This window comes from Lacerta agilis, chromosome 2 (assembly GCF_009819535.1).
Source record: "Lacerta agilis isolate rLacAgi1 chromosome 2, rLacAgi1.pri, whole genome shotgun sequence".
Classification (NCBI taxonomy): Eukaryota; Metazoa; Chordata; class Lepidosauria; order Squamata; family Lacertidae; genus Lacerta; species Lacerta agilis.
The window spans coordinates 120,203,119-120,347,297 of record NC_046313.1 but is presented as its reverse complement, the minus strand read 5'-3'; the positions used below and the strand labels follow the sequence as shown (position 1 = coordinate 120,347,297).

The window sequence follows — 144,179 nt, the reverse complement described above, 5'->3', positions numbered from 1 at the left end:
CTGTTGCATAGAAGGCTGGGACACAGGGACACCAACGCCATTCAGGACCTACAGAAAGGAGAACTTGCAAGGGGACTGCAGGTAACAAAGAGCAACACAGCACCAACAAAGTGCATAAACTGTGTTACTCAGATAGCTGTAAAACCTTCATTTCCTCCTTGCACAGAGCAGAGAAGCACCAAAGTGCTTGACACAGTCTGCAGTGGACCTATGAATGTTCCCTCACTGGGGAAGAACTGGTACATACTAACATTTCTTGATGATTTCTCGAAGTATCGTGTTGCATATTTCATCAAGGAAAAGAGTGAGACAGTGGGCATGTTCCAGAACTACCTTCCAATGGTGAAGAACAAGAGAGCTCCAGCTATGCTGATGTCTGACACTTGTAGACCTGATGTCTTACCACTTGCAGACCTGATTTAGCTAATGCTTTGGGAATTCTTAGTAGGAAGGTAAATGCCCCCACTGAATAGGACTGTGCGGGTGTGAAAAAGGGGGTACGGGATTTGAAGGGCACAATGAATTGTAAATTGAGGTTGCCAGCTGTTAGTAATTCTGAAAAGTTTGGGTACAATGATGCAGATTGGGCCGGATGTACCACTGGCTACAAATCCACATAACAATAACACATGCTGTTTGGGGGGGAACCCCGCCCATTTCCATAGCAATCTTCCCAATCCCTTAAATCCCACAGACGTGAGAACTGATATACAGTTGTACCTTGCGTTGCGTTCGCTGCAGGTTGTGAACGGCGCAGGTTATGAATGTGCCGAACCCGGAAGTAATGGAATGGGTTACTTCCAGGTTCGGCGGTTCGCGCATGCGCAGATGCATCAAACGATGTCACGCGCATGTGCAGAAGCGCCGAATTGTGTCGCACACATGCACAGATGTAGCGCTCGGGATGCGGACAGCTCATGATGCGAACAGACTCCAGAATGGATCCCGTTCGCATGCAGAGGTACCACTGTAGTGGGGATAATGGTGATAGGGAAAAGTTCCAGCCGTCACCTTCCCCTCCACGCAGCCCTCCGCGAGGTCTTCTTGCCAGCGAGTGCGGGACTGTAAAGCTGCACTCCTTTCTACCCCCCCGACGATGAGCGGGGCATCCCTTTCCCCCCTGTTCCTGCCATTCCCCTTCACACTAGTTGCACAAGCACCCACATAAACCCTCGCGATAAAGGGTTCCCTCTAAAGTCCCAATATGCGCCCCGAAAAGCCTCTGAGAAGCGCTCCTGTCAAACGTTCCTTGTATCCTCCATTTTCTCAATGAACGGCAAGTCCACCAATCAGAAGCATGCATTCAGCCCAGCCTGCAAAATGGAACGTTCAGCTCAGCTACTGTGATGTACTCAACACCTTCACGCTTGACTGCACGCTAAGTGGGTATTGACAGGCTCCCTGCTGCGAGAACAATGGAACTGAAACTAAAATGTATCCAGCAAGGGAGGCTATTAATTATAACTTGTTACAATGTAGCAACTGGACAATTTGGACTCTGGGTGGCCTGTTTGACAGCTAAAAACGTTTATTAGTATAAAAATCAATATCTCCGGAACGCAAGGTCCGATTTGCTCGATTCTGGTGTCTATCTACTCCTTAGGAGATAACCTTTCTAGCCCCTCGGTCCCCGCCATCCTCCGATCATCAGAAGGTTATTATTCTGATACTGTATAATTTTCTGACCTCCATCTCAGTGACTTTCATAATCCTTTAAGCGAGAGATCACGTAGTCATCCAGGTGCAAGAGGAAATGCACCCATCCCGGTAATCCACCCAAGCACCCTCCGATCAGTTGCCATGGTAGCAGACATCCTCTCAGGAGTTTCCTATTGTCCTCTCCCAGTGGAAACTCTGAATGTATATTGTACCCACCCAAAATCCATTCACCGGTTCCTGCCACCCTTCCTGATATGTAAAACTTGTTTACCTGTATGTAAATTCTGCTAGAACCTCCTCTCTCCCCCTCCCTTCTCTGACGTTTTTATGATGTATTTCACTATGTATCCTGGGCAATTGTGGGAAGTTTTAAAAGTCCACGACACCCTTTGTTCGGGGTCCGGATCCTCCTGAACCTTGTTGCACAATAAACTCCTTTGCTTTTGCTCCAATCTCCGACTGGTCTCCATTACCTCCGCAGCGAACCACGGGCTTCCTCCGTAGGACCGGGAGCTGAGCAGCCTCTACCCCGGTAATTTCCGTAACAATGGAAACCAGGTGGAATGGAGAGAAGGAGTTGGGCACAGGTATCTCTGGGTAGGAACCCTTCAGATGTTTCTCCACAGAAAGACAGGCATGTGCGAGAGACTGTATTTGACAAGACAGACAATGGTTGGACTCACTATAACAGCCCCCCCCTGCAGCCTCTGATCTGGGACTTAAGTGTGGGCAAGGACTGAGCTTCAAGGGAGGAGAGGGTGGATCGGGCCTCCTGTTCAGGGATCTCTCCCTGGTCGACTTTAAGTCATGGCAGATTTATGGATCAAGGCAGCCTCTCTCTCTCTCTCTCTCTCTCTCTCTCCCTCTACCTCCATCTCCCTCCCTCCCTCCCTCCCTCCATCTCCTGCCAATGCTGGCTTTGATCCCTCCCCCAGGGATGCTTCACTTCCTCCCTCAGCCCCCCAACTTCCTCTGCCCCCCACCCCCCAAGTCTCCCCTTCGCCCAGAGGTTCCTCTGGCCAGCTCACCCTTCATCCTGCCCACCAAATGTCTCCCAATGAAGCCCACCTCTCCAACCAGAGGGGCCTCACCAGATGAGCAGGGGGGGAGGGAGGGGGGTCTCTATCCAGGCCTCTCTCGCCTCCATTAACACTTCCATGGACTCCTTCTCTCTAGACCAGGCATGTACAAAGTCAGTTTTGGGGATCTATTCTCTCTGCATTCTAAAAAAGGTCGACAACTTTGGTGGGCCCTCATGCATATTCCCTTCATTAAATCTGCCCCCCCCCCCCGCTCTAGACAAAAGGGACCCACCAACCCAGGCGGAGCCAGGATCGCCCTAGGGATTCCTGCCAGAACACCCAGAGGGGCGCGGAATGGAGGCCTCGGTTCAAGCCCCAGCCCTGCTTGGAGATGGGGGTCCTCACGGGGACCCCCTTGGCGGGCCACCCATTTCCATTCCCTCAAAGGCGCCCAAGGGGGGGGCAGGGGAGCTGAGCATCTCCTTGCGCTCCCTCTGCAGAAAGGCCCCCCCCTGCACCCCCACCCCGCTGCATTTCCCATAGTAAAAGGCAGGGAGGCTGGTTTTTCGGGGGGTGGGGCTTGCAATGCGAACGCTGGGAATGGAGGGTCCCCGATCTGCACCCGGATTGCATGGATCGAGGCCCAGGAAGTCAGTTGTTGTGGGGGGAGTCTCTGCCCCCTGGCTAGTCTATTCCGATTTCCTTTCCCTCTGGGGGGGGGAGGGGCTCCTTTATCCCAGCAGCGCCTGAATCAGCCCCTCCCCTGCTCGACTGATCCACAGAAAGAAGGGGGAGGGGGAGCACGTCCCTATTTTCCTTTCACCCCCCCCACCCCGCCCCAAATCCTGCCCTCCCTCCCCAGCTGCCCTGTTTGCAAATTCAGGGGGAGGAAAAGCGCATCCTTCTCTGCCCCCCAACCCCAAATGTCCCCCCGCCATATATATGTTGTTGTTGTTGTTCAGTCGTTCAGTCGTGTCCGACTCTTCGTGACCCCATGGACCAGAGCACGCCAGGCACGCCTATCCTTCACTGCCTCCCGCAGTTTGGCCAAACTCATGCCAGTCGCTTCGAGAACACTGTCCAACCATCTCATATATTTTGTACCTGTTTGTCCTCCTCCTCCAACGCAGACCTGCTCCTCTTCCGGGAATGTGGATGGAGGCCCCTCTCCCCCCTTCCTGCCTCTCTAGGAAGCGGAGCTCACTGACCCAGGGGGAGGAATGAGTGACGCCTCCCCCTCCCCCCAGAAAACACAAATTCTCCTCCTTCCAAAGCAGCTCCGTTATCCTGTTTCTTTCCTGAGAAGGTCCCAGGTTCGATTCCAGGAGACGGCAGGGAAAAAAACACACACACACCCCTCTCAAAAAGTCCTCCGGGGCACGAAGGTTACATTCCCCCTTCATCTCTTTTAATCCCTTGCCGGGGGATTATGGAGATCCGGTCCTTTTCACAGCAACCATTTCCCAACGTGGGGGAGGCAGGAGTTGTGATGCGCGTTTGCGGCTTGGAACAGGAACCTAGGACAACCCTCAATGGTGTTATCCCTTGCCACTATATATACAGAAAATAAGTGTGTGTGTGTGTGTTTCCTTATTTCATGTGAGCTGCTTGGAGGACAGCGTCGGTTCAAAGGCAAGATTGAAATTCAATGTTTTTCCCCATTCCTAACAGAGAGGTCTTCCTCCGCCCCTCCTCTCCATGGGCTGGTGACCTCCAGATCCAGGGGGGCTCTCCTCTCCCCCTTCCTTTCCCCCTTCTCCCCACTGCCCCTTTGAAGACAGTAACAAAGTGAATTTCACCAGGGACAAATGTCAGGTCTGCACTTAGGCAGGAAGGACCACCTGCACAAATAGAGGATGGGGGACACCTGGCTCACTAGCAGTATATGGGAAAAGGATCGAGGGGTCTTGGTGGACCACAAGCTTATCATGACTCCACTGGGTGATGCAGCAACAAAGAAAGATAACTCTATTTTAGGCTGTGGGGTATGACTGAAGCCAATAGCTCCAAGTTGCAAGAAAGGAGATTCTGACTAAACATGTGGAAACCATCTGTGACAGCAAAAGACCCTGATGTTGGGAAAGATGGAGGGCACAAGGAGAAGGGGACGACAGAGGATGAGATGGTTGGACAGTGTTCTCGAAGCGACTGGCATGAGTTTGGCCAAACTGTGAGAGGCAGTGGAGGATAGGGGTGCCTGGCGTGCTCTGGTCCATGGGGTCACGAAGAGGCGGACACGACTGAACGACTGAACAACCTTCTGGCTTAACATGGCAAAAGAAAGAGGCATCGTAGTTCTAAACTACTATTTATTTACATAATACCAGTTACAGGTAGGTAGCCGTGTTGGTCTGCCATAGTCAAAACAAAATAATTTTTTTTTTTTAAATTCCTTCTAGTAGCACCTTAGAGACCAACTAAGTGTGTTCTTGGTATGAGCTTTCGTGTGCATGCACGCTTCTTCAGATGTGCATGCACACGAAAGCTCATACCAAGAACAAACTAGTGTTACTGGAAAGATTTTACGAAAAAATTGTATTTACATAATATTTACAGACAAATGCATAATGGCATCTGTTCTCATCAGCTCCGAGAACAAAACAGAATGACGTAAAAGTGAAAGTAGTCTGACACTGGAAGAGAGATAAAACAGTCTTCCTTTCTCACGCTCCACTCACCCAGGCGTGTGAAATATACCAATCATAAGATCAGCATCGGGGAGCATGAAACCCTAGCAGCCTTTGTTCTTTCTCTATACATGCACTACGTTGTTTTACGATGTGGCAAGCCTTCACTGAAGAAAGAAAAATATTTCCTAATGGAATATAATATGGATGGTAATTAGTAATGGAAAACTGGAAGTCAGCCCGGAGGAAGGCAAAACGCCAATGAAAGATGGCGGGGTCGATTGTGCAACAAGAATTAATTTCTCAGAGTGGGAGGGGGGATACCGGAAATAATGGATATAACGTTACAAGATATAAGGACCAATGACCTTTAGATCCAGTCGTGTCCGACTCTAGGGTTGCTGCACTCATCTCGCGTTACTGTCCGAGGGAGCCGGCGTACAGTTTCCGGGTCACGTGGCCAGCAAGACAAAGCCGCTTCTGGCAAACCAGAGCAGCGCACAGAAACACCGTTTACTTCCCGTCGGAGTGGTACCTATTTATCCACTTGCACTTTGACTTGCGTTCGAACTGCTAGGTAGGCAGGAGCTAGGACAGAGCAACGGGAGCTCACCCCGTTGCAGGGATTCGAACCTCCGAGCTCCTGATCAGCAAGCCCTAGGCTCTGTGGTTTAACCCGCAAGATATAAACCCCTCTGACAAATTGAAAGATATGGAATAGCTAAATACAAACCAAGTCGCTACGTCAGTGGCTGCGAAGATAAAGGAACATTGGAACTGAACTATTTGAATTACAAAAGAATAGAAGCAGGAGAAGAAACAACAACAACAGCATCTCCCCAAGACCACAGCATGGGAAGTCATCCAAAAATGTTTAATTTGGAATGGAATAATTGGCTTTTTAAATTGTATTATGTTTTGGTATCATCACTTTTAATTTGTATTCCGTCTTTCTATCTTACAATCCTCAAGGCAGTTTACAAGCTGAAGAAACAAAGAATGCACATTTTCTAACAATCTAATGCAATACAAAAATGTTATAATGCAACATAGCTTTAAAATAAGCAATCTACATTAAATAAAGTAACATTCAACAATCATTAGAATAGTGTAGAATAATAATATCAGCGTATAAAAATTAAACAGAAATAATTTCAAAACTACAATCAATAAAACAATTGTATTTATGTGGCTTATATTGAATCATTATTATTATTATTAATAAAAAACTAATAAAAACTATTAGTATAAAATATAAACAATATAGGAGGGTTTGGATATTAGCAGAACATACAAGATGCTTTTAGTTTTTTTGTGTCTTCGTTGTTCCTTTATTGCAATTACATCCATGGGAGTTATGATGCTGTTCCTATAGTACTAATCCCACCCACCTTGCTCCTAAACTACCACAACTCCTAACATTTCCAACTCTCTCCACCAAGGACCAAAAATCAGCTGACTCTCAGCCCATCATCACTCAGCCCAGCACTCCAGATTCACCCCTTCCCTATCCACCATTATATTTTATCTCCTATTATACTTGTGAGACATTACCTTCATTTCTTTAAAGACCTGTCTATACAACTTTATTTAAAATTCTAGAACTTCTCATACACTCCATGCGCTTAAGACTGATTTCCCATTATGTGTTTATTGGTGTGAAATAAAGAGTGAACTCTGAGAGAAATACATCAAACACTCCATACATCTAAATAGTTTCTCCCCTGTGAGAAAAAAAAATAATAATAATAAATAGTGAGAGGGTAGGGAGGAGTATTTCTCAGAAGGGTGGTGGGAATGGGTGGTTGGCTGATAGGTGTGGAAACCTGTTGATGACTTTTGATGACTGCAATTGGTCATACAGGAAAAAGCAAGGGGTGAGAAGGTTAAAAAAAGCTTTGTCATGTATAATGATAAGAATCCAATGTCTCTATTCAGACCAGGTCTCTCCGTGGTTTTAAGTTTGGTATTGTTCTTCAGTCATTCAGTCATGTAAGACTCTTTGTGACCCCATGAACCAGAGCACGCCAGGCACCCCTATCTTTCACTGCCTCCCACAGTTTGGCCAAACTCATGTTAGTAGCTAAGTTTGGTAATGAGTTGCAATTCAGCAACTTCTCTTTCCTGTCTATTTCTTAAATTCCTTTGTAACAAGACAGCTACTTTGAGATCTTGTATAGAAAGTCCTGGGAGATTGAAGTGTTCTCCTACTGTTTTCTCTGTCTTATGATTCCTGATAGTGATTCCCCTGTGAGAGTCTGTAATTGTTTCGTTAGCATCCCATTCTAACTGATGCATCGCTCTGGGACTTCCAGGTTGTCGCATCAGAGTTCGGTCGCCTACCATACACTGTCTGCAGCAGATCAGGTGCCACAAGGGTGGGAGGGAGATTGTGAGTATAGCCCCCCCCTGTAAGGCTCTGGGGTGACCGGAATGTTGGAGCACTCTGCAAAGCGTTGAAAAGCTATAAAAATTGATTGATTTATGAAACTCAAGATCAAGCACTCCAAACACACTACCAGAAAAACTTACAAATTGATGGTCAACTGATTACAATACTAAAGGGATACTCTCAAGATTGCAAACACAAACACACACACACACACACAAAAACACCAGCTATAAATTTCTGGCTGATACGCTCAAGAAGAATTCAATTTCATCTAGTTGGGAATTCCCGGAAGGGAATTCTTTTATGTACATAGGGAAGAAGCAAAGATGGCAAGGGCCAATAAAAGCAGAGGCATTCTGGGGGAAATATATAAAAAGAGCTGGGAGATGCACCAGTAGAAGAGCTGAAGTAGGGAGATAGCTGATAAGGGGAAAGGGGACTTAAAACTGTTTAAAGGATTCAATGATGGATTTTAAATTGTTTTCATGGAATGTGAATGGTTTGAACAACAATACAAAATGAAATAAAATTTCACATATTTTCACAAGACAAAAAATTTTTTTGCTTGAAGGAAACAAAAATGATTGTTGGTTAATAAAGGACTATGACAGGAATTCAGATAAAACAAAGAAAAGAGGGGTGGAACTATATATGATTCTAACTGGGACTCTTGCAGTGAAAGTGATGGTGGAAGGAGAAAAAATATTATTGGTAGGAACTGACACACCTAATTCACAGAATTTCAAAGATTGTCCTTGAGATTTGTTGATTGCCTCATTGACATCACCAATGAAGTACATTCGTAGGAATTTATGTTGTCCATCTGGAAAGGGAAGAAGGGAGCCTACTTTGTGATAGATTCGTCCTTTTACTTTGAATGTTGGCATGAATTGAGCTGTTATAATGTCAGCGCCAAAGGACGTCATTTGCAAGCATTAGTTATATTTTCTGATGTTAGCTAGGAAATGTTGGTATATCCAGCAAGTAACGTTATTAATGGTTCTGGAGTTATTCCAAGTTGTGGCAGTATGATTTTTCCAGCGGCACAGCACATTCCTGTTGTTTCTCCTTTAAATTCCATAGCGTTGCAATAAGCGCACATGTCAGTCATTGTCCCAATGTGAACATGTTTGTGTAAGCTGTAATCATCATTAGGGTTGTAATGAAATCCAAGGTGTGTGTAATTGGGTAGTTGCAGAGTAGGTTGTTGTTGTTGTTGAATTAAATTTCCTATTTGTTTTCGTCGTGTGACAGACTTTCTATGTTTGGAACGACATAGTTGTGAAGTTTGCAAACACATTTGTTGTTTTCGCAACCGTTCATTTCACATCTGGCTGTACATTGTTCTTCTGCTCCATCGGCACGTTTTTGTGCAATTCTTTGTCTTTCTTGATCATTTATTGTTGAATGTTCTTCCTGAGATTTGGTTGCAATGATGTTTCGCTACCTCCACCTGTTGGTTCTTTCCCAGCATGGCCCGGCAGGGTCTGCTGGCTGAGTTTTGAGGTGGTTTTACCTTGCGCAGCTGTGACATTTGTATAACCCCATGTAGCCAGGAACACTCCCATAGAGGCATGTGGCGTTCTGTCCAATTTAATCGCTGTGAAAAGTGGAAACCAATGGACATGGACAGTTTACATTTTTACATATATAGATTGGGAAATGTTAAGGATTTGTTGGAAAGGAAAACACCTTTGTGGCTTTCAGCCATAGAAGCAATCTCACAGAAGAAGCTGAACAGAAGAGGGGTGTAATGTTTAAGAAGTAGAAGACATATTAAAGATTAGGACAGGACACTCAATGGTTGCAACACTATCAAGTGACTGAAGTCTTAAAACAAGATAAGAAGTGTGGAGTTATTAAGCAAAGTTCTGACTCTGAAAAAGAGTTACTAGAGAACGGGGGGGGGAATCATTTCCAAGGTTGTAAGATGCTCTTAGAATAGCAAACTAAAGACAAAATGGTTAAATCTATGATCCATTGGTCTAGAGATGGAAGCATGCGGAAAACTAAGCAACTCGAATGTAAATTTCAGTGTGTTAGGCTTTGAAATAAAATTTTAAGAAAATGATTTATACATAGTATCTGACACTAAGTAAAGTGCAGACAGATATATATGTTGGAAATGTAAAGAAGCAGAAGGTACTTTTCTCCATATGTGCTGGACATGTAAATCGGTTAGGTGCTTTTGGGAGATGAATTATAACGAGGTGGGAAATTTCCTAAGGTGATTCTCCTGTAGAAAACATAAGCATTTATTTTAGGGATTACAGGGTTTGATGTTCCAAGAAGACAGATGAACGACAGCAGCGAGAGTACTTTATGCACAAAAATGGCAAAATCAATACAGAGCTACCCTTCATCAAGCGAGCGGCAGTTATAAGTGATGGAAAGTGTTGAATTGGCAAATTTAACTATAAAAAAACAATCAAGAATAGGCAGATATTAAGGAGTGGGAACATTTTGTTGCATATTTAAATAATTATTGTAAACATGTACAAACGCAGGTAGTATCTGAATGAAGAAGAGCAGTTGAATATAAAGTAATTGAAACACTTCCCGCACTCCTTCAATTCAAACCATTTATGCTTTTTCACTTTGTTGGTAGATTGTTGAGTTTCAACTCTTAAAGCTTCAGCTCCTTGTGAGTCCATTGATGTTTTGTAAGAACATCAGGAATCAAACTGTACGTACACCCCATATAAGTAACTGGTTTTCCCTTCCACATGCCATACATTTATCTACTGGTACCTGAGTGAGTCTTTTGATGTCTTCTAAGATTTCCAAACTCAATGAAGCTCTTTCCGCACTCTATGCATTTAAATGGTTTCTCCCCTGTGTGAGTTTGATGATGTCTTCTTAGTGATGCATTGTAAGTGAAGCTCTTCCACACTCCTTACATTGAAATGGTTTTCCCCCGGTGTGAATTTGATGATGGATACTAAGTGCTGAACCTTCAATGAAGCTCTTTCCACATTCCATGCATTTAAATGGTTTCTCCCCTGTGTGAGGTCCATTGATGTTTTTTTAGTGTTCCACTATGACGGAAGCTCTTTCACAATCCATACATTTAAATGGTTCTCAGCTATGTGAGTTGATTATGTGAATTCAGGGATCCACTCCGACTGAAGCTCTTCCCACATTCCATGCATTTAAATGGTTTCTCCCCTGTGTGAGTTTGATGATGGATTCTAAGTGTTCCACTGTCGTTGAATCTCTTTCCACACTCCATGCATTTAATGGTTTCTCCCCCGTGTGAGTCCGTTGGGTGTTGACTTAGTGATCCACTGTAGGTGAAGCTCTTTCCCACATGTCCATACATTCAAAGGTTTTTTCCCTGTGTGAGTCCGATGATGGATTCTAAGTGTTTTACTATCAATAAAGCTCTTCCCACATTCCATGCATTTAAATGGTTTTCTCCCCCAGTTTGAGTCCGTTGGCGTTTTCTCAGTGATCCCTGTAAGTTAAGCTCTTTCCATACTCCAGACATTTAAATGGTTTTTCCCCAGTGTGAGTTTGATGATGGATTCCCAGTGCTCTACCATCAATAAAGCTCTTTCCCACATTCCATGCATTTAAATGGTTTCTCCACCGTGTGAGTCATTGATGTTTTTTTAGTCCTCCACTCTCAGTGAAGCCCTTTCCACACTCCATGCATTTAAATGGTTTTTCCCTGTGTGAGTCCATTGATGAATTCTAAGTTCTCGACTCCGTCTGAAGCTCTTCCCACATTCCATGCATGTAAATGGTTTCTCGCCTGTGTGAATCCATTGATGACTTCTAAGTTTTCCACTCTCTTTGAAGCTCTTTCCACACTCAGTACATTAAATGGTTTTTCCCCTGTGTGAATCCGTTGATGAATTCCTAAGGTGTCCAATCTGACTGCAGCTCTTTCCACACTCCTTACATTTATATGGTTTCTCCCCTGTGTGAGTGAGTTTATGTATACGAAGGTTTGAACTCCAACCAAACCTTTCCCACACTCCATGCATTTAAATGGTTTCTTCCTTATTCCCATTGGACTTGGCCCACGAGAATTCTGACTGCCTTCTCCATTGTCTGCTTTCGACAGGGAGGTGGGAGAGGACATCCTATTTGTTTTCTAGGAAGAGAACAAAGGAATATTACACACATCAATTAGCACCTGCTCTTATTTTAACATCTCGTACATTCTCTCTCTCTCTTTTTAAATATAATTTTATTTTGCTTTTAACATAACATAACATAACATAACAAAACAAAAAACACTTAAAAGATATCCATAACTCAAATATACATACATATAATCCGCCGTGTATTGTGACTTCCCTCCTTTTCCCTCCTGGTTTTATACCTTCTCATCATTCTTCCGCTTTTCTAAATTCATATTTCCTTTTTACAAATTAAAATTACTATCTGTTGTGTATTTCACTGTTACATTGCAAGTGTAATATCCATACCTGTCTGTCTTTTCATATTTGTACAATAATTTTTTTAATACTCAAAAAATTACTCCAATCTGATTGAACTCTTTGAATCGTTTTGGTTCCTTATTCTCCCGGTTAATTTTGCAAATTCTACATATTCTAATAATTTTATTCTCCATTCCTCGATCGTTGGTAAATCTGCTGTTTTCCATTTTTGTGCTAATAAGATTCTGGCTGCAGTGCTTGCATATAAGAATAATCTCTGGTCATTCCTCAGGATTTCCTTTCCCACTAACCCCAACAGGAAAGCTTCTGGTAATTTTGGAAATGTGTATTGTAATATTTTTTTTTAGTTCATTATATATCAACTCCCAAATATCTTGACCTTCTCACATCCCACCGCATATGATAGAAATCTCCATCTTTTATCTTACATTTCCAACATTTCTTATTACCTGTTCTATACATTTTCGCTAGCTTAGGTTGGGGTCATATACCAACGGCATATCATTTTCATATTTTCCCTTTAAAGCTGTACAGGCCGTAAATCTAATAGTTTGGTTTCATAATTTATGCCACATATCAAATTGGATATTATGTCCAGATCCACAGCCCATTTTATCATTACTTCTTTCTCCATCTCATCTTTAGTGTACCATTCTAAACAAATAGTGTACATTTTTGATAAAAGTTTTCCTTTTCCTTCCAATATTTCCACTTGAAATTTTGATTTACAATTTTCAAAACCACAATTTCTTTTATCTTCGTTAAATAGATCGTATCCCTGGTGGTATTGTATCCAACCTGTCAATCTTTTTGCCACTTGTTCATAAGATTTTATCTTCCAGCCTTTCTCCGAATCTACTATTAATTCATCATAAGTAATTCATTATTTTCCATATTTGTTTTTTTCACTCTTAAAATTCTGCTGGGGACAACCACCTTGGAGTCTTTCTTTCTAACAGATTTTTATATCTTTGCCATACTTTATAGATTGGTTTTCTTATTACATGTGTGAGAAAGTCTTTATGAACCTTCACTTTATCCTGCCACAAATAGGAATGCCACCCATATCTATTGTTGAATCCCTTTAAATCCAATATATCCATATATTTTAATACAATCCATTCTTTTATCCATATCAAACAAGATGCCTCATAATAAAAAATTTTAATCCGGCAACCCAAAACCACCTCTCTCCTTCCTATCTACCAGCAGTTTATGTTTTATTCTTGGTGGTTTTCCTTGCCATACAAATTTGGATAGATTTTTTTTGCCAATCCTTAAATTGTGTTGTTCCTTTAATCACTGGCAACATTTTGAAACAGAATAAAATTTTGGGTAAAACATTCATTTTTATGGCTGATATTCGCCCCCATAATGACAACTTCAGTCTCCCCAAATATCTAGATCCCTTTTAATTTCTTTCCACAATAACATATAATTATCATTAAATTAATTTATATTTTTAGATATCAAGTTAATACCCAGGTATTTTATTTGTTTAACCACTGCAATTCCATATCTTTTTTGCAATTCTTCACTTTGATTTTTACTAATATTTTTTATCAACATCTTAGTCATTCCTCTATTTAATTTAAGCCCAGCTAATTTTCCAAATTCCTCCACCTCCTTTAACATTTCTCCTAAAGTTTCTTGTGGATCTTCTAGGGTGACCACCAGGTCATCGGCAAAGGCATTCAATTTAAATTCTTTCTTGCCAATTCTGATACCCTTGATCATAGGTATCGCTCTTAAGTTATTTATTAATATTTCCAAAACCGTTATAAACAAAAGTGGGGAGAGGGGGCACCCTTGTCTTGTGCCCTTTGTTATATTAAATGTTTCAGATAATGTATTATTAATAATTAGTTTCGCAGATTGATCCCCATAAATTGCATTGATTCCTTTCAAAAATTTCTCTCCCACCTCCATTTTCTCCAGGTTTTCTTTCATATATTGCCATGACAAATTGTCGAACGCCTTTTCAGCATCTACAAATATTAATGTTGCCTTTTTATCTATTTTCATCTCCAAATATTCAATTATGTCCACAATAGTTCTTACATTATTCTTCATCTGGCGTCGGGGTAGAAAACCTGTTTGGTCTTTATGGATCAATTTATTTAGGACTATTTTTAACCTATTAGCCATAATTTGAACTGTGGGATTTACTTTTTAAATAAAGAGGTTTCTCACAGGAAAGGGAGCTGCTCTATGTCCATGAACCTGCCCACTATTCATCAGGGTCCTAAATTCACCATGAAGTTCTTCATCCTCTGCACGATAATCCTCCACCCCTTGGGCCCCATTTTGTCCCCTTCCTTTAGATGTTTATTAATCACCTGCACAGTCCCTTTGGCCTCAGGAGGTCCAGACTCACCATTTTTGGAGACCCATATATAAGTCTAGTGACAAGGCTTGGTACTTGTGGTCGGTTGAAAGACTGCTCAGGTAGGAGAATATTTTTTGGGTTGGATCTCCAACTCTCGGCCTTGAATTATTGCAAGGCGAGAGCTGGAGATGCAGAAGGAAAGCAGCTGGAGCGTGACCTTGCACCCGTCTCCTGACATTGGCCTATCTTGGTGGAGATTTCCTGTCCAGGCCTCTCTCACAGTTCTTCCTCATTTGCAGTGGGTGGCCAACGGCTTCTGGATATACTATCTCTGCTCTGAGAATTTATTATTATTATATTTATTATTATTATTAAATTTATTATTTGTACCTGTTACTCTGGGCGGCTTCCAACAAATATTAAAATACATTAAAATGTCACAGATTAAAAACTTCCCTAAACAGGGGTGCCTTCCCTAAAGAGGGCGTTCTATAGGGTGGGCGCCACTACTGAGATTGCCCTCTGCCTGGTTCCCTTTAGCTTTACTTCTTGCAGTGAAGGAACCGCCAGAAGGCCTTCGGCGCTGGACCTCAGTGTCCGGGATGAATGATGGGGGTGGAGATGCTCCTTGGGCTTTCAAGGTCAGCACCAACACTTTGAATTGTGCTCGGAAACGTACTGGGAGCCAATGTAGATCTCTCAGGACCGGTGTTATGTGGTCCCGGCGGCCACTCCCAGTCACCAGTCCAGCTGCCGCATTCTGGATTAATTGCAGTTTCCGGGTCACCTTCAAAGGTAGCCCCACGTAGAGCACATTGCAGTAGTCCAAGTGGGAGATAACCAGAGCATGCACCATTCTGGCGAGATAGTCTGTGGGCAGGTAGGGTCTCATTCTGCATACCAGATAGAGCTGGTAAACAGCCACCCTGGACACAGAATTAACCTGCACCTCCATGGACAGCTGTCAGTCCAAAATGTCTCCCAGGCTGTGCATCTGGTCCTTCAGGGGCACAGTTACCCCATTCAGGACCAGGGAGTCCCCCACACCCACCCACACCCTGTCCTCAGAAAACAGAGATCTGCATTGGCTCCCAGTACGTTTCCGAGCACAATTCAAAGTGTTGGTGCTGACCTTTAAAGCCCTAAACGGCCTCGGTCCTGTATACCTGAAGGAGCGTCTCCACCCCCATCATTCAGCCCGGACACTGAGATCCAGCGCTGAGGGCCTTCTGTCGGTTCCCTCATTGCAAGAAGCAAAGCTACAGGGAACCAGGCAGAGGGCCTTCTCGGTAGTGGCGCCCGCCCTGTGGAACGCCCTCCCGTCACAGGTCAGGGAAATAAACAACTACCTGACATTCAGAAAAAACCTGAAGGCAGCCCTTTTTAGGGAAGTTTTTAATGTTTGATATTGTTGTATTTGATTTCTGTTGGAAGCCGCCCAGAGTGGCTGGGGAAATCCAGCCAGATGGGCGGGGTACAAATAATAAATATTATTATTATTATTACAGTACTTCTGTATAACACTATTAATCTGAAGATCTCAAAAATATGTGCGACACTGAAAAAGTGATTATTAAAGGTGAAGAACACTGATTGTGGAAAGAAAGAAGATGACTGGAGAAAGGAAGTGAAACCAGTGATGTTTCCGCCTGAGTGTAAAGAAGAAACCATTCTTCAAATCAGTTTCATATTCCCTGGCTGTTTTTCTCAGCCACAATTGTGTATTAGAATCTTAGCTACACTTTCTTCTGGAATATCATCAACTGGACCTCTTTGGAATAGGAGCCAGACATCTTTTGGGATTTCACCCAAACACACCTTTTGTGTGGGGAGCAGTGGAGGAAGCTTTCATGTGCATGCATACTTCCTCAGATACCTGAAAGCTCATACCAAGAACAAACTTAGTTGGTCTCTAAGGTGCTACTGGAAGGAATTTTTTTATTTTTGTTTCGACTACGGCAGACCAACACAGGTACCTACCTATAGCAACAACAATTGGTTGTAAGTCACTTTGGGCTACCCTGGGGAAGAGAACTCGACTATTAGATTCAAGAAATAAACAACAATAACAATAACAACAATGCCAGCTGTTGGGGAGAAAAAACCCACCCATTTCAATAGCAATCTTCCCAATCCCTGAGATCCCACAGATTTAAGAGATCTGATATAGTGGGAATAATGGAAACCAGGTTGAATGGAGAGGAGGAGTTGGGCACAGGTATCTCTGGGTAGGAACCCTTTAGATCAGGCATCCCCAAACTTCGGCCCTCCAGATGTTTTGCACTACAATTCCCATCATCTCTGACCACTGGTCCTGTTAGCTAGGGATCATGGGAGTTGTAGACCAAAACATCTGGAGGGACGCAGTTTGGGGATGCCTGCTTGAGATGCTTCTCCACAGAAACACAGGAACGTGGGAGGGACTGTAGTTCCTAATACAAAAAGGGGCGGAAATAATGGAGTGGGCTCCCTCCCTTTCCTCTTTCCCCCAATGGCTGGACACCCCCAGCGCCCCATGCAGCAGCTGAGGTGGGACTTATGGCAGGGCAAGGACTGAGCTTCAAGGGAGGAGAGGGTGGGTGGATCGGGCCTCCTCTTCAGGGATCTCTCACAATCGCGACCACCTCTCCACCCGGAGGGGCCTCGCCAGATGAGCAGGGAGGGGGGAGAGGCGGGAGGGGGGTCCCTATCCAGGCCTCTCTCGCCTCCTTTAACCCTTCCATGGACTCCCTCTCTCCGATTCTCCACACAAAGGCGACCCACCAAGGCACAACGCGGCGCGGAGCCAGGATCGCGGCGCCCCAGGGATCCCTGCCAGGGGGAACCCGGGACTCGCAGCGGGGCGCGGAACTACTTGGGGATGGGGGTCCTTGCTGGGACCTCCTTGGGGGGCCTCCCATTTCCATTCCCGCAAAGACGCGTGGGGGGGGCAGGGCAGCTGAGCATCTCTTGACTCTCAAGCGGATGGGGCGCTGCAAAGGAGATCTCGCAATCCAAACCCTGCGAATGGAGGGTCTCCGGTTTAAAGCTGGATTGCATGGATCGGGCCCAGGAAGTGAATTGTTGTTGGGGGTGGTTGTGCCCCCTTTCTCTCCCTTTCCTGCAATGCAAAGGGCTGGGGGCTCTCCAAGGAGGCGCCCCCTCTGAGGGAGGGGCTCCTTTATCCCAGCAGAGCCTGAATCAGCCCCTCCCCCCTCGACTGATCCACAGAAAGAAGGGGGAGGGGGAAGCACTCCGCTACTTTCCTTACTCCCCCCCCCCCACTCAAATTATGCCCTGTCTTCCCAGCTGCCCTGTTTGCAGATTCAGGGTGAAGCGCATCCTGCTCCCCCTCCCCACACCCCAAATCTCCCCCCATAAAAAAAAATTGCACCTCTTTTTCCTCCTCCTCTACAGACCTGCTCCTTTTCTGGGAATGTGGATGGAAGCCCCTCCCCCCTCCAACTTTGGCTCCCCCCTCCAAACCATCCTGCCTCTCTAGGAAGCGGAGCTCACTGACCAAGGGGGAGGAATGAGTGACGCCCCCCCCCCTGAGAACACACGAATTCTCCTCCTTCCAAACCAGCTCCGTTATACCTGTTTCTTTCCTGAGGTCCCAGGTTCGATCCCCGGAGACAGCAGGGAAAAAGACTCTCTCCCCCCATCTCCGAAAAAGTCATTCGGGCCACGAAGGTTACATCACCCCTTCATCTCTTTTAATCCATTGCCGGGGGGAGGATGGGGATCCGGTCCTTTTTACACCCATTTCCCAACGTGGGGGAGGCAGGGCCGTGGCGGAGGGTGTCCCCAGTTACAATAGCCAGGGGTGGCCAACTCCCAAGAGACTGCGATCTACTCACAGTGTTAAAAACTGGCAGTGATCTACCTGTTTTTTTTGGGGGGGGGGGTTCAGCTTTTTTTAGGAAGGAGGAAGCCCCATTTTGTGGTGGTTCGGGTCAAAGTTGTTGAGTTTTTTCAGGGGGGAGGTAAAAAAACCCTGTTTTTGTTTGTTGTTGAGACATTTAGTCGTGTCCGACTCTTCGTGACCCCATGGACCAGAGGACGCCAGGCACTCCTGTCTTCCACTGCCTCCTGCAGTTTGGTCAGACTCATCTTGGTAGCTTCGAGAACACTGTCCAGCCATCTCGTCAGTCCCCTTCTCCTTGTGCTCTCCATCTTTCCCGACATCAGGGTCTTTTCCAGGGAGTCTTCTCTTCTCAGGAGGTGGCCAAAGTCTTGGATCTTCCAGTGACAAACCTTAATTGACGGTTAAAAGCAGGAGCACACACACACCACTTTCTTAACATTTCCACCACCAAGCAACATATACTGGGCTCCCAGAGCCATAATAAGGGAGGGGGACTCCTTTTCCCAGTTTGGAGCAATGCCAGGTCAGTCCAAAGTCACTCCGTTTAACAGCTAGCCAATCACTGTGCTACAGTTAGAACTGGATATGGAATAACTGATTGGTTCAAAATTGGGAAAGGAGTACGACAAGGCTGTATATTGTCTCCCTGCTTATTTAACTTATATGCAGAATTCATCATGCGAAAGGCTGGGCTGGATGAATCCCAAACCGGAATTAAGATTGCCGGAAAAAATATCAACAACCTCAGATATGCTGATGATACAACCTTGATGGCAGAAAGTGAGGAGGAATTGAAGAACCTTTTAATGAGGGTGAAAGAGGAAAGCGCAAAATATGGTCTGAAGCTCAACATCAAAAAAACTAAGATCATGGCCACTGGTCCCATCACCTCCTGGCAAATAGAAGGGGAAGAAATGGAGGCAGTGAGAGAGAGATTTCACTTTCTTGGGTTCCATGATCACTGCAGATGGTGACAGCAGTCACGAAATTAGAAGACGCCTGCTTCTTGGGAGAAAAGCAATGACAAACCTAGACAGCATCTTAAAAAGCAAAGACATCACCTTGCCAACAAAGGTCCGTATAGTTAAAGCTATGGTTTTCCCAGTAGTAATGTACGGAAGTGAGAGCTGGACCATAAAGAAGGCTGATCACTTTTGAATTATGGTGCTGGAGGAGACTCTTGAGAGTCCCATGGACTGCAAGAAGATCAAACCTATCCATTCTCAAGGAAATCGGCCCTGAGTGCTCACTAGAAGGACAGATCCTGAAGTTGAGGCTCCAGTACTCATGGCCACCTCATGAGAAGAGAAGACTCCCTGGAAAAGACCCTGATGTTGGGAAAGATGGAGGGCACAAGGAGAAGGGGACGACAGAGGATGAGATGGTTGGACAGTATTCTCGAAGCTACTAACATGAGTTTGGCCAAACTGCGAGAGGCAGTGAAGGATAGGCGTGCCTGGCGTGCTCTGGTCCATGGGCTCACGAAGAGTCGGACACGACTGAACAACAACAACAAATCACTGTGCAGGATCCCCCTTAAGAAGCAGCACTGTCCCCGCCCCCCCGCCGTTGGGATGGGAAGAGGATGGGACGGCGCTGCCTTGGGGGCTCCAGGGGGACATGGCCCCCTCCTTCCTCCTCCCCCAGCATGGGGTCTAGATGGCTGCGGGAGGTACAAGGAAGCCCCCCCCCCATTGTCTGCCTTGCACGGTCCTCCGGTCCTCCGTGAAGCCCAGAGATTGAGCCAGCCCCTGGGGGTGGGAAGAGACACGTGGCTGCCTGAGACAGAAGGGGCTCCCCCCACCCCCTTCTCTGGGGGGGTCTCTATCCACGTCCCTCTCACGTGGGGGGGAGTATAAAAAGAGGGGAGGGGGCGAGGCTGTGCTATCAGGGAAGGGTCTCCTTCTCCCTGCCAAGCTCTGAATGTGAGACCCCTCCGCTGCGCCCCCCTAACGAACCCTCCCCCAGAGCCTACCTCGCAGGGGTGTTGCAATGGGGGTGGAAGAATGGGGCTGGTCATAGGAGCCAAATCCTAGGGGCCAGGGATCTTTGGCACCCCCCCATAAAATATTAGAGGGGCTCTCCCCCAAAGTTAAAGGGGATTTCTGGAAGCGCTTGTGGTGTCATGTGATATTCAAGTCGCCCCCCCCCAGCTTTAGGAAGTTCATGTGGTACCAGATTTATTTATTATTATTTTTTACAGAGGGTACCCCAAAATTGTTGAGAAAGTTGCACAGTTTTTTGAGCTTTGGGGGGCACTGATTCCCTTTCTCTGGCAGATCAGCCTGTTCAATGCTGCAACTGAGCCCTGGAACAATGCTAGCCTTGCTCACTTGCAGGTGCTTCGCCATTTGCTTTGCAAGAAGGAGAGAGCCCAGCTTCTTCAAACAGCCAGGTCTACAGAGCGGTCAGTGCAGGATTAATGCTGAAACACAAAACCCACAGCAGCAATCACTGGGGGGAATGTTCTAAAATTAAGGGGAAAAACCCTATGCATTCTAATATTTGGAAGGAAACTGGAGGGAGGGAATCTTCCAGACCCCCCTCCCCAATAAAGTGGAGTCTAGGCTTAGGCTGAGTGCACCCCATACATTTAAAGCACCTAGAAAGAGCAGCCTTAGATAGCTTTAATAGGGAATATAACAGTTTTCTAGAGGACAGAGATCTACTTTGGGACCTGCCAAAAACAGAATTCCATTAGTAGAGATTTCCATTAGGACCCCCTTGGTGGGCTTTCCCTTCCCGCCAAGGCGCCCAAGGGGGTCCAGGGCAGCTGAGCATCACTCGGCCCCCAGGAAAGAGGAAGGGGAGTTTGGTGATGGTGCAGTGCAGACCCTGCAGGTGTCTTGCATGAATGTGGGGCCTTGTCGGATGGGTCCCAGGAAAGGAGTCGCTGCCCCTTGCTGTGTCCTCTCTTGGCCTCTGCCTCCCTTGCTGATATCACTCCGGTTTCCTTTTTTGCAATATAAAGGGAGGGCGTTGTCCACTGTCGCCCCTCCCCCCTTGTCCCTCCGACCTGCAAACATTACGTGTGCCCATAGAGCTACGGCCTTAGAGCAGCACCCCCCCCCCCCGCCTGTGTGAAGCGGACGTGAGGGAGCTGCCTTTCGCCTCTTGCTCCTTGGGGATCCGTCGGGGACACCCCCCAACTATTTACTGGGGGAGTCGCTGGAGATTTGCGCATGACTTGCATTGCGGGGGTCCTGGTACGAGTTCTGCGGGGGTCTGCACCCCATAGTGGAGAGTTGAAATAGGGGCAGTAAGTGGGTTACTCCAGAGGCGCGGGGGTGTCAAGTTGTGAGGAGTCTTTTCAAAGATGGGGGGTCTTTTCCGTGCCGCTGCCGGGGATGGAACCTGAGACCTTTTCAGGAAAGAAATGGAATTATAGAGCTAGTTTGGAGGGAAGGGAAATTACGTTTTCTGGGAGGGGGGGTACAGGAAGAATCCCATTCATTCCTCCCCCTGGGTCAGTGAGCTCCGCTTTTTTTAAAAGCAGGGGTCTCCAAACTTACCTAGCCTTGGGCCGGTGCGTCCAGTGCCAATTGCGCAGCAGGCTGGAGGGTGTGGGAACGTGTGCCCATACGCGTGCGCACATGCGATTTCTGCCGGACTTCCATGTCATCGTGTTCTGCCACAGCCGGAACGTCGTAAATTGTTTGTGCGCTTGCGCCAGCGTAGTTTCCGCCCACTTCCCGATCACCGGGACTAGCTTGTGCACAAGCGCAAGGCCTCCTCCGACCTGGACATGCGCCGGAATGTTATGAAAACTTCCCGCGGGGGCAAGTTGAGAGACTGACCCCCAAGACGGACGAAGCTTCCGTGCCCTCTGGCTCCTAGAGTCCAGGGGCACAATGTAATATGCAGTTGTTCCCAGCTTGAAAACAACATACACAAGCCATTTGGCTAAGATCTACTTTATTGTAGAATTAGAGCAGAATGTCTCTGCGTAGCAGCTCATAATTCAGAGCTGTGTCTTAATGCGTCTTGCATCTCCTGATGCAAAACAGAAAAGAGAGAAATACAACAGTAATTACAATGACATCACATGTGTGGGAGCTGGTATGCCCAGTGTAATTCCCACAGAGAGGAAACATGACTCTTGAGTCTTGTGACCTTGCTGCAGCGTTCGCAGCTCGTCATGTCATAATATCACAACATCCTCCCCCGATATTAGACAATGTGAGAGCGGCGAAAAGTAAGGCATCATTAAGAGAAGTAAACAAACAGTTATCATATACACAGTATGAATCTGATGTCTTTGTTCCATCCTTGGAACTCTCTGAGACTGGTTCTACCAGTTTGAGCCTTTGATAACCAACTCTCCAGGGGACCAGAGCACTTGCTCTGTGTGTGTTGGCAGAAACAGTGTTGAACTTTGCAACCTGTTGCTGTGGCTTTCTCACATCTGTGAGGTGAGCCTGAGTGTCTCTGTTTTGAGCGCAAACTACAGCTACATTTGCAACAGCTGAGATTGCAAACTCTTTGGAGTAGCGTTTGGGCGCCTGACCCTTTGTTACTCTCTCAGATCTACGCACAAGATGTAGATCTTCTTTGCTGAGTTTCTCCTGAACAGGACTTTTTGGAGAAACTTTACCAATTGTAAACAGTGGCTCTAAAGATTCTAGCACATCATCATCTGTAGATGGCCTGGTCATAGCATGAGTTCTCTCAATGACAGTTTCACCTGTGTCGGAACTAGCCGTGGTTGAGCTTGCACTGCTACTGCTGGTGTCAGAATCCTCATATGTATTGACATCAATGGGAAAGCTTTGGAGAATCTGTGTCTCCGGCTTTACAGTAGGTTCTACCTCCTGAGTAAGAATTACTGTGTTTGAGGAAGGCAATAGAATTCTGTATTGACCTTTCTCATAGCCCATAAAAATGCCTTGGATGGTTGCACCTTCAAGTGATTCCACCCACATCTGAGAACCAAAAACCTTAAGATGCTTAACAGAAGGCTTTCTGTTAAACAGTATCTCATAAGGTGAGCATTCCATTCCTTTTGGAACACTCCTGACCCAAGCATATGTGAAGGCAGATAGGCTTTCAGCCCAATTCTGGTCAGACAGCTTTGCACTTAGCAATTGCGCCTGCATACCCTCACGTAGTATTGTGTTAATTTTAACACACAAATCATTGTTCCATGATGATTGGCTGACAGCAACTTTGTGCCGAATGCAATGTTGACTTAGAAAGTCCTTGAACTCCTGTGAATCAAACACTGGTAATTGATTAGTATACAAACATTCAATTTTTCCATCATGCATGAAATCTATCTTAGCACAAAATTCAGTGAACTTGGCCAAGACTTGCTGCGGACTTTTCATAGTGTAAATCCATGAGAATTTAGAGAATTGATCACACAGCAATAAATAACAGGTAGCTCCGCCTCTAGATTTTGGCAGAAGTCCTATTACATCAGCAGAAACCTGCTGGAAACATCTTGTGACCTTTTCTCTGCGTGGCTGTTTGGTAGTCTCCTTGGACTTAGCAGCACCTGCAAAATAAGAGTCAACAACATCATAACAACAGTCAGTAGAATCAAACGACAGTAAAAACAGTCCATCTTTGTTCTTCTGAGCTGTAAGGATAACTTCTTCATCCTTATAAATTTTGCACAGTCCTTTGCGCAGCCTGAGCTCGCAGTCCTTCTCGGTAAGCTGCGATGCACTTAGCAGATTGTAGGCAATTTCTGGGACGTATAGCACGTTGCTGATAGACAGCTGGAGACTCTGAAGATAAACAGTTCCAACTCCAGTCGATTTCAGGTGTGTTCCACTCACCTGCGACACGGTGGATTCTTGCTTCTCAAAAGTCTTAAACAAACGTTTGTTTGCGGTCATGTGGTGCGAACAAGCTGAGTCTATAACCCACGCTAGGTCAATGTCAATGTCATCCTGCTCCTGCACGCCTTGTGTAAGCAATGCAACTGTGCGCCCTTTGGAGACTTTGGCTTGCGCCTTGCCTGTAGATCCACCTGCTTGTTGAGTAGATCCTTTCTTGGGCTTCCTGCAGGTCTGGAAACTGTGTCCTCTCATTCCACAGTTTGTGCAGCGTATGACTTTAAGAGCTTGCACATGCTCAGTTGGACCACTAGGTGGGGTTGAGGACGCTCTTGCTTCACTCCCCCTTCCATTAGCCTCATTTTGAGCAGCACAACGATCTTGCTCATTTAGCAAAGTTGAGAAGACTCTGGCAACGGTTAAGTTTTGAGCATCCTGGGCACCTAGCTGTGATGCAATAGCACTATAACCGGCATGGAGGCTATTCAAAACCATGAAACAAAACACATCTTCGTTCAATTGAACGTTGCGTTGTGCGAGTTCACTTCTTAATTCTTTCATATGGTTAAGATGCGAACGCAAATTGTCTCCCTCCTTTAACCTAAGGTTGGTGAGACGTTGGAAATGCAGCATGGAACTCCCTGCCGCTATCCTCAAATGTTCATTTTGCAAAACAACCCAATAATCATTAGCGTGAAGCAAATCCCTGATGTGTATTAACTGGGATTGGTCAAGATGCAAAACAATGGTCGCCTTCGCCTGATTGTCCCTGTTCAGCCATCGAGGGCCTGGGAAAGGTGGAGGGGCATTAGTGACCACATCAAGCAAATTCTGCCTGGTAAGCACAGCTTCAATTTTAATACGCCATGTCTGATAATTTTCATCAGTGAGAAGTGGACAAAGGGAGCTGCTGCTCTGCTTGCTATCCTTTGCCATTGTGGCGAAAAAGCAGGCTTTTTACTCTGTCTTCAGAAAGCAAATTAAGCAAACAAACCTAGCCTTCTGAGGTTTATTGCCTCGTAAATCAGTCCGGTACTACTCACAGTCAATTAACGCGTCTTCATCTCACAGTGGGAAAACGGCCGTCTTCAGCACGAAAAAACTCCCCCGGAACGAAGCACACAGTTTAAGGCTGCTTTCTTTGCCGGCAGATAAACATCAGGCAGAAGTCAATCAGAGGTCCGATGTTCGGAAACCATCCTCTGCTACCACCAATGTTATGAAAACTTCCCGCGGGGGCAAGTTGAGAGACTGACCCCCAAGACGGACGAAGCTTCCGTGCCCTCTGGCTCCTAGAGTCCAGGGGCACAATGTAATATGCAGTTGTTCCCAGCTTGAAAACAACATACACAAGCCATTTGGCTAAGATCTACTTTATTGTAGAATTAGAGCAGAATGTCTCTGCGTAGCAGCTCATAATTCAGAGCTGTGTCTTAATGCGTCTTGCATCTCCTGATGCAAAACAGAAAAGAGAGAAATACAACAGTAATTACAATGACATCACATGTGTGGGAGCTGGTATGCCCAGTGTAATTCCCACAGAGAGGAAACATGACTCTTGAGTCTTGTGACCTTGCTGCAGCGTTCGCAGCTCGTCATGTCATAATATCACAACACGGAAATCACGCTTGTGCATTCACACAAGCAATTTCCGATGCTCCGTTGCAGGTTAGCGGACTCTGTAAATACAAGAAAGTTAGTGGACTCTGTAAATACAAGGAAGAAGATTCCACCTAAACATTAGGAAGAACTTCCTGACAGTGAGAGCTGTTCGACAGTGGAATTTGCTGCCAAGGAGTGTGGTGGAGTCTCCTTCTTTGGAGGTCTTGAAGCGGAGGCTTGACAGCCATCTGTCAGGAATGCTTTGATGGTGTTTCCTGCTTGGCAGGGGGTTGGACTGGATGGCCCTTGGGGTCTCTTCCAACTCTATGATTCTATGAACCCGAAGTGTTTGTAACCCGAGGTGTTTATAATCCAAGGTACCATTTTACATGACTTTTGGAAGACTTCTGAAGGCAGCCCTTTTCAGGATTTTTTTGTGTCTGACATTTTCTTATCTTTTGTATCTTTTATATTATGCAGGAAGTAAAATATGGGTGTAATATAATTTCTCATTAAAGCAAACTTGGCAACATCCATTCGTTCTGGCAGGGTTCCAGTTCATTGTCAACGAGATTAAACAAGTGCATGTTGGGCCAAAAAAATATTAATTTCACATAGAGGCTGATGGGGAGGGACCAGGAGCGAGACCTTGGGGTCATGTTACGTAACTCAGGGAAGATGTTGACCCCGTGTGCAGTGGCTTGAAAAACTGCAAATCCCACACTGGGGATGTTTAGGGAAGGGATTGAAAATACATTGCATGAATGAATTACAGTGGTGCCCCGCTAGACGAATGCCTCGCTAGACGAAAAACTCGCTAGACGAAGGCATTTGTCTAGCGGAAGGCTGCCCCACAAGATGAAAATGTCCATGGGGCTGCCTCGCAAGACGAATTTTTTTTCCGTCTAACGAAAACCGCGATTTGCATTGGTGCTTCGCTAGACGAAAATATCGCTGGACGGAAATACTCGCAGAACGAATTATTTTCGTCTAGCGAGGCACCACTGTAATTAATTGCAGAAGATTATTGTATTCCGAGGAGACAGTGATCTGATAGGGAGTTCTTGGCTCTGCATTCCCATGTTTTGTTACTCTATCTCTATCCCTTGTAAACAGTCTTTGAAGTGTTATCTATTGACAAATGCACCGCTCAGTAAAAGCCTCAGATGAAGAGTGACCTAGCTAAGCCTGTCTGGCCATAAAACATGAGCACAGCCTGTATATAATATCTAGATTTTTAGCATAGCAGTTAGCAGTTTGCATCTCAAGCTACCTGGGGGTAGAAAGTTCCACCTCGGGAGCCTTGAAGTAGCTTGAGATGGTAACGTATATTTTTCTTGCTGTTCAGAAAAAAAATCTGTAAAACTTCTCACTCACTTGCGCTTGTATTGCTTCTGAATCTAATAAAAGAACCATTCTGCATTTAGCAAAACATACACTTGCCACTATACTAATGGAATCGTGGAGATCTATGGTGTGAGCACATTTGGAGTACTGTGCACAGTTCAATATTTGGGACCTTGGAGAGAAGACGAGGAAGGAGGGACATGTCGGATAGCAAGGAGAAAGAGGAGAGAGAAAAGCCCCACCCCCCTCATAAAACCAGAACTCATGCAATTCAATGAAGCAGGAATGGTGGAAGATTTAAGAGAGCGTCCAGCCAGTCCATGATGGCAACAGCAACAATAAGATAAATACATCAATAACACACATTCTGCTCTGCTGGCAAGAGGACTTCCTAGGAGCATGTCCACTTGCAAAGGTGGAGGGAGGCTTTCCACCCTCAGGGCCCAGAGTGGCTCCTGCCTTGGGGCAGCTGGTGGATTTGGAGGAAGTTGACCCTTAGCACTCTCGGTTGGGGACCTGCCTTGACCTCCTTCCTCATTACACTCATTCATATTGTTTCCCCCCTGTGTCATTTTGGGGATAGCATTCTACACACACTTGTGTCACCGTCCCTTCCCCCAGCACATTGCTTTGAGATGCTCTGGAACGGCCCCTTCTTCCCCGTGCCCCCTTCCCTCCCTGACGTACAGCTGGGAACAGAGCTTTTCCTTGTTATGCCACTAAATACTCCTTTTATTTCTCCTGTAACCAAATATATCTACACACAATATGTCTACAAATCTAAAGAATAGATGAGGGTTTCAAGATTACCTTGGGCATATAAGTAGGTGCTTTCAGTCTTTCTGTGTCCTCATGGTTCCAATTATTGCAAGTATAAAAGTGGGAGTTATGCTGCTGTTCCTACAATATTAATCTAACTCTGCTTCCAAAGCAACACCCCCAGTCTCATCTCCACTTTGTGCAACTCTCTATTCCTAGATACAAACATTTCCAACTCCCTCCACCAACACCAAAACCAGCTCACTCTGAGTCCATCCTCATTCAGAAGCAACACTCCAGATTCACACACTCCCCCTCCTTATCTAATGGTACATTAAATATTATATTATGCTTAAATGGTTTCTCCCCCGTGTGAGTCCGTTGATGAATTGTTAGTGTAGAAGGACAGATCCTGAAGTTGAGGCTCCAGTACTTTGGCCACCTCATGAGAAGAGAAGACTCCCTAGAAAAGACCCTGATGTTGGGAAAGATGGAGGGCACAAGGAGAAGGGGACGACAGAGGATGAGATGGTTGGACAGTGTTCTCGAAGCGACTGGCATGAGTTTGGCCAAACTGCGGGAGGCAGTGAAGGATAGGCGTGCCTGGCGTGCTCTGGTTCATGGGGTCATGAAGAGTCGGACACGACTGAACGACTGAACAACAACAAAATAAGTGAAGCTCTTTCCACATTCCATGCCTTTAAATGGTTTCTCCCCCGTGTGAGTCCGTTGATGAATTCTTCGTGTTCGACTCTCATTGAAGCTCTTTCCACACTCCATGCATTTAAATGGTTTCTCTTCTGTATGACTCCGTTGATGAATTCTCATGTTTCTACTAGCAGTGAAGCTCTTTCCACACTCCATGCATTTAAATGGTTTCTCCCCCGTGTGAGTCCGTTGATGTCGGCTTAGTGTTCCATTATCTTCCCCCCCTTATATATAAATATTTATTATTATTGTTTTACGTAATATACAGTAATAAACAGTAAGTTACAAATAAAGATAAAGAATTGTCCAACACAACCAGTTACAATTATTGTGTTTCTTAACTTCTAATACACTTTCTTTCTTCTTTTGTTATTACCCCTATCCAGTACCCAATTCCATGCATCTATACAATTCTGAATATTTTATATACTACTGCATTCTACATGATAGCTTATCTTAACTCATAAAAAAATTACAAATGCAAACTACATGATAAAACAAAAAAGAAAAGACAAAAATAAAGAAAAACAAAAACCCAACCTCTCCCCACCCACCCCTGATGTTGAAATACCAATAATAAACAGTCCCAACACTATCAACAAATTTCCAATCCCTTCCGACTCCCTGTCATACCCAACTGTATAGTTCACTCTTATTTATGAGTGTAAATCATCCTGTCCACATATCTTCAGTTAAATCTTTATAACACTACAGCTTCTACCCATACCCTGCTTTCCCCTCGTATCCTTCCTTTTACATCTACTTTCTGAGCTATTGAAAAGCTGGCATGACTATCCAACCTCTACTATATTTCTGAACATATGTTGTATATTTAAACCACTTTTCCTGAAACTTTTGCTTTGATCCCCCCCTTAAATTATTGGTTAGCTGGGCCATTTCTGCAAACTCCTGTAACTTGTTTTGCCATTCCATTATTGATGGTGGATCTGGTTCTTTCCACCTCATCGCTATTAAAATTCGGGCCGCTGCCGTAGCATACAAAAAAACCTCTCTTAGTTTAGTTGGGATTTCTTTATCTACAATACTTAATAAAAGGGATTCTGGCTTCTTGTGGAATGTAATTCCTAACAGTTTTTTAAGTTCATCGTAAACCGAACCCCAAAATATCTTTATTTTTGGACACTTCCACCACATGTGTAGTAGATTCCTGTTATTCTCCCCACATTTCCAACACGCACTTGTAGAACCTTTATAGATTTTGGATAGTCTTGTGGGCGTCATGTACCATCTATTTTGGACTTTCATCATGTTTTCTTTTATATTAACGGAAGCTGTTAACTTCATAGTAACCTTCCACAAGTATTCCCATTCATTCATCATTATTGGGTGTCTTAAATCCTGTGCCCACCTCACCATAGATGATTTGACCATTTCTTCCTTGACATCCCATTCTAGTAAAAGCTGATAGGTTTTCGAGATTATCTTATACTTATTATTTTTCAGGTCCTTTTCAAGTCTCGTTAATTCTTTAGGGAGCCCTTTCTTTTTATCCTGCTGAAACATTCCATGCAACTGATGGTAGTCCAGCCATCCTCCCAATTGATCTTTTATCTCCTCATATTTTCTTAATTTGACCTCCCCTCCATCTTCTATAATTAAGGCGTTGTATGTAAGCCAATTGGTTTTCATGTTTCTTCTTTTAATTGCTTTTGCCTCCAAAGGAGATATCCACTTTGGGTTTTTTGGCTCCAAAAGCCTTTTATATTTTTCCCAAATCCTAAATAATGCATTTCTAACTATATGGCTTGTAAAGTTCTTGTGCACTGCATACTTTCCATACTGTAGGTATGCATGCCCTCCATATAGAAGATCGAACCCTTCTAAGTCTAACAGTTCATTATCGTTCAGTAAGAACCAATCTTTCAGCCATGCAAAACACACGGCCTCGTAATACAGTCTAAGATCAGGGAGACCAAATCCACCCCGATCTATCTATAAGGACCTTATGCTTGATTCTTGGTCTCTTACCCGCCCATATAAACTTCGATATCTCCTTTTGCCACTCCTCTATACACGTTGTTTTCCCTATTATTGGAATGGCCTGATACAAAAACATTAATTTAGGCAAAACATTTAATTTAATTGTTGATATCCGCCCCAAGAAGGAAAGCTTTAATTTATTCCAAATAAAAGATCTTTCTTAATTCCTTCCCAACAGCTCTTGTAGTTGTCTTCAAAGAGGGCCAAAGCAAACAAGATGAATTTTAACAAGGATAAATGTAAAGTACTACACTTGGGCAAAAAAAATGAAATAGTCATTATTTAGGAGTGAAATCGGTCTATAATTTGCTACAATTTGATGGTCAGTTCCTTGCTTAGGGATTAAAGTTATATAACTCTCCCTCCATGTGTCGGGGATATTCCCTCCATCGAAGATGTTACTCGTAATATTTTTAAGGGGTGTCACCACAAATTCTCAAATTCTAGACTTTAAGAAAGCCGACTTCAGAAAATTTAGGGAATGCTGGGTGTGATCCCATGGTCAGTAATACTAATACTAAAAGGGAAGGGAGTTCATGATGGTTGGGAGTTTGTTAAAAGGGAGATATTAAAAGCACAACTTCAAGCAGTACCAATGAGACGAAAACATGGAAGGTGCCTAAAGAAGCCAGGGTGGCTATCTAAAGAACTTTTAACTGATTTAAGATTTAAAAGGGATAAGTACAAAAAATGGAAAAAGGGGGAAATCACCAGAGAGGAATTCAAACAAATAGCCAGCACGTGTAGAGACAAAGTCAGAAAAGCTAAAGCACAGAATGAACTCAGGCTTGCTAGAGAGGTTAAAAGCAACAAAAAGGGCTTTTATGGGTATGTCCGTAGCAAAAGGAAGAACAATGAAACAGTGGCGTCACTTAGAGGAGAAGATGGTGAAATGCGAACAGGAGATAGAGAAAGGGCAGAACTCCTCAATGCCTTCTTTGCCTCGGTCTTCTCCAAAAAAGAAAACAATGCCCAACCTGAAGAATATGGAACAGATGATTCAGCAGGGGAAACACAGCCCAGAATAAGTAAGGAGGCAATACAAGAATACTTGGCTAGTTTAGATGTATTCAAGTCTCCAGGGCCAGATGAACTACATCCAAGAGTATTAAAAGAACTGGCAGAGGTGATTCCAGAACCACTGGCAGTAATCTTTGAGAATTCCTGGAGAACAGGCGAAGTGCCTGCAGACTGGAGGAGGGCAAATGTTGTCCCTATTTTCAAAAAGGGGATAAGAGAAGACCCAAACAATTACCGCCCAGTCAGCCTGACATCAATACCAAGAAAGATTCTAGAGCAGATAATTAAGCAAACAGTCTGTGAGCACCTAAAAAGGAACGCTGTGATCACTAAAAGTCAGCATGGTTTTCTGAAAAATAAGTCATGTCAGACCAATTTGATCTCATTTTTTGACAGAATTACAAGCCTGGTAGATGAAGGGAACGCTGTGGATGTAGCCTATCTTGATTTCAGCAAGGCCTTTGACAAGGTGCAACATGATGTTATTGTGAAGAAGCTGGTAAAATGTGGGCTGGACAATGCTACCATTCAGTGTATTTGTAACTGGCTGACTGACTGAACCCAAAGGGTACTCATTAACGGCTCCTCTTCATCCTGGAGAGAAGTGACTAGTGGGGTGCCACAGGGTTCTGTCTTGGGCCCAGTCTTATTCAACATCTTTATCAATGACTTGGATGATGGGCTTGAGAGCATCCTGATCAAGTTTGCAGATGACACCAAATTGGGAGGGGTGGCTAATACCCCAGAGGACAGGATCATACTTCAAAATGACCTTAACAGATTACAGAACTGGGCCAAAGCAAACAAGATGAATTTTAACAGGGAGAAATGTAAAGTACTACACTTAGGCAAAAAAAATGAAAGGCACAAATACAGGATGGGTGACACCTGGCTTGAGAGCAGTACGTGTGAAAAGGATCTAGGAGTCTTGGTAGACCATAAACTTGACATGAGTCAACAGTGTGATGCAGCAGCTCAAAAAGCCAATGCAATTCTGGGCTGCATCAATAGGAGTATAACATCTAGATCAAGGGAAGTAATAGTACCACTGTATTCCGCTCTGGTCAGACCTCACCTGGAATATTGTGTCCAGTTCTGGGCACCACAGTTCAAGAAGGATACTGACAAGCTGGAACATGTCCAGAGGAGGGCAACCAAAATGTCAAAGGCCTGGAAACGATGCCTTATGAGGAACGGCTTAGGGAGCTAGGTATGTTTAGCCTGGAGAAGAGAAGGTCAAGGGGTGATATGATAGCCATGTTCAAATATTTCAAAGGATGTCATATAGAGGAGGGTGAAAGGTTGTTTTCTGCTGGTCCAGAGAAGCGGACACGGGGCAATAAATTCAAACTACAAGAAAGAAGATTCCACCTAAACATTAGGAAGAACTTCCTGACAGTAAGAGCTGTTTGACAGTGGAATTTGCTGCTGTCTTTTAACAGATTTTCTTGGAGCCTCCATCTGGTTATTTTTTTCTCTCCCCTTTCAACCATACCATGACCGCACCATGATCAGATATTGTTTTAGGCTGTATTTCTGTTTTATATAGTGTTCCATTATCAGTGAAGCTCTTTCCACTCTCCATGCATTTAAATGGTATCTGCCCCGTGTGAGTCCGCTGATGAATTCTAAGTTTTTCATTCTGACTGAAGCTCTTTCCACACTCCATGCATTTAAATGGTTTCTCTCCTGTGTGAGTTCGTTGATGTGTTCTAAGGTTTTCACTCTGACTGAAGCTCTTTCCACACTACATACATTTAAATGTTAGAGATTTCAAAGAGCCTACATGCAGAAAGTCAGCTTATCACCTTCTGTAGCAATTACCAGTTGGCAGAAAGCCAAGATCTGCTCTCTCTCCAGACCCTTAGCAACGGCCTGTGATTGCTCAATGAGTTCCTAAAGAATGAGCTCTGTGTGAGAGCTGGTGTGTGGTGTAGTTGTTGGTTGTTAGTGGTGTACTGAAGATAGAGAGAGAGAGACAGAGAGGAGAGATTTTATGTTTTGTTTCTTTTATTTGTAAAGTCTGTACATAGTAACTTATGGATACTAGTTGCTTCAATAAATACTGTATATAGTTATCCAAGTGAGTTGCTGAGTTCCTGCGTTGTGCTGTCCAGTTAATGCTCTACAGCCAGAAGCTTCAAGAAAACCTGCGGTTAACTCTGCTGTGTCCAGGACTACGTTATTTCCTGACACTAAATCTTAAGAGGTTATGGTTTCAGTTTGTGGCTGGAGCGTTGGCATCAGTGAGCTGGTGAAGTTGTGGACGCGTGGAACTGCACAAGACAGACAACAGCTGCAGCGTGTCAGTGCTGGATGCTGTGGATTCCTGTTTTCTCTCTCGGAAGCTGTGAGTAGCTGGTTCCTGGGTTGTTAGGGAACATTGCTCTCAGATGGCTTCTCAACCGTTTCAGATAATAATAATAATAATAATAATAATAATAATAATAATAATAATAATTTTATTTATACCCCGCCCTTCCCAGCCAGAGAACCGGGCTCAGGGCAGCTAACATCAATTAAAATCACAACAAAAAACATAAAAACGATCAATTTAAAATAACAGATTAAAATACCAATTTAAAATTCAATTAAAACTGCAGGCATTTGAGCATCTGAATGACCACAACTACTTGCTTTGGTCTGAGCGTATGCAGGCTGTACTACAGAGGGAGCATCTCTGGCAGGCAGTAAATAAGCCACCTGCAAAGCCTGATGATGAAGAGCAGGACAGAGACCAAAGAGCAAGGGCCACCATAGTCTTGGGGCTGGAAGACTCTCAGTTACCGCATGTGAGAGGGATTAAGTCGGCAAAAGGCATGTGGAAGGCGTTGAAAGACCTTCATGTGCATGAAACAGCAGGTTCCAAACTGTTTATTCGCAAGGCGTTGTACAAAGCAATGTTGCAGCCTGGAGTTACAATGCAAAATCATTTGCACAGTTTGCAGATGAAGTTTGTGGCTCTTCAAGAAAGAGACTGTGTGTTAGACCAGGAGGAGAAAGTGTCTATAATTTTGAGCTCTCTTCCTGAAAGCTGGGACAATCTTGTCATGACATTTGAAGCAATGAGTGAGGCAGATTTGACAGTTCAATATGTAACTGGGCGTTTGCTGGAAGAATGGCAGAAGCGGGAGGACAGGTCGTTAGCTTCAGAGGCTTCGACAAGCGGTCGGCTTGTAAAGAATGCAAGCAGCGTTCCAGAAGGGAAGCAACAACAACGTCCGTGTCCGGCGTCTGGTGAGGAGTCCGCTTATGCTGTGCATCGATGCTATCGCTGTGGGTCCACAAGGCATCTGAGAAAATGGTGTCCGGAGGCGGCCAAGCAGCAGCGACAAGATCAGCAGCAGCGACAGAAGAAATTATTCAAACGCAAGCAGTCAGCGCAGCTGTGACAGCCGTGGTTAAGTGTGCTGATGAGAAACAGACTGTTTGGGTTATAGATTCAGGAGCTTCTCGACACATAGTAAATTCAGAGGAAGTTTTTGTTTCTAAGGGCCAAACACAAAGCAGTCAGGTAGCTTTAGCTGATGGGAGAACGTCCGAGGTACATTCGGGGGGTTCTGTGTATGTTCCTTGTCTGCGTGAGTACCTGGAGGATGTGCTGTATGTACCATCACTAAGAAGTAATCTAATGTCAGTTGATTGTTTACTAAAGGCTGGGTTTAAGGTTCATTTTGAAAACAACAGCTGTGTTATCAAAAAGAATGGTGAGATTCTTGGCACTGCTAAACCAGAAGATGGTCTGTTCATACTTAAAGCTGGTTCTTCAATTGCAGCAGTGGTCAGTAATTCTCAACCTGTGTTTAGTAACAAAGCTTTGCATAACAACTGTTTACATTTGCTGCATAGGAAACTGGGCCACGCTGGATGGAAAAGTGTTTTAAAAATGCCTGAGTTAGCTGATGGATGCAAGCTAGAGAGTTGTAATAAGTATTTGGACTGCAATGTATGTAAGAAAATAAAAATTTGCAGTGTCATTTCCCAGAAGTGATAGAGTAAGTGACACGCCACTACAGCTTGTTCACATGGATGTAATTGGTCCATTTGCTGTTAGCAGGGGCGGAGCATGTTTTTCTCTAACAATTGTGGATGATGCAACACGTTTTTCTTGGGCCTATCCCATGAAACACAAGGGAGATGTATTTACCAAAGTTAAAAGCTGGATAGCATCAGTGGAGAGGTTTTTTTCTCTCAAGGTGAAAAGAATTCAGAGCGATTGAGGTGGTGAATTCATGTCTAATGCTTTCAGAGATTGGTTGCAGAAATGTGGTATTGGGCATCAGAAAAGTAATGTTTTTAGTCCACAGGAGAATGGGATTGCAGAACGAAAAAATAGATTGTTACAGGACATGATGCATTCAATGTTGGAGGATGCTGGGTTGCCTATGTCTTATTGGGCTGAAAGCATGTTAACTTCGTGTTATCTTCAGAATAGGCTGTTCCATCAGACAATTGGTACTACTCCTTATTTCAAATTGTTTGGAAAGAAACCCAAAATAAATCATTTGCATGTATTTGGTTCAAAAGCGTGGGTACAAATTCCCAAACAGATGAGAAAGAAAGGGGAGCCTAAATCTAAGCAGTTAATTTTTGTAGGCTACCAGGAGTTTGCAAAAGGTTATAGATTTGCTGAAGGAGCAAGTGGAATTGTGATATCCAGAAATGCCACATTTTGTGAACACGTTGGCTGGGAGAAATTGCATGCTAACACAGAAGTCTGGTTAGATTCTTCCCAGAGGCTTGACGACAGTAAAAAAGAGACTCAGAGTTCAGAGTCTGTGGGGGAGAAAAGTCCTGGGTTGTTATCTCCAAAGCAAGAGGCAGATCAGTCTTTGCCTGTTTCTAAGCAACAGCATGGGGGGGCGAACGTCTGAGGGGGAAAGTGAAACGGAGGAAACTTTTACTGCTAGGTCGCAGCGTGAAAACAAAGGAGTGCCTCCAGATCGTTATTCCTCTAATACAGCCAAGGTGTGTAATGTAATGTTAGAACCTCAAAGTTTCCAGGAAGTTTTGGCATTGCCACAACAACAGGCAGATTTATGGAAACAAACCATGAATGAAGAAATGGCATCTCTAAATGAGCATGAAGTGTTTACACCAGTGGCAACACCTAAGGGAGTGAAGGTTTTTGGGTGCAAGTGGGTGTACAAACTTAAACCTTTAGTTACAGGACACAAATACAAAGCTCGATTAGTAGTGCAAGGTTTCTCTCAAAAACCTGCTTTAGACTTTGATGAAACTTTTGCACCTGCGGCTAAAAGTGAGAGTGTCAGGTTACTGCTAGCCATAGCAGTGAAGCGAAAGCTTAAGGTCAACCATTTTGACATACAAACGGCATATTTACATGCACCTTTGACTGAAGACATTTATCTGGCTGAGCCACCCGGGTATGAGACGGGTAACAGAGTGTTAAAACTAAATAAAGCTCTCTATGGTCTTCGGCAGGCCACAAGATCTTGGAATAAATGTTTACATGAAGCTTTGATTTCATTCAAATTTCAACAAAGTGTAGCTGACAATTGTGTCTATGTGCGTGGAACTGGTGACAAACAAGAGTATTGTCTGGTGCATGTTGATGATTTGTTACCAGGGCCGTCTTAAGCTTATCTGGCGCCATGGTGCAAGGATCCCTCCGGCGCCCCCCCCCCCAGGCGTGGTGGCACGGCATGACGGAGGCAGACGAGGGCAAAGTACAGGGAAGAAATGGCATGAGCCACAATGTATTGAGATTCATGTATCTTTGGGCATTAGCCCAAAGGACACCTCCATCTGCACACCCCCATACAGCATAACGCAACAAAGCCCACCCAGCAATCGAGGTTTTCTTAAGGTAGCCTTGGCTTTGGAGCTATTGGCAAAAGTACACCGTGTTCCTTGGGTCTGCACAGCCAGGTGCAACCTAGTACCAACTGCCTGCCCCCCCAATCCTACCCACATTGTTGCGTCCATATAAAGGTACAACAGTGGTGCCAGAAGCCAATGCACTGGTAAAGAAACCGGCAGAAAAAGTAAGAGAAAAAGGAAAGTGGTATTACTGGCAGTTTTCCAGTGGAAGCGGATCACATGGTTTTGATCTCGGGTCCATGGGGGGGGGGGTCAGCAGTCTGAGGGTACACCTGAGTGAAATAGGTAGCTGGGACTGGGAGAGCTCGTATCTGGGGGTTGCCGAGGTTGGAGACCACCAGTTCTGCAGAAGTGATCACAGGCATGACTCTTTTGCTGCTGGGGGGGTGTCCAAGAGCAGAGGGGGCCCGTCCAGGGGCAGGAAGCCCAACTTTGGGGATTCTCAACATGGCTGAGCCTTCTCCAAAGGGCCACAAAGGAACAAGCAGAGCTTCAAAAACAAGTGATGGTGGCAATAACTGTTCTTATTTTGAGAGATCCTGAGAGGTAGCTTGGAAAATGTACACTTAGCCATTTAAAAAAAACTGCCAATGGCTTGCTTCTCAGGGGTCAAGCCCCAATGCAACATAAAAAAACACACAAATCCATCCTTCAAAGAAAAAGAAACCTGGAAGAAACGGCTTGCAGTATTGACGTTTGGTATTGGAGGAATGGCTCATGCAGACCCCAATTTCTCTCTTTTCATCAAAGTCTGTTTCCAGAACCTTTCTTTGCTAGGGGAGCGAGCCACAGGGTGGCCAAGCAGGCTCCCCCCCCCACACTTCCTCCTCCTCCAAACCGATGAATGACCCCAGCTCTCGGCTTCAAAAATAAATAAATAAATAAATAAATGATGCATGCTTAGCGCGGAGAATAATAATAAAAAAGACACACCAACTTTGCACTAGCCCTCTTTCCAAAAACATAAAAGTAAAGTGTTATAAGAATTTATGGGAATATTACCCCTTAAATGGGTCCGATTCCGGGTGGAATCCTGAACCTCAGCGGGATGTTGTTTGTGAACCCCTGCTGCTGTGGGAATAAAAGCCGCCTGACAGGATTTTATGCTGGGGCTGAGCAAGAGCCCCGCTCGCCGGCGGAGGACTCCCTGCGCCCCCAGTGGCAGCTTCGGGCACTGCAGGGCTCTCTCCAAGCTCTGTTCAGCTCGGCTCTTCCCTGGAGTCCAGGTCTACTCGAACTCAACCCGGACTCCCAACCAGGGGCCCTCTGGAGCTTGGCGCCCTGGTGCAATGCGCCACTTGCGCCACAGGGTAGAGACGGGTCTGTTTGTTACACGAGTAAGTCAGACAAACAAACCAAAGTATTTGGAGCACAACTATCTAAAAGGTTCAAAGTGAAGGATCTGGGTTCAATTAGGTCTTATCTAGGTCTGGAAGTGTGCTGGGCAAAGGATGGGAGTTGTTTAATCAGTCAGCAGAGCAAAATTAAACAGCTTCTGGCTACCTATAATATGCAAGACTGTAAAGGATCGGCTATTCCAAGTCCCTACACACAGATGAAAGCCCTATGTTTGAACATCCGGAATTATACCAGTCAGCAATTGGAAGTCTAATGTTTCTGAGTCAGTAGTCTAGACCCGATATCAGTTATGCAGTAGGCATACTTAGCAGGCAGGTATCTAAGCCATCGCTTAATGCCTGGAAAGCAGTGAAATTTTTGCTAAGGTATCTCAAACAAACAATTGGCCATGTGTTACAACTTAGTTCTGCAGATGAACTGTTACATTGTTATTCAGATAGCGATTGGGGGAATTTGCCAGATCGCAAATCTGTTACAGGTTTGGTCATTATGTTTGGAGGAGCTTTAATTAGCTGGAAGTCAAGAAAACAGAGCATAGTGTTTCTTCGACAGAAGCCGAATTTGCGTCTTTGAGTGAGTTATGTACTGAGTTGACATATTTCAAACAATTGTTAACAGATCTGAATGTAAACTGTGAAAAGCCAATACAAGTTTGCATTGACAATCAAGCGTGCATTACCTTAAGTAATACTGAAAGTTTTAAGTCACGTTCAAAACATGTATCAGTGAAATACCAGAATGTAAGATGCAGTGTACAGAACAATTTAATTTCATGTATCTATGTACCAAGTGATCAAAATGTTGCAGATGTGTTAACAAAGCCATTGAACAAGGTTAAGAACAAACAAATGTGTAAAAGTTTAGGTCTACTTGATGAAGTGAGTTAAAAGAACTCTGCATATGCACAGGAGTTAATTGCTTCGGTGAAAGCTGTGAGGGGTGTTAGAGATTTCAAAGTGCCTACGTGCAGAAAGTCAGCTTATCACCTTCTGTAGCAATTACCAGTCAGCTTTGTAGCAATTACCAGTTGGCAGAAAGCCAAGATCTGCTCTCTCTCCAGACCCTTAGCAACGGCCTGTGATTGGTCAATGAGTTCCTAAAGAATGAGCACTGTGTGAGAGCTGGTGTGTGGTGTAGTTGTTGGTTGTTAGTGGTGTACTGAAGATAGAGAGAGAGAGACAGAGAGGAGAGATTTTATGTTTTGTTTCTTTTATTTGTAAAGTCTGTACATAGTAACTTATGGATACTAGTTGCTTCAATAAATACTGTACATAGTTATCCAAGTGAGTTGCTGAGTTCCTGCATTGTGCTGTCCAGTTAATGCTCTACAGCCAGAAGCTTCAAGAAAACCTGCGGTTAACTCTGCTGTGTCCAGGACTACGTTATATTCCTGACACTAAATCTTAAGAATTATGCTTACTATTGTAAAATATTACCTTCATTACTTTAAATACATGTCTAGACAACGTTACATACAAACAACAAAGGCTCACATACACTGCATGCATTTAAGATTGATTTCCTGTTATGGATGTGAAAGAAAGTGTCAACTTGGAGAGAAACAGGTTCTACACTCTAAAAAGTGTTCCATAATAACCAAAGCAGATTCCACACTCCTTCTATTTAAACCTTTTCTCTTCTTTGAGATAATTGATGGCTCATAGTTTACCCCCTTACACCTCCTACCCCTCAAGAGTTTTTTTGACGGTTTGTAAGACTTCCACTAGAACTGAACCTCTGTCCACTTCCCTGGCACTTACAAGGTTTCTCCCCTGCATGAGTCTGTTGATGTTTTGTAAGAATTCCTCTTGTACAGAAGCTCTTCCCACACTCCATACTTTTAAATGGTTTCTCCCGTGTGAGTCCGTTGATGTAGTCTTAGTGTTCCACTAGTAGTGAAGTTCATTCCACACTCCGTACATTTATATGGTTTCTCCCCTGTGTGAGTCCGTTGATGAATTTTTAGTGTTCCACTCTGACTGAAGCTCTTTCCACACTCCATACATTTAAATGGTTTCTCACCTGTGTGAGTCCGTAGATGAATTCTTAGTGTTCCACTTTCACTGAAGCTCTTTCCACACTCCATGCATTTAAATGGTTTCTCTCTTGTGTGAGTCCGTTGATGAATTCTAAGGTCTCCACTTTGACTGAAGCTCTTCCCACACTCCATACATTTAAATGGTTTCTCCCCTGTGTGAGTCTCTTGATGAATTCTATGGTTTCCACTTTGACTGAAGCTCTTCCCACACTCCATACATTTAAATGGTTTCTCCCCTGTGTGAGTTCGTTGATGAATTCTATGGGTTCCACTTTTACTGAAGTTCTTCCCACACTCCATGCATTTAAATGGTTTCTCCCCCGTGTGAGTCCGTTGATGAATTCTATGGTCTCCACTTTGACTGAAGCTCTTTCCACACTCCATACATTTAAATGGTTTCTCTCCTGTATGAGTCCGTTGATGTTTTCTAAGTGCTCCACTATTAGTGAAGCTCTTTCCACACTCGATGCATTTAAATGGTTTCTCCCCCGTGTGAGTCCGTTGATGAATTCTTAGTGTTCCACTATAAGTGAAGCTCTTTCCACACTCCATGCATTTAAATGGTTTCTCTCCTGTGTGAGTCCGTTGATGTTTTCTAAGGTGTCCACTATCAGTGAAGCTCTTTCCACATTCCATGCATTTAAATGGTTTCTCTCCCGTATGAGTCCGTTGATGAATTCTTAATGTTCGACTCTCATTGAAGCTCTTTCCACACTCCATGCATTTAAATGGTTTCTCCCCCGTGTGAGTCCGTTGATGAATTCTATGGGTTCCACTTTTACTGAAGTTCTTCCCACACTCCATGCATTTAAATGGTTTCTCACCCGTGTGAGTTCGTTGATGAATTCTAAGGTCTCCACTCTGACTGAAGCTCTTTCCACACTCCATGCATTTAAATGGTTTCTCCCCCGTGTGAGTCCGTTGATGATTTTTTAGTGTTCCACTCTGACTGAAGCTCTTTCCACACTCCATACATTTAAATGGTTTCTCCCCTGTGTGAGTCCGTTGATGAATTCTTAGTGTTCCACTTTCACTGAAGCTCTTTCCACACTCCATGCATTTAAATGGTTTCTCTCCTGTGTGAGTCCGTTGATGAATTCTAAGGTCTCCACTTTGACTGAAGCTCTTCCCACACTCTATACATTTAAATGGTTTCTCCCCTGTGTGAGTTCGTTGATGAATTCTAAGGTCTCCACTCTGACTGAAGCTCTTTCCACACTCCATGCATTTAAATGGTTTCTCTCCTGTGTGAGTCCGTTGATGAATTCTAAGGTCTCCACTTTGACTGAAGCTCTTCCCACACTCCATACATTTAAATGGTTTCTCCCCTGTGTGAGTCCGTTGATGTGTTCTAAGGTTTCCACTCTCAGTGAAGCTCTTTTCACACTCCATGCATTTAAATGGTTTCTCCCCCGTGTGAGTGCGTTGATGAATTCTTAGTTTTCGACTCTCATTGAAGCTCTTTCCACACTCCATGCATTTAAATGGTTTCTCACCCATGTGAGATCGTTGATGAATTCTAAGTTCTCCACTCTGAATGAAGCTCTTTCCACACTCCATACATTTAAATGGTTTCTCCCCCGTGTGAGTCCGTTGATGTCGGCTTAGTGTTCCATTATTAGTGAAGCTCTTTCCACACTCCATGCATTTAAATGGTTTCTCCCCCGTGTGAGTCCGTTGATGAATTCTAAGGTGTTCACTCTGACTGAAGCTCTTTCCACACTCCATGCATTTAAATGGTTTCTCTCCTGTGTGAGTTCGTTGATGTGTTCTAAGGTGTTCACTCTGACTGAAGCTCTTTCCACACTCCATACATTTAAATGGTTTCTCTCCTGTATGAGTCCGTTGATGTTTTCTAAGTGCTCCACTCTGACTGAAGCTCTTTCCACACTCAATACATTTAAATGGTTTCTCTCCTGTGTTAGTCCGTTGATGTTTTGTAATTGTTCCACTGTCAGTGAAGCTCTTTCCACACTCCATACTTTCTAATTGTTTGTTCTTTCTCTTTCCACACTCCATGTATTTATATGGTTTCTTCGTTATTCCCATTGAACATGGCCCCCCAGAATTCTGACTGCCTTCTCCGTTGTCTGCTTCAGAGGGCGAAGGGGGGGAGGAAATCCTATTTGCTTTCTAGGAAGAGAAGAAAGGAATATTACACACATCAATTAGCACCTGGTGTTATTTTAACATCTCGTATATTCTCTCTTGTCCTCCATATGTTCCAATTTTTTAGGAAATGCAAATGTAATAATGTTAAATAATTGTAATGCATCATCAGCCTTTCATAACCCTTAATCAGCCTTAATGAAGCAGCCTTATTGTAGAATACAGTTGAACTATGGGGTTTACTTTTTATAAAAAGCGGTTTCTCACAGGAAAGGGAGCTGCTCTATGTCCATGAACCTGCCCATTATTCATCAGGGTCCTAAGTTCACCTTGAAGTTCTTCATCCTCTGCCCAATAATCGTCCACCCCTTGGGCCACATTTTGTCCCCTTTGACCTCTAGATCTTTAATAATCACCCACACACTCCCTTTGTTCTTAGGAGGTGCATACTGACCATTTTGGGAGACCCATATATAAGTTTATGGTTGGCTGAAGGAGTGCTCAGGCAGGAGAAAACCTCCTGGAATATCAACTTGACCTCTTTGTAATGACTGGAGAAAGGAAGTGAAACCAGTGATGTTTCCGCCTGAGTGTAAAGAAGAAACCAATCTTTACACCAGTTTCATATTCCCTGGCTGTTTTTCTCAGCCACAATCGTGTATTAGGAGCCAGGCATCTTTTGGGATTTCATCCAGACACACCTTTTGTATGGGGAGCAGCAGAAGAAAGCAGGGCGGGGGATGGGGAAGAAGAAGAAGAGTTTGGATTTGATATCCCGCTTTATCACTACCCGAAGGAGTCTCAAAGCGGCTCACATTCTCCTTTCCCTTCCTCCCCCACAACAAACACTCTGTGAGGTGAGTGGGGCTGAGAGACTTCAAAGAAGTGTGACTAGCCCAAGGTCACCCAGCAGCTGCATGTGGAGGAGCGGAGACATGAACCCGGTTCACCAGATTACGAGTGTACCGCTCTTAACCACTACACCACACTGGGGACAGCTGTGGTGCTGCAAGTTGGTGGACTCACTGTAGGTTCCTAAATAAGCAGATTTGGGGGTGAATGATTTCCTTTAAAAATCTCTTCCCTAGGCCCCGGCATGGCGTTCTATGCTGCTGAGTGTGGACACCTTGGATTATAGTCTTAAAGTCTCAAGAACTGTTAAGATCCAGTTCCACCAACTCCCAAGTAACACTGAGCCCCAAGAGGAACCTTCTATGCTGAGTTGTGGCATCCCTGGCCCTCCAGTTGTGGTTGGACACAAAGTACCATCATCCCAAGGAAAGATGGCATATGGCCAAGGAAGATGGGAGTCTTATCTGGTGGGACACACTTTTCCCATTTCCTCCTCCCTTGAAAACACTGAATATCTTTATTTATTTTCCTCCTTCTTCCGTGATCTCCAACATCTTCCTAATGCAGTCCAACCAACCGCACACATTCCCAAATCACCCTGCACCATTGACTTCCAGAGGCTGCTGTCTTGTGTCTAGGACACTGGCAATGGGACAGGGCCTTCCACTGGATGAGAAGAAGAGTTTGGATTTGATATCCCGCTTTTCACTACCCGAAGGAGTCTCAAAGCGGCTAACATTCTCCTTTCCCTTCCTCCCCCACAACAAACACTCTGTGAGGTGAGTGGGGCTGAGAGACTTCAGAGAAGTGTGACTAGCCCAAGGTCACCCAGCAGCTGCATGTGGAGGAGCGTAGACACGAACCCGGTTCCCCAGATTACGAGTCTGCCGCTCTTAACCACTACACCAGAGAGGATTGAGGGTTAAATCAAGGCAGGCCAAATGGCACTCAGCTCAATCCCCTCCTTGCCCCTCTCTGCACCTGCTACCAGAGGGGGCTGCCTCAGTCTCCCTCATGGTGGAGCAGGCCCTAAGAACAGCCTTCCCTCCAAAATACAGGAAACAAGACAAAGAAGGCCTTGGAGTGTTACCCTAATCAGGAACATAATGATAATGGTCGGTTGTATGTCGCTTTGGGCTGCCCTGGGCAAGAGGAAGAAACTAATATGTTCAATAAATAACAACAATTGAAATTGTAATAATAATAATAATAATAATAATAATAATAATAATAATAATGCAGGCTGTGGGGGGAGGGGAAGGCCACCAATTCAATAGCAATCTTCCCAATCTCTTATATATCCATCTGGAGGGGCCTTGGGAGATGAGCAAGGAGGGGGGAGAGGAGGGAGACGGGGGACGGGTCTCACCTCCTTTCCGGGGATTCCTGCCAGGGGGAACCTAGAACTCGCAGAGGGGCCTGGGTTCAAGTCTCAGCCCTTCCACGGAAGGGGAGGGGGAGCATTTCCCTACTTCCCTGTCGTCATCCCCCCTCACCCCAAATCCTTCCCTGCTGATTCAGGGGGAGTAAAAGCACACCCTTATCCCCCTTCCCCCTACCCTAAATTTTCCTCCCCATACACACACACACACACACACACACACAAATATATAACCTCTTCTTCCTTCCCTCCTTAGTGAGCTCTGCTTCCTAGAGAGAGGAAGTTTGGGGAGGGAAGGGAGTTGCTCTTGGCACTGCTACTACTTAGGGGTCTAAAACAGATCAATGACAATATTATCATTTGACCCAGAGGTTTTTTTAATTTAACAACAATTTTACAGTTACAGGTGGGTAGCCGTGTTGGTCTGCCATAGTCGAAACAAAATAGTAAATTCTTTCCAGTTGGCCACCTCATGAGAAGGGAAGACTCCCTGGAAAAGACCCTGATGTTGGGAAAGATGGAGGGCACAAGGAGAAGGGGACGACAGAGGATGAGATGGTTGGACAGTGTTCTCGAAGCTACTAACAGGAGTTTGGCCAAAGTGCGAGAGGCAGTGAAGGATAGGCGTGCCTGGCGTGCTCTGGTCCATGGGGCCATGAAGAGTCGGACACGACTGAACGACTGAACAACAACAACAGCACCTTAGAGACCAACTGAGTTTGTTCTTGGTATGAGCTTTCGTGTGCATGCACACTTCTTCAGATACACTGAAACAGAAGTCACCAGATCCTTAAATATAGTGAGGGAGTGGGGAGGGGTATTACTCAGGGCCCTTCAGCTCTCTATATTGGACAAACAGGCCAAACCCTACGCCAAAGGATAAATGGACATAAATCTGATATCAGGAATCACAAGACAGAGAAACCAGTAGGAGAACACTTCAATCTCCCAGGACATTCTATAAAAGATCTCAAAGTAGCTGTCTTAATACAAAGGAATTTCAGAAATAGACTGGAAAGAGAAGTGGCTGAATTGCAACTAATCACCAAACTTAAAACCATGGAGAGACCTGGTCTGAACAAAGACATTGGATGCTTTTTCCCTTAAGACTAATTGCAGTTGTTAACAGTCGTCAACAGGTTTTCCACACCCATCAGCCAATCACCCATTCCCACCACCCTTCTGAGTAATACCCCTCCCCACTCCCTCACTATATTTAAGGATCTGGTGACTTCTGTTTCAGTGTATCTGAAGAAGTGTGCATGCACACGAAAGCTCATACTGAGAACAAACTCAGTTGGTCTCTAAGGTGCTACTGGAAAGAATTTTCTATTTTGTTTCAACAATTTTACAGTCCTCTGAACATCAAATTTATACCTGACTTCCCCCTCCCCCCCACCCCGGTATCCAAGTTTCTATTTCCCCCCCTTGCATATAATTTACTTTTCTCCATTTAATTTTCAAATATTATTTTCCCCAAATCATACAACTTCTTCATAAATGTCACATCAATCCTGCAAATGTTTTAGGTTCGGGTTTCGGAGAAGAGAACAAAGGAATATGAAATTCATAAATTTCAGTTACCACCTTCTCCTATTTTAACACCTCGAACATTCTCCCACGTCTTCCCCCTGTCGTGGGATCATAGAATGAGAGAGTTGGAAGGGACTCCAGGGGCCATCAAGTCCAACCCCCTGCAATGCAGAAATGTCCATGCCTTCTACTTGTCTGAACAAACTCTGGTTTCTAATGACGTATTCGATCCTCCGAATACCCCCAGGCCATACTTTTCCTCATTCAACCTCTATATATTTATTCATCACCTGTACAGTCCGTTGGGCTTCAGGAGGTCCATACTGACCATTTTGAGAGGCCCAGGTTTGAGTCTTTTTTAGGGACTGTGATATGGGCCTGTCAGAGAACGAGTGACAAGGCTTGGTGCCTGCGGTCAGCTGAAGGAGTGCTCAGGTAGGAGAATGTTCTTGGATCTAGACCTCCACCTGTCAGCCTTGCTGGGGCGAGTGAGTGTTCATTCTTTCTAGAACTAACTGATAGTTTTGAAAGTTCCAGAACACATTTTAGGTTTATACAGCTGTATCGTCCAAGACTGGCTTGAAGTTAGCATCGTGATAACTGGTATGAGCTTTTGTGTCCATGCACACGAAAGCTCATACCAATAACAAACTTAGCTGGTCTCTAAGGTGCTACTGGAAGACATTTTTTTATTTTGTTTTGACTACAGCAGACCAACACGGCTACCTACCTGTATCATGATAAATGTTTCCTAATATTTGAGCTGGCAAAATATTGTGAATCATAATGTGTGTAAGGGCTAGGCAATATCTGGTTTTCAACATCGCAATAATTCACCAGCTAAACACTGTAATGTTATCACCAGCTAAACACCATAATGTTTTCAGCGCCAAAACTCACAATATCAGCAGTGAAACAATGAAATCTACTGCAATGTCTGAAATGAGGATGGAACTATACAGAGGCCAACAGGGCAATGTCCTGGCAACTGCTACTGCTCAGGGGTCTAAACGGATAAATGACAATATTATATATCATCACGCAGTCAGTTTCATCAGCAGGCAAGCCAAAATGCATCCCAAGAAGACTTTTACACCCTCCCATCAGATGTCAAAGAAATAAACAAGTATCTGACGTTTAGAAGACATCTGAAGGGAACCGTGTTTAGGTAAGTTTTTAAGGACTGATGTTTTAATTTATTTTTAATCATTTGTTAGAAGCCGCTCAGAGTGGCTGGGGAAACCCAGCTTCATAGGCAGGGTATACATTAATTATTATTATTATTATTATTATTATTATTATTATTGCCTAGGCTACCAAATGGTGGTATCAGGAAAATCCAAAGTAGGGAGATGAGTCATAGTGAATACAGATAATCTGAGACCGCCAACAATGTCAAAAGGGAGGGGGGGTCAGTGGTGCTGGAAGGGGGGGTCTCTGTCTTGGCTCCTCTCCCTCCCTCCCTTTAACCCTTCCATGGACTCCCTCTCTCCATTTCCCCAGCCAAAAGGGACCCAGCCAGGCGCCCCACGACCCCAGGGATTCCTGCCAGGGGGAAACCGGGCGAATGGGGGCCCTCAGCTCAACCCCCAGGCCTGCTTGGGGATGGGGGGGGGTCCTCATTTCCCTTCCCAAGGGGGTGCAGGGCAGCTGAGCATCTCTCGGCCCCCCAGGAAAGAGAGACGGGAGTCTGGTGATGCTGCTGCCCCGGAGATCTTGCAAGGGAAACCCTGCAGGTGTCGGGTCCCCACTTCCCACCTGGGTCGCATGGATCAGGGCCCCTGTCGGGTGGGCACCAGGGAGGGGGCTTTCTTGGGGGGGGTCTCTTTGCCCTCCCCTCCCCCTCTCATCCCCACCCCCCTTTTCCCAGTCTCCCTCTTGGTCCTCCACCTACCTCGCCCCAGATTACTCCTCTTTCCTTGTGTGCCACAGAAAGGGGTGTTTTTTTCGGGGGGGGGGTGTTTCCTCCCCCGACGCCCCTCCCCCCCTCTTCCGATTCTCCCCTTTTGGCGGCACATTGAGCAGCGACACTTCCGGTTCCTTTTGGGATGCGTGTTCCCCTAGAGCTACGGTGATAGAGCTGCCCCTTCCTGTGTCGGGATGGGAAGAAGACGGGACGGCGCTGCCTTGGGGGCTCCAGGGGGACATGGCCCCCCTCCTTCCTCCTCCCCCCCCCAGCAGGGGGTCGAGATGGCTGCGGGAGGGGCATCAGATCTGGGGGGGGGGTGATCTGGGTGTGTGGGGAGAGAAGGACGTGGCTTTCAATCTACGAACAGGGAGGTTGGGAGGGGAGAGGATGGGGGGAGCAAGGAAGGACCCCCCACCCAAGAGTGGGGGAGGGGCTGACCCAGGGATGCAAAGGGGGGGTCCCTCCCCTCCCCCCCACCCGCCCCGGTCCTCCGTGAAGGCCAGAGATGGACCCAGCAGTGTGTGTGTGTTCCCTTATTTCATGTGAGCTGCTTGGAGGACAGCGTCGGTTCAAAGGCAAGATTGAAATACAATGTTTTTCCCCATTCCTGATGTTGGGAAAGATGGAGGGCACAAGGAGAAGGGGACGACAGAGGATGAGATGGTTGGACAGTGTTCTCGAAGCTACTAAAATGGGTTTGGCCAAACTGCGGGAGGCAGTGAAGGATAGGCGTGCCTGGCGGGCTCTGGTCCATGGGGTCACGAAGAGTCGGACACGACTGAACGACTGAACAACAACAAGTAATGCAATAACTTTTATGAATTATTATTCATTCATTAGTCATAAAGAAGGAAAGTGAAACAACCAGGGGGGAGGAATAGATATACAGTTTAAATTGCTGCGTTGGCACTTTGCGATAAATAAGTGGGTTTTGCGTTGCAGTTTGGGTCCTCGGTCTCTACAAGGTTCGCCATCACTGCCCTCGGATCATGTCCAGTTGCCAAGGAGGAGGGAGGCTTTCCACCCTCAGGGCCCAAAGTGGCTCCTGCTGGTGGATTTGGTGGAAGTTGACCCTTAGCCCTCTTGGTTGGGGACCTGCCCGAACCTCCTTCCACACATTATACTCATTCAATCAATAGAATTTATTCGACCTTCAGTCAGAAAACAAATCAAAATCGAAAATTCTTTCTAGTAGCACCTTAGAGACCAACTGAGTTTGTTCCTGGTATGAGCTTTCGTGTGCATGCACACTTCTTCAGATACACTGAAACAGAAGTCACCAGATCCTTAAATATAGTGGGGGAGTGGGGAGGGGTATTACTCAGAAGGGTGGTGGGAATGGGTGATAGGCTGATAAGTGTGGAAAACCTGTTGACGACTCTAAACGGCTGCAATTAGTCTTGCAGGGAAAGGCAAGGGGTGAGATGGCTAAAGATGGCTTTGTTATGTATAATGAGATAAGAATCCAATGTCTTTGTTCAAACCAGGTTTCTCCATGGTTTTAAGTTTGGTGATTAGTTGCAATTCAGCCACTTCTCTTTCCAGTCTATTTCTGAAATTTCTTTGTATTAAGACAGCTACTTTGAGATCTTTTATAGAATGTCCTGGGAGATTGAAGTGTTCTCCTACTGGTTTCTCTGTCTTGTGATTCCTGATATCAGATTTATGTCCATTTATCCTTTGGCGTAGGGTTTGGCCTGTTTGTCCAATATAGAGAGCTGAAGGGCACTGTTGGCATTTGATTGCATACACAATGTTGGAAGATGAGCAATTAAATAGTCCTGAGATGGTGTGTTTGATGAAAACAAATATTATCCATACAAAAATTAAAGAAAACAAATATTATCCATACAAAAATTAAAATGTCTAAAACATCCGGAGAAGCGTGACACTTAGACCTACAACGAAAAGTAGATTATACATTTATAATCGTATCAACACAGTCAATTTTAGCCTTACGGCGCTTAAAGGCCAGAAGAAGAAATTTGGCCACCACGAAGGTTGTTGTTCCAGTAAACTTGTTCAGCAAAAACAAAACATGTCTTTCTCTGTCTACTGAGCTAAGTTGGCAAAGGAGTGGAGCTGTAAGTTTTTGTCTAAGGTCTGCATAAAATGGACAGATCATTATACTCATCTATACCGTTTCTCCTGTGTCCTTTTGGGGACAGCGTTCTACACACACTGGCGTCCCTCTCCGTCCCCCCACCCCCGATCATTGCTTTCAGATGCTCCGTAAGGGCCCCTTCTTCCCTGTGCCCCAACTCCCACCACCAAACACCAAACCCAGCTAACTCTCAGTCCATCCTCATTCAGAAGCAGCACTCCAGTCTCACACACTCCCCTTCTCTATCTAACAGTACACTAGATATCATATTATGCTTACTATTATGAAATGTTACCTTCGTTACTTTAAATACATGTCTAGACAATGTTACCTACAAACAACGAAAGCTCACATACGCTGCATGCATTTAAGATTCATTTCCTGTTACTGATGTGAAGGAAAGTGTCAACTCAGAGAGAAACAGGTTCTACACTCTAAAAAGTGTTCCATAATAACCAAAGCAGATTCCAGCCTCCTTCTATTTAAACCTTTTCTCTACTTTAATTGATGGCCTGTAGAGAATCCACTCTTACAGCTCTTACCCCTCAGAGTCTTTTCATGGTTTGTAAGACTTCCACTACAATTAAGCCTCTGTCCACTTCCCTAGCACTTACAAGGTTTCTCTCTGGTGTGAGTCTGTTGATGTCTTCTAAGGTGTGGACTCTGACTGAAGCTCTTTCCACACTCCATGCATTTAAATGGTTGCTCTCCGGTATGAGTCCGTTGATGAATTCTAAGGTCTCCACTTATAGTGAAGCTCTTTCCACACTCCATGCATTTAAATGGTTTCTCCCCTGTGTGAGTCTGTTGATGAATTCTAAGGTCTTCACTTATAGTGAAGCTCTATCCACACTACATACATTTAAATGGTTTCTCCCCGGTGTGAGTCCGTTGATGAATTCTAAGGTGTCCACTATCAGTGAAGCTATTTCCACAGTCCATGCATTTAAATGGTTTCTCCCCGGTGTGAGTCAGTTGATGAATTCTAAGGTTTCCACTTTTAGTGAAGCTATTTCCACACTCCATACATTTAAATGGTTTCTCCCCCGTGTGAGTCCGTTGATGAATTCTAAGACTTCCACTTTTAGTGAAGCTCTTTCCACACTCCATGCATTTGAATGGTTTCTCCCCGGTGTGAGTCCGTTGATGAATTCTAAGACTTCCGCTCTCAGTGAAGCTATTTCCACACTCCATGCATTTGAATGGTTTCTCCCCGGTGTGAATCCGTTGATGAATTCTAAGGTGTCCACTGTGACTGTAGCTCTTTCCACACTCCATACATTTAAATGGTTTCTCCCCGGTGTGAGTCCGTTGATGAATTCTAAGGCTTCCACTTTTAGTGAAGCTATTTCCACACTCCATGCATTTAAATGGTTTCTCCCCGGTGTGAGTCCGTTGATGAATTCTAAGACTTCCGCTCTCAGTGAAGCTCTTTCCACACTCCATGCATTTGAATGGTTTCTCCCCGGTGTGAGTCCGTTGATGAATTCTAAGGCTTCCACTTTTAGTGAAGCTATTTCCACACTCCATGCATTTAAATGGTTTCTCTCCGGTGTGAGTCCGTTGATGAATTCTAAGGTGTCCACTATCAGTGAAGCTATTTCCACAGTCCATGCATTTAAATGGTTTCTCCCCGGTGTGAGTCCGTTGATGAATTCTAAGGTTTCCACTTTTAGTGAAGCTATTTCCACACTCCATACATTTAAATGGTTTCTCCCCCGTGTGAGTCCGTTGATGAATTCTAAGTTGCCCACTATCAGTGAAGCTATTTCCACAGTCCATGCATTTAAATGGTTTCTCTCCGGTGTGAGTCCGTTGATGAATTCTAAGGTGTCCATTTTGACTGAAGCTTTTCCCACACTCCATACATTTAAATGGTTTCTCCCCTGTGTGAGTCCGTTGATGAATTCTAAGACTTCCACTTTTAGTGAAGCTCTTTCCACACTCCATGCATTTGAATGGTTTCTCCCCGGTGTGAGTCCATTGATGAATTCTAAGACTTCCGCTCTCAGTGAAGCTATTTCCACACTCCGTGCATTTGAATGGTTTCTCCCCGGTGTGAGTCCGTTGATGAATGCTAAGGCTTCCACTTTTAGTGAAGCTATTTCCACATTCCATGCATTTAAATGGTTTCTCTCCGGTGTGAGTCCGTTGATGAATTCTAAGTTGCCCACTATCAGTGAAGCTATTTCCACAGTCCATGCATTTAAATGGTTTCTCTCCGGTGTGAGTCCGTTGATGAATTCTAAGGTGTCCATTTTGACTGAAGCTTTTCCCACACTCCATACATTTAAATGGTTTCTCCCCTGTGTGAGTCCGTTGATGAATTCTAAGGCTTCCACTTTTAGTGAAGCTATTTCCACACTCCATGCATTTAAATGGTTTCTCCCCCGTGTGAGTCCGTTGATGAATTCTAAGACTTCCGCTCTCAGTGAAGCTCTTTCCACACTCCATGCATTGAAATGGTTTCTCACCTGTGTGAGTCCGTTGATGTTTTCTTATTGTTCCACTGTCAGGGAAGCTTTTTCCACACTCCATACTTTCAAACTGTTTATCCTCTCTCTTTTCACACTCATGTATTTAAATGGTTTCTTCGTTCTTCCCATTAGACATGGCCCACCAGAAGGAATCCTTTTTGTTTTCTAGGAGGAGAAGAAAGGAATATTACGCACATCAATCAGCACCTCCTCATATTTTAACATCGCATACATTCTCTCCTGTCCTCCATGTTTGAATTTTTTAGCAAAGGCACATGAAATAATGTTGAATAATGGTAATGCATCATCAGCCTTTCATAACCCTTAATTATCGTTAATGAAACAGCATTATCTCAGAATACGGTTGAACTGTGGGATTTACTTTTTATAAAAGAGGTTTCTCCTAGGAAGGGGAGCTGCTCTACGTCCCTGAACCTGCCCATTATTCATCAGGGTCCTACGTTCACCATGAAGTTCTTCATCCGATGCACTATAATTCTTCAGCCTTTGGACCACATTTCATCCCCTTCAACCTCTACATCTTTATTAACCACCTGCACATTTCCTTTTGCCTCAGAACGTCCGTACTGACCATTTTTGGAGACCCATATATAAGTATTGTGGTCAGTTGAAGGAGTGCTCACCCCTTTGCCAAAGCAAAGTTGCCGGAGGGAGGGAGGGACGAAGATGGGGAGGACCATGCCGGGATCGCCTGCCCCACTGACTTCCGGAGGCTGCTGTCTTGTGTCTAGGACTCTGGCAATGGGACAGCACCTTCCACTGGATGAGAGGATAGAGGGTTAAACCAGGGCTGGCCAAATGGCACTCAGCTCAGTCCCCTCATTGCCCCTCTCTGCACCTGCAGCCTCAGTCTCCCTCACGGTGGAGCAGGCCCTGAGAACAGCCTTCTCTCTGCCCCGAAATACAGGAAACAGGACAAAGAAGGCCTAGGAGTGTCACTGTGGAACATAACACCAACAAGAACAACAAGAACAACAACAACAAAAATAGGTTTGAAGTCACTTTGGGTTCCACTGGGCAAGAGAAAGAGACTAACAGTTTGATTGATTGGTTAAATAAATAAATAAATAAATAAAAATAACAATTGTAGTAATAATTACACAGGCTGGGGGGGAAGGGAACCCACCTATTTCCATAACAATCTTCCCAATTCCTTAAATCCCACAGATTTAAGAGATCTGATATAGTGGCAATAATGGTGGAATGGAGAGGAGTTGGGCAGGAACCCTTTCGATGCTTCTCCACAGAAACACAGGCATGTGGGTGAGACTGTAGTTGCCTCCAAGGGCGGAAATAATGGAGTGGGCTCCCTCCCTTTCCTCTTTCCCCCCAATGGTTGGACTCCCTATAACAGCCCCCAGCATCCGATGCAGCAGCTGATCTGGGACTTCTGGCAGGGCAAGGACTGAGGTTCAAGGGAGGAGAGGGTGGCTGGATCGGGCCTCCTGTTCAGGGATCTCTCCCTGGTCCACTTGAAGTCAAGGCAGGCAGCCCCTAAGTCTCTCCCTCTTTCTCCAAGATGGCTTCCCATTCCCTCCCTCCCTCCCTCCGCCCCCCAACTCCCTCTGCCCTCCACCCCTGTCTCCCCTTTGCCCCCCTGGCCGGCTCACCCTTCCTGCCAAATCTCTCCCCATGGCGCCCCCCTCTCCCTCCGGAGGGGCCTCCCCAGGTGAGCAGGGAGGGGGGAGAGGAGGGAGATGGGGGGGTCTCTATCCAGCTCCTCTAGCCTCCTTTAACCCTTCCATGGACTCCCTCTCTCTATACAAAAGGGACCCAGGAGCACCTCAGGGATTCCTGCCAGGGGGAACCCAGAACTCGCAGAGGGGCGCGGTAGTGGGGCCTGGGTTCAAGTCCATCCCTTCCACAGAAAGAAGGGGAGGGGGCAGGGAAGCACTCCCCTACTTTCCTTTCATTCCCCCCCCCCCTGAAATCCTGCCCTCCCTTCCCAGCTGCCCTGTATGGAGATTCAGGGGAAAGAAAAGCGCATCATTCTCTCCCCCCCCCCAATATATAGACATATTTTGTACCTCTTTGTCCTCCTCCTCCTCCTCCTCCTCCTCTGCAGTCCTGCTCCTCTTCCGGGAATGTGGATGGAGGCCCCTCCCCCTCCAACCCCCCCTTCCTGCCTCTCTAGGAAGCGGAGCTCACTGACCCACTCACCCCCCTCCCTCCTCCTCCCAAAAAGTCCTTTGGGCCACGAAGGTTACCTTCCCCCCTTCCCCTCTTCCAATCCTTTGCTGGAGTTACAGGGATTTTGAGCATGACTGGGGAGGGGGGGGCTGCCCCTCCATTCACACACACACGTGTCTCCTCCAAGCACCCCATAACCTCGTTCTGTCCAGGGAGGAAATGGCTCCCAAGGGGGCAGCCCAGATCCCTGGAGCGGGAGCCCCATCTCTGGCACCCTGACACCCGAGGGCCAGATCAAGGCCAAAGGGGGTGAGAAACAGGGCCATGGATGGGTGTGAGGTGGGGGTCGAGGGAAGGGTGGGGGCAAGCCCGGATGCCCAGGGGGCTGCAGCACCCAGACCCTCCCCACGGGTGACGCAGGCATGACGTCATTGCAGGTGCTGCGGGTATCTTTGAAAAAGTCTTCTGTATCTGAAGGCACACAAAAGCTTAGACCAAGAAGAACAAACTTAGTTGGTCCCTAAGGTGCTACTGGACATGTTTTTATATTTCTATATATACAGTATATATTTCGACTGCATCAGAGCAACACGGCTACCTACCTGGATTTGTAAAACTGATTAAAGTGGGGGCCATCCTGCAGGGTCTCCATCCTCATTTTCGGAAGAGAAGAGGCCTGGAGAGGAGGAGGAGGAAGAGGGGCCACTGAATTGGGAGGTTTGGGGAGGGAGAAAAGAGGGTGCTTCTCCTCCCCTCCCATCTACAAATGGGGCAGATGGGGGGGCTGGGGAGTGAGAGGAAGGTAGAGAAAGGAGGGCTCCCCTCCCCACTCCTTCTGGGGATCAGAAGAGTGGGAGAAGGGCTGATGGGGGGGGGACTCCTCCCAATGTTTGCCTTGCAATATCCTCTTTGAAGCTGCCTGAGAGGAGCCAGAGAAGAGGGCTCCCACCCCTCCGCCTCTTTTGCCCTCGCCTTTGCTGCTGCCTCTCCTTTCCCCTCTGCCAGGACTCCTGGCATCCTTCCTCCCCCTTCGTCCTTAGAATCATAGAATCTTAGAGTTGGAAGAGACCCCAAGGGCCATCCAGTCCAACCCCCTGCCAAGCAGGAAACACCATCAAAGCATGCCTGACAGATGGCTGTCAAGCCTCCGCTTAAAGACCTCCAAAGAAGGAGACTCCACCACACTCCTTGGCAGCAAATTCCACTGCCAAACAGCTCTCACTGTCAGGAAGTTCTTCCTAATGTTTAGGTGGAATCTTCTTTCTTGTAGTTTGAATCCATTGCCCCGTGTCCGCTTCTCTGGAGCAGCAGAAAACAACCTTTCTCCCTCCTCTATAGGACATCCTTTTATATATTTGAACATGGCTATCAGATCACCCCTTAACCTTCTCTTCTCCAGGCTAAACATACCCAGCTCCCTAAGCCGTTCCTCATAAGGCATCGTTTCCAGGCCTTTGACCATTTTGGTTGCCCTCTTCTGGACACGTTCCAGCTTATCAGTATCCTTCTTGAACTGTGGTGCCCAGAACTGGACACAGTATTCCAGGTGAGGTCTGACCAGAGTGGAATACAGTGGTACTATTACTTCCTTGATCTAGATGCTATACTCCTATTGATGCAGCCCAGAATTGCATTGGCTTTTTTAGCTGCTGCATCACAAGTTTATGGTCTACCAAGACTCCTAGATCCTTTTCACATGTACTGCTCTCAAGCCAGGTGTCACCCATCCTGTATTTGTGTCTTTCATTTTTTTTGCCCAAGTGTAGTACTTTACATTTCTCCCTGTTAAAATTCATCTTGTTTGCTTTGGCCCAGTTCTCTAATCTGTTAAGGTCATTTTGAAGTGTGATCCTGTCCTCTGGGGTATTAGCCACCCCTCCTAATTTGGTGTCATCTGCAAACTTGATCAGGATACCCTCAAGCCCATCATCCAAGTCATTGATGAAGATGTTGAATAAGACTGGGCCCAAGACAGAACCCTGTGGCACCCCACTAGTCACTTCTCTCCAGGATGAAGAGGAGCCATTAATGAGTACCCTTTGGGTTCGGTCAGTCAGCCAGTTACAAATCCACTGAATGGTAGCATTGTCTAGTCCGCATTTTACCAGCTTCTTTACGAGAATATCATGGGGCACCTTGTCAAAGGCCTTGCTGAAATCAAGATAGGCTACATCCACAGCATTCCCTTCATCTACCAGGCTTGTAATTCTGTCAAAAAATGAGATCAGATTGGTCTGACATGACTTATTTTTCAGAAACCCATGCTGACTTTTAGTGATCACAGCGTTCCTTTCTAGGTGCTCACAGACCGTTTGCTTAATGATCTGCTCTAGAATCTTTCCTGGTATTGATGTCAGGCTGACTGGGCGGTAATTGTTTGGGTCTTCTCTTTCCCCCTTTTTGAAAATAGGGACAACATCTGCCCTCCTCCAGTCTGCCGGTACTTCCCCATTTCTCCAGGAATTCTCAAAGATTACTGCCAGTGGTTCTGAAATCACCTCTGCTAGTTCTTTTAATACTCTTGGATGTAGTTCATCTGGCCCTGGAGACTTGAATACATCTAAACTAGCCAAGTATTCTTGTATTACCTCCTTACTTATTCTGGGCTGTGTTTCCCCTGCTGAATCATCTGCCCCATATTCTTCAGGTTGGGCATTGTTTTCTTTTTTTGAGAAGACTGAGGCAAAGAAGGCATTGAGGGGTTCTGCCCTTTCTCTGTCTCCTGTTCGCATTTCACCATCTTCTCCTCTAAGTGACCCCACTGTTTCATTGTTCTTCCTTTTGCTACGGACATACCCATAAAAGCCCTTTTTATTGCTTTTAACCTCTCTAGCAAGCCTGAGTTCATTCTGTGCTTTAGCTTTTCTGACTTTGTCTCTACACTTGCTGGCTATTTGTTTGAATTCCTCTCTGGTGACTTCCCCCTTTTTCCATTTTTGTACATATCCCTTTTAAATCTTAAATCAGTTAAAAGTTCTTTAGATAGCCACCCTGGCTTCTTTAGGCACCTTCCATGTTTTCGTCTCATTGGTACTGCTTGAAGTTGTGCTTTTAATATCTCCCTTTTAACAAACTCCCATCCATCATGAACTCCCTTCCCTTTTAGTATTAATATTAATATTAATTAATATTAATATTTATTATTTGTACCCCGCCCATCTGGCTGGATTTCCCCAGCCACTCTGGGCGGCTTCCAACAGAAACCAAATACAAAAATACTGACCATGGGATCACTCCCAGCATTTCCCTAAATTTTCTGAAGTCAGCTTTCTTAAAGTCTAGAATTTGAGTCTTAGTATGCTTGGTTGCTCCTTTCCGCTGTATAATAAACTCCAGAAGAGCATGATCACTCCCACCTAATGATCCTGCCACTTCTACCCCACTTACCAAGTCATCACTATTGGTTAAGACCAGATCTAAAATGGCTGTTCCTCTTGTTGCTTCTCCCACTTTCTGGTGTTACGGAAATTACTGGGCAGAGGCTGCTCAGCTCCCGGTCCTACGGAGGAAGCCCGTGGTTCGCTGCGGAGGTAATGGAGACCAGCCGGAGATTGGAGCAAAAGCAAAGGAGTTTATTGCACAACAAGGTTCAGGAGGATCCGAACCCCGAACAAAGGGTGTCACGGACTTTTAAAAGTTCCCGCGATAGCCCATAATACATAGCGAAATACATCACAGAAACGTCAGAGATGGGGAGGGGAGAGAGGAGGTTCTAGTGAGATTTACATGCAGGTAAACAAGTTTTACATATCAGGAAGGATGGCAGGAACCGGTGAATGGATTTAGGGTGGGTGCAATATACATTGAAAGTTTCCACTGGGGAAGAACAATAGAAAACTCCTAGGAGGATGTCTGCTGCCATGGCAACTGATCGGAGGGTACTTGTGCGGATTACTGGGAGTGGTGCATTTCCTCTTGCACCTGGAGGAGTACGTGATCTGCTGCTTAAGGGATCATGGAAGTCACTGAGTTGAGAGTCCAAAAATTATACAGTATCGAAATAATATACTTCTGATGGTCGGAGGATGGCGGGAACCGAGGGGATGGAAAGTCCATCTCCTGAGGAGAAGATAGACACCCGAACTGAGCAGATTGGACACTGCGTTCAGGAGTTGTGGATTTTTACAATAATAAACATTTTGAGCTGTCAAAACGGGCCACCCAGAGTCTAAATTGTCCATTTGTTACATTGTTGCAAGTTATAATTAATAGCTTCCCAAACTAGATACATTTTAGTTTCAGTTCCATTGTTCTCGCAGCAGGGAGCCTGTCAATACCCACTTAGCGTGCAGTCAAGCGTGAAGGTGTTGAGTACATCACAGTAGCTGAGCTGAACGTTCCATTTTGCAGGCTGAGCTGAATGCATGCTCCTGATTGGTGGGTTTGCCGTTCATTGAGAAAATGGAGCGTGTACGGAGCGCTGTTGACAGGAGCGCTTCTCGGAGGCTTTTCGGGGCGCAGATGGGGGCTTTGGGGAAACCCTTTATCGCGAGGGTTTATGTGGGTGCTTGTGTGACTAGTGTGAAGGGAAAATGGCAGGGAGGAAAGGGAAAGGGATGCCCCGCTCATCGTCGGGTTTTTAGCGAGTGAGTTTAAGAGTCCCGCACTCGCTACCAGGGAGGCATAGCGGTGGGGGAAGGTGACGGCCGGTAATTTTCCTTATCACTGGACAATGAAATTGTCTGCAAGGCCAGTGAGGAATCTGTTCGACCTTGTGCTCTTGGCTGAGTTTGACATCCAACAAATATCAGGATAGTTGAAATCCCCCATTACTACTATCTCACTTCCTTTTGAATGCTTGGCCATCAGTTCCAGGAAGGCATCATCTGTGTCCTCAGTTTGGCTTGGCGATCTGTAGTAAACTCCCACAATGAGATCACTGTTATTTTTCTCTCCCTTAATTTTGACCCAGATACTCTCAGTTTGGCTTTGAAGTTTTAAATCCTGGATCTCTTCACAGGTATACACATCCCTGACATATAATGCCACTCCTCCTCCTTTCCTGTTTGGTCTATTTCTCTGAAATAGATTGTATCCCTCTATTACTACATTCCAATCATGAGACTCATCCCACCATGTTTCAGTGATGCCTATTATGTCATATTTAGTTTGGTGTACCAAGAGCTCAAGTTCATCTTGTTTATTTCCTTGTTGCCCCGTTGTCCCGCTTCTTGGTAACCCTCCTCTCCATCCTCTTCCTCCCCTCTCTCGGCAGCGGCCTACAATGAATCGGCAAAGCCTGCATGACTCATGCAGCCTTTCACCCAATATGCTTGTGTAAAGCTGTTGGTCGTGGTTGGAGAAGTTTTAGTTTTGTAATAAAAGCAGCATTCTGCAAAGTACTCCTTCTTCACCGTTTCTATTGCATCTGCAGAAAACAGCAGCAGGAGACTCTTCCAGGTGGTTTGCAATCTATCAGAACCACCTTCATCATCGGGGCCTGGTAGGTACCCCAAGATCTCCTGCAATGCTTTTGCAAAGTTTTTTTGCACATAAAATTGCTCAGATTCGGAAAGAGGTGGATTCCACCGTGGGAGCAGGAGCAGGGCGGGAGAGTGCTAGAACCCTGTCTAGTCATGTTTCATGGGATTAATTCCAATCAGTTACCTCCAAGGATGTGGACAGGCTGGGCACCTGCTGAAAGAAGCAGTCATTAAACCGCTTCTTAAAAAACCATCTTTAGACCCGGCCAATATGGCCAACTATCGCCCAGTCTCAAATCTACCATTATTGGGCAAAGTGATTGTGCGGGTGGTTGCTGAACAACTCCAAGGAGGACGTGGACCATTTGGATCGCTTCCAATCGGGGTTCAGGCCTCATCCTGGGACTGAAACTGCCTTGGTCGCAGTATACAGAACTGTGCTACCTCAAGGTGGATGTTTAACCACACACCTCCAGACTTTGAGCATGTTATTCCTCCAATTGCAAAGGAGAGGTAAAAGTTTTCCAGACCTGGATCAAGTCTATATCCTGCTAACCAGTCTCCCACCAAGTTTTAATATTGTGATAGCCTCTATTGAAAGGATGAGACAAGAAGATTTATCGATGGCGTATGTAACAAATCTACAGAAGGAAGCTGAAAAGCGCGTGGAAAAGCTGAGTGAGAAGGCCAACCAGGGGAGTTCCAGTCGCATTGCCAGCCAAAGACCCAGATTCTCAGGAAGAGATGGGACCAAAGAATGCTCCACGGATCATGCCATGTTGGCGAACAAATGTTTTCGGTATAACAAGTTTGGACACATGAAGAAAGATTGCCATGTGAAAATCCCTCCAAGAGCGAGTGGTTCACGTGAGACAGGAAAGCGGATGCATTTCGTCTCAGCTGTTGCAAGAAAAGGACATTTTTCCACACAGCTACATTTTGGACTCTGGTTCTGCCAGAATCATAATGAACAGTCCCGACTGTTTTACAACACTCAGAAAATTACCAAAAGGCAAGGACAGCACTTGTCTTCCTGATGGATGGCACTGTCCAATTTCAGGTATAGGTAGGGTATATCTACCATGTCTAGATACAGAATTGAGTGATGTGTTGTTTGTTGAAAAGGTAGAATTTTCTTTATTGTCAGTTTCATGCCTTACAAAGGTTGGTTTTTTATTTATTTTTGAGGGTGATGAGCGTTTTATTAAGAAACAGGGCAAGGTAATTACTTCTACCAAAATGGTGGATGGATTGTACTATTTACAGCATTCTCCGCCCAGTGATTGGGTCACAGAGAGACTTAAAGCTGGAAAAATGATGTGCTGATAACTTAGCTATGTCAGCAAAACTCTAATTCCCCGCATAAAAACTGCATCCATGTTCTACACAGAAAAATGTTGCTGCTGAGGAAAGGCTAGAAAGTGAGGAAAATTTGCTCTCAGACACTGACACTTTGCAAGCAGTGAATCAGAGGAACAACAAAATGATGAGCTGGAGGAGCAACAAGAGGAGGAAAGTCCAGTGGTTATCCCTAGGAGGTCCACAAGGACTACCAAAGGCATTCCCCCTGATAAATTGACTTTTGGTGCAACAAAAGTGTGCCATGTTAATTCTACAGAGCCGCAGGATTTTGCCCAAGTTCTGAAACCACCTTCTAAGGAACAAACCCAGTGGTTTGATGCCATGAAGGAAGAGTTGGAATCATTCAAAGAAAATAAGGTTTATACACTAGCCAAATTGCCACCAGGTGAAAAGTTAATTTCTAGCAGGTGGGTATTTAAAAGGAAGACTCAGGTATACATGTTTTAAAGGTAGACTGGTACCAAAAGGTTTTGCACAAAAGCCAGGAATTCACTATGATGAGCTTTTTGTGCCCACTGCCAAGGCGGAATCAGTGAGGCTCGTTTTGTCTGTTGCAGCTGACAATAAATTAAGTGAGTCATTATTATATTAATCTAAATGCTCCTCTGGACCAGGTGATATACATGCGACAACCCCCAGGGTTTGAGGAATGGAATGATTTAGTATGGAAATGTTAGGGAAAATTACTAGCCGTCACCTTCCCCCACCGCTATGCCTCCCCGGTAGCGAGTGCGGGATTCGTAGAATCACTAAAACCCGACGATGAGCGGGCATTCCTTTCCCCCCTTTTCCTGCCACCTCCCTTTCACACAAGTCGCACAAGCACCACATAAAACCCTCGCGATGAAGGGTTCCCCCCAAAGCCCCAATCTGCGCTCCGAAAAGCCACCGGGAAGCGCTCCTGTCAAACAGCGCTCCGTGTACGCTCCATTTTCTCAATGAACGGCAGGCCCACCAATCAGGAGCATGCATTCAGCTCAGCCTGCAAAATGGAACGTTCAGCTCAGCTACTGTGATGTACTCAACACCTTCACGCTTGACTGAACTCTAAGTGGGTATTGACAGGCTCCCTGCTGCGAGAACAATGGAACTGAAACCAAAATGTATCTAGTTTGGGAAGCTATTAATTATAACTTGCAACAATGTAACAAATGGACAATTTAGACTCTGGGTGGCCCGTTTTGACAGCTCAAAATGTTTATTATTGTAAAAATCCACAACTCCTGAACGCAGTGTCCAATCTGCTCAGTTCGGGTGTCTATCTTCTCCTCAGGAGATGGACTTTCCATCCCATCGGTTCCCGCCATCCTCCGACCATCAGAAGTATATTTTCCTGAACCTATATGATTTTTGGACTTTTGTGTCAGTGACTTCCATAATCCTGTAAACGGTAACTCACGTCCTCACCCTGCTGCAAGAGGAAATACATTCCTCCCCGTAATCCTCACAATCACCCTTCGATCAGTTGCCATGGTAGCAGACATCCTCCTAGGAGTTTTCTATTGTTCTTCCCCAGTGGAAACTTTCAATGTATATTGCACCCACCCAAAATCCATTCACCGGTTCCTGCCATCCCTCCTGATATGTAAAACTTGTTTTTCCTGTATGTAAATCTCACTAGAACCTCCTCTCTCCCCCTCCCTTCTCTGACGTATTTCGCTATGTATTCTGGGCAATTGCGGGAAGTTTTAAAAGTCCGTGACACCCTTTGTTCGGGGTTCGGATCCTCCTGAACCTTGTTGCGCAATAAACTCCTTTGCTTTTGCTCCAATCTCCGGCTGGTCTCCATTACCTCCGCAGTGAACCACGGGCTTCCTCCGTAGGACCGGGAGCTGAGCAGCCTCGACCCGGTAATTTCCGTAACAGCTGGATTACTTGGGTGGGGGCATTTCCTCTTGCACCTGGATGAGTACGTGGTCTCTCGCCTAAAGGATTATGAAAGCCTCTGGGATGGATGTCAAAAATCATACAGTATCAGAATAATAAGCTTCCGATGATCGGAGGATGGCGGGGACCAAGGGGCTAGAAAGGTTATCTCCTAAGGAGAAGATAGACACCAGAATCGATCAAATCGGACATTGCGTTCCGGAGATATTGATTTTTATACTAATAAACGGTTTGAGCTGTCAAACAGACCACCCCAAGAGTCTAAATTGTCCAGTTGTTACATTGTATCCAGTTATAATTAATAACTTCCCTTGCTGGATACAATTTAGTTTCAGTTCCATTGTTCTCGCAGCAGGGAGCCTGTCAATACCCACTTAGCGTGCTGTCAAGCGTGAAGGTGTTGAGTACATCACAGTGGAGCTGAACATTCCATTTTGCAGGCTGGGCTGAATGCATGCTTCTGATTGGTGGACTTGCCGTTCATTGAGAAAATGGCGTGTACGAGGAACGCTTTGACAGGAGCGCTTCTCGGAGGCTTTTCGGGGCGCAAATCGGGACTTTTGGGGGGAACCCTTTATCGCGAGGGTTTATGTGGGTGCTTGTGCGACATGTGTGAGGGGAATGACAAGGTCCAGGCGAAAGGGGTTGCCCCGCTCATCGTCGGGGGGGGGAAGGGGTGCAGCTTTACGGTCCCGCACTCGCTGGCATGATGACCTTGCGGTGGGGCTGCGTGGAGGGGAAGGTGACGGCTGGAACTTTTCCCTATCACGGGCTACGAAGGTGTCACAGCTTACACACACACACACACACACACACCCCTTCATCTCTTTTAATCGAGAGATGCGGGGATGGGGATCCGGTCCTTTTTACACCCATTTCCCAACGTGGGGGAGACAGGTCCGTGGCGTAGGGTGTCCCCATTACAACAGCCCTGCAGAGTAGACTGGGTTTGTGGGGCATGAAACAGTAACTTACAACAACCCTAAAGGGTAAACCAGTGTCCTCATGACGGGTGCCTTTTTGAAAGAGGGGCTGGTGTTTGAACTTGAATTTTGCTAACAATAATAATTTATTTATTATTTGTACCCCGCCCATCTGGCTGAGTTTCCCCAGCTACTCTGGGGCGGGAGGGGCGCAGCTCAGTGGCAGAGCAGCTGTACCCCCTTTTTGGCTACGAGGGCGAGACCCCCTCCTGACTCGCCCCAGGATCCTGCAATGCGGGTCAGGCAGAGGCGCCAGTTGGGCATCCACTTCCCAGGCGAACACAGGCAGGTCCGCCTCCCCTCGCGACGGATCCCCCCTTTTCCTCCGGCAGGAATCCGTGGGGCGCTCCGGCCTTGGGTATCTTTCGGTGGGGGCAGAGAAAGAGAGGGAGTTCATGGAAGGGTTAAAGGACGCGAGAGAGGCCTGGATAGAGACCCTCCTCCCTCTCTCCCCTCCCTGCTGGTCTTGGGAGGCCCCTGCGGCACTTGGGGGCGGATGGAGGAGGAAGTTGGGGGGCTGAGGGAGGAAGGGAAGCAACGTGGGGGGAGGGAAGCCCAGCAGGACATCGACAGCGGGGAGACAGAGAGAGAGAGAGAGAGAGAGAGAGAGAGAGAGAGAGAGACTTGGCGTTTTGGGGAGTCCTCTCCATCCTGGAGAGGTGCTGGAGGAGACTCTTGAGAGTCCCATGGACTGCAAGAAGATCAAACCTATCCATCCTTAAAGGAATCAGCCCTGAGTGTTCACTGGAAGGACAGATCCTGAAGCTGAGGCTCCAAGACTTTGGCCTCCTCGTGAGAAGAGAAGACTCCCTAGAAAAGACACTGATGTTGGGAAAGATGGAGGGCACAAGGAGAAGGGGACGACAGAGGATAAGATGGTTGGATAGTGTTCTCGAAGCTACCAAGATGCGTCTGACCAAACTGCAGGAGGCAGGGGAAGACAGGAGTGCCTGGCGTGCTCTGGTCCATGGGGTCGCGAAAAGTCGGACACGACTGAATGTCTCAACAACAAACAACAACAGGGTTGTCTGAAGTTCCTGTTCCAAGCCCCAAACGCGCATCACAACTCCGGTCTACTCTGCAGGGCTGTTGTAACGGGGACACCCTCCGCCACGGCCCTGCCTCCCCCACGTTGGGATATGGGTGTAAAAAGGACCGGATCCCCCTCCCTCCCGGCAATGGATTAAAAGAAAGGGGAAAGTAACCTTCCTGCCCCGGAGGACTTTTGGGGGGGGGGTCTCTTTCCCTGCTGTCTCCGCGGATCGAACCCGGGACCTTCTCAGGAAAGAAACAGGATAACGGAGCTGGTTTGGAAGGAGGAGAATTTGTGTGTTCTTGGGGGGGGGGAGGCGTCACTCATTCCTCCCCCTGGGTCAGTGAGCTCCGCTTCCTAGAGAGGCGGGGAGGGGGGAGCCAAGGTTGGAGGGGGGAGGGGCCTCCATCCACATTCCCAGAAGAGGAGCAGGTCTGCAGAGGAGGAGGAAGAGGAGGAGGAGAAAGAGGTGCAAAACGTAAGGATGCGCTTCCCCCTGAATCTGCAAACAGGGCAGCTGGGAAGACAGGGCAGAATTTGAGTCGGGGGGGGGGATGTAAGGAAAGCAGTGGGGTGCTTCCCCCTCCCCCTTCCGTGTGTGGATCAGTCGAGCGGGGGAGGGGCTGATTCAGAGGGGGCGCCTCCTTGGAGAGCCCCCAGCCCTTTGTATTGCAGGAAAGGGAGAGAAAGGGGGCACAACCACCCCCAACAACAATTCACTTCCTGGGCCCGATCCATGCAATCCAGCTTTAAACCGGAGACCCTCCATTCGCAGGGTTTGAATTGCGAGATCTCCTTTGCAGCGCCCCATCCGCTTGAGAGTCAAGAGATGCTCAGCTGCCTGACCCCCCCCCGCGCGCCTTTGCGGGAATGGAAATGGGAGGCTCCCCAAGGAGGTCCCAGCAAGGACCCCCATCCCCAAGCAGTTCCGCGCCCCGCTGCGAGTCCCGGGTTCCCGCTGGCAGGAATCCCTGGGGCGCCGCGATCCTGGCTCCGTGCCGAGTTGTGCCTTGGTGGGTCCCCTTTGTGTGGAGAATCGGAGAGAGGGAGTCCATGGAAGGGTTAAAGGAGGGAAGAGAGGCCTGGATAGGGACCCCCCTCCCGCCTCTCCCCCCTCCCTGCTCTTCTTGTCGGGCCCCTCCGGAGGGAGAGGTGGTCGAGATTGGGAGAGATCCCTGAAGAGGAGGCCCGATCCACCCACCCTCTCCTCCCTTGAAGCTCAGTCCTTGCCCTGCCATAAGTCCCACCTCAGCTGCTGCATGGGGCGCTGGGGGTGTCCAGCCATTGGGGGAAAGAGGAAAGGGAGGGAGCCCACTCCATTATTTCCGCCCCTTTTTGTATTAGGAACTACAGTCTCTCCCACGTTCCTGTGTTTCTGTGGAGAAGCATCTCAAGCAGGCATCCCCAAACTGCGTCCCTCCAGATGTTTTGGTCTACAACTCCCATGATCCCTAGCTAACAGGACCAGTGGACAGGGATGATGGGAATTGTAGTGTAAAACATCTGGAGGGCCGAAGTTTGGGGATGCCTGATCTAAAGGGTTCCTACCCAGAGATACCTGTGCCCAACTCCTCCTCTCCATTCAACCTGGTTTCCATTATTCCCACTATATCACATCTCTTAAATCTGTGGGATTTCAGGGATTGGGAAGATTGCTATTGAAATGGGTGGGTTTTTTTCTCCCCAACAGCTGGCGTTTTTGTTATTGTTATTGTTGTTTATTTCTTGAATCTAATAGTCGCGTTCTCTTCCCCAGGGCAGCCCAAAGTGACTTACAACCAATTGTTGTTGCTATAGGTAGGTACCTGTGTTGGTCTGCCGTAGTCGAAACAAAAATTAAAAAATTCCTTCCAGTAGCACCTTAGAGACCAACTAAGTTTGTTCTTGGTATGAGCTTTCAGGTATCTGAAGAAATGTGCATGCAGATGAAAGCTCATACCAAGAACAAACTTAGTTGGTCTCTAAGGTGCGGCTGGAAAGAAAAAAAAATATTATTTTTGTTGTTCTTGTTCTTGTTGTTGTTATGTTCCATGGTGACACTCCAAGGCCTTCTTTGTTATGTTTCCTGTATTTTGGGAGCCAGAGAGAAGGCTGTTCTCAGGGCCTGCTCCACCGTGAGGGAGACTGAGGCAGCAGATGCAGAGAGGGGCAAGGAGGGGACTGAGCTGAGCGCCATTTGGCCAGCCCTGATTTAACCCTCTATCCTCTCATCCAGTGGAAGGTGCTGTCCCATTGCCAGTGTCCAAGACACAAGACAGCAGCCTCCAGAAGTCAGTGGGGCAGGGTGATTTGGGAATGTGTGCAGTTGGTGGGACTGCATCAGGAAGATGTTGGAGATCACGGAGGAAGGAGGAAATGAAATACAGATATTCAGCATTTTCAGAAGAAGGGGTAGAAGGGGAAAGTGTGTCCCACCAGATAAGACTCCCATCATCCCTGGCCATGGGCCATCCTTGCTTGGACAGGTGGTACTTTGTGTCCAACCACAACTGGGCCAGGGATGCCTCAACTCAGCATAGAAGGTTCCTCTCTTGGGAGTTGGTGGAACTACCGGTAGATCTTACGGGTTCTTGAGACATTTTTTCAGGGATTATGATTGGAATCTAGACCCTAACAGTATAATTCCAAGGTGTCCACACTCAGCAGCGTAGAAACGCCTGCCGGCACCTGGGGAAGAGGAAATCGTTCACCCCCAAAGTTGCTTGCTTAGGAACGTACAGTGGGTCCGCCAACCTGCAGCACCAGAGCTGCCCCTCCCCCCACCCTGTCTTCCTCCGCTGCTCCCCACACAAAAGGTGTGTCTGTTGTTGTTTTTTTGCACATGATTTTTATTAAATTTTCTCGTAATTCTTCTTTAAACAAAATTTGTACAGCATTTCAGAATTACATATATATACAGAAATTATATCTCACACACATAAAAAATACTCTTATGCTAATATCCTGTAGAAAACTTGTACAGTTTGTTATAAAAAAGGGGGGGGGGAGAAAAGAAAGAAAAGAAAACCCCCTTTCCCCCCTTCTGCTTCCCCCTGTTCTTCTTCTGTTTTCCTTTGCCACCTGTATCCACGGATATATGCTTCTTTATTATAATTATCATCTGTCACATATTTTCAATCTGTTCCCATATTGTAAAGACACTCCTTCAAATTTATCTTATATTATTAATAAAACATTAACTTATATTGTCCCCAAAAAACAACAACTTTGTTATAAATATAACAGAACTAAATAATATATTCATATTCCATTTGTGTCTTTTCCCTCTTAATATTGTTTTATAACTTCTTTGATTTCCCAATAAAGAATTTTTTGAATAACTATGAGACTTGCGTTTTCCTTTCATTTTCTATATTCCATATAACTTATTCAAATACACCCTAAATTTGACTTCCGGCGAGGTCGCCATCACGGGCGGTCGTGGGTTGCCTCGGCAGCGAGGCGACCCATCCAGCCCGGGGGTTGGAGCCCCGCTACCGCTAAGCGGGGCTCCGGTGAGGCGCAGGAAGAGCGTCCCGCGCCTCGGGCTCCCCGGCGGGCCCGCTAGGCTCCGTACCCTTCCCTTGTTCCCCCTGTAAAGGGGGGGTGGGGGTGAAGGGAGCGCGGAGCTGGGCCATTAGGGGGATATGCCCCAACCGGGCGGAAAAGCGGCGAGCACTGGCCGTGACGAGCGAAGACGTTCTCCCTGCAGAAGATGAAAGGAAATGGAGCCCGGTGGTCGTGAGTACTTGACTGGATTAAGATTGTGGACTTAACGATTTAACGATCCGGGAGCTTTGAGGGAAAGGAAGTCTGCCTCCCTCCCTTCGGTGGCAAGAAAATAACGGCTTATGATACTGTTGCTACTAAGATGGTTAGAATGTTTGGATTCTTTCATAAGTGAGACTATTTAGATCTCCCTTAGGGGAGGAAGAGGATGGAAAATATCCCTCCTTAAAGTTTTGGTCTTTGCGCCCTGGTTTCAGGGAAAATGGCTGCGGAAAGTTTGAGTTGAAGTGGAAAACTACTGGTATAAAATGGAGAACATTGAAATAGAAACTGAAATTTGACACCCATCCCTATTCTCACCATGTTGGACTTTGTATTTAAGCTTGTTTTAAACTCTGGACTAACTGATGAACAAAGGATTATTATTCTGAAACTGGAACTGCTTAATCAGAAATTGAAGGTTTTGAGTGGGGACATGAAGAAAAATCTACTTCCCACAGAGGAGACCTTTCAAGTTTTTGACACCATGGAAGAGAGCCTTTGCAAAGAGCTGAAGGGGATGATTGAAGAACTGAGAGAGATGGCTTGGCGACTCCCAGAAAAAGAAACGTCCTTTGGTGGTGGCAGCCCCGGGACGGAGAAGAATGTTATATCCAGCCCCCGAGGTGAGAGCTCGGGAGTGAAGGGCAAAGAATTAAGATATCTACAAATAGAAGAAGAATGCAGCAGTGAATGGGAGAAGCTGAAAAAAGATGAACAGTGTACCCTGATGTTCGATGCAAGGACTGTTGGGGACTGTGTCTGGATCTGTGGATGTATAAGAAAAGAGGACATTTGGAGCAGTGGTTCCGGTGAAAGATGGAAATGGACAATGGACAGAGGGGGAATAGGGTGAAGTGTACTAAGTGTTGAATATAAATGGTTTGTTATGGTAATCTGAAATCGGAGGGTTAAGACATTAAGCTTTATTGTATGTTTCAATAAGAAAAGGGATATTTTGAATTTTATGTTTTTAGCAGCAGTTAAGGGATAGAAGAATTTCGTATAGATTTGATATAAGAATAATTTGTTAAGATTTAAAGATTTGTTATTAATTATTAGGGAATAAGATTATTGTTTAGAGCTGAATCTTTTTTTTTAAATGAACCTAATTTTTAGAGAGATGATGTTATTAAAGTAGATATGGATTTAAAACCGAAGGAGAGGAGGCAGGGGAAGTCAACCGTCAAGATTCGGAACTAGAATATTTTCTTATGTGTGTAAACAAGAAGAAGAATCGTGGTTATGTTTGTATTTGTTTTATATATGTAGGTGTGGGTGTGGGTTTATGCTTTGTTATGAAAATGCCAATAAATTCTTTAAAAAAACAAAACAAAAAAAAACAAATACACCCTAAATTTGTCCCATTCTTTTCCAAAAGTTTCACCTCCCTGTTGCCTAATCTTTGATGTTAGTTTTGCTATATCCATATATTCGACCATCTTTTGCCTCCATTCCTCTATGGTAGGAGTCTGTTGCTGTCTCCAAACTTGGGCCAGCAAAATTCTCGCTCCTGTTGTTGCATAAAGAAATGTTCTCACGTCATTTTTCTCGATGTCTTCTCCTACCATTCCTAACAGGAATGCTTCAGGTATTTTTTTAAAGTTGTATCTGTAGATCTTTTTTAATTCATTGTATACTTTTTCCCAGTATTGTTTTATTTTGTCGCAGAGCCACCACATATGTATAAAATTACCTTCTTTGGCTCCACATTTCCAACATTTCTTATCCCCAGACTTATACATTTTAAACAGTTTTGTTGGTGTGAGGTACCACCTGTACATCATTTTGTATAGGTTTTCCTTGAGCTGTACACATGCCGTAAACTTGATTGTAACATTCCATAGCTTATACCACTTTTCATAATCGATATTATACCCTAGGTCCATTGCCCACTTAATCATAGAGCTCTTAATTTCCTCGTCTTTAGTATGCCATTCTAGTAGAAAATTGTAAATATTCGATAGATTTTTAGTATTATCACCTATGACTGTTTTCTCCAGTATTGTTTTTGTTTGTTCAAACCCTTTCTCTTTTTTATCTTTCAAGAACAAACTATGAATCTGTCGATATTCTAGCCATCCTTGCAATCTATCTTTTATGTCCTCATAAGGTTTCATTACATATTCATTGTCTTTCTCTACTAGAATGTCTCTATAGGAAAGCCACTGTTGTTCCGAGTTTTGTTTTTTGACAGAGAGTGCTTCTTGAGGGGATATCCAGCCTGGAGTTTTCCTTTCAAACCATTCTTTGTATTTAGCCCACACCAAATATAATGATTTCCTTATTGAATGGTTCAAAAAGGCCTTGTTGACTTTGACCTTGTCGTACCACAGGTACGCATGCCAGCCGTATCTGTTTGTAAATCCTTCTAAGTCCAGGAGTTCTACATTTTCTAATTTGAACCACTCTCTTAACCATACTATACAGGCCGACTCATAATAAATCTGCAGGTCAGGTACACCAAAACCCCCTCTTTCTTTCTTGTCTGTTAAGATCTTAAATTTAATTCTAGGCTTCTTTCTTTGCCATATAAACCTAGATATTGTCCTCTGCCATTCTTTAAATTGGCTTTGTCCCATCACAATTGGAATCGTTTGGAAAAGAAAGAGCATCTTAGGTAAAACCATCATTTTTACCGTGGCTATTCTCCCCCACCAAGACAACTTTAATTTATCCCATATGACTAAACATTGTTTGACCTCCTTCCACATAGGTATATAGTTGTTTTTGTATAAGTCGGAGTTTTTAGATGTAAGCCATATACCCAAATATTTCACTCTTTTCACAGCTTCAATCCCTGTTTCCTGCTCTAACTGTTGTTTCTGCTCCACACTCAAGTTTTTTACCATCATTTTTGTCTTGGTCCTATTTAATTTTAGACCTGCCAGTTCTCCAAATTCTTCAATCACCTTTAAAGCTTCTGTCATTGATTTATGCGGGTCTTGCAATGTGAGGACTATGTTGTCCACAAAAGCTTTTACCTTGTGTTCTCTGAGCCTGTTTTATTCCTATGATGTTTTCTGATCTTCTTATCTCTTGTAGTATCACTTCTAATGTTATTATAAATAACAGAGGTGAGAGTGGACAGCCCTGTCTTGTTCCTTTTGAAATACTTAAAGTTCGTTGTTTATAATAATTCTTGCCTTTTGATGTTTATATATTGCGTCCACACATTTCATAAAATTTTTCCCAATTCCCAACATTTCTAAGTTCCTCCTCATGAAGTGCCATGATACACTATCGAAAGCTTTTTCAGCATCGATAAAAATTAGGGCTGCTTGCTTATTTATTTTAATATCCAAGAATTCTATCACATTTAATATATTTCGCATATTCTCTCTTAATTGTCGTCCTGGTAAAAAACCTTTCTGGTCAAGATGTATTTGTGATGGTAAAACCAACTTAAGTCTATTTGCCAATATATTTGTAAAAAATTTATAATCGTTATTTAATAACGATATTGGCCTATAGTTTTTAAGATTTGTTGCGTCAGAACCTTGTTTATGGATCACAGTGGTGTATACATCCTCCCAAGTTTTAGGTATTTGGCCTGTTTTCATTATGTTGTTAATTACTTCTTTAAACGGAACCATCAGTTGTTGATATAACAATTTGTAATATTTTATTGGTAGCCCATCTGGCCCTCCCCCCACCCTGCCTTCCTCCGCTGCTCCCCACACAAAAGGTGTGTCTGGATGAACTCCCAAAAGATGTCTGGCTCCTATTCTAAAAAAGTCCAGTTGATATTCCAAAAGAAAGTGTAGCTAAGATTCTAATACACAATTGTAGCTGAGAAAGACAGCCAGGGAATATGAAACTGATTTGAAGATTGGTTTCTTCTTTACACTCAGGCGGAAACATCACTGGTTTCACTTCCTTTCTCCAGTCATCTTCTTTCTTTTCTTTCCCACAATCAGTGTTCTTCACCTTTAATAATCACTTTTTTCAGTGTTGCACATATTTTTATCTTCAGATCTTCAGATTAATAGCGTTATACAGAAGTACTGTTTTCGGGGGACAGGGGGTGTGGGGGGGACTCCCTGGTCCTGAATGGGGTAACTGTGCCCCTGAAGGACCAGGTGCGCAGCTTGGGTGTCATTTTGGACTGACAGCTGTCCATGGAGGCTCAGGTTAATTCTGTGTCCAGGGCGGCTGTTTACCAGCTCCATCTAGTATGCAGGATGAGACCCTACCTGCCCGCAGGGTGTCTCACCAGAGTGGTGCATGCTCTGGTTATCTCCCGCTTGGACTACTGCAATGTGCTCTATGTGGGGCTACCTTTGAAGGTGACCCGGAAACTGCAATTAATCCAGAATGTGGCAGCTAGACTGGTGACTGGGAGTGGCTGCCAGGACCACATAACACTGGTCCTGAGAGATCGTTCTCCAACTATCTTTTAACATAACACCGGTCCTGGGATTTCTCGTTCTCCAACTATCTTTTAATTCATAGTTTTCTACAATATTTTTCTTTCTATTAGATCTATCTATCATTGGATGGGTAACTCCATTAAAATCTCCTGCTAGCACTATATCTTCTTCACTTAAATTTTCTTCTATTAATTTCCTAATTTCCTGAAGAAATCTATTTTACAACCATTTGGCGCATATATGTTTACTACTGTTATATTCCCTCTTGATGTATATATTCAAACCCCTATTATTCTGCCTTCATCGTCTTGGAATATTTTTTCTGCTTTAATATTACTCCTCACATAGGTTACCACACCTCTTTTCTTTTTCTTATCTGCTGCGATGAATTCTGTTCCTAATTTCTCATTATGCAATATTCTTTCATGGTTTTTTGACACGTGAGTTTCTTGAAGACATATTATGTCCTAATTACCTTTTTTTAAATAAATGCGTAGTCTTATTTCTTTTAACCTTATTATTTAAACCATTTATGTTCCATGTTAAGATTCATTACTTTATTTTTCACTTTAGCTTTGTTAATAGATAATAATTCCTTTATTAATTACTAGTTGTCTGCTCCATTTTTTTTTTTGGTCAAACCTAATAGAAAGAAGGAAAAAAAGAAAAACCAGAACTTGTTCAAAAATGAAGAGAGTATAACTGTATAGTTGAGGTCAGCCTTCCAAAATTTCATTCCATCATTTGTATCTCCTCTCCTTTAGGTTCTTCTTCCTCTCCAAAAAGTTCCTTTTTGTGTCTCTTACAGAAACTTTCGGCCTCTTCCGCTGATTTTATTGTCTTTTTCCTTTCTTTAAATATAAAGGAAAGGCCTTCCGGGAACTCCCAGGTATACCAAGTTCCTCGCTTCCTCAGAGCTTCAGTTAAAGTCCTGTAATTTTGTCTTTAAAGTCTCAATCTCTTGGGGATCTCTTTAAAAATTGCAATAGTTCTTCCCTCTATTATCAGTTCCGTTTGTTTTTTCCTTTGTAGAATCTTATCTTTAAACCTCAAATTTAAGAAAATCATACAGTCGCTTGGTTTTCTGATATTCTTTGTTCTCTCAGATTTAATTCTATAAATTTTATCCACGTCCAATAGCAGATCGTCCTCTTTAACCTTTAACCAACTGGCCAGATCCTTAATAATCCTTTCCTCCACCGATTCCGTTCCTAAATCAAGCATGCCTCTCAAGCGGAGTGTCAAAGTCTGTTGTTTCATTTCAATCATGGCCATCTGGTCTGCAAGTTCCTCCTGCATTTTCTTCAATTCCTGCCTTGCTTCTTCTTCTTTCCCTTGAATCTTTTTTATTTCTTTATTTTGGATTATTATTTTCTTAAGGGAAACCTCTTGTTTGTTTACTTTCATATTTATATCCTTGATTCCTTTGTCCAGTTCCTTATTTTTTGCATGCAGGTCTTTAATTTGGCCCAACATTTCTGCTATCATTTTCGAATTTGATTCTACCTTGTTTTTGTTGTTCAGTCGTTCTGTCGTGTCCGACTCTTCATGACACCATGGACCAGAGCACGCCAGACATGCCTATCCTTCACTGCCTCTCGCAGTTTGGCCAAACTCATGTTAGTAGCTTCGAGAACACTGTCCAACCATCTCATCCTCTGTCGTCCCCTTCTCCTTGTGCCCTCCATCTTTCCCAACATCAGGGTCTTTTCTAGGGATTCTTCTGGCTCCTCTTCATCCTGGAGAGAAGTGACTAGTGGGGTGCCACAGGGTTCTGTCTTGGACCCAGTCTTATTCAACATCTTCGTCAATGACTTGGATGATGGGCTTGAGGGCATCCTGATCAAGTTTGCAGATGACACCAAATTGGGAGGGGTGGCTAATACCCCAGAGGACAGGATCACACTTCAAAATGACCTTGACAGATTAGACAACTGAGCCAAAGCAAACAAGATGAATTTTAACAAGGAGAAATGTAAAGTACTGTTGTTGTTGTTGTTGTTGTTGTACTGTTGTTGTTGTTGTTATTGTTCAGTCGTTCAGTCGTGTCTGACTCTTCATGACCCCATGGATCAGAGCACGCCTGATAAGTTTGATCTTCTTGCAGTCCATGGGACTCTCAAGAGTCTCCTCCAGCACCATAATTCAAAAGCATCAATTCTTCGGCGATCAGCCTTCTTTATGGTCCAACTGTCACTTCCATACATTACTACTGGGAGAACCATAGCTTTAACTATACGGACCTTTGTCGGCAAGGTGATGTCTTTGCTTTTCAAGATGCTGTCTAGGTTTGTCATTGCTTTTCTCCCAAGAAGCAGGCGTCTTCTAATTTCGTGACTGTTGTCACCATCTGCAGTGATCATGGAACCCAAGAAAGTGAAATCTCTCACTGCCTCCATTTCTTCCCCTTCTATTTGCCAGGAGGTGATGGGACCAGTGGCCATGATCTTAGTTTTTTTGATGTTGAGCTTCAGACCATATTTTGCGCTCTCCTCTTTCACCCTCATTAAAAGGTTCTTTAATTCCTCCTCACTTTCTGCCATCAAGGTTATATCATCAGCATATCTGAGGTTGTTGATATTTTTTCCAGCAATCTTAATTCCGGTTTGGGATTCATCCAGCCCAGCCTTTCGCATGATGAATTCTGCATATAAGTTAAATAAGCAGGGAGACAATATACAACCTTGTCGTACTCCTTTCCCAATTTTGAACCAATCAGTTATTCCATATCCAGTTCTAACTGTAGCTTCTTGTCCCACATAGAGATTTCTCAGGAGACGGATGAGGTGATGAGGCACTCCCATTTCTTTAAGAACTTGCCATAGTTTGCTGTGGTCGACACAGTCAAATGCTTTTGCGTAGTCAATGAAGCCCCTTCGCCACGACAAGGCAGTGATCCATGAAGGCGCCTTGCACAGTACTGAGTTCAATTTTCATTCAATATTTTATTCATTTCTGCTATTGCTTCTTTAATATCTGTCAAAACGTCACCCTCCGGTGATAGAATTTTCTATTTTGTTTCGACTATGGCAGACCAACACGGCTACCCACCTGTAACCCTCCGGTGATGTTGACTGTCTTCTCCCCTGCAATCCTGATGAATGTGCTACAGATCCTTGTAATTTTTCCCAGCAATCTTTCACTGCCTGTAGTCTATTATTTATTTTCAGTTCTTTTACGTTGGCTCTGACCCTCCTTTGTGGGAGCTCCCTCCTTTCCTTGGTTTTAGAGAGCCATCAGCATTTTCAAGTCCATCAATATAATAAAAATGCAGTAATTATTAAACTTGGGATTTTCAATATGTAGTAGTGTAGAGGAGAAAGGAGGATTTGTCTTTAGGAGGGTATCCTATGTCTTTTACGTATTGTCCACCCGGCCGCTAGATGTCGCTATTAATTATATATTGGTGTCTTTGCCTGTGGCTGTCTCTCCCTCTGTTGTTCAGTCCCTTAACATCTGAGAAGAAGGCGGAAGTACTTGTCTCAGAATGATGAATCTAAGAAGCATTCTCCATTTTAACTCTTTGTCTTTTTATCTCTCTTGTCTCTGTTATCACTTCCTTCGATCCCGCTCTCTCTCCTCTTTCCCCCCTCTCTCCTCTCCTTTTAAATTTTATGTAGTGGCATTATTGAAAACGCTATTTCTTCTTCTTCGTGTCTCCTTTCTTTCTATTTCTCCACTTTCTATCCCTTTCACATTCGGTCCTCTTCGCCCTCCCTTTTTACAGTGGTGGCAGAGAGTCCCTTTGCGTCAACGCTCTTTATATCTGTCTCAGCACGGTCTTTGTGAGCTTCTGTCTCTCTTTTTCTTTAAAAATAAAAATGCACAGGGTTCTTACCCAGCATGTCACCTTCACGAAGGCCAAAACAGTCCTCTGACTTCCCTCTTTTTGGCCCGGAGTCTTGTTTCTCTTCTTCCAAATTTCTTTTTTTCACCATTCACTCTTGGGTCATCTGCTTTTTGTACCTTTTTTCCTTCACGTCAAAGAGCTTCGGATGCTTTCTAGCCGAGTTCCTGGGCACCTTATCGGTAAGTAGCTTGTATTGAGATGCGTCTGGCTCCTCTCCATGCCTCCACCTTAAGTGATGCCAGCACAGAGTTCTGCCTTGCGATGCTGCTTCTCTTCTTTACAACGAGGGACCCGTACCCTCACCTTAGATTGTACAAGGGGGGAAAATTCAGGTGCCAACCATCCCCCTTTACCTTGCTACTACCGTTTTCGGTCTACCCCACCTGGGCAGAGCTCCGAAATATGACTTGATCCTTAGCGTACCCTTGCCGGAAGTCCAGATGGCATATAATTATAGCAAATAATAATTGGGTTGGATGTTTTAATCTGGCCTTCCTAGCAGCCACGCTCCAGCTGCTTTCCTTCTGCATCTCCAGCTCTCTCCTTGCAATAATGCAAGGCCGAGAGATGGAGATCCAACCCAAAAAATATTCTTCTACTTAAGCATTCCTTCAGCCGACCACAAGCACCAAGCCTTGTCATTAGACTTATATATGGGTCTCCCAAAATGGTCAGTATGGGCATCCTGAGGCCAAAGGGACTGTGCAGGTGGTTAATAAAGATCTAGAGGTCAAAGGGGACAAAATGGGGCCCAAGGGGTAGAGGATTATTGTGCAGAGGATGAAGAACTTCATGATGAACTTAGGACCCTGATGAAGAGTGGGCAGGTTCCTGGACATAGAGCAGCTCCATTTCCTGTGAGAAACCACTATATTTAAAAAGTAAACCCCACAGTTCAACCATATTCTAATATAATGCTTCTGAAATCCATTACTATTATTTGACATTTCATTTGTATTTCCCAAAACCTGGGCACATATGGAGGACAGGTGAGAATGTACAAGAAGTTAAAATAAGAGCAGGTGCTAATTGATGTGTGTAATACTCCTTTGTTCTCTTCCTAGAAAACAAATAGGATGTCCTCTCCCACCTCCCCGTCGAAAGCAGACAATGGAGAAGGCAGTCAGAATTCTGGTGGGCCAAGTCCAATAACGAAGAAACTATTTAAATTGATGGAGTATGGAGAGAGAGAGGAGAAACAATTTGAAAGTATGGAGTTTGGGAAGAGCTTAACTGACAGTGGAGCACTTAGAAAACATCAACAGACTCACACTGGGGAGAAACAATTTAAATGCACGGAGTGTGGAAAAAGCTTTGGTTGGAGTTCAAGCCTTCGTATACATAAACACACTCACACAGGGGAGAAACCGTATAAATGTAAGGAGTGCGGAAAAAGCTTCAGTCAGATTGGACACCTTAGAAACCATCAACGGATCCACACAGGGGAAAAACCATTTAAATGCATGGAATGTGAAAAGAGTTTCACTGATAGTGGAACATTTAGAAAACATCAACGGACCCACACAGGCGAGAAACCATTTACATGCATGGAATGTGGGAAAAGCTTCAGACAGAGAGGAAGCCTTAGAAGTCATCAACGGACTCACACAGGGGAGAAACCATTTAAATGCATGGAGTGTGGAAAGGGCTTCACTGAGAGTGGAAGACTAAAAAAACATCAACGGACTCACACGGGGGAGAAACCATTTAAATGCATAGAGTGTGGAAATAGCTTTATTGATAGTAGAGCACTGAGAATCCATCATCAAACTCACACTGGGGGAAAACCATTTAACAGTATGGAGTATGGAAAGAGCTTAACTTACAGTGGATCACTGAGAAAACGCCAACGGACTCACATTGGGGATAAACCATTTAAATGCATGGAATGTGGGAAGAGCTTTATTGAAAGTAGTACACTTAGAAGCCATCATCGGACTCACACAGGGGAAAAACCATTTGAATGTATGGAATGTGGAAAGAGCTTCACCTACAGTGGATCACTAAGACAACACCAACGGACTCACACGGGGGAGAAACCATTTAAATGCATGGAATGTGGAAAGGGATTCAACGACAGTGGAAAACTTAGAATCCATCATCAAACTCATACAGGGGAGAAACCATTTAAATGCATGGAATGTGGGAAGAGCTTCAGTCGGAGTGGATCCCTGAATTCACATAATCAAACTCACATAGCTGAGAAACCATTTAAATGTATGGATTGTGGAAAGAGCTTCCGTCATAGTGGAACACTAAAAAAACATCAATGGACTCACACAGGGGAGAAACCATTTAAATGCATGGAATGTGGAAAGAGCTATATTGATGGTTCAGCACTTAGTACCCACCATCAAATTCACACAGGGGAAAAACCATTTGAATGTAAGGAGTGTGGAAAGAGCTTCACTTACAATGCATCACTAAGAAGACATCATCGAACTCACACAGGGGAGAAACCATTTAAATGCATAGAGTGCGGAAAGAGCTTCATTGAGGTTGGAAATCTTAGAAGACATCAAAAGACTCACTTGGGTACAAGTAAATAAATGTATGGTGTGTGGAAGGGAAAACCAGTTACATATATGGGGTGTACATACAGCTTCAGTTCTGATGTTCTTACAAAACATCAATGGACTCACAAGGAGGAGAAGCTTTAAGAGTTGAAACTCAACAATCTACCAACAAACTGAAAAAGCAGAAATGGTTTGAATTGAAGGAGTGCGCGAAGTGTTTCAATTACTTTATATTCAACTGCTCTTCTTCATTCAGATTCTACCTGCATTTGTACATGTTTACAATAATTATTTAAATATGCAACAAAATGTTCCCACTCCTTAATATCTGCCTATTCTTGATTGTTTTTTTATAGTTAAATTTGCCAATTCAACACTTTCCATCACTTATAACTGCCGCTCTCTTTATGAAGGGTAGCTCTCTATTGTTTTTGCCTTTTTTGTGCATAAAGTACTCTCGCTGCTGTTGTGCATCTGTCTTCTTGGAACATCTAACCCTGTAATCCCTAAAATAAATGCTTCATGGTTTCTGCAGGAGCATCAACTTAGGAAATCCCCCCTCATTATAATTCATCTCCCAAAAGCACCTAACCGCTTTATATGTCCAGCACATATGGAGAAAAGTATCTTCTGCTTCTTTACATTTCCAACATATATATCTGTCTGCACTTTACTTAGTGTCAGATGCTATCATTTTCATAAAATTTTATTTCAAAGCCTAACACACTGAAATTTACATTCGATTTGCTTAGTTTTCCGCATGCTTCCATCTCTAGACCAATGGATCATAGATTTAACCATTTTGTCTTTAGTTCAACATTCTAAGAGTATGTTACAACCTTGGAAATGATTCCCACCCCCTGTTCTCTAGTAACTCTTTTCCAGAGTCAGAACTTTGCTTAATAACTCCACACTTCTTATCTTGTTTTAAGACTTCAGTCACTTGATAGTGTTGCAACCACTGAGTGTCCTGTCGTAATCTTTAATATATCTTCTAACTTCTTAAACATTACACCCTCTTCTGTTCAGCTTCTTCTGTGAGATTGCTTCTATGGCTGAAAGCCACAAAGGTGTTTTCCTTTCCAACAAATCCTTATACATTTCGTTGGTTTCCACTTTTCACTGAAACCGCTTGAGCGACAGTGATGAAATTTGGACAGAACTCCACATGCCACTATGGAAGTGTCACAGCTACGCAAGGTAAAACCACCTTTTTTAGACCTCAAAACTCAGCCAGCAGACCCTGCCGGGCATGCTGGGAAAAGAACCAACAGGAGAGGTAGCGAAACATCGCCCTCTAGTGATGGCTATACTGGTACTGCAGCTACAAAAGCTTTCCCATGCGGAACTCCACCGTCGCCCCCACTCCTCCTCCTACAGGCCGCACCTCAATAGTCCTGCCAAACCCCGCCGCACATGCCGCAACCACCACCGCCGCAACAACATGACAAAGCTATTTTTAACCTTCTCACCCCTTGCTTTTTCCTGTAAGACCAATTGCAGTCATTAAAAGTCATCAACAGGTTTCCACACCTATCAGCCAACCACGCATTCCCACCGCCCTTCTGAGAAATACTCCTCCCTACCCTCTCACTATTTTTTTATTTTTATTTTTTCTCACAGGGGAGAAACTATTTAGATGTATGGAGTGTTTGACGTATTTCTCTCAGAGTTGACTCTCTCTTTCACGCCAATAAACACATAATGGGAAATCAGTCTTAAGCGCATGGAGTGTATGAGAAGTTCTAGAATTTTAAATAAAGTTGTATAGACAGGTCTTTAAGGAAATGAAGGTAATGTCTCACAAGTATAATAGGAGATAAAATATAATGCTGGATAGGGAGGGGGAGAATCTGGAGTGCTGAGCTGAGTGATGACGGGCTGAGAGTCAGCTGATTTTTGGTCCTTGGTGGAGAGAGTTGGAAATATTAGGAGTTGTGGTAGTTTAGGAGCACGGGGGGGCCCTTCCTTGCCTCTCCCCCCTGTTACGGAAAATGGGGATCCAAGGGCAAAGTTACCTGACCACCTGGATCGTCAGGCAAAGGCCTGAGGACGTTGCGGAACAAAGGGAGTCCAGCCGCCACAGAGCAAAGCAAAGCACAAAGTTTATTGCGCAATAGGTTCCAGATAAATCTGAACACCCCCAAAAGGGTTACATGAACTTTTAAAACTTTACAAAACATCCCAGCATACATTTCAGGAACGTCATCATCACATGGGAAAAAACGTCAGATGATTGACAGGAGGAAGGGAGTTTTGCAAGATTTACATATGGGGAAAACAAGTTTAGCATAACAGTCAAGGTGGCAGGAACAGGTAAATGGTTTAAGGGTGGGTATAATACACATTGAGAGTTTCCACTGGGAAAGAACAATAGGGGACTCTTGGGAGGATGTCGGCTGCCATGGTAACTGATGGATGGGTGCTTGAATGGATTACCGGGAGGGGTGCATTTCCTCTTGCAGCTGGATGAGTACGTGATCCGCTGCTTAAGGGATTATGAGAGTCACAGAGATGGAAGTCCAAAAATTACACAGTCTCGAAATAATAAACTTCTGGTGGTCGGAGGATGGCGGGGACCGAGTGGTTAGAAGGGTTATTTCCTAAGGAGTAAATAGACACCAGAACCAAGCCAATCGGATACTGCGTTGAGGAGATATGAATTTTCATAGTAATAGATGGTTTTAGCTGTCATTCTGGCCACCCACAGTTCAAATAAGTCCACTTGCAACATTGTAACAATTTATAATTAATAGTTTCCCAGACTAGATACATTTTAGTTTCAGTTCCATTGTTCTCGCAGCAGGGAGCCTGTCAATACCCACTTAGCGCGCAGCCAAGCGTGAAGGTGATGATTGAATCACTGAACGTTCCATTTTGCAGGCCGAGCTGAATGCACGCTCCTGATTGGTGGGCCTGCCGTTCATTGAGAAAAATGGTGTGTAGGGAAGCGCTTTTGACAGGCGAAGCGATACGAGGGTTTCAGGCTTTATGTACAGCCTTCTCGAGGGGTTTAGGGGGGGGGGGAATCAGTGTGCTGCTTGTGAGACTGTGTGGGGAGACATCGGGGGTCCCGGGGAAGGGGTCTTTGAGATAATTCGCTGCGTCCTGGCTGGCCGTCTTGCTAGCAGATCTCCGAGGACGCGCGCCCCCCCTGCCGGTTTCTCTATCACCCCTCCTCTCCCCTCCCAACCGCCCTTTTCCTAGATTGAGGGGGAGGGAAAGCACGTCCTTCTCTCCCCACACACCCAGATCACCGCCCCAGATCAGATGCCCCTCCCGCAGCCATCTCGACCCCCTGCTGGGGGGGGAGGAGGAAGGAGGGGGGCCATGTCCCCCTGGAGCCCCCAAGGCAGCGCCGTCCCGTCCTCTTCCCATCCAGACACAGGAAGGGGCAGCTCTATCACCGTAGCTCTAGGGGAACACGCATCCCAAAAGGAACCGGAAGTGTCGCTGCTCAATGTGCCGCCAAAAGGGGAGATTGGGAAGAGGGGGGAGGGGCGTCGGAGGAGGAAACACCCCCCCCGAAAAAAACACCCCTTTCTGTTGCACACAAGGAAAGAGGAGTAATGTGGAGCGAGGTAGGTGGAGAGAGGGAAAAGGGGGGGGGGGAATAAGAGGGGGAGGGGAGGGCAAAGAGACCCCCCCCAAGGAAGCCCCCTCCCTGGCGCCCATCGACAGGGGCCCTGATCCATGCGACCCAGGTGGGAAGTGGGGACCCGACACCTGCAGGGTTTCCCTTGCAAGATCTCCGGGGCAGCAGCATCACCAGACTCCCGTCTCTCTTTCCTGGGGGGCCGAGAGATGCTCAGCTGCCCTGCACCCCCTTGGGAAGGGAAATGAGGACCCCCCATCCCCAAGCAGGCCTGGGGGTTGAGCTGAGGCCCCCCATCCGCCCGGTTTCCCCCTGGCAGGAATCCCTGGGGTCGTGGGGCTCCTGGGTGGGGAAAGGGAGAGAGGGAGTCCATGGAAGGGTTAAAGGGAGGGAGGGAGAGGAGCCAAGACAGAGACCCCCCCCTTCCAGCACCACTGACCCCCCCCCTCCCTTTTGACATTGTTGGCTGTCCCAGATTATCTGTATTCACTATGACTCATCTCCCTACTTTGGATTGTCCTGAATACCACCATTTGGTAGCCATGCAATTATTATTATTATTATTATTATTATTATTATTATTATTATTATTATTATTATTATTATTATTATTATTATTATTATTATTATTTATTCTTTATATATACCCCAGCCACTCTGCACGGCTTCCAACCAATGATAAAAAATACATTAAAACATCAGTCCTTAAAGACTTCCCTAAACAGGGCTGCCTTCAGATGTCTTCTAAACGTCAGATAGTTGTTTATTTCTTTGACATCTGATGGGAGGGTGTATTTTGGGATGCATTTTGGCTTGCCTGCTGATGAAACTGACTGCGTGATGGTATATAATATTGTCATTTATCCGTTTTGACCCCTGAGCAGTAGCAGTTGCCAGGACATTACACTGTTTGCCTTTGTATAGTTCCATCCTCATTTCAGACATTGCAGTAGATTTCATTGTTTCACTGCTGATATTGTGACTTTTGGGGCTGAAAACATTATGGTGTTTAGCTGGTGATAACAATGCAGTGATTAGCTGGTGAATTATTACGATGTTGAAAAGCAGATATTGCCTAGCCCTTAACAAACATTATGATTCGCAATATTTTGCCAGCTCAAATATTAGGAAAGTTATCATGATACAGGTAGGTAGCCGTGTTGGTCTGCTGTAGTCAAAACAAAATAAAAAATGTCTTCCAGTAGTACCTTAGAGACCAACTAAATTTGTTCTTGGTATGAGCTTTTGGGTCATTCCATGAAAATGAGGGGGGAAATGTAAAAAACTTTTTTTTAAAAAAATATTTTTTTTACATGTTAAGTTTGTGTACACATATCAAATTGTTTTGGCACCAAAACAAATTATTCCCAGAATGCTTCATTCCAAGATGGCCACCACCTGAATGTAGCACATGTTGCAAATGAATTTGTTTTTGAAGTTAGACATACATTAAAGGTAAGATAAAATCTATTCAAACCATGTAAACAATTATTGTAATATGTATACTGAAATCTTAAAATGTCATCTTTTGATTGCAAATAGTCTATATTGCTCCAATTACATTTTTCATTGGTATTGATTGATTTTAATTATTGATGATGAAGCTGTAACGTGAGTTACCAAAACAAGTTATTTTTAGAATATCTTCCTGAATTGGAGCTTCAGAATTAAACTTTTCTGCATTTTCCTTCTAGGCAATAGATGCAATGTAATCATGTAAACATTATAATTTTATGTTACAGTTTGTGCCCTACAAACACTATCAAAATGTTTAACCTGAGTTACCACAATTATGGTAACTCACGTTACAGTGCTCAAATTTTGAATTCTAATTGCTCTCTTTTCGGAAAATTACTTTTCGGAAAATTACACCTGTGTGGCACAGGATGAAATTCAAAGTGCCCACTGGAAACAAAACCAAGTAAGCTTGTTTACTTGTTCAATGTGGTATAGTGGGAAGCTCCACCCATTGGTTCTTGCTTCTAACAACCTAGATCATTCAAAGGAGACAGTGGTTTGTTACATAGATTTCATTTTGCAGCAGATTCCTAAAGAAGTTGACATAATTAATGTATGGTCTGATGGACCGAGCTCACAATTTAAGAACAAATATGTTGTGGCTGCAATTGCTGCTCTTGAAGAAAAGCACCACAAGAAAATAAGGTGGAACTACTTTGCTACATTGCATGGCAAAGGCCCAGTTGATGGCATAGGAGGGACCAAATAGTTTCCAATGCCACTCAGTTTGTCACCACAGCAGCCAAAGTCTCTACAGTGAAAGTAGTGGAGATCACACCAGGCCAAATCATTAAAAGAAACGCTACGCTGAATACAATGAATATTTTCAAAAGTGCACAGCCAGTGAAGGCCATATCAAAGATGCACCATATTAAGATTCTGGAACACAAACCTATTTGCTCCATACTTTCTAAAAATAGTGATGCAGTAACTAAGCAGACCTATGAAGTGGGAGTTCTACCTTCATTTAGTTCTAACCTTCCTACTGTTGCAAGTTCAACAGTTCCTGCTGATATTAAGCTTGGATCTTGGGTAGAAGTGAGTTATGAGGGAAATGTTTTTTCCAGGAACTGTGAAAGACATTAAAATTGTTGAAGAGCAGCAGGAGTACAAAGTTAGTGCTATGAAAAGAACTGGAAATTTCTGGACATGGCCTATGCCTGCTGATGAAATATTTTACATCCAATCTAAAGTCATTGGTGTAATTTCCCCACCTACTATGGTTAATTCAAGAGGCTATTATGGATTCTAAACTGTCTCTAACATTCATGTTTAAATAAATATTTGTCAAAATTTCCTAAGTGACAAGAAAATAATTATTTACCTTCATAAAATTCCAATGCATGAAATTATTATTTGAAAAGTAACGTGAGTTACCATATTATGTAACGTTAGTTACCATGAGAAAAGTTATTCAATTAATAACCATTGAAATTTGAAATGCCTGACCACTATGCTATGAAAGGCAAGGTTTCTGTAATACTATTACCTAAAAAGTTTTTTTCTAAATTCCTCGTAAGAGGAGGAAAAAGAAAAAACGTGGGTACATCAAATTAAGCTGTCCAATTGATGTAACGTGAGTTACCACACAAAAATAATTATTATTTTTAATATTTTGAAATTAATATGAAAAAGGTAATAAGCTTTTATAATAAGCAGGTATGTATTATATACACAATTATTTTATTCAAGATTGCTTCTCATTTACTATGTTTAGATATTACTTAATTGTTGTAATCATAAGTCAAATGTAACGTGAGTTACCATGGAATGACCCTTTTGTGCAAACAATATGAATTTTAACAAGGAGAAATGTAAAGTACTACACTTGGGCAAAAAAAAATGAAAGGCACAAATACAGGATGGGTGACACCTGGCTTGAGAGCAGTACATATGAAAAGGATCTAGGAGTCTTGGTAGACCACAAACTTGACATGAGTCAACATTGAGATGCAGCAGCTAAAAAAGCCAATGCAATTCTGGGCTGCATCAAGAGGAGTATAGCATCTAGATCAAGGGAAGTAATAGTACCACTATATTCTGCTCTGGTCAGACCTCACCTGGAATACTGTGTCCAGTTCTGGTCACCACAGTTCAAGAAGCTGGAACGTGTCCAGAAGAGGGCAACTAAAATGGTCAAAGGCCTGGAAACGATGCCTTATGAGGAACGGCTTAGGGAGCTGGGTATGTTTAGCCTGGAGAAGAGAAGGTTAAGGGGTGATATGATAGCCATGTTCAAATATATTAAAAGATGTCATATAGAGGAGGGTGAAAGGTTGTTTACTGCTGCTCCAGAGCAGCGGACACGGAGCAATGGATTCAAACTACAAGAAAGAAGATTCCACGTAAACATTAGGAAGAACTTCCTGACAGTGAGAGCTGTTCGGCAGTGGAATTTGCTACCAAGGAGTGTGGTGGAGTCTCCTTCTTTGGAGGTCTTTAAGCAGAGGCTTGACAGCCATCTGTCAGGAATGCTTTGATGGTGTTTCCTGCTTGGCAGGGGGTTGGACTGGAATTGCCCTTGTGGTCTCTTCCAACTCTATGATTCTATGATTTGCCCTCCTCCAGTCTGCTGGCACTTCGCCTGTTCTCCAGGAATTCTCAAAGATTACTGCCAGCGGTTCTGAGATCATTTCTGCCAGTTCTTTTAATAGTCTTGGATGTAGTTCATCTGGCCCTAGAGACCTGAATACAACCACACTAGCCAAGTATTCCTGTACTACCTCCTTACTTATTCTGGGCTGTTTTTCCCCTGCTGAATCATCTGCTCCATATTCTTCAGGTTGGGCATTGTTTTCTTTTTTGGAGAAGACTGAGGCAAAGAAGGCAGTGAGGAATTCTGCTCTTTCTCTGTTAAGGGGTGATATGATGGACATGTTCAAATATATAAAAGGATGTCAAATAGAGGAGGGAGAAAGGTTGTTTTCTGCTGCTCCAGAGAAGCGGACACGGGGCAATGGATTGAAGTTAGCATCGTGATAACTGGTATAAGCTTTCGTGTCCATGCACACGAAAGCTCATGCCAAGAACAAACTTAGTTGGTCTCTAAGGTGCTACTGGAAGACATTTTTTATTTTGTTTTGACTACAGCAGACCAACACGGCTACCTAACTGTATCATGATAACTGTTTCCTAATATTTCAGCTGGCAAAATATTGCGAATCATAATGTTTGTTAAGGGCTAGGCAACATCTGCTTTCCAACATCGTTGAAAGAACTTCTTGACAGTAACAGCTGTTCGACAGTGGAATTTGCTGGCAAAGGAGTGTGGTGGAGTCTCCTTCTTTGGGGGTCTTTAAGCAAAGGCTTGACAGCCATCTGTCAGGAATGTTTTGATGGTGTTTCCTGTTTGGCAGGGGGTTGGACTGGATGGCCCTTGTGGTCTCTTCCATGATTCTATGATTCTGTTATTCCTCTCGTCCAGTGGAAGGTGCTGTCCCATTGTCAGTGTCCTAGACACAATACAGCAGCCTCTGGAAGTCAATGGTGCAGGGTGGTTTGGGAATGTGTGCAGTTGTTTGGAAGCGAAAGGAAAGTCCAATGCTGTAAAGAAAAGTATTGCATAGGAACCTGGAATGTAAGAACCATGAACTTTGGTAAGCTGGATGTGGTCAAAAATGAGATGGCGAGAATAAACATTGACATCCTAGGCATCAGTGAACTAAAATGGACGGGAATGGGCGAATTCAGTTCGGATGACTATCATATCTACTACTGTGGGCAGGAATCCCGTAAAAGAAATGGAGTGGCCCTCATAGTCAACAAAAGAGTGGCGAAAGCTGTACTGGGATGCAATTTCAAAAATGATAGAATGATCTCGATACGAATCCAAGTCAGACCTTTTAACATCACAGTAATCCAAGTTTATGCACCAACTACCAGTGCTGAAGAAACTGAAATTGACCAATCCTATGAAGACTTACAACACCTTATAGAAATGACACCAAAGAAGGATGTTCTTCTCATTATAGGGGATTGGAATGCTAAAGTAGGGAGTAAAGTGATAAAAGGAACAACTGGCAAGTTTGGCCTTGGAGTTCAAAACGAAGCAGGGCAAAGGCTAATAGAGTTCTGTCAGGAGAACAAGCTGGTCATCACAAACACTCTTTTCCAACAACACAAGAGACGACTCTACACATGGACATCACCAGATGAGCAACATCGAAATCAGATTGATTATATTCTCTGCAGCCAAAGATGGAGAAGCTCTATACACTCAGCAAAAACAAGACCTGGAGCTGACTGTGGCTCTGATCATCAGCTTCTTATAGCAAAATTCCAGCTTAAACTGAAGAAAGTAGGAAAAACCACTGGGCCAGTAAGATACAATCTAAATCAAATTCCTTATGAATACACAGTTGAAGTGAAGAACAGGTTTAAGGACTTAGATTTGGTGGATAGAGTGCCTGAAGTACTGTGGATGGAGGCTCGTAACATTATACAGGAGGCAGCAACGAAAACCATCCCAATGAAAAAGAAATGCAAGAAAGCAAAGTGGCTGTCCAATGAGGCCTTACAAATAGCGGGGGAGAGAAGGCAAGCAAAATGTGAGGGAGATAATGAAAGATACAGGAAATTGAATGCAGATTTCCAAAGAATAGCAAGGAGAGACAAGAGGGCCTTTCTAAACGAGCAATGCAAAAAAAATGGAGGAAAATAACAGAATGGGAAAAACCAGAGATCTGTTCGAGAAAATTGGAGATATGAAAGGAACATTTCGGACAAAGATCACCACAATTAAGGACAAAAGTGGAAAGGACCTAACAGAAGCAGAAGACATTAAGAAGAGGTGGCAAGAATACACAGAGGAACTATACCAGAAAGATATGGAGGTCTCATACACCCCAGGTAGTGTGGTTGCTGACCTCGAGCCAGACATCCTGGAGAGTGAAGTCAAATGGGCTTTAGAAAGCCTTGCTAACAACAAGGCCAGTGGAAGTGATGATATTCCAGCTGAACTATTTAAAATCCTAAAAGATGATGCTGTTAAGGTGCCACACTCAATATGCCAACAAGTTTGGAAAACTCAGCAGTGGCCAGAGGATTGGAGAAGATCAGTCTACATCCCAATCCCAAAGAAGGGCAGTGCCAAAGAATGCTCTAACTACCGCACAATTGCACTCATTTCACACGCTAGCAAGGTTATGCTTAAAATTCTACAAGGCAGGCTTAAGCAGTATGTGGACCGAGAACTCCCAGAAGTGCAAGCTGGATTTCGAAGAGGCAGAGGAACCAGAGACCAAATTGCAAACATGCGCTGGATTATGGAGAAAGCTAGAGAGTTCCAGAAAAACATCTACTTCTGCTTCATTGACTACGCAAAAGCATTTGACTGTGTCGACCACAGCAAACTATGGCAAGTTCTTAAAGAAATGGGAGTGCCTGATCACCTCATCTGTCTCCTGAGAAATCTCTATGTGGGACAAGAAGCTACAGTTAGAACTGGATATGGAACAACTGATTGGTTCAAAATTGGGAAAGGAGTGCGACAAGGCTGTATATTGTCTCCCTGCTTATTTAACTTATATGCAGAATTCATCATGCGAAAGGCTGGGCTGGATGAATCCCATACCGGAATTAAGATTGCCGGGGAAAATATCAACAACCTCAGATATGCTGATGATACAACCTTGATGGCAGAAAGTGAGGAGGAATTGAAGAACCTTTTAATGAGGGTGAAAGAGGAAAGCGCAAAATATGGTCTGAAGCTCAACATCAAAAAAACTAAGATCATGGCCACTGGTCCCATCACCTCCTGGCAAATAGAAGGGGAGGAAATGGAGACAGTGAGAGATTTCACTTTCTTGGGTTCCATGATCACTGCAGATGGTGACAGCAGTCACGAAATTAGAAGACGCCTGCTTCTTGGGAGAAAAGCAATGACAAACCTAGACAGCATCTTAAAAAGCAAAGACATCACCTTGCCGACAAAGGTCCGTATAGTTAAAGCTATGGTTTTCCCAGTAGTAATGTACGGAAGTGAGAGCTGGACCATCAAGAAGGCTGATCGCTGAAGAATTGATGCTTTTGAATTATGGTGCTGGAGGAGACTCTTGAGAGTCCCATGGACTGCAAGAAGATCAAACCTATCCATTCTCAAGGAAATCGGCCCAGAGTGCTCACTAGAAGGACAGATCCTGAAGTTGAGGCTCCAGTACTTTGGCCACCTCATGAGAAGAGAAGACTCCCTGGAAAAGACCCGGATGTTGGGAAAGATGGAGGGCACAAGGAGAAGGGGACGACAGAGGATGAGATGGTTGGACAGTGTTCTCGAAGCTACTAACATGAGTTTGGCCAAACTGCGGGAGGCAGTGAAGGATAGGCGTGCCTGGCGTGCTCTGGTCCATGGGGTCACGAAGAGTCGGACACGACTGAACGACTGAACAACAACAACAACGCAGTTGGTTGGACTGCATCAGGAAGATCTCGGAGATCATGGAGGAAGGAGGAAACAGAATACAGATATTCAGTGTTTACAAGGGAGGAGGAAATGGGAAAATGTGTCCCACCAGACAAGACTCCCATCATCCCTAGCCATGGTACTTTGTGTCCAACAACAACTGGAGGGCCAGAGTTGCCTCCACTCAGCCTGGAAGGTTCCTCTTGGGGCTCAGTGTTACTTGGGAGTTGGTGGAACTGGATCCTAAGGGTTCTTGAGACATTTTTTCAGGGATTATGATTGGAATCTAGACCTTAACAGTATAAATCCAAGGTGTCTATACTCAGCAGTGTAGAAACCCCTGGCAGCACCTATGGAAGACATTTTTAAAGGAAATCGTTCACCCCTAAATTTGCTTACTTAGGAACGTACAGTGGGTCCACTGACCTTCAGCTCCAGAGCTGCCCCTCCCCCCGGCTTGCCTTTCTCCACTGCTCCCCACACTAAAGGAATGTCTGGATGAAATACCAAGGATGTCTGGCTCCTGTTACAAAGAGATCTAGTTGATATTCTAGGAAAAAAAGTGTGGCTAAGATTCTGAGTCACAATTGTGGCTGAGAAATACAGCTAGGGAATATGAAACTGATTTGAAGATTGGTTTCTTCTGTACACTCAGGTGGAAACATCACTTCCTTTCTCCAGAGTCATCCTCTTTCTTTTCTTCCCACAATATTATTCACCTTTAATATTCACTTTTTTCAGTGTCACGCATATTTTTATGCTGTGAAGAGAGGTATACAAATTTAATAAAGAATTCCCAGTAGGAGCAGATATAGTATATCCAGAAGCCCTAGGCCACTGACTGCAAATGAAGAAGAACATTGAGAGAGGCCAGGACAGGGAATTTCCACTAAGATAGACCATAGTCAGGAGACGGGTGTGAGACCAGGCGGCATATAATTATAACAAATAGTAATTGGGGTGGGCGTTTTAATCTGGTCTTCCTAGCAGTCAGGCTCCAGCTGCTTTCCTTCTGCATCTACAGCTCTTTCCATGCAATAATGCAAGGCTGACAGATGGAGGTCCAACCCCAAGAACATTCTCCTACCTGAGCACTCCTTCAGCCGACCACAAGCAGAGCCTTGTCACTAGACTTATATATGGGTCTCCAAAAATGGTCAGTATGGACCTCCTGAGGTGAAAGGGAGTGTACAGGTGATTAATAAAGATCTAGAGGTCAAAGGAGACAAAATGGGGCCCAAGGGGTGGAGGATTATTGTGCAGATGATGAATGAAAAACTTCATTATGAACTAAGGACCCTGATGAATAGTGGGCAGCTTCATGGACATAGAGCAGCTCCCTTTCCTGTGAGAAACCTCTTTATTTCTTTATTTCTTCTGAAATCCATTACTATTATTTGATGCAACCGTCTTCATTAACGATGATTAAGTGTAATGAAAGGCTGATGATGCATTACCATTATTTACCATTGTTTCATTTGCCTTTCCAAAAATTTGGAATATATGGAGGACAGGAGAGAATGTACGAGGTGTTAAAATAAGAGCAGGTGCTGATTGATGTGTGTGATATTCCTTTCGTTCCTTCCTAGAAAACAAATAGGATTTCCTCCCACCTTCGCCCTCCAAAGCAGACAGTTGAGAAGACAGAATTCTGGGGAGCCATGTTCAATGTGAATAATGAAGAAACCATTTAAAACATCAACGGACTCACACAGGACAGAAACCATTTAAATGCATGGAGTGTGGAAAGAGAAAGGAGAAACAATTTGAAAGCATGGAGTGTGGAAAGAACTTCACTGACAGTGGAACACTAAGAAAACATCAACGGACTCACACGGGGGAGAAACCATTTCAATGCATGGAATGTGGAAAGAACTTCAGTCAGAGTGGAAGTCTTAGAATTCATCAACGGACTCACACAGGGGAAAAACCATTTAAATGCATGGAATGTGGAAAGACCTTCAGTCAGAGTGAACACTTTAGAATTCATCAACGGACTCACACGGGGGAAAAACCATTTAAATGCATTGAGTGTGGAAAGAGCTTCACTGTGAATGGAAGTCTTAGAATTCATCAAAGGACTCACACGGGGGAGAAACCATTTAAATGCATGGAGTGTGGAAAGAGCTTCAGTCAGAGTGGAGAACTTAGAAAACATCAACAGACTCACACAGGGGAGAAACCATTTGAATGCATGGAGTGTGGAAAGAGCTTCCGTCGAAGTGGACACCTTAGAATTCATCAACGGACTCACACAGGGGAGAAACCATTTGAATGCATGGAGTGTGGAAAGAGCTTCAGTCGGAGTGGACACCTTAGAATTCATCAACGGACTCACACAGGGGAGAAACCATTTAAATGTCTGGAGTGTGGAAAGAGCTTCAGTCAGAGTGGAGACCTTAGAAAACATCAACGGATTCACACAGGGGAGAAACCATTTAAATGCATAGAGTGTGGAAAGAGCTTCAGTCAGAGTGGACACCTTAGAATTCATCAACGGACTCACACAGGGGAGAAACCATTTAAATGCATGGAGTGTGGAAAGAGCTTCAGTCAGAGTGGAGAACTTAGAAAACATCAACGGACTCACACAGGGGAGAAACCATTTAAATGTATGGAGTGTGGAAAGAGCTTCAGTGAGAGTGGAAACCTTAGAAACCATCAACGGACTCACACAGTGGAAAAACCATTTGAATGTATGGAGTGTGGAAAGAGCTTCACTGTGAGTGGAAGTCTTAGAATTCATCAACGAACTCACATGGGGGGGAAACCATTTAAATGCCTTGAGTGTGGAAAAAGCTTCAGTCAGAGTGGAAAACTTAGAATTCATCAACGGACTCACACGGGGGAAGAAACCATTTAAATGCATGGAGTGTGGAAAGAGCTTTAGTCAGAGTCAACACCTTAGAATTCATCAACGGAGTCACACGGGGGAGAAACCATTTGAATGTATGGAGTGTGGGAAGAGCTTCATTACAAGAGGAGTTCTTGCAAAACATCAACAAACTCATACAGGGGAGAAACCATATAAGTGCTAGGGAACTGGACAGACATTTAGTTGTAGTGGAAGTCTTACAAACCATCAAAAGACTTTGAGGGGTAGGAGGTGTAAGAGTGGAAACTACGAACCATCAATTATCTCAAAGAAGGGAAAAGGTTTAAATAGAAGGAGTGTGGAATCTCCTTTGGTTATTATGGAACACTTTTTAAGAGTATAGAACCTGTTTCTCTCCAAGTTGACACTTTCTTTCACATCCATAACAGGAAATCAATCTTAAATGCATGCAGCCTATGTGAGCCTTTGTTGTTTGTATGTAACATTGTCTAGACATGTTTTTAAAGTAATGAAGATAACGTTTCACAATAATAAGCATAATATATTTAATGTACTGTTAGATAATGAGGGGGAGTGTGTAATCTGGAGTGCTGCTTCTGAGGGAGGATGGACTGAGAGTGAGCTGGTTTTGGTGTTTGGTGGAGGGAGTTGGGAATGTTTGTATCTGGGGATGGAGCTGAGACTGGGGGTGTTGCTTTCGAAGCAGAGTTAGATTAATATTGTAGGAACAGCAGCCTAACTCCCACTTTTATTATTGCCATAATGGAACCATGAAGACACAGAAAGACTGAAAGCACCTACTTATATGCCCAAGGTAATCTTGAAACCCTCACCTATTCTTTTGATTGATAAGATATATTGTGTATAGATATATTTGGTGGCAGGAGAAATAAAAGGGGTATTTAGTAGCATAATCAGGAAAGGCTCTGTTCCCAGCTGCACGTCTTGCATGAGGAGGGAAGGGGCACAGGGAAGAAGGGGCCGTACCAGAGCATCTCAAAGTAATGTTCTGGCGGGGGGCACAGTGACACAAGTGTGTGTAGAATGCTGTCCTGAAAAGGACACAAGGGAGAAGCAATATGGATGAGTGTAATGTGGAAGGAGATTCAAGCAGGTTCCCAACCGAGAGTGTAAACCGCTTTGTGATCCTCAGGTGAAGGGTGGTATATAAATTTAATAAATAATAATAATTTGTTGTTCTTCAGTCATTCAGTCGTGTCCGACTCTTCGTGACCCCATGGACCAGAGCACGCCAGGCACCCCTATCTTTCACTGCCTCCCGCAGTTTGGCCAATCTCATGCCAGTCGCTTCAAGAACACTGTCCCACCATCTCGTCCTCGGTCGTCCCCTTCTCCATGTGCCCTCCATCTTCCCCAACATCAGGGTCTTTTCCAGGGAGTCTTCTCTTCTCATGAGGTGGCCAAAGTACTGGAGCCTCAACTTCAGGATCTGCCCTTCCAGGGAGCACTCAGGGCTGATTTCTTTAAGGATGAATATGTTTGATCTTTTTGCAGTCCATGGGACTCTCAAGAGTCTCCTCCAGCACCATAATTCAAAAGCATCAATTCTTCAACACTCAGCCTTCTTTATGGTCCAGCTCTCACTTCCATACATTACTACTGGGAAAACCATAGTTTTAACTATACGGACCTTTGTCGGCAATGTGATGTCTCTGCTTTTTAAAATGCTGTCTAGGTTTGTCATTGCTTTCCTCCCAGAAGCAGGCGTCTTTTTATTTCGTAATAATAATAATAGATAGGACCAAAAAAAATCTGGCAGTTGTCTGCAGTCTTTTACCTAGCATAAAACCCTTTATAAGTGCTATAAAATGCTACATAGGTACCTCATATAAAGGATTATAAGAGGTTAATCAATTTGTATTCAAGAGGTGACAGAGGGGGCCCAAGCTGTCTTTTAGCCAAAGAAAATAAATAGATGCAACTCAGGCAGATCCATTGGTACCTTGGGTCAAGTACACTTCAGGTGAAGAACGGACCTGCGGAACGAATTAAGTTTGTAACCAGAGGTACCACTGTAGTTCCAATGGATGTTTTGCACCACTAAACTTCATGGTTTTGACATACTTTGTCACATACTTTTAAGTTTTATAACCTTTAAAATGATTTTTATAACGTTAATAGAAGAACGGACACATGCCAGGAAACAGGGATTGCCACACTTTAGCTTTAAAGAATAAACACACATGACACACATACATGGGGGGAGGGGGTATTGATATGTAATGTTATGGTATAACTTGTCAGTGTTTTGAAAAAATAAAAAGGTTCTGACCTCCTTTGCCTGGTCCTCGGACCCTAGTCCTTGGAAAGGATTACTTTGCAGAATGCTGCTTTTATTACAAAACTAAAACTCCAACCACCAACAGCTTTACACATCAAATGCAACCAGCTTTCTACCATCCATCCAACCAACCCAACCTCCACAAACACCCAAACAGATCACACACACACACACACAAGCATATTTGGGTGAAAGGCTGCATGAGTCATGCAGGCTTTGCCGATTCATTGTAGGCTGCTGCCGAGAGAGGGGAGGAAGAGGATGGAGAGGAGAGGGACGGAGAAGCGGGGCGATGGGGCAACAAGGGCGAAGGGAGAGGAGGAGGAAGGATGGCACGAGTCCTGGCAGAGGGCAAAGGAGAGGCAGCAGCAAAGGCGAGGGCAAAAGGGGTGGAGAGGAGGAGGCTGGGGAAAGGGGAGGAAAAGGTGGGGAGAAGGGAAGTGTAATTTGGTATAACACGGAGGGATCAAGGAGGCCCAAACAAGCCCCCCATGATTTTAGTTGTTCATAGTTTTAATCATAAGCTGCCTTGAGTCTCCGCCAGGGAATAGGGTGGGATATTAATAAATATAATATTTCCATTTTTATTATAATTATACTTGAGGGAGGCTGGGATATTGGTTTGTTTTGGTTCTTATTTTTATTATGCACGTTGCATTTTCATCGTGTATTTTTATGCCGCAAACCGCCCTGAGATCCAAGAAAGAAAGGTGCTGTGCAACGTTTAGAGAATCCTAGAATTGTAAAATCGGAAGGGACCCCGAGGGTCATCTAGCCCAGCCCCCTGCAAGGCAGGAATCTCAAGTATGTGAAAAACATCATGACCAAATGATAAACTATGACTATATTTATTACAAAAATAGCGGAACAGAGGGGGTGGGTGAGGACAGCCTTACCCCTTCTGAAGAACGACTGCAAGACGCCCAGGAGCACAATGGCGACCAGGAACAAGCCGATGGCGTCCTCCAGGGAGGGGCCCAGGGACCCTGGGTGGGGGGAGACAGGCAGAGTCAGAAGGGGGGTGTCAGCGAGGGAGAAGGGGGGCGAAGTCTGACCCCCACCTCACCCTGTCCTTGCCACACATGGCAGGTCCCTGAGCTGCACCTTCACCCCACCCCCATATCCTCAAATCTCCAGCCCATGCATGACTTGATTAGTGCCAATTCAGAGTCCTTGTTGGGAGGGCACCCCAGCGGTCATCTAGCCCAACCCCCTGCCAGGCAGGAATCACCGTTTCACCCTCCAAGTCCTGGATGGGTTGGGGCCTGGGTGTTTTACGGAAGGCCATATTCCAGAGATGAAGGCCCGGAGGCCCCAATCCCTAGCCATTGGATGGGACCCCATGCAATGGGTTCAAACCCCTGAGGGACATCTAGCCCAACCCCCTGCCAGGCTAAATCACGCAGGACGGATGACCCCAAACCTCTGCCTAAAAGCCTCCAGCAAAGGAGAGTCAGGAATCGCACCTGCAGCTGGTCTTCTGGGCCTAGCTGCCCAGCCCCCAGTGGACCCCGGGATAGACCCACAAGTGCAGACATGCACACAGGCACACACACCCCACCACTACATGATGCACAACCGCCTTCTTGATGAGCGCTGCAACCCGAGAGTCGTCCACGACTGGACCTAATGGTCAGGGGTCCCTTTACCTTTATGCGTAATAACACAAAGGTCTGTCTCCGAAGGCCGTTCAGAAACTTCAGCTGGCGCAGAATTCAGAGGCCAGGCTGCTCACTGGGAGAACCGAACCTGGCCTGACTGCCGGCTGCCAACCAGTTTGTGGGTCCAGGTCAAAGGGCTGCTTTTGACATATAAAGGCTGATGCTTGAGGAATATATGAGATACTGGCAAAAGGGTCCCCCTGGTCAAGATCTGCTTCTCTGTCCCCATGGCCTGGGAAAAGGTGTCAGACGCTGCCCCTGGGGGGAGCCGTGTTGGTCTGAATCTCAGTTCCAGCTTAACCTTCCTCCTTGTGTATGATGTGTGCAGATGAAGACTGGATCTGGCCAGGGGTGGCCCCTTTTTTCTGGCAAAATGCAATGCCGTGTTGCTGGGGGGGGGTTATTTTCTCTTGCCTATTGGGGGTACATTGTGTTGTTATGAATGGGGGGAGGGTGGATTCCCCCAAATTCTCAGTTTAAGAAATGGGATAATTTTGCTAATATTCCGTGTATTAAGGGGAGACACCAAACACAGCTGCATTACGTTTAGGGCAGGGGTAGGCAAACTAAGGTCCGGGGGCTGGATGCAGCCCAATCGCCTTCTCAATCTGACCCACGACGGTCCAGGAATCAGAGTGTTTTTACATGAGTAGAATGTGTCCTTTTATTTAAAATGCATCTCTGGGTTATTTGTGGGGCATAGGACTCCGTTCATATTTTTTTCCCAAAATATTGTCCGGCCCACCAAATGATCTGAGGGACGGTGGACCAGCCCATGGCTGAAAAAGGTTGCTGACCCCTGGTTTAGGGCAACCAGCCCAGAGGGCCTGACAAAGCTGGCTAGGAACCAGCCATTCACTGTCCAAGGTGCTTATAGCCCAGCCATGGAAACCATCAAGGGGGGGGGGGAGGTTGCCAGGTTTACAGTGTGTGGAAGCGGCCATGTCAACTTCTCTGCTGGGTTGCCAAAGGACAAGAACTCTGTGCCCATCCCTGCTCGCATATTATTCCAGATCTTTGAAAATTAAATTAGAACACAGCCATTGCTGTTTCTCTCCCTACTGTGCCTACATATCTAATGTTGCGTATAAAACTACAAAACTGGTGTTGTTTGAACAGTTGAATCCTCCCCCCTTAAAATTCCTTTTACCATCAACTCTGATTTAGACCAGTTTATAGTATATCCTGGGATATTTGTCGAAACAAAATAGGAAATTCTTTCCAGTAGCACCTTTGAGACCAACTGAGTTTGTTCCTGGTATGAGCTTTCGTGTGCATGCACACTTCTTCAGATACACTGAAACAGAAGTCACCAGATCCTTAAATATAGTGAGGGAGTGGGGAGGGGTATTACTCAGAAGGGTGCTGGGATATTTGTGTGAGAGTGAGTGCTTTTAGGGTTAATAGCTCACCAAGTGTGTTCTGCATCACAGACGATGCTGCATATCCGTGTGTTTTCTGCGTAATGTGATATTTGTATATCACATTATACAATAATGTATAATGTGTGGTGTAATAATGTAACCAGTGTGGTGTAGTGGTTAAGAGTGGCAGACTCGTAATCTGGGGAACCGGGTTCGTGTCTCCGCTCCTCCACATGCAGCTGCTGGGTGACCTTGGGCTAGTCACGCTTCTCTGAAGTCTCTCAGCCCCACTCACCTCACAGAGTGTTTGTTGTGGGGGAGGAAGGGAAAGGAGAATGTTAGCCGCTTTGAGACTCCTTCGGGTAGTGAAAAGCGGGATATCAAATCCAAACTCTTCTTGTATGGACTATGCAGTTAGTCTGTCTTCCGGCTCTGAGCCAAGATGGCAGGAATGTCTCCCGGGCACGGAGCCCTTAAACCCAATAAATCTTGTTAATTAGCCGGGGTCGCTCTGATTTATTGAGAAGAGATAAACACAGACACATCTTTGCTTACGCTTTCCGTTGCAAGAAAGCAGCACTGCTAATGAAAAGAAGAGAGGATCTGAAAGCGCAACGAAAGAGGGCTGGACATTTTTAGATTCTCAGTAGCCACGCAGGAACTTTTAAAACATTGCGTAGCTCTGAAACTAGTGCCCAGTTAACTTGAGAGTTAACTACGAACAATTTGCCAAGAACATCTATATTTGGGCTAAATATGTGAACAGTACTGTGAGGTTTTGTGATAAACAAAACAATGTCACCTGCAAATGTTACCAATGTGTATTGAAGTCACTTACAAAGATTTCATTATGCTGTCTGGCAATAAATGCCAGGGGTTCCCAACAGATATTTAAAAGTAAAGGCGAAAGTGTGCAGCCTTTTCTAGTGTCTCTGGGTGGTACAAAAGGGGCAGACGTTATGCCGTTTGTCACCACTCCAGATGAGAAGGGTGAATTCTATGCCTATTCCGTATTAAGAGACCAATATGAATAACCTTTAACTGCTCAATGGCAGTATCTTCAGAGAAGGCACTTGAGGAACAGCTCTTTACAGACCAGTAGCTTTTACAGCCTCAGAGACCCCAGATGTATTAAATCAGTTGATTTATGTCACAAAAGAAGACCCTCCATTACCTTGCATAAATGTTTATTATAGCAAACCAGTTTAATACACAGTTCATAAAGGAGAAATGAAATAAAGAGTCTTGGCCAAATAATGGGAAACTGTTATCTCTGGACCTAAAATTAAGACACGTAAAAGAAAAAATAATATTTAGAACTTACTGGACTCCACTTTGCTTATTTGTGAAAGGACCATCTAGCTGCTGGAGACGCAACAGGGATAATGCTTCTCTGAAACACAGGTTTGAACAATGTCGTACATTGATAAAGTTTTGGAAGAAGGTAATAGAGATGATCAACACAACTGTCCGGAATCACCCTGGATTTGCAGAGGAAAACATCATTTTCAATTATATTCCCCAAACATGGAATCTAACTAAGGGACAATACGAACAAACTCTCTGCACCCATACTATGGCGAAAGGACAGGCGTAGATGAACCGGAAAAATAAAAATGAGGCTCTCTTCCACAACTGGATTGAAAATATGTACAAACCCGCTACACGTGAACAAGTTGTGTACAAATGTAGACTTCCAATGGATCAATGATATCTGGAACCATATTAAGGACTGGTTAACTACAATAACATATTTGGGGGGTAATTTATACTTTTTTGTTATTCTGTTTTGTTTTCTACATGGGTATTATATCTTTTCTTTTTTGTGTGTCTTACTCTCTGCACCTGTAATTATGTACTTCTGAAAGAATATAAAGCTTTTTCTAAAAGGAAAAAAAAAAGGTTTCTCGCCTCTGTAAGTTCCTTGATGGGCTGTGAGACTGACCCTCTGACTGAAGCCCACATTCTTTTCACATTCCAAGCACTGAAACGGTTCCCCCCCCCCCACATTGACTAAGCACTAAAATACAATACAATGGACTGGAGATAGAGGTAAAAACTTAACTATACAAAATACATTTTTGGAAGCTGACATCAATAATCAAATAATAGATCTTATTCTAATTGCCCCTGCAAAAAATAATAATTGCAGTTTTTGCTGCCACCTGGTTATCTTGATCTTCTAGAAGAAAGGACACAGTAGCGGTGGTCGAGTGACATGGCATGGACAATAATAGAGGGGCAATAACCTCACTCCTCAGATCTTTACAAAGTACGCAAGCCAGAAGCACATGAGCTGCCATCTCCACAGGGACATCACCATTTTTCCAGCGGAATTTTTAAAAAATAGATCCTCAAGTACAGCTGAAGGCAGTATATTTAATTTAATTAAGCGTGTCTATATTTTGGAATTGTTACAATTTTGCAAACATCTCAAAATGACTAGGTGGAGAAAAATCATACCACGGACAAAATTTCCTTATTGTGGCCAAATTATTCTGTCGATCAGTATCATGTAGGCCCTGTCTAATTAATTATTTGCTTTACTGATGCCCAGTGCTAATAACTGTTATGGTGATAAACCAGAAGAGTAAAACTTTTGGTTGACAACTTTAGTCCTAGCGCTCTCAGGACAATCTTGCGCAATGAAGCATTTGGAACACAGGACGGCACAGGGAAAAATTGCCTAAGGAACTCAGACTGAACAACTTCTATAAATCTGAGCCCCGTATAGTAACTGTGCTAGGGGTTTAGCTTTAAACACTTCAAGGGCTGGTGGTGTGTGATTGCCACCTTTTGTATGGAAAAAGCATTACAGAATTTTGGCGCTTCGAGACACTTTCCCCTTTGCACGTTTCTGATGTGTTCCCCATGACCCTGTTGACTGAAAAACAAGGCAGAGGTATTTAAAGACTTTAACTTGTTCGATCAACTGATTATCAATATACCACCTACAGTTTCTTAAAGACACCATGACTTTATAGTTTTCTTCCAATTCACAGCCAGCTGTTCTCTTTGGCAGTATCCTGAGAATGGCCTCATCCATCTTTTTAGGCCCACTTTTGTTTGAGATAGAATCATAGAATCCTAGAGTTGAAAGAGACCCCAAGGGCCATCCAGTCCAACCCCCTGCCAAGCAGGAAACACCATCAAAGCATTCCTGACAGGTGGCTGTCAAGCCTCTGCTTAAAGACCTCCAAAGAAGGAGACTCCACCACACTCCTTGGTAGCAAATTCCACTGTCGAACAGCAAATTCCACTGTCGAATCTTCTTTCTTGCAGTTTGAATCCATTGCCCCGTGTCCGCTTCTCTGAAGTACCACACCATCTGTGTATAGTAATATAGAGATGGCTTTTGTGGCCAATTTTGAGGCATGATACTCTGGGGATGTTAAACTCCAGACAATATCATTTATATATATGTAAATTAAATATATAAATTAAACAATGCTTAACTCCCTTTGTGGCTGGTACGGATCCTGTGAGCTGCCCATTTGTAGAGCAACACACTTTCAGCACAGCGTTTTTATACAGACACTTAATCAGAAACAATAATCTTTTATCTATACTTGAAGAGTTCAGCTTATCCCACAGTCTTACTCAAGAGACTGAATCAAATGCAGCTTTCAGATCAATGCAAGCTGTATACAGCACACCACCTGGTTTCTTAACATACTTATCTATACTATACTATATCTATACTAGTACAAAGCAATGGTCTACAGTGGAGAATAGCTCCATCAGGTTATCCAATCAACTAGCTTATTGTAAAGATGATTTGCATATAATTTGCTAATCACAGGTACCAAACTAATTGGTCTATAACTAGCTGGATCGGATGGAAGGCCCTTTTGGAATAAAGGGATGACTGCAGCTGTGGCCCAAACTTCAGGAAATAACCCAGATGAATCGATAAATGAGAATATTACCGCCAGCAAGGAGGCCCACCAGCCGATGTTAGATTTCAACAGTCCTGGGGGCAAATAGTCTATGCCGGGTGCTTTATTATTTTTTAACTGTGAAGTAAGGTTCTTGACCTTGATTATAGATACTGGAGGCCAGTATGGAAAGTTTCCCAAAGGTTCTGTTATTTGGTTGACCTCATCATCCTGCCCATGATAGAGTGAATGATAATATTGGATCCATTCATTGAGTCCAATAGTACACACTGGAACATTGCAAGCATTCTCCAGCAGGCCTGCTATCGTACTCCAGAAGAGGGAGATGTCCTTATAATGAGAGGCCTTTATTGAGATATGCCAAGCATGTTTTTCTGTTGTCTGTTTCCCCCCCATCTTAGCAGAAGTTTCAAGCACTGATATCCTTCCCCTGTATGAATTTTTAAAAGGAGAGTGAGACTCCTGTTGAAATTGAAGCGGTTTCCACATCTCCAGCATTCAACTGGTTGCTCCCCATGTGAGTTCCTTCATGGAAACTGAGACTTTCCTTCCGACTGAAGCTCTTCCCACATTCGAAGCACTGATACGGTTTGTCCCCAGTATGAATCCTCTGGTGGGAAGTAAGATGTGTGCTCTGACTGAAGCTCTTTCCACATTCCGAGCATTGATAGGGTTTCTGCCCTGTATGAATTCTTTCATGCAGCATGAGACCAGTACTCTGAGTGAAGCTCTTTCCACAAACTTGGCATTGAAATGGTTTCTCCCCTGTATGAATTCTTTGATGGGTAGTTAGATTGCTCCTATCACGGAAGCTCTTCCCACATTCCAAGCACTGATAGGGTTTCTCCCCTGTATGAATTCTTTGATGGGAAGTAAATTGGTTGTTCCGAGTGAAAGTCTTCCCACATTCCAAGCACTCATACGGTTTCTCCCCTGTATGAGTTATTTGATGGAGAATGAGACCTGTGCTCTGTGAGAAGCTCTTTCCGCACTCTTGACATGGAAATGGTTTCTCCCCTGTATGAATTCTCTGATGGGAAGTGAGACAAGTACTCTGACGGAAGCACTTTCCACATTCCAAGCACTGATAGGGTTTCTCCCCTGTATGAATTCTTTGATGGAGCACGAGACTAGTGCTCTGTGTGAAGCTCTTTCCACACTCTTGGCACTGAAATGGTTTCTGCCCTGAATGAATTCTCTGATGGGAATAAAGATTCACCCTCTGACTGAAGCTCTTTCCACATTCCAAGCACGGAAATGGTTTTTGCCCTGTGTGAGTTCTCTGATGGGAAGTGAGATTCACCCTCCGACAGAAGTTCTTTCCACAGTCCAAGCACTGATAGGGTTTCTCCCCTGTATGAATTCTCTGATGGGAAGTGAGCTGGTCCTTCCGACTGAAGCTCTTTCCACATTCCAAGCACTGGTACGGTTTCTCCCCTGTATGAGTTCTTTGATGAAGCATGAGACTAGTGCTCTGTGTGAAGCTCTTTCCGCACTCTTGGCAGTGAAATGGTTTCTGCCCTGTATGAATTCTCTGATGGGAAGTGAGATCACCCCTCTGGCGAAAGGTCTTTCCACATTCTGAGCACTGATACGGTTTGTGGCCCGTATGAATTCTTTGATGGGATTTGAGACTTTCCTTCCAACTGAAGTTTTTCCCACATTCCAAGCACTGATAGGGTTTCTCCCCAGTATGAATTCTCTGATGGGAAGTAAGAGCGGAACTACGAATGAAACTCCTCCCACATTCTAAGCACTGATAGGGTTTCACCCCTGTATGAATTTTTTCATGGGAAACAAGGTGGTCCTTCCGACTGAAGCTTTTCCCACATGTCAAGCACAGATATGGTTTCTCCCCCTTGTGCATTCCGTCATGTGACAGACCATCCAGCGAAATGAAGCTATTTATGCATTCATTGTATTGATAGAGGAATCCAATGGGATTTATGTCAAGGGAATCAGAATAGGAGCTCTGGCTGAAGTTCTCTCCACATTCTATATACGTATGTGGCTCATCCACTGTGTAGATTTCGTCAATCTTCCTTTCCAATTCATCACCACCTACAACAAAAAGACAAAGGGGAGGAAAGAGTAGACTCAACAGGTGATCAAGAGGACTAGAGAAGAGAATCTAAGGTTAAGGTTTTACTGTTCAGGAATGTATCTGGAATTTTTTCTTTTCATTCTTTTTTGGTATATTTGTTTATCGAAAGAAATATTGAAATAAATTACAATTAAATGATGGATGTAAAGTATATTTCTTGGACTGTAAATGGATTGAACAATAAGATGAAAAGAAACAAAACAGAGCACATATTAATGGGGGGAAAGGGACATTATTTGTTTGCAAGAAACACACGTTGCCAGAAAACATAAAAGAGTCTTAATAAATAAAAAACTGGATTCAGCATTTATCTCATCAGACAGGATAAAAAAGAGGTGTGATAATATATGCGAACCCTAGATTATTTGAGGAGAAAATGTTAGCTTATAGTAATGAAAAAAATTATATTACTGGGAGATCTGAATGGAGTACCCTCATTAGAGTTAGATAAAATAACTAGAGAAAAAAGAACCAAAGAAGAAAGACTTCCAATAACTATTTTTCAATTAGCAGAAAATTTTGATTTACAGGATGTATGGCGGAGCAAAGACCCCAAAGAGAAAGAATTTACGCATTATTCAGATCCAAATAAATCGACAGGGAGAATTGATGAGATATGGGTGTCTAGTAGCCTAATGTTGAAACCCCCCCCCCCGAAATTCTACTTAGATTAATCCCAGACCATAATCCAGTTATTTTGGAACTGAGAGATGGAAAGAAAACAATACAAAGATGGAGAATGAATGAAAACATCCTGAATGATAAAGAGATACTGAAAAAAGCACCCTAAAAGAATTTTTTGAAATCAATATAATTGAAGAAATTGATATAAATACAGTGTGGGGTGCAGGAAAGGCAGTGATGATTTTTTTTATACAACAAAACAGTATTCAGAGAAAAACTAAAGAAAATAAAATGGAGCAAATTAAGAAAAAGATTAGCACTAATGAGAAAGAACTGTTGAAAAAAATGAGACGGTGAAACAAAATATCAAAATGCTACAAACGCAACTTTCTATACTCATAAATCAAGAAACTGAACAAAAGATTAAATAATTAAAACAAAAAACTTTTAATTCGCCAATAAACCCGGAAGACTGCTTGCATGATTAACTAAAAATGAAACAAAAAGAACAGATTATAGAGAAGCTGGAAAAAAGGGAAGGTTATTGATGACCCAGAAGCAATAAATAAAAAATTAAAAAGTTATTTCAAAAAATTGTATCAAACAGAAAAAGGCGATGATAAAATAGAAAAGTACTTAAACAAAAGTAAATTTTCAAGGATTTTAAGTGACAAAATTGAATGTTTAAATTCTCCAATAACAATGATGGAAATCCATCAACCGATAAGGAAGGCGAAACCAGGGAAGTCTCCCGCTCCAGCTGGACTGCTGGCATGCTATTACAAGTTTACCAAAAATTCTAGAAAGAATCCACGGATTCGACCAGATCGCGGGATTTAAATTGAATATAGACTAAACTAAATTGCTGGCTAAAAATACAAAGGAGCAAGACAAATTACAACTGTAGGCATCATCTGGTCTATCAATTGTGAAAATAATTAAATATTTAGGAATTTGGATCAATGTGAAAAACATAAATTTATACAATGATAATTACATTAACGACATGGAAAGAGATAAAAAAAAATATTAATATGGAACAGATTGAATCTCTCTTTTGGGGGGAGAATCTCCACAATTAAAATGAATGTGCTGCCCAAAATGTTGTTCCTACTTCAGGCGATCCCTGTGATGGGCAGGGCAGGGTGCTTCAAAGAATGGAAGGGAGACTTATCAAACTTCATCTGGCAGGGCATAAGGTGTAGAATAAAACACAAGTTACTTATTAACATTAAAGAGGAGGTTTTGCCCTGCCAGATTTGAAGATTTATTATGAGGCATCATGTCTATGCTGGGAATTATTGGATTCGGAAGGATGGGACAACAGATTTGGGTATCATGCCTATTTATGTTATGGAAAGGTGAAGGTTCACAGGGGTTTTCTGAACCGTATAATAAGGAAAGCACTATACACAGTATGTGATAAATAAAAAGGCCTATTGGAACAGAAAACCCCTGGTGGCTTTCACCATTAGAAGCAATTTCAGTAAAGAAAAACATATGGAAAAGAATTGGGCAACCTATACAGAATTAATTGAAGAGGAGCGAAATCAATTGAAGTTAAATAAATTTGAAGAAATTAGGCATTATGTGACAGACTGGCTGCAATATTATCAATTGAATGACACCTTTAAATTTGATAAGAAAAATGGATTTACAACAGAAAATTCAAAGCTAGAAAAAGAATTACTGGTAATACAAAATAGAAGCAAAGTATTATCCAAAATGTATAGATTATTACTTGATTGGGAAATAAAAGACAAAGAGCTAAAAGAAGTCATTATTAAATGGGCAAAAGATTTTGGGCATACAATACAGATGGGTGCATGGAAAAATTTGAGGATCAGAGATTTTAAATTCACAATGTGCTATATACTAAAAGAAAATATTATGAAGATGTTTTACAGGTGGGATTTAACACCTAGTAAACTAGCAAAGTTGTACAAAACAAATTCTGATAAATGCTGGAGGTGTAACCAGATAGAAGGAACTATGTTACAAATGTGGTGGGGATGTAAGAAAGTTAGGAACTTTTGGGATAGTATTTATGAAGAATGTTCAAAGGAACTTTTGTCAAAAAGCCCAAAGCATTTCTCTTGGGTTTACTATCATCAGATATCCCAAGCAATAAAAGAAGGATATTTTTATATGCCACTACAGCGGCAAGAATGCTCATAGCCAGAAAATGGATGGGGAAAGGTATTCCAATAAAGAAAGAGTAGCAAATAAAGTTATTTGAATTTATTGAGCTGGCTAAAATGACAGAAAGAATTAGTTACCAAACAAGCCAAAAGTTCAGTGAGGAATGGGAGTGTTATAAATATTACCTAGAAAAACATTGTTCTCAAATAAAACCTTTATTATGCTTTGATTAATTTTTGCAAAAGACAAAACAGTTATTATAATTAAACAAGTTAATACCAAGAAATGAAAAAAAAACTAAAGAAGGCAGTTAAGGAAATAAAAGGAGGACTCAAATTAAGGTGGTGGACAGAAGTCAACTCAAAAGACAAGAGTGCTTAGGTTTGATAATTCAGAATAATAATCATGGGTAATTGGTGGAGGGAAAGATATTTAGTTATTATGCATTTTTATGTATTTGTTTATTTTTAGATTTAATTTAAACTGTGGATGGAATCTTTCTGTGGGTGGGTGTAAAGCAAAACTGAACAACAATTAAAAAACAAAACCAAAGAGAGAAACTAATTATAGCCTCAGAAATGGAGTCTGTAATTCTAGAACAATGCGATTGAATGCTTGTGAAAGAGGAGGAGCTGAAGGGAGTTGGATGTGGGGCCTTCCTATAGTTTTCTGGGATGGGTTTTGTTTGGCCAAATCATGGAATCCACTCCATTGTCAGTTGTGTCTCTGGTCAACCAAAACAGAAGCAAAAACGAAAAGCCTGACAAGTTACTTCAACTTCCCTAATGACTCTGAAATCTACATTTTAAAATGCCTGGGCACTTCAGACAAGAGATAAAAGTCAACAGCCCTCCATTCAAGGTGTATTAGAACCCCAGTCAGGCTCTAGTCTATGGCTACACCATCCAAATAGTGGAGGTTCATCATATTGAGATCTGGATTGAATTTCAAAACCAATCTTATGATCCAGCAGGGAGCCCTACCGAGAGAGTCCAGGATCCCATAATTCTCCTCCATGACCTCCATATGCAGAGCTCTCTGGTCAGGGTCCAGCAACGCCCATTCCTCGTCCGTGAAACGAACAGCGACATCTTCAAAGCTTATTGGACCCTGAAAGAAAAAGGAAAGAGGCCTCCTATTAGCGCAAGGATTATCTGCTACATATTGTTTTCTGCCTGTTAATTGCTGTCTTGTTTTCATAGAATCCTAGAGTTGGAAGTGACCCCAAGGGCCATCCAGTCCAACCCCCTGCCAAGCAGGAAACACCATCAAAGCATTCCTGACAGATGGCTGTCAAGCCTCCGCTTCAAGACCTCCAAAGAAGGAGACTCCACCACACTCCTTGGCAGCAAATCCCACTGTCAACATTAGGAAGTTCTTCCTAACGTTTAGGTGGAATCTTCTTTCTTGCAGTTTGAATCCATTGCCCCGTGTCCGCTTCTCTGGAGCAGCAGAAAACAACCTTTTACCCTCCTCTCCATGTGACATCCCTTTTATATATTTGAACATGGTTTTGATGGGATCGTATTGCTGTACATTTCAATTGTTGTTGTTGTTCAGTCGTTCAGTCGTGTCCGACTCTTCGTGACCCCATGGACCAGAGCACGCCAGGCACGCCTATCCTCCACTGCCTCCCGCAGTTTGGCCAAACTCATGTTAGTAGCTTCGAGAATACTGTCCAACCATCTCATCCTTTGTCGTCCATTTCAATTACGGGAGTTTATTATGACGGCTTCTTTTCCTTTTAATGGTGGGTCTTAATCATAGTGCAAATGGCTGGAACTCCGCATGGTGTTCTTCAAACCATTCTGTCTGCTCAAGCATTCCCGTTTGGGAGACAGAAAGATCCCTTCTCAACTCTCCTGGTGCACCACCTGATGCCCTTCAAGGAGCGCATGAGAGCCCAGGGCGGGGGGGGGGAGTGTGTGGAAAGCCCCGCTGTGCAATTGATGGGGCTGGATAGGTGAATCGTGGCCACTGTTTTCTATGGTTTGTCAACTGCCTCGTGTTAGTATTTCTAATGTAATGTCACTGTAATGCATTTTGCAGAGAATCAGTGGTACCTCGGGTTAAGTACTTAATTCGTTCTAGAGGTCCATTCTTAACCTGCAACTGTTCTTAACAGAGTCTGTATTGGGGTAAGGATTGGACAGTTGGCAACTGGCAGATGGGGGCTGGCTGGTTATTTTTCTTGGTCCTCCCTTGACTGTGAAGGTGAGCGGTAGAGGCTGCAGGAGGAGTTTGTCCCTAATTCTTGCTGGTCAACTGCTGCCAGCCTGACAATAATAATAATAATTTATAATAATAATTTATTATTTATACCCCACCCACCTGGCTTGGTTTCCCCAGCCACTCTGGACGGCTCCCAACAGAATATTAAAATACAATAGTCTATTAAACATTAAAAGCTTCCCTAAACAGGGCTGCCTTCAGGTGTCTCCTAAACGTCTTCAACCGAAAGGCACAAAAATAATGGGAAGTCTTTATAGATTATTGAAACCAGTACAATAACATCAAAATTTCTTGGTAATAGGAAGGTGACTCTTGTGTATGAATTGAATATCAATATACTATTAGATAGAAACACAAGACTAAATTGGATGTAACAAGACCTGTGTGGGGAAAAGAAGGTTTAAGGTAAAGGAACAAAGAGTACAAACGGAAGTCAAACTTATTTATTTGTATATCAATGTTGTAACTTGTAAATTCAATGTAGATTTGTTTTCTTCTTTTCCCCCCTCCCCTTACTTTCTCCCTCTTTCCTCCCCTCTATTCTCTCTTTATCCTCCCCCTTTTCTTTTGGCCCTCTTCCATGACTTTTCTTTTCTCTAGTCTTCTTGTTAAATTGTGTAATAAGCACCATGTTAGGTTAATGGGCTGTATGTAGAAGTGTGTGTGTTTTTGTGTTGTGAAATTGTCATGTTGTGTTTTATTGAGTCATGTATATGATGTGTTGTGATTTTGTTGTTTAATAAAGTATAAAAATAAATAATAATAATAATAAAATAAATGTCTGGTAGTTGTATTTCTCTTTGATATCTGGTGGGAGGGCATTCCACAGGGTGGGTGCCACTACCGAGAAGGCCCTCTGCCTGGTTCCCTGTAGCTTGGCTTCTTGCAGGGAGGGAACCGCCAGAAGGCCCTCGGAGCTGGATCTCAGTGTCCGGGCTGAATGATGGGGGTGGAGACGCTCCTTCAGGTACACTGGACCAAGGCCGTTTAGGGCTTTAAAGGTCAGCACCAACAGTTTGAATTGTGCTCGGAAACGTACTGGGAGCCAATGTAGGTCTTTCAAGACCGGTGTTATGTGGTCTCGGAGGCCGCCCCCAGTCACCAGTCTAGCTGCCGCATTCTGGATTAATTGCAGTTTCCGGGTCACCTTCAAAGGTAGCCCCACGTAGAGCGCATTGCAGTAGTCCAAGTGCATTTCCCCCCTTTGTTATGCGCAGCTTTGACAGAAGCAGAGTCACCTGGCTACCCCAGCCCTTGTCAGGGAGTGGGCAGAGGAGGAACGGTGGAGACGGCCTCCCCATCCTGACCCTTCCAGGGAGGAGGAAGAGGAAGACAGTGTAGATTTACAACAGCGGTTTGAGGGAGGTCACAGCTCAGAGGCCGATGAGGGGAAATCATGGGACAGCCAGAACAACACCTGGCTGACGGCATTAGAAAGCATCCCTGAAAGCATCTCCCAGAACCCGGTGAGCCTTAAAAGTAGGAGAGCAAAGACCTCAGAGACAGAGGACACATAGCACACCTGTGGAAGTGAAGAATGAGGAAGTGGGAGAGACGGGGGTGGAGATTCACTTGGGACAACGCCATTATCCAAGAGCCTCTCTCTGTAAGGACTGTAAGAAACATTTCCTTGTCTTTCTTGAGCAACCAGCCAGGAGCCACTGACAGCATCCTGACACCCCTCAGCCTCTCCACAAGTCTCCTTCCCCCTACCTGGTCTGGTTCCAATTCTGCTGCATCCCCTTCGCCACCATGAAAAGACGGGTGAAGAGGTCTTGCCAGCATCGTTCTCTCACCTGCGAGAAAGAGAGAGAGACAGAGGAAAGTGAGAAGCCAGATTGCATGCTTCTCTTGGGGGGTGAAGCCGTGCACCCCTTAAGCGCCTTTGAAAAAGTGTCACCTACAGAGTGCATCTTGACATTTGTACCCATTTCACATTTTGTTGTGTAAAAATAAATCTTACCTCCTCTGGGCTCTTGGCCCTAACACTCTCTCTCCCCCCCCCCCCCCGAAAAGATGGAAAGAACCCATGGATTAGTTTCAAAATCAACAAAATGTGACCACACAGAGAAAAAGCTCATTCCTCCTTACCCAGTGGCCACTCTCTGGCGTCCAATGGAGTCTTCTCTGCATCAGAGCAATCAGGACCCATTTCTGACAACGGATCCTTTCCCTGAAAGAGCAACAAAGATTCAAAACAGAGGATGGGGAGGAGAATCAGAAAAAGGAATGGCAGGGGTCAAAACGTAGGGGGTTTCAGATCTCATTCCTTGGATGCTTTCCGAAAAGGATGGGCCATGTGTAGAGCATTTTGGGACCCCCTCCCTCATGTTCAGAGGCCCCTGGGAGTCTCTCTCACCTGCTGCTCTGCCTGCTTCCTCTCCTCTTCCTGACTCAGGAGGAAGCCTTCGGCCAGGGCCACCGCCTGGGAACTGGTCTCCGCTCCACATTCTCTCACCCAGCTCTCCATCTCCGGGGGAAGGACAGCCAGGAACTGCTCTAAGATCACCAGGTCCAGCATCTCAGCTTTTGTGTGCCTTTCTGGCTTCAGCCACTGATGGTCTAGTCGGTAGAACTGGCTGCAAATCTCTCGGGGTCCTTTGGCCTCCTGGTAGAAGAACTGCCTGAGCTGCTGGCTCTGTACATCTGAGCAGAGGGTGTCCTCCTCACCCAGGATCAATTGCATGGAGTTGTCCCAGGATCCCCCACTGCTCCCAATTTGGATGGCATGGCTTCTTCCCACTGCAGGGCCAGCTGAGTCTTGCTCATCCATGTGTGCTCTCAGGAAGTCTCCAAGGGATCGGGTGGTCTTCTGTCACGTTCTGTCCGTGGAAATCAGAGGTGCTAGCAATTCAGACAAAAAAAATCCATTGTTCTGTTATTAAATTGAATCACAGTCAGGAGGAGAAAACATTCCGTAGGAACCAGGGCTGGAGCATACCACAGCTCAGATTCTGAGCTCTTTTTTAATTAAAAAAAGGGGGGGGACAGAAGGAAGGAAGGAAGAGAAGAAAGCCTCTAGCCCTCCCAGAAGGAAAGTGACCAAATTTATTTCATGGTAATTATGTTGTAGTATGGAGTGAAGTAAAAAAGGATTTTCAAAGATGGGGGAGAATTAAACTCTCACTGCAAGGAATAATTTATGCGATAAGATGAACATTTTCCCTAGAATGTTTTTATTCCAGACAAATGCGATAATAATTTATGCAGGGTGGTTCAAACAAAGGAGCTCTCAAAGTTTACCTGGCAGGGGAAGAAGCCCAGAATTAAGTTTAAAATATTAACAGATATTAAAGAAAGGTGGATTGGCACGGTCAAATTTAAGACTATTGTGAGGAAAGAATAGATAACAATACTAGACTATTGGATCTGGAAAGATTTGGTAGGAGATTTGGATGTCATGATTATTTATGGTACGATAAAATAAATGTCCACGAAGGGTTTCTCAATCATGTTGTAAGAGGTTTGTATGGTGTATGGGTGAGACAGAAGAATTTGCTGGAAAGAAGAACCCCATTATGGTTATCTCCTATAGAAGCAAGTACACAAATGAAAACAAAACCAGCTGGGGAAACCCAGCCAAATGGACGGGGTATAAATATCATCATCATCGTCATCATCATCATCATTGAAACAAAATGGGTAAACTATATATCTTAATTTATATGAAATCTTCTTTTAAGCTTAAAAAGTTAGAAGAAAACGGATAAACTACTTCTGGAATGGGAAACTAAGGATGAAATGGTGAAAGCTGCAATGAGATGTGGGACATAATATAAAAGTGTATTCATGGGAGAAGTTACAGGTGGGTAGCCGTGTTGGTCTGCCATAGTTCTCAGCTGGGGAATTCCCTCTCCCCAATTGCTCACCTTCCAGTCTTTAACAAACCTTGGGCACCTGAGAAATGTGTTTTCATGACCCAGCCATTTCCTGTGACTGTCCTTGTTTTTAACTCTTTTTAATATGGGATTGTAAAATGGTTGTAACCCTCCCCAGGGAATAGATGCAGCCATAGAAATATGAGAACTAATAACGACCCATATAAAAACTCCTATATTGAAATATTCCAAAAACAAAGGAAATAAACTACATACCAACACCCACACCCAGCACCTGGGCTGCATTTGCAAAGCTGGATCAGGCCACTTTAAAAAGTCCTGACTTCCTCCAAATAATCCTGGGAACTATAGTTTGTTCAGGATGCGGAGAGTTGGCATGAGACCCCACCAACCCCACCCCAACCCCCCTTTCCAGCCCCAGAGCTACAATTCCCAGTGTTTTACGCATCCACCCTTCTTGCCAGTGCCGAGGGCAAGAAGCCAAGTTTCAGGGAACCAGGCAGAGGGCCTTCTTGGCAGTGGCGCCCGCCCTGTGGAACTCCCTCCCACCAGATGTCAAAGAGAAAGACAACTACCAGACTTTTAGAAGACATCTGAAGGCAGCCCTGTTTAGGGAAGCTTTTAATGTTTAACAGACTATTGTATTATAATATTCTGAATTTTGAATTCTGGTGCTGGAGGAGACTCTTGAGAGTCCCATGGAATGCAAAAAGATCAAACTTATCCATCCTTAAAGAAATCAGCCCTGAGTGCTCACTAGAAGGACAGATCCTGAAGTTGAGGCTCCAATACTTTGGCCACCTCATGAGAAGAGAAGACTCCCTAGAAAAGACCCTGATTTTGGGAAAGATGGAGGGCACAAGGAGAAGGGGACGACAAAGGATGAGATGGTTGGACAGTGTTCTCGAAGCGACTGGCATGAGTTTGGCCAAACTGCGGGAGGCAGTGGAGGATAGGGGTGCCTGGCGTGCTCTGGTCCATGGGGTCACGAAGAGTCGGACACGACTGAACAACAACAACAACAATTCTGTTGGAGTTACAGGTGGGTAGCCGTGTTGGTCTGCCATAGTCAAAACAAAATAAAAAAAATTCTTTCCAGTAGCACCTTAGAGACCAACTGAGTTTGTTCCTGGTATGAGCTTTCGTGTGCATGCACACTTCTTCAGATACACTGAAACAGAAGTCACCAGATCCTTAAATATAGTGAGGGAGTGGGGAGGGGTATTACTCAGAAGGGGGGTGGGAATGGGTGATCAGCTGATAGGTGTGGAAAACCTGTTGGGGACTCTTAGTATAATAATTAGTAGTAGTAGTAGTAGTAGTAGGGAATTGGGAACTGTAGCTCAGGCAGAGGCTGGGGGTGAGGGTTTCCCCCCTCCCACTCTCAGCACTGGGGGGGGGGGCTGATTCCCCCTCCTGATTTCTCTTCCAGCCAGAAGAGCTGCCATGTAATGGATTGGGGGGGGGGGGTTGTTCGTGGAGGCCTTTCCTGCCTCGATGGGGAGACCTGGGGCGGGAGAGGAGCGCAGGGAGCAAGAGAAGCATGGCGGGGGGGGGAGAGAGCGCAGGCCTTTATCTGCAGCCTCCCCCCCCCCCAAGACCCCTCCCTCCCCAACGGAGCAAGCGGCGCCCGGGTGCCAAGCAGCGAAGGAGGGCGGGTAATGTTTGCAGCCACCCCCCCCCCATGATCCGACCAGCCAGCCCCCCCCCCCGCAGCCCTGGGACCCCCCTTCTCCCCCTTGCACCCGGAGGGAGAGGGAGACCAGACTCACCCCCAGGCAGCTCTTGCAAGAGAGACGGAGGGAGACCAATGGCGGGACTGGCGAGGGAGGGGCCTTTGCTCTTCCTGTCCTCTCTAGGAACACCGCCACTTCCTGTCCTCTCTAGGATTCCAGCTCTGTTCCTTTTAACCCTTGGCAAGCCGAGCACAACCGGAGCACCGCTCCGCTTGCAGGCGGGACTGGCGAAGGAGGGGCCTTTGCGAGGGAGGACCTTCCCCTCCCCGCCTCCACTTCCTGTCCTCTCTAGGATTCCAGCTCTGCTCCTTTTAACCCTTGGCAAGCCGAGCACAAAGGGACGCGGGTGGCGCTGTGGTCAACCACTGAGCCTCTTGGGTTGATCAGAAGGTCGGCGGTTCGAATCCCCGCAATGACGGGCTGAGCTCCCGTTGCTCGGTCCCTGCTCCTGCCCACCTAGCAGTTGCAAAGCATGTCAAAGTGCAAGTAGATGAATAGGTACCACTCCGGCGGGAAGGAAAACGGCTTTTCCGTGCGTTGCTCTGGTTCAGCAGAAGCGACATTGTCATGCTGGCCACATGACCCGGAGGTTGTACGCCGGTTCCCTTGGCCAGTAAAGCGCATAGCTGTCAAGTCTCCCTTTTTTGCGGGAAACTCCTTTATTCCAAGCCGTTTCCCGCTGCTATCCCTTATTGTTGATATCCCTTAAATTTCTCTTATTTCCAGGAAGCAGAGTTGGAGTCCAGGGACTCCTTGGGTCCCTGCATTTCTCAGCCCTGCCTGCCTGCCTACCTCACAGGACTGTTGTGGGGATTAAATGAGGACTTAGGACCAGGGAGCTCCTTGGAGAAAAAGGTGGAATATAAATACCTAATAACAAACAGACAGACAGATATATATCTATATCTATAAAGAAGATAAAATAGAGGAATGTTTCTCGGCAACAGGTGCTCCGATTAAGCATTGCTGCCCCTAACTGGAGGCAGAGCAGAGCCAACCTGGCCAGAAGCCATCAGTGGTCCTCTCCTCCTGCATGAATTGGCCTAATCCTTTTCTAAAGCCATCCAAGTTGGTGGCCATCGCTGCTCCCTGTGGCAGGGAGTTCCAGAGGTTAACCGTGTGCTGAGTGAATAAGTGCTTTCTTTTCTCTGCCCTGATTTCTCTTTCCTGGTGTAAATTAATTTGTAGCCTGGGAGGGGGATTACCGCGGCGTGGACTGTCCCTGAGAACCGTAGACGGGTGAGGGTGCTGATCCCTTATTTTCAAATCCGAAACTTGACAGCTATGGTAAAGCGAGATGAGCGCCGCAACCCCAGAGTCGTCCGCGACTGGACCTAATGGTCAGGGGTCCCTTTACCTTTACGCCGAGCACAACTGGAGCACCGCTCTCTCCTCCAAAAGGGAAGCCCAGGAGAAACCACGTGCATCCCCCCCCTCCAGATGCTTCATTTGAAGACCCTCTTGAACTGAGCCTTCACAAGGCCAGAGGCAGAAGGAGCAGCTGGCTGGGGAGAAGAAGCCTCCCCCACCCCCCCAAAGGAAGGAGCTGGGCTGGAAAAAAGGAGACCGAGAGGCGATCCAGTAGCCATGGAAGAGGGAACAGGCTTGTTTTCGCCTGCTCTGGAAGCGGGGACTCGATCCAAGGAAGGAGACTTTGAAATGGCATCAGGAAAAACTTTATCACGTTAAGAACTGTTTGACAGCGAAGCAGTCTCCCTCAGGAAGTTGTGGACTCTCCTTCATTGGAGGGTTTTAGCAGAGCTTGGCTGACCACCTGTCCTGGATGCTTTAACTAAGATTCCTGCATTGCAAGGGGTTGGACTAGATGACCCTCGGGAGTCCCTTATATATACATACTTTCAAGTGCTTGAATCCCAATTAATCCACTAACGGGGCCCAGAAACGCTGCTCATGTTTCGTTGTGTCCTCAAGGGCAGTTTTTAAACTGGAAGGGCACCCAGTTATAGAAGAAGTCCCAATTTGTTTGATAAGGTACACAGTTAAGACGGCAGAAAGCTCCTCTGCAAATAGTCCCCAAATCTTTCCTTTGTGGGAATGTCAATATAGCTCCAAATATTAGCTCATCATCAGCTGCCATAAGGATTCATCTTGACACCATTAAGCCTGAGCCTTTTAATCTGTTTTTAATCTGTTGTGAGCCACCCACAATGGCTAGGGAAACCCAGCTGTATGGGCAGGGTATAAATGATAAATTATTATTTTATTATTATTATTTCTGCCTCTCCCTTTGCTGGGACTTGGAGCTGATCCTGCTTCTGACATCATACTCGATGTCACAATGTTAATGACGCACCAGGATTCAGCCTCGGCCAAGTCCACGGCAAAACCAGTGACTGGGGAAACCTCTGCAGCTAAGTACTCAACAGCCTGACACTCGTCTAACGCGTTGTTGTTGTTGTTGTTGTTGTTTACAGTTGTACACTGCCCTTTACCCATAGATCTCAGGGTGGTTCACAACATAAAAAATGTTGGACATTAAGCAAACAGAAATACATGCTGTATACTGGGAGTATTACCAGGGGGGGGGGCAGACCCAAACTGAAATCAATTGAAAACATAAGGAGCCATGTTACAGATTGCTTACAATACCTTCAGTTCTATGAAATGTTCAAATTAGATAGAAAGAATGGTTTTTCAGGCCAAAGCTCACAATTTGAAAAAGATGTTCCTTGAAACAAAGAGAAACTTTTGCCTGCAGCGGTGAGTTCCGCAGGCTCAGGCTGGAAAAGCCAAACAATACTACAGCCAAGATATTGAAGCAAACCAGCAGCCAGGAGACCTGATCTTTATTGTTGCAACAATGACTCCCAACTACAACATAGAAGACGAAGAGAGAAGCCCCAGACAAAGGGTGCACTTTCTCTTTTTAAAGTTCCCCTAGATTACCCATGACGCCATGTTGAGAGCGTCGCACATGTCACAAACATGAAATAGGAGTGGCATTCTGGCTGAAAATTGATGCCACGTCAAGCAGAGATATTCGACATCCCTGTCACTGGTTAAGACAAAAGGTGATTCCAGCAGCCTCCAACTTCCCAGGTCAGGTCAAATAGTCCCCTTTGTCTCTCCCAGTTTACCAATGCAATGAGGCCGGGTGGATATCGTCCCCTGGATGGTGTTCAGTTTGGGGCTCCAGAGTCAGGAAGGTAAGATTTGACACCTATAAAGTGTGGCAAGGGACTACGTCCCCCTTCATGGACGTTGCTTAAAAAGCAAAGACATCACCTTGCCGACAAAAGTCCGTATACTTAACGCTATGGTTTTCCCAGTAGTAATGTACGGAAGTGAGAGCTGGACCATAAAGAAGGCTGATCGCCGAAGAATTGATGCTTTTGAATTATGGTGCTGGAGGAGACTCTTGAGAGTCCCATGGACTGCAAGAAGATCAAACCTATCCATTCTCAAAGAAATCAGCCCTGAGTGCTCACTAGAAGGACAGATCCTGAAGCTGAGGCTCCAGTACTTTGGCCACCTCATGAGAAGAGAAGACTCCCTGGAAAAGACCCTGATGTTGGGAAAGATGGAGGGCACAAGGAGAAGGGGATGACAGAGGATGAGATGGTTGGACAGTGTTCTCGAAGCGACTGGCATGAGTTTGGCCAAACTGCGGGAGGCAGTGAAGCATAGGCGTGCCTGGCGTGCTCTGGTCCATGGGGTCACGAAGAGTCGGACACGACTGAACGACTGAACAACAACAAGGGACTACGTGATGATTCAGGGATTACTAGGCTTGGCCTCCTTCCTCTGTTGTGTTGGAATATTCTAGAACAGGCATCCCCAAACTCGGCCCTCCAGCTGTTTTGGAACTACAACTCCCATCATCCCTAGCTAACAGGACCAGTGGTCAGGGATGGTGGGAATTGTAATCCCAAAACAGCTGGAGGGCCAAGTTTGGGGTGCCTGCTTTAGCATTTCCTGAGGGTAGTTCTGAAATTTGCTTTCACATTAGTTCATCTACTTGTTTAGCCTGAATAGGGGAGAGACATGTGTTGTTGCATCTGGGACACAGGAAGTGGTCCAGTTGTGCTGCTGCAGGTGCAGAAGGGCTTTTCTTCTCCCTGTGCTCCCCCCATGGGCAAATGTTCCTGTCTGGCTAGAATCATAGAATCATAGAATTGGAAGAGACCCCAAGGGCCATCCAGTCCAACCCCCTGCCAAGCAGGAAACACCATCAAAGCATTCCTGACAGATGGCTGTCAAGCCTCAGCTTAAAGACCTCCAAAGAAGGAGACTCCACCACACTCCTTGGCAGCAAATTCCACTGTCCAACAGCTCTCACTGTCAGGAAGTTCTTCCTAATGTTTAGGTGGAATCTTCTTTCTTGTACTGTAGTTTGAATCCATTGCTCCTTGTCCACTTCTCTGGAGCAGCAGAAAACAACCTTTCACCCTCCTCTAGATGACATCCTTTTATACATACAGCCTCTGTTAACAAATGTGACTTATCCCACAGTGTGAAGGGAGTTCCCCCCCCCACGAGGCATGATCTGAACAGGGACCCCCATGCATTTCCCTGCACCCCAGGTAGTGGCGTAACAAGGTCAGGTGCTACCTGGTGCGGAAAAGTTCTTGTCACCTCCCCAATATTGAACTTTTTTTTTTACCTGCAAAAATGTTTTGACTTGATTTCATATTTTCTTACAAAGGAATGTGGATTCTGGGCCCTTGATAACAAGTAGGTCACTGTGGACAGATACTTAAATCTACAGGATAGTTTGTGTTTTGGCTTGTGTTGTTTTATTTATATTTATTGTTTGTTTATTTAATAAAATTTATTTTTGACAGCCACCTGCAAAGTTGTTTACCAATAGAAAAAAAACACCACAGCATTAAAATCAAGAAAAAATATCAACCCTACTTTAAAACATACAAAAGCTAAAATATTAAAACAGATTAAAATTACTTCAGCTTCCCAAGCATCTGGGTATGCTTGCCTAAACAAGAATGCTTTCAGCAGGTGCCTGGAAGGCGTCTAGCAAAAGCACGTGCTTTGTTGCATGAGGCGGGGAGTTCCAAAGTGCAGGTGGTGCCACACCCCAAGAACACCATCTGTACCATCAAACATGGAGGGGGACATATTATGCTTTGGGGGTGTTTTTCTGCTAAGGGGACAGGACACCTTCACCCCATTGAAGGGACGATGTGAGAGGAAAATTTCTTAGTTATATTAATCTACTCACTCACACAATTACTCACTCACACAATATGCCCCCCAAGAAGGTAAGAAACCCTGTGAGGGAAGCTTCTTATGAAAGCTCTCAGGGAGAGGAGAATGGGAATCCTCAAGGGGGAGAGCAGAGTTTAGAAGAAGTTACTAATATGCCAACTGACTGAGAGGAATCAAACCCCTCTATAGAATTTGAGAAGTGGAAGTTAGAACAAGAATATACATTGGAATCAGAAAGAATGGGAGCTGAAAGGGAAAGGGAAAGAATCAAAGCTGAGGCAGAAATGAAGAGAATTAAAGCGGATCAGGAGTGCCATTTGAGGGGAAAAGAAATGCAACTTCAGTTGGAGATGCGGAAACTAGAATTAGCGGCTGTGGAAAATCAGAACAATAACAATAGTCCTAATGGCCAAACTCAAGGAAAAGGATAGCCCAGAGGCATTTTTAATATCATTTGAGAGAGATTGTCAAGATTTTCAAGTGAGAGATGAAGACAAAATGATGATTTTGAGAGCCAAAATTGGGGGGGGGGGGGCTTTAGCTGAGATGTATTCACAAATGACTGAGGAACAATCCAAAAACTTTGTGACATTCAAACAGATATTATACACACGGTTTGGGATTTCCTCAGAACAGTTGAGAAAAAAATTTAGAAGCATCACTAAGGTGAGGGAGGAGACATATGCACAACTTGGAGCCTAAATCACAAATTACCTCACGAAATTGTTAGAGCAGGAGGTGCAGACTCAGTACCTAAAATCAAAGAAGTGATTGCTTTGGAACAATTTTATGATACTACTAGTGGTTTAAACCTGTCTGGGCTGCCTGGCGGGCTTGGCCTTCGCTTGCTGCTGAGGGAACGGAGTTAAGGGCTGGGAGCAGTCATGATGGTAGGTTCCTGCGGAGCTCCCACCGCTGTTGTGGTGAGGTGTTCTGGCCGGGGAAAGGGGCAGCCGAGGGAGAGCGGTGCCAGGAGGGGGCTTTTTTCCCTGGAGTGGTGTGGGGCTAGGGGACGGTAGAACAGGTTGCCTTCCGGATGTGTGGGGCTCCCAGCCCCTTTCGGAGTGTGGGCCGGTGGGTGGGGAAGCGAGGGGGGTGAGGAGGTGGCGGAGGCGGCGGCATCATCTCCCGGGAGGCTTCGCCGCCGCCCCCCGGTTCTCCTCCTCCTTCTGCCCAGCGGCGAGAGTGGCAGCGTGGCCTCCCTTCTCGGCCTCCCTTCAGCCTCTGGAGCGCCAGCGTTCCATTTCAACCGCCGCTTCAACTGCCGCCGCTGCTCCCGGCCCGATCTCTCTGCTCCAATCCCTGTGTCCGTGGGGCACATGCTCAGTAGCGCAAACCCAGAGAAACAGGGACTGGATGCAGAGACACTTGTGTTTTATATATATAGATACAGGGCCAATTAAAGTACCTAATTAAAGAAAAGCACCCTAAAACTATTGAAGAAGCAGCAACAATAGCTGATCAAATAAACGAAATTAGGGACCCTGGGTTTGATGGACCTACTTTTGGCGGGAAAGTGTGGGGGTCTTCCAGAAACAGATTTCACCACACAAAGAGCCACCCTTCTTCAGTGACAGACAAACACCGGGAGCACTGAGGAGAAAGGGCATGGAACAAGTTTTAATTGTAAAAATGAGCACGATGAGTCCGTCAGCAAACATATTATATCAAGCCTGTAGAGCAGAAGGAGGAGTCTAGCCAAGTTGCCATGACAGCTGAAACTAACAATAGGCCACAGCCTTAGGAGAAAGAGGCTAGAGGGGTACATTGCTACACTATAAAGCAAGATGATTTCCTTTTAAAAAAAACTCTGGGGAACATATTTGGGTCGAAGGGAAGAGATATCTCGGGTTAAAGGACACCGGCTCACAATTTACTATAGTCCACCCAGAGATAATCTGTCCCACGACAATAATCCCAGGAAAAGTTTTAAAATTGAAGGGAATTGCGGGGGTTCTTTGGCTGGAGCCTCCCGCGCACAGGACAGGGTCAACTGCATGCGGGATACCAGTTGCTGGGGGATTTGTGGCCAGCGCCTCACGTGCACCCTTGCACGGAGCACCGGCCAAGCCTGTGGACGGGATGGCCAGTAATTCCGGAGCCCAGCTCACACCGTGCCGTGAAGAAGGTTGTCCGCCAGGCTGAATCTGAAGGATGAGTGAGTTGATCGGATGAATGAATGCCTCGTAGATGGATCTGCAGGCGCTTGCGACCTCTTAAGTTGTCCCGGAAAGTAAAGCACCAAAATAAAGGTGGCCAAAACGGCGGCCAAATAAAACACTGGTAAACGGTAAAATTTAAACTAAAATGAAATAAAGACTCTGACCATGGTCTCTTTTAAGATGGCTTTGGCTGACCCGTACGGGCTGTTTCGTTCTCTCTGTACCTTGTCACGCAACTATCTCTCTGGGCTTGTCAGTACCACGCTAGCTAGTTCTTTTACACTTGTTACACACTTGTTTTTTTCTCTATTATCTCCTTCCTATCTATCTCGCGTTCTATCTCTTGTTACACACCCAGCACGGGGAGCCACAGCCTTTTATTGACAAGAACAAAAAACGTCATGATCAATACTTTTACCAATCAGAACACTGTTGCTGCCCTTGAAAAGGGCGGGAAGCAGATTAACTGACCACCAAACAATTTGAACTTGGAGCCAAAAAGTCCCTGCGGAGGGATACCAGCGGCAAGTCGCCTACTGGATCCTCCTTTCAGTTTCACTTTCTAGCGGAGGGACACATTAAATAACGCATAATAAGCAATAAACAAACATAAACGACCGTAGGTGCGAGCGCACCCACGAAGTGTATTCCCACAGGGAATTTCAAGGCAACCAGAGATTTTACCAGTGGCAGAAATTAATATTACATATCGGGATTTGTCAGGAATGTGGCAGGTAGCAGTTTCCAAAGAGATACCCACTGCAGTGCTTATCGGATGGGATCTCTTAGAGCATGTACAAAGTGCTTTTGTAGTCACCAGAGCTAGGGGGGGGGGTCAACAGTCATCTGATTTTGAAGGGAAGGATACAGTTGGGACTGAAGGCAGAGCCAGGGAATTGCAAAGGGAAAATTGGAGTGAGGAGGGAAAGGAAGCCCTTATGGTCCCTTTGACAAACTTGCAGAAACCTAGCTTTGCTCAGGCGCAGAAAGATGACGTTAATGTAGAGAATGGTTTTAAAGCGGCCAATTCTGCTGAGCCTTTAACTCCGGAAAGGCCTGAAAGATTTTGTGAATTCTTAAACTGACTTTTTGACAAGTGAACTTTTATCCACATTCCACGCGCTGATATGCTTTCAAACCTGTAGAAGAAGAAGAAGAAGAAGAAGAAGAAGAAGAAGAGTTTGGATTTGATATCCCGCTTTTCACTACCAGAAGGAGTCTCAAAGCGGCTAACATTCTCATGAATTATTTGGTGGGCCATGAGAGTGGCACTCTGACTGAACCTTTTCCCACATTCCAAACACTAAGAGGTATTCTGTCTTGTATGAATTATTTGATTGGAAGTGAAATTGGCTCTTCGGCTGAAGCTCTTCCCACATTCAAAGCAGATAGGGTTTCTCCCCTGTATGAATTCTTTGATGGGAAGTGAGATGAGCGCTTCGACTGAAGTTCCTCCCACATTCAAAGCACTGATAGAGGTTTCTCCCCTGTATGAATTCGTTGATGGAAAGTGAGACTGGCGTGATGACTGAAGTTCCTCCCACATTCGAAGCACTGATAGGGTTTCTCCCCTGTATGAATTCTTCGATGGGAAGTGAGACCGGCGCTATAACTGAAGTTCCTCCCACATTCGAAGCACTGATAGGGTTTCTCCCCTGTATGAATTCTTTGATGGGAAGTGAGATTGTCACTTCGACTGAAGCTCTTCCCACATTCAAAGCACTGGTAGGGTTTCTCCCCTGTATGAATTTTTTGATGGGAAGTGAGATGGGTGCTTTGACTGAAGCTCTTCCCACATTCAAAGCACTGATAGGGTTTCTCCCCTGTATGAATTCTTTGATGGGAAGTGAGACTGGCACTTTCACTGAAGCTCTTTCCACATTCCAAGCACAGATAGGGTTTCTCCCCTGTATGAATTTTTTGATGGGAAGCGAGAATGTCACTTCGACTGAAGCTCTTCCCACATTCGAAGCACTGATAGGGTTTCTCCCCTGTATGAATTCTTTGATGGGAAGTTAGATGGGTGCTTTGACTGAAGCTCTTCCCACATTCGATGCACTGATAGGGTTTCTCCCCTGTATGAATTCTTTGATGAGAAGAGAGCGTGGCACTTTGACTGAAGCTCTTCCCACATTCCAAGCACTGATAGGGTTTCTCCCCTGTATGAATTCTTTGATGGGAAATGAGACTATCCTTCCGACTGAAGCTCTTCCCACATTCTCTGCACTGATACAATTTCTCCCTCTGTGCTCTTTCGTGTGATGTGAGGCTATCCCTCTGAATGAAGCTCGTTCTTTGATGGGAAGTGGACTGGGAACTCTGACCAATGTTCTCTCCACATTCTGAATATTTATATGACTTCTCTGCTATGTGGATTCTGTTGTGGTCCCCCTTGTTCTTCCCTTCCAATTCATCACCATCTGCAATGAAGAGAGAAGATAATTAGAACCTCAGGAAGAAATGGAGCTCCAGATTATTGAACAAAATTAATGAATGCTTGTGATAGAGGAAGAACTGAAAAATGTTAGATATGAGACCTTACTATAGTTTTCACTGCCTTTGTTTGTGTCAGAGACGTTCCCTTTCTGACAGACAGAGAGGAATCCAAAGGGGAGGGGAAGAACCAGAGAGCAGCAGAAACCTGATTCCTTCACACACTGAAATTGAGATAAACGTATTTCACTCAGGAATGCAATCTGGCAGTAACACAGAGCTGAGAGAACAGGATGCAACAGAGGAGGGGTAAGGGATTGTAGGACCAGAATCTCCCAAAAGCCAGAGTTTGATTCATAGAATCATAGAGTTGGAAGAGACCCCAAGGGCCATCCAGTCCAACCCCCTGCCAAGCAGGAAACAGCATCAAAGCATTCCTGACAGATGGCTGTCAAGCCTTCGCTTAAAGACCTCCAAAGAAGGAGACTCCACCACACTCCTTGGCAGCAAATTCCACTGTCAAACAGCTCTTACTGTCAGGAAGTTCTTCCTAATGTCCCTCCTGTATATGACATCCTTTAATATATTTGAACATGGCTATCATATCACCCCTTAACCTTCTCTTCTCCAGGCTAAACATACCCAGCTCTCTAAGCCGTTCCTCATAAGGCATCGTTTCCAGGCTTTTGACCATTTTGGTTGCCCTCTTCTGGACACGTTCCAGCTTGTCAGTATCCTTCTTGAACTGGGGTGCCCAGAACCGGACACAGTATTCCAGGTGAGGTCTGACCAGAGCGGAATACAGTGGTACTATTACTTCCCTTCATCTAGATGCCATACTCCTATTGATGCAGCCCAGAATTGCATGGACCTTTTTAGCTGCTGCATCACACTGTTGACTCATGTCAAGTTTATGGTCTACCAAGACTCCTAGATCCTTTTCACATGTACTGCTCTCAAGCCGGGTGTCACCCATCCTGTATTTGTGCCTTTCATTTTTTTTTTGCCCAAGTGTAGTACTTTACATTTTTCCCTGTTAAAATTCATCTTGTTTGCTTTGGCCCAGTTCTCTAATCTGTTAAGGTCATTTTGAAGTGTGATCCTGTCCTCTGGGGTTTTAGCCACCCCTCCCAATTTGGTGTCATCTGCAAAGTTGATCAGGATGCCCTCAAGCCCATCATCCAAGTCATTGATAAAGATGTTGAATAAGACTGGGCCCAAGACAGAACCCTGTGGCACCCCACTAGTCAATTCTCTCCAGGATGAAGAGGAGCCTTTGGGTTCGGTCAGTCAGCCAGTTACAAATCCACTGAATGGTAGCAATGTCTAGCCCACATTTTACCAGCTTCTTTACAAGAATATCATGGGGCACCTTGTCAAAGGCCTTGCTGAAATCAACATAGGCTACATCCACAGCACTCCCTTCATCTACCAGGCTTGTAATTCTGTCAAAAAATGAGATCGGATTGGTCTGACATGACTTATTTTTCAGAAACCCATGCTGACTTTTAGTGATCACAGCGTTCCTTTCTAGGTGCTCACAGACCGTTTGCTTAATGATCTGCTCTAGAATCCTTCCTGGTATTGATGTCAGGCTGACTGGGCGGTAATTGTTTGGGTCTTCTCTTTCCCCCTTTTTGAAAATAGGGACAACATTTGCCCTCCTCCAGTCTGCTGGCACTTCGCCTCTTCTCCAGGAATTCTCAAAGATTACTGCCAGTGGTTCTGAAATCACCTCTGCCAGTTCTTTTAATACTCTTGGATGTAGTTCATCTGGCCCTGGAGACTTGCATACATCTAAACTAGCCAAGTATTCTTGTATTACCTCCTTACTTATTCTGGGCTGTGTTTCCGCTGCTGAATCATCTGCTCCATATTCTTCAGGTTGGGCATTGTTTTCTTTCTTGGAGAAGACTGAGGCAAAGAAGGCATTGAGAAGTTCTGCCCTTTCTCTGTCTCCTGTTCGCATTTCACCATCTTCTTCTCTAAGTGACCCCACTGTTTCCTTCTTCTTCTTTTTGCTACGGACATACCCATAAAAGCCCTTTTTATTGCTTTTAACCTCTCTAGCAAGCCTGAGTTCATTCTGTGCTTTAGCTTCTCTGACTTTGTCTCTACACATGCTGGCAATTTGTTTGAATTCCTCTCTGTTGATTTCCCCCTTTTTCCATCTTTTGTACATATCCCTTTTAAATCTTAAATCAGTTAAAAGTTCTTTAGATAGCCACCCTGGCTTCTTTAGGCACCTTCCATGTTTTCATCTCATTGGTACTGCTTAAAGTTGTGCTTTTAATGAGGTGGAGACCTTCATGTTTCCGCTGGAAAAAGAAGCTAGATCTGACTCAGAGATTGAGGAATGCGTTAATGGAGCTTGGGCTGCTCAGTTCTGTAATAAATCTGAAGTAGTAAAACTGACGGAGATTGCGTCTTGTGCGGGAGAGGAAGCACACAAAGGGGGGCCTCAGAAGATGATGTCAGGGTCTGGGTAGGTTCATATGGGAAGAGGCAGTCGGTCCTTGAGGTATTTTCGTTCTGAGCCATTTAAGGCTTTATAGGTCAAAACCAGCACGTTGAATTGGGTCAGGAAACTAATTGGTAGCCAGTGCAGTTGGACCAGGATCGGTGTGACCAGGGCCAGGATCAAACCATCTTGCTTCAGTGAGCAACCGAAGTAGTTAGGCTATCCCTGTCCAGATAGTTGCATAGCTGGACGACCAGTTGAATGATCCAGGAGTACCCCAGGCTACGAACCTGCTCTTTCATAGGAAGTGTAACCCCATCAAGGGCAGGTGACCTCCCAGTCATGTGGTCTAGGGAACCACCCACTAACAAGGCCTCAGTCTTATCTGGATTGAGCTTCAGTTTGTTGGCTCTCATCCAGTCTATTACCAAGGCCGGACACTGGTCCAGCACTTCCACTGCCTCAACTGCAGATGTCAAGGAGAAAGAGAGCTGAGTTTCACCAGCATACTGCTGACAACCGCTGACAATACATCACGGTGGCCGGGACGCTGTGCTGTATTTCTAGCTCACATTCCCTGCAGATGACAAAGGCGCAGGCAGGCGGTGGAGCCCGAAAAGGTGCTCCCCTTCTCCACCCGCCTGCCTGCCTCCCCCCACCCCCAAGATAAGCAAGCCCAATACCTCTCCGGCTCCATCCCTCCATGTCCCAATCTCCACTCCCCTGGAACTCACCAGATCTCTCGGAGGTCCCTGGGAGGGAACTCTCAGAGGTTGTAGGGAGGGATGCAGGAGACAACTTGACCAGGCCAACCGTCCATCTCCCTGCAGGATCAGTCTCTTTCATCCTTCCTGAGGAGTTGAGAAGCCCAAAACAAGCTGCAGGGTCCTGGGAGAGAGGAAGAAGCAAAGGGAGCCTCAGAGGCCCTGCAGGGATTCTCCTGCCCTAGATATTCTCCTGCCCCTGGAGAAGCACAAATGGGGCTATGTTCTTTCATGTACATGCACACTTCTTCAGCATAATGGTCTGCCTTGAATTGGGGACTTTTTGGGGGGTGTTGCTGTATGTGGAAGCAGAGGAGCTAGTGAGGCCACAATTTTGAATAATCTTGAGACTAATACACCACTCCTCCTTAGATATTCCCTGGGCTTATACACCATCTTCGCAAGTCTCCAGTCTCTTTTTTTATACAAATATCCTTTCTTAGAACAAATTTCCAAAAATGACTGCCCAGGAGGACTCTCCTGCTTGAGTGTCTGAGGGCCCCGTTCCCGCCACTCACCACCTGGCCCAGGGCGGGGCCAGACTGGCCTCATAAGGACGGTTGCTGCTGCTGCCCAGGAGAACTCAGAACTCAAACAGCACAGAGTTCTGTTTAGAATGTTTTTAAAATTTCCTTTTTACCTTTTTTAATTAGTTTAGTCATTGTTTGAGGACTATCCCTGCCTCCGGGTCTGGTCCTGACCGGACGGATACTGGAATCAGCAAGGGATTCCCCCATGACCTGAAGGTGCTGCTGTGCAATGCCAGGTCAATGGTTCAGAAGACCACTGCCATCCATGACTTGATTGTGGATGGAGGACTTGACCTGGCATGTATGACAGAGACTTGCTTGGATGAGCGGATGGGCCTGTTCTTGCCGCTGCTTGTCCACCAGGTTTTTGGGCGGGGTTTCCAGTGATTTTTAGGAAGTCATTAGTTTGCATCAGACGTCCTATTGGAAAGACCGAGTTTTCTCAGTGCCTCTTCTGGAAGTTGGGCAATAGGGGCAGTACAGGATCCCTTTTGGTGTACCGACCTCCCCGCTGCAGCAAGGATTCCCTGCCCGAGCTGCTTCAGGTTGTGGCAGATGTTCTCCTGGAGACGCTTAGCTTGGTTGTCTTAGGGGATTTTAACATCCATGCTGACACAACCTTACAAGGGGCCACTCGGGACTTCGTGGAAAGCATGGCCTCCATGAGGCTGTCCCTGAATGAGTTTGGCCCAACTCCTAGCCGCGGACATGCCTTAGACCTGGTATTCACCTCTATGGATGTTGGTGATCTGACACTAAGTAAAAGTGAAGCAAAAGAAGTGCCATGGTCAGATCACCTCCTGGTGCAACTGGACTTCTCTGCGATTCTTCCCCTCTGCAGGGAGGTGGGAACAATTTGGATGGTCAGCCCCCACCACTTAATGGATCCAAATGGTTTCCAGAGAGTGGTAGAGGATGTTTTATCCCATGTTGATGGCCTTTCAGCTGATTCCCTGGTGGCCCAAAGGAACGCGGAGTTAACCAGGGCTATTGACTGTCTGGCTCCGAAGTGCCCTCTCCGATTGCATGGAGCCTGGACAGCCCCATGGTTTTCTCGAGAGCTGAGGGTGAGGAAACAATCGCGGAGACGGCTAGAGCGCTGGTGGCAGAAAACTCATTCTGAATCGGACCGGACACAGGTTAGAGCTCAACGTCGAGCCTACCAACAGCAGCAGGAGAAATGTGTTTTCATGACGCAGCTATTTCCTCTGACTCTCCTTGGTTTTAACTCTTTTTAATACGGAATTGTAAAATGGTTGTAACCCGCCCCGGGGAATAGATGCAGCCGTAGAAATACGAGAAATGGTAACGACCCATATGAAAACTGTATTGAAATATTCCAAAAACAAAGGAAAGAGAAGACACACACACACACCACCTGCGCTGCATTTGCAAAGCTGGATCAGGCCACTTTTAAAAAGTCCTGACCTCCTCCAAAGAATCCTGGGAACTGTAGTTTGTTCAGGATGCGGAGAGTTGGCATGAGACCCCCACCCCACCCCCCTTCCAGCCTCAGAGCTACAATTCCCGGAGTGATTTACGCACCCAGAGAACTGTAGTTCCGGCAGAGAGTCGGGGGTCTTTCCCCCCCAAACTCTCAGCACTGGGGGGGGGGCCTGATTCCCCCTCCTGATTTCTCTTCCAGCCAGAAGAGCTGCCACGTAATGGATTGGGGGGGGGGGTTGTTCGTGGAGGCCTTTCCTGCCTCGATGGGGAGACCTGGGGCGGGAGAGGAGCGCAGGGAGCAAGAGAAGCATGGCGGGGGGGGGAGAGAGCGCAGGCCTTTATCTGCAGCCTCCCCCCCCCCAAGACCCCTCCCTCCCCAACGGGGCAAGCGGTGCCCGGGTGCCAAGCAAGAAGAGCGGGGCAGCGAAGGAGGGAGGGGAATGTCTGCATCCCCCCCCCCGGCACCCTCCCCTGCAGCCCTGGGACCCCCCTTCTCCCCATTGCACCCGGAGGGAGAGGGAGACCAGACTCACCCCCAGGCAGCTCTTGCAAGAGAGACGGAGGGAGACCAATGGCGGGACTGGCGAGGGAGGGGCCTTTGCTCTTCCTGTCCTCTCTAGGAACACCGCCACTTCCTGTCCTCTCTAGGATTCCAGCTCTGTTCCTTTTAACCCTTGGCAAGCCGAGCACAAAGGGACGAGGGTGGCGCTGAGGTCTAAACCAGTGTTTTTCAACCTTTTTTGAGCAAAGGCACACTTGTTTCATGAAAAAAATCACGAGGCACACCACCATTAGAAAATGTTAAAAAAATTAACTCTGTGCCTATATTGACTATATATAAAGTAATTTTTCATTTTTTCCCACGGCACACCAGGCAACATCTCGCGGCACGCTAGTGTGCCACGGAACAGTGGTTGAAAAACACTGGTCTAAACCAGTGTTCCCCAACCTTGGGCCTCCGGCTGTTTTTGGACTACAGCTCCCATCATCCCTAGCTAGCAAGGCCAGCGGTCAGGGATGATGGGAGTTGTAGGCCAAAAGCAGCCGGAGGCCCAAGGTTGGGGAACACTGGTCTAAACCACTGGGCCTCTTGGGCTTGCTGATCAGAAGGTCGGCCGGGGGTGAGCAGCTCCCATTGTTCGGTCCCTGCTCCTGCCCACCTAGCAGTTCAAAAGCATGTCGAAGTCAAAGTGCAAGTAGATAAATAGGTACAGCTCCGGCGGGAAGGTAAACGGCGTTTCCGTGCGCTGCTCTGGTTCGCCAGAAGCGGCTCAGTCATGCCGGCCACATGACCCGGAAGCTGGAGGCCGGCTCCTTCCGCCAGTAAAGCGAGATGAGCGCCGCAACCCCAGAGTCCCTTTACTTTTAAGCCGAGCACAACCCCCCAGATGCTTCATTTGGAAGACCCTCTTGAGCTGCGCCTTCGCAAGGCCAGAGGCAGGAGGAGCAGCTGGCAGGGGAGAAGAAGCCTCCCCCCCCCCAAAGGAAGGAGCTGGGGATGTTTAGCCTGGAAAAAAGGAGACCGAGAGGCGATCCAGTAGCCAGGGAAGAGGGAACAGGCTTGTTTTTGCATGCTCTGGAAGGGGGGACTCGAACCAGGGAAGGAGACTTTGAAATGGCATCAGGAAAAACTTAGAATCAGGAATGCAATCTGGCAGTAACAGAGAGCTGAGAGAACAGGATGTAACAGAAGAGGGGTAAGGGATTGTAGGACCAGAATCTCCAAAAAGCCAGAGTTTTATTCATAGAATCATAGAATCCTAGAGTTGGAAGAGACCCCAAGGGCCATCCAGTCCAACCCCCTGCCAGGCAGGAAACACCATCAAAGCATTCCTGACAGATGTCAAGCCTCTGCTTCAAGACCTCCAAAGAAGGAGACTCCACCACACTCCTTGGCAGCAAATTCCACTGTCGAACAGCTCTTACTGTCAGGAAGTTCTTCCTAATGTTTAGGTGGAATCTTCTTTCTTGTAGTTTGAATCCATTGCCCCGTGTCCGCTTCTCTGGAGCAGCAGAAAACAACCTTTCGCCCTCCTCTATATGACATCCTTTTATGTGTTTGAACATGGCTATCCTATCACCCCTTAACCTTCTCTTCTCCAGGCTAAACATACCCAGCTCCCTAAGCCGTTCCTCATAAGGCATTGTCTCCAGGCCTTTGACCATTTTGGTGGCCCTCTCCTGGACACGTTCCAGCTTGTCAGTATCCTTCTTGAACTGTGGTGCCCAGAACTGGACACAGTATTCCAGGTGAGGTCTGACCAGAGCGGAATACAGTGGTACTATTACTGGTACTTCCCTTGATCTAGATGCTATACTCCTATTGATGCAGCCCAGAATTGCATTGGCTTTTTGAGCTGCTGCATCACACTGTTGACTCATGTCAAGTTTGTGGTCTACCAAGACTCCTAGATCCTTTTCACATGTACTGCTCTCAAGCAAGATGTCACCCATTTTGTATTTGTGCCTTTCATTTTTTTTTCTTTTTTTGGCCAAGTGTAGTACTTTACATTTCTCCCTGTTAAAATTCATCTTGTTTGCTTTGGCCCAGTTCTCTAATGTGTTACGGAAATTACCGGGTCGAGGAGGCTCAGCTCCCGGTCCTACGGAGGAAGCCCGTGGTTCGCTGCGGAGGCAATGGAGACCAGCCGGAGATTGGAGCAAAAGCAAAGGAGTTTATTGCGCAACCAGGTTCAGGAGGATCCGAACCCCGAACAAAGGGTGTCCCGGACTTTTAAAACTTCCCGCCATTGCCCAGAATACACAGCGAAATACATCACAGAAACGTCAGAGATGGGGAGGGGAGAGAGGAGGTTACAGTAAAATTTACATAGGGGAAAAACAAGTTTTGCATATCAGGAAGGATGGCAGGAACCGGTGAATGGATCTAGGGTGGGTGTAATACACATTGAAGGTTTCCTCTGCGTCAGGACAATAGAACGCTCCTAGGAGGATGTCTGCTGCCATGGTAACTGATGGACGGGTGCTTGACTGGATTATCGGGAGGGGTGCATTTCCTCCTGCAGCTGGATGAGGACGTGACTCGCCGCCTAAGGGATTATGAAAGCTGCTGAGTTGAGAGTCCAAAAATAGTGCAATATCGAAATAATATACTTCCGATGATCGGAGGATGTCGGGAACCGAGGGGTTAGAAAGGTTATTTTATAAGGAGCAGATAGACACTTGAACCAGGCAAATCGGACACTGCGTTCAGGAGTTGTGGATTTTTACAATAATAAACATTTCGAGCTGTCAAAAACGGGCCACCCAGCGTCTAAATTGTCCATTTGATACATTGTTGCAAGTTATAATTAATAGTTTCCCCAACTGGTTACATTTTGGTTTCGATTCCATTGTTCTCCCAGCAGGGAGCCTGTCAAAACCCACTTAGCGTGCACTGAAGCGTGAAGGTGATGATTGAATCATAGTAGCTGAGCTGGACGTTCCATTTTGCAGGCTGAGCTGAATGCATGCTCCTGATTGGTGGGTTTCCCGTTCATTGAGAAAATGGAGGGTGAGCGGAGCGCTGTTTGACAGAAGCGCTTTTCCAGGGGCTTTTCGGAACGCAGAATGGGATTTTTGGGGAACCCTTTATCTCGAGGGTTTTATGTGGTGCTTGTGTGACTTATATGTGTGTGTGGGGTACCCGCTCATCGTCGGGGGGGGGGCAAAGAGAAGAAAGAGGCTTCCAGGTCCCGCATTTGGCAGCGCGGGAGTCCCGCGAGGAGGCTGCGCGGTGGGGAAGGTGGCGGCTGGAATTTTCCTTATCAGTCCCGCATTTGGAGATAAGATTTGTATCTGGTTCGCAGAACCACAAATCCTTTTCTCCACACCTACACCTTCGAGACTTGGTACTCACCTTCCCCACGCGCCTCGGCTGGTCGTACTCAGGGAGAGCGGGCCGGTCATGGTTGGATGCCAACATCGGGTGCAGGCACGGTGGGCTGTCAAAAGCCAGCTGATCGGAGAGTATGATGAGCTGTCACACGGCTGTCAAAGTGGCAGGTAGTCACACTGGCGAGCTGTCAAAGGTGGCCAACGAGGAGACAGGGTGTGCTGTCAAATAGCTGTCAAACAGCTGTCAAACGGCAAGCAGGTAGACCAAGGCAAGCTGTCAAAGTGGTAAGTCCGAAAATGTGGAGAACTGTCAAACAGCTGTCAAACGGCAAGCAGTCAGAATAAGGCAAACTGTCAAAGCGGTGAGTCCGAAAATGTGGAGAACTGTCAAAAAGCTGTCAAACGGCAAGCAGTCAGAATAGGGCAAGCTGTCAAAGCGGTAAGTCCGAAAATGTGGAGAACTGTCAAACAGCTGTCAAAAGCTGTCAATAGCGGCAAGTCCGAAAATGGTCGGTGGGAACGATGTACGGGGACTCGGGAATGGTGAAGCAGGAACTGGGGTGCGATGGACAGGAACTGGGGTGCGATGCTGGGGTGCGATGCTGGGGTGCGACGAACAGGAACTGGGGTGCGATGCTGGGGTGCGGTGATCAGGAACTGGGGTACGATGCTGGGGTGCGATGCTGGGGTACGAGGAACAGGAACTGGGGTGCGATGCTGGGGTGCGGTGCTGGGGTACGAGGAACAGGAACTGGGGTGCGATGCTGGGGTGCGGTGCTGGGGTACGAGGAACAGGAACTGGGGTGCGATGCTGGGGTGCGGTGCTGGGGTACGAGGAACAGGAACTGGGGTGCGATGCTGGGGTGCGGTGCTGGGGTACGAGGAACAGGAACTGGGGTGCGATGCTGGGGTGCGGTGCTGGGGTACGAGGAACAGGAACTGGGGTGCGATGCTGGGGTACGGTGGGCTGTACCCCCGGGTATACGAGGGGTGGGAATTGAGCGCAGTCCAAAGGGGAAGGGCTTCAAGGTCCTGTTGGGGCTCTCCTTATGTTCTCAAGTCGGAAGGAGGGGCTTGAACGAATTGCGGGTCAGTTTGAGCTGGCAGAGGGGCACGGAAAGGATTTGGAGGATGTGACTCTGCGGTTGGTTGGGCCACCGAGACCTGGGTGCCTTGGGGTGGCCAATTCCCTTGGGGGTAAGGTGGCACCATTTGCTGGTTCTCATAACCCTGGGCCCAAGGAGGGTGCGAAGGAAAGGTGGAGTATGGTGAGTTTCCTCCGGGGAATGGGTAAGAGTTGGCTTCAACCCATGGGCTCCCCGGGTATAAATATGGGCAGTTTCGTCTTAGGTGCCCTGGTTGAAAACACAGGTGACAAAGGCCAGTGGATGGGCCCCAGGGTCGTGGCATGGATGGGCTTGCATTCACTTCTCCCCCTTTTCCTCGCCCCCTGCCTCCTCCCCTGGCCGGGAACCCTGGAGCTGGGAAGCAAGGGGTTTCCATACTGAGGGCAAGCACTGCCTCTTCCTCTGCCCTGGTGTCCGTCCTTTTCTTTTCGTCTCGATTGTTAAAGACGGATTTTGCAATTGATAATATCTCACTAAAGGTTTTCCCGTCGTAACCCACTAGGAGATTCAAAGTTTTCCTTATGTCTGGCGTTGCTTGGTCCTTAAAGAAACCCTTTACTATTATCTCGTGGTGAGGATTTTCAGGGTCTATTCCACCCCACGTTTTTATGGCCGCCACCAACCGAGAATAATAGTCCGAAGGGTGTTCATTCGGTCCCTGTATTACAGTCTGAACCTTAGTCCAGTTTATTGAGCGCTGCCCTGAAGCCTTGATGCCATCTAGGATGGCCCTTTTAAACAAGTTCAGGCACCAGATGCCATTAGGGGTATTGTAGTCCCAGGCAGGGTTGGGTTCAATACGGAGATCTCTAGGTGTCAGGGCCCCCACCCCTTGAGGTCTTCCTTCCTGGTAGTTTTCCTGATTTAGGGCTTCTTCCGCCTTACTGAGGATGTCAGCCTTTTCAGCCTCATTGAATAGGGCATTTAAGAGTACGTGGACATCAGTCCAAGAGGGATGATGTGAGGAGAAGATAGTAGATATTTGCCTATGGCATTTGTCAGGATCGTCTCTTAGAGAGGGCATCGTGTTAGCCCAGTTAATCAGATCGGCCGTACGGAAGGGTTGATGGGCATAGATCATACGTGGGGCCCCATCCGGGTCTGTCGGTGGTATGGGGAAAGCCCTCAGTGGCATCTGGAAGGAGGCTGCTTGGTGATTATTTCCCTTTTTTCCTTTGGTACTTTCCTTGACAGACTGCCGGAGAGCGGATGGGGGAAAGGTGCCATGGTCGCTGACAGGAGTTGGAGTAGAGTCAGGACCCACAAGCACATCGGGCACCACTAAAATCCCTCCCTGGCCGGCGGGATGAATCAGTAATTGGCCACCCTGAGCCACTACTTGGCTATTGGGACTAGCATCATGTTCAGGTCCCTGTGTCATGGCCCGATCCTCATAGGGGGGTGGCGCAGGACCTTCCTTTGGTCTCTTAGGATCCTTTCTAGGAGGTTTAATCACGGGCATCTGGAGCGTTGGGGACGGGTTTAGAGTCATAAGGACTTGGGATACAGCCTCGAAAGTCTCCAGATAATCAAGCTGACGAGGCTTTTCCTCCAATAAGAGCTTCTTTAAGGTTTTTAGTTGATCCTGATGGAAGGATCCCTCCGGTGGCCAGCGGAGTTCTGATGGCACTCTTTCAGTAAAAGACGGCCAGCAATTCCTACAAAGATCTTGCAGCTTCTGTCTAGACAAAATCTCATGGTCCGGAATTATCTTCCAATGCTTCATGACAATCGCGAGGGGAGAGTCGGGTTCCGGCTGGGTAAAAGAAGGCTTTCGAGAAGCCTTCTTCCCAGTGGAAGTACGACCATGCTTCGAAGCCTTGGCACCCATCGTTCCTTGGGGTTTAAGAGGAACCTGGGGTTTTTGGGAAAGGAGGGACGGGAAAGGTATCTTTGTAAGTCGGGGTTTCTCACTAAGGGAGTGGGACAGGGGGGTTTCTTAACATAAGCAAAGTACAGTACACAACGTTCCAATAATCTAGCCTCGTCCCTTGCGTTCACTAGTTCGGCTAGCGGGGCGGCTGACCAGGGGGATCTACTCTAAACTACCTCTTCCTTTCCTTTTTCCTGGAGCTCCCTTTTCCTCTTCCTTTCTCTTCCATTTCTTCTCATCTATTCCTATTTCTCAACCCCCATTTCCACCCATTACAGGGTACCCCCACCTGGCAACCTCCTGCCTATCGTTAACAGCTAAGGAAGGGAACCCTACTGGACGCCTGCCACTGCAGTGCCAGATCGGGCAGCCCTTTAAATAGAGTTAAACGGTCCGGAAAAACCTCCCTTGCGTTCGGAAGCGGGCTCACGCACGACCAGCGTGTTTTACATGGCCCGACCGGGGCGGCTGAGGTTTAGGATAGTGCAGAGAAGTCCTTTGCCCCTTGGCAGCTGGCAAAGTAGAAAAAGAGCCCAGTCCCTTGCGTTCGTTAGACCAGCTAACGGGGCGGCTGACTGGGTATTGGAGAAAAAGAGATAGAGCTCAGGACTCCCCTTTCGAGTTGAGCAGCAGTCCACGGGACAGACTGAGAGACAGGCAAGAAATGATAGGCAAGAGAGCAGTAGATTGCGGTTGCCAGGCTTACCTCCCCCCTCCCCCCAATCACCAGTGCACTGGATTTATACTTACGCGTCTTCCACCGCGATCCGCTGGATCGTTGGAGACGAAGCCGGCTGAACTTTGCCTTTGCTCCCCGGTTGGCTCCCCTTGAGACCTGCAATTACCGCCCGGAGGATGGCCAGGGATCCGATGGGTCTCCACGGGAGAAGAGGGTCCCGATGCCGGCTGAAGACTCGATGGGGTCCCCGGCCACCACGGGAGAACGCAGGTCCCGGCTTTCGGCACCAAGACTGTTACGGAAATTACCGGGTCGAGGAGGCTCAGCTCCCGGTCCTACGGAGGAAGCCCGTGGTTCGCTGCGGAGGCAATGGAGACCAGCCGGAGATTGGAGCAAAAGCAAAGGAGTTTATTGCGCAACCAGGTTCAGGAGGATCCGAACCCCGAACAAAGGGTGTCCCGGACTTTTAAAACTTCCCGCCATTGCCCAGAATACACAGCGAAATACATCACAGAAACGTCAGAGATGGGGAGGGGAGAGAGGAGGTTACAGTAAAATTTACATAGGGGAAAAACAAGTTTTGCATATCAGGAAGGATGGCAGGAACCGGTGAATGGATCTAGGGTGGGTGTAATACACATTGAAGGTTTCCTCTGCGTCAGGACAATAGAACGCTCCTAGGAGGATGTCTGCTGCCATGGTAACTGATGGACGGGTGCTTGACTGGATTATCGGGAGGGGTGCATTTCCTCCTGCAGCTGGATGAGGACGTGACTCGCCGCCTAAGGGATTATGAAAGCTGCTGAGTTGAGAGTCCAAAAATAGTGCAATATCGAAATAATATACTTCCGATGATCGGAGGATGTCGGGAACCGAGGGGTTAGAAAGGTTATTTTATAAGGAGCAGATAGACACTTGAACCAGGCAAATCGGACACTGCGTTCAGGAGTTGTGGATTTTTACAATAATAAACATTTCGAGCTGTCAAAAACGGGCCACCCAGCGTCTAAATTGTCCATTTGATACATTGTTGCAAGTTATAATTAATAGTTTCCCCAACTGGTTACATTTTGGTTTCGATTCCATTGTTCTCCCAGCAGGGAGCCTGTCAAAACCCACTTAGCGTGCACTGAAGCGTGAAGGTGATGATTGAATCATAGTAGCTGAGCTGGACGTTCCATTTTGCAGGCTGAGCTGAATGCATGCTCCTGATTGGTGGGTTTCCCGTTCATTGAGAAAATGGAGGGTGAGCGGAGCGCTGTTTGACAGAAGCGCTTTTCCAGGGGCTTTTCGGAACGCAGAATGGGATTTTTGGGGAACCCTTTATCTCGAGGGTTTTATGTGGTGCTTGTGTGACTTATATGTGTGTGTGGGGTACCCGCTCATCGTCGGGGGGGGGGGGGGCAAAGAGAAGAAAGAGGCTTCCAGGTCCCGCATTTGGCAGCGCGGGAGTCCCGCGAGGAGGCTGCGCGGTGGGGAAGGTGGCGGCTGGAATTTTCCTTATCAAATGTGTTAAGGTCATTTTGAAGTGTGATCCTGTCCTCTGGGGTATTAGCCACCCCTCCCAATTTGGTGTCATCTGCAAACTTGATCAGGATGCCCTCAAGCCCATCATCCAAGTCATTGATGAAGATGTTGAATAAGACTGGGCCCAAGACGGAACCCTGTGGCACCCCACTAGTCACTTCTCTCCAGGATGAAGAGGAGCCATTCATGAGCACCCTTTGGTTTCGGTCAGTCAGCCAGTTACAAATCCACTGAATGATAGCCTTGTCTAGCCCACATTTTACCAGCTTCCTTACAAGAATATCATGGGGCATCTTGTCAAAGGCCTTGCTGAAATCAAGATAGTCTTCATCCACAGCGTTCCCTTCATGTACCAGGCTTGTAATTCTGTCAAAAAATATATACACCCTCTGTTAACAAATGTAACTTATCCCACAGTCTGAAGGGGGTTTCTTTCCATGTCCACTTTTCCTTGACCCAAAGCCCCCTCCCCCAAAACGATGGCAGCATCTGGATCCCAAGGAAGAACAGAGCTGCTCCCTGACTTGGGGAGTTTGGCCCCCCCACGAGGCATGATCTGAACAGGGACCCCCATGCATTTCCCTGCACCCCAGGTAGTGGCGTAACAAGGTCAGGTGGTACCTGGTGCGGAAAAGTTATTGTCACCTCCCCAATATTCAACTTTTTTTTTTTTTTTTGCTTGCAAAAATGTTTTGACTTTATTTCATATTTTCTTACAAAGGGATGTGGATTCTGGGCCCCTGATAACAAGTAGGTCACTGTGGACAGATACTTAAATCTACAGGATGGATTGTGTTTTGGCTTGTGTTGTTTTATTTATATTTATTGTTTGTTTATTTAATAAAATTTATTTTTGAAAACCACCTGCAAAGTTGTTTACCAATAGAAAAAAAACACCACAGCAGTAAAATCAAGAAAAATTATCAACCCTGCTTTAAAACATAGAAAAGCTAAAATATTAAAACAGATTAAATTTACTTCAGCTTCCCAAGCATCTGGGTATGCTTGCCTAAACAAGAATGCTTTCAGCAGGTGCCTGGGAAGAGTCTAGCAAAGGCACGTGCTTTGTTGCATGAGGCGGGGAGTTCCAAAGTGCAGGTGGTGCCACACTAAACAATGCAGTGCTGGAAAGGGGGTGAAATGCAAGGTGCCAACCTGGCAGGATTGTTGTGGAAGGAGGAGCTCCTGGGAGGAAGGAAGGTGCCATGGAAATGCAATTCTAGAAGTAAAGAGCCTCCGTCTCTCACTCCTCCAAACGGGAGCCAGGTGTGTGTGTGTAAACATATACAGTGAGGGTGGGAAGTATTTGCTCTGCTGCTAAATTTGCCTGTTTGCCCTCTGACAAAGAAATGACTAGCCCATAATTTTAATGGAAGATTTATTGTAGCTGTGAGACAGAAGAACAACAGAGAAACCCAGAAGACCAAAGTCAGAGATTGATGTACATTATAATGAGTGCAATAAGGATTCAATCCCTTTGCAACCAACCAGATTCGATCCCCTATCAACCAGCCAGATGACAGGCTACCTGGTACAGAAGCACCTGCTGTGAGGGAGAGGTCTTACCTGTAATCCCAGCTCATTACAGTACCTGTACAAAAGACACCTGTCGACAGAAGCAATCAATCCAGCAGATTCCAAAGTAGCCACCATGACCAAGACCAAAGAGCTGTCCAAGGATGTCAGGGACAAGATTGTAGACCTGCACAAGGCTGGACTGGGCCACAGGACTATTGCCAAGAAGCTGGGTGAGAAGGTGACAACAGTTGGTGCAATAATTCGCAAATGGAAGAAACACAAAGTAACTGCTAACCTCCCTCGGTCTGGGGCTCCATGCAAGATCTCATCTCGTGGAGTTGCAATGACCAGGAGAGCGGGGATGAAGCAGCCCAGAACAACATGGGGGCAATTTGTTAATGATCTCAGGGCAGCTGGGACCAGAGTCACCATGAAAACAGTTGGTAACACCCTACGCCATGAAGGACTGAGATCTTGCAGAGCCCGCAAAGTCCCCTTCCTCAAGACAGCACATGTACAGTCCCGTCTGCAGTTTGCCAATGCACATCTGAATGACCCAGAGGAGAACCGGGTGAAAGTGTTGTGGTCAGGTGAGACCAAAATCGAGCATCAACTCAACTCGCCATGTTTGGAGGAGGAACACCATCTGTACCATCAAACATGGAGGGGGACATATTATGCTTTGGGGGTGTTTTTCTGCTAAAGGGACAGGACACCTTCACCGCATTGAAGGGACGATGTGAGAGGAAAATTTCTCTGAGTTATATCAATCTACTGACAGAACTCACTCACACAATATGCCCCCCAAGAAGGTAAGAAACCCTGTGAGGAAAGCTTCTTATGAAAGCTCTGAAGGAGAGGAGAATAGGAATCCTCAAGGGGGAGAGCAGAGTTGGAAGAAGTTACTAATATGCCAACTGAGAGAGTGGAATCAAACCCCTCTATAGAATTTGAGAAGTGGAAGTGAGAACAAGAATATACATTGGAATCAGAAAGAATGGGAGCTGAAAGGGAAAGGGAAAGAATCAAAGCCGAGGCAGAAATGAAGAGAATTAAAGCGGATCAGGAGTGCCACTTGAGGGGAAAAGAAATGCAACTTCAGTTGGAGATGCGGAAACTAGAATTAGCGGCTGTGGAAAATCAAGACAATAACAATAGTCCTAATGGCCAAACTCAAGTGGATTTAAAGCGTTTTCCTGAGTCTAAGGAAAAGGATAGCCCAGAGGCATTTTTAATATCATTTGAGAGAGATTGTCAAGATTTTCAAGTGAGAGATGAAGACAAAATGATGATTTTGAGAGCCAAAATGGGTGGGGCTTTAGCTGAGATATATTCACAAATGACTGAGGAACAAGCCAAAAACTTTAGAGACGTTCAAACCGATAATATACACACGGTTTGGGATTTATATACACACGGTTTGAGAAATCTTTTTAGAAGGATCACTAAGGTGAGGGAGGAGACATACGCACAACTTGGAGCCTAAATCACAAATTACCTCACGAAATTGTAAGAGCAGGAGGGTGCAGACTCAGTACCTAAAATCAAAGAAGTGATTGCTTTGGAACAATTTTATGATACTATACAGGGCCAATAAAAGTACCTAATTAAAGAAAGGCACCCTAAAACTATTGAAGAAGCGGCAACAATAGCTGATCCAATAAACGAAATTAGGGACCATGGGTTTGATGGACCTACTTTTGGCGGGAAAGTGTGGGGGTCTTCCAGAAACAGATTTCACCACACAAAGAGCCACTCTTCTTCAGTGAGAGACAAAGGAGACAGATTATTGTCAAAAGGGCAAAATGAAAAGACAAACGCCGGGAGCACTGAGGAGAAAGGGCATAGAACTAATTATATAAGTCCCAAAGAGTTTAAGAGCTGGAAATGTGGGAAATTGGGCCACAAAAGTTTTAATTGTAAAAACGAGCACAATAAGTCTGT

The 144,179-nt window shown here is 45.3% G+C and overlaps 3 protein-coding genes and 1 long non-coding RNA gene across 4 annotated transcripts; 1 reads left to right on the top strand and 3 right to left on the bottom strand.

The window, feature by feature from the left end:
* Positions 1 to 11,565: 11,565 nt before the first annotated feature.
* LOC117042283 lies at positions 11,566 to 17,853 on the bottom strand. Its single transcript, XR_004426068.1, has 2 exons — positions 17,815 to 17,853; positions 11,566 to 11,802 (listed from the first exon to the last, which is right to left on the bottom strand). It is a non-coding gene; the product is annotated as an uncharacterized LOC117042283 (long non-coding RNA).
* A 22,204-nt stretch (positions 17,854 to 40,057) lies between these two features.
* LOC117042271 (oocyte zinc finger protein XlCOF6-like) lies at positions 40,058 to 42,681 on the bottom strand (the record flags this gene model as incomplete). The annotated part of the gene is made up of 1 exon (XM_033141803.1): positions 40,058 to 42,681. A coding segment is annotated over one exon (2,130 nt), but the record flags the coding sequence as incomplete, so codon positions are not given.
* Positions 42,682 to 51,678: 8,997 nt separating this feature from the next.
* Positions 51,679 to 129,935, bottom strand: LOC117042265 (zinc finger protein 420-like; the record flags this gene model as incomplete). The annotated part of the gene is made up of 4 exons (XM_033141796.1): positions 129,669 to 129,935; positions 125,822 to 126,460; positions 104,546 to 105,763; positions 51,679 to 53,129 (listed from the first exon to the last, which is right to left on the bottom strand). Coding segments are annotated over exons 1-4 (3,420 nt in total), but the record flags the coding sequence as incomplete, so codon positions are not given.
* LOC117042280 (zinc finger protein 180-like) lies at positions 93,790 to 95,695 on the top strand (the record flags this gene model as incomplete). The annotated part of the gene is made up of 2 exons (XM_033141814.1): positions 93,790 to 94,710; positions 94,880 to 95,695. Coding segments are annotated over 2 exons (1,032 nt in total), but the record flags the coding sequence as incomplete, so codon positions are not given.
* Positions 129,936 to 144,179: the final 14,244 nt, after the last annotated feature.